At 38.7% G+C, this 121896-nt stretch overlaps 10 protein-coding genes and 2 long non-coding RNA genes across 16 annotated transcripts; 6 read left to right on the forward strand and 6 right to left on the reverse strand.

The window, feature by feature from the left end:
* The first annotated feature begins 915 nt into the window (after positions 1-915).
* Positions 916-5880, forward strand: LOC121654116 (septin-5-like). Its single transcript, XM_042008043.1, has 12 exons — positions 916-999; positions 2180-2554; positions 3188-3284; positions 3551-3637; positions 3742-3865; positions 4036-4170; positions 4287-4404; positions 4560-4661; positions 4740-4836; positions 5002-5152; positions 5303-5405; positions 5491-5880. Exons 2-12 carry the CDS (start codon positions 2231-2233, stop codon positions 5560-5562), a joined length of 1410 nt encoding a protein of 469 aa, XP_041863977.1. The 5' UTR covers positions 916-999; positions 2180-2230; the 3' UTR covers positions 5563-5880.
* Positions 5881-6163: 283 nt separating this feature from the next.
* On the reverse strand, positions 6164-18280 carry mntb (MAX network transcriptional repressor b). Its single transcript, XM_042008042.1, has 6 exons — positions 17947-18280; positions 14475-15060; positions 14338-14379; positions 13938-14049; positions 9764-9956; positions 6164-9639 (listed from the first exon to the last, which is right to left on the reverse strand). The coding sequence occupies exons 1-6, from the start codon at positions 18020-18022 to the stop codon at positions 8822-8824; spliced, it is 1827 nt and encodes a 608-aa protein (XP_041863976.1). The 5' UTR covers positions 18023-18280; the 3' UTR covers positions 6164-8821.
* Positions 18281-23196: 4916 nt separating this feature from the next.
* On the reverse strand, positions 23197-41727 carry LOC121654303 (lissencephaly-1 homolog B). The gene is made up of 11 exons (XM_042008380.1): positions 41540-41727; positions 33726-34007; positions 30114-30198; positions 29913-29987; positions 29607-29813; positions 27959-28127; positions 27101-27203; positions 26675-26903; positions 24880-24981; positions 24636-24792; positions 23197-24458 (listed from the first exon to the last, which is right to left on the reverse strand). Exons 2-11 carry the CDS (start codon positions 33755-33757, stop codon positions 24385-24387), a joined length of 1233 nt encoding a protein of 410 aa, XP_041864314.1. The 5' UTR covers positions 33758-34007; positions 41540-41727; the 3' UTR covers positions 23197-24384.
* Positions 28841-29255, forward strand: LOC121654305. The gene is made up of 2 exons (XR_006012930.1): positions 28841-28972; positions 29111-29255. It is a non-coding gene; the product is annotated as an uncharacterized LOC121654305 (long non-coding RNA).
* Positions 41728-43433: 1706 nt separating the features above from the next.
* Positions 43434-76935, reverse strand: LOC121654794 (clustered mitochondria protein homolog). 2 transcript variants are annotated; one of them, XM_042009095.1, is made up of 31 exons: positions 63560-63604; positions 61170-61341; positions 60896-60953; positions 58668-59981; positions 56491-56663; positions 56230-56401; positions 55749-55889; positions 55530-55660; positions 55287-55432; positions 54973-55098; positions 54704-54851; positions 54463-54555; positions 54075-54293; positions 53771-53943; positions 53215-53526; positions 51953-52095; positions 51071-51172; positions 50889-50989; positions 50655-50807; positions 49401-49463; positions 49062-49309; positions 48890-48974; positions 47391-47544; positions 46025-46164; positions 45766-45846; positions 45531-45656; positions 44869-44990; positions 44691-44784; positions 44462-44596; positions 44299-44372; positions 43434-44186 (listed from the first exon to the last, which is right to left on the reverse strand). In XM_042009095.1, the coding sequence occupies exons 4-31, from the start codon at positions 59950-59952 to the stop codon at positions 44060-44062; spliced, it is 5067 nt and encodes a 1688-aa protein (XP_041865029.1). In that variant the 5' UTR covers positions 59953-59981; positions 60896-60953; positions 61170-61341; positions 63560-63604; the 3' UTR covers positions 43434-44059. The 2 variants fall into 2 exon arrangements, with proteins under 2 accessions (XP_041865029.1, XP_041865030.1); XM_042009096.1 differs by lacking the exons at positions 60896-60953; positions 61170-61341; positions 63560-63604 and adding an exon at positions 76930-76935 and having other exon boundaries at positions 55287-55441; positions 58668-58872.
* LOC121654796 (coiled-coil domain-containing protein 92-like) lies at positions 65249-68795 on the reverse strand. 2 transcript variants are annotated; one of them, XM_042009099.1, is made up of 4 exons: positions 68485-68795; positions 68073-68221; positions 67936-67983; positions 65249-66560 (listed from the first exon to the last, which is right to left on the reverse strand). In XM_042009099.1, the coding sequence occupies exons 2-4, from the start codon at positions 68200-68202 to the stop codon at positions 65830-65832; spliced, it is 909 nt and encodes a 302-aa protein (XP_041865033.1). In that variant the 5' UTR covers positions 68203-68221; positions 68485-68795; the 3' UTR covers positions 65249-65829. The 2 variants fall into 2 exon arrangements, with proteins under 2 accessions (XP_041865033.1, XP_041865032.1); XM_042009098.1 differs by having other exon boundaries at positions 68073-68249.
* On the reverse strand, positions 69951-76021 carry LOC121654795 (F-box only protein 40-like). The gene is made up of 8 exons (XM_042009097.1): positions 76003-76021; positions 74493-75057; positions 73766-74277; positions 73077-73256; positions 72685-72926; positions 71676-71807; positions 70556-70880; positions 69951-70466 (listed from the first exon to the last, which is right to left on the reverse strand). The coding sequence occupies exons 1-8, from the start codon at positions 76003-76005 to the stop codon at positions 70233-70235; spliced, it is 2193 nt and encodes a 730-aa protein (XP_041865031.1). The 5' UTR covers positions 76006-76021; the 3' UTR covers positions 69951-70232.
* Positions 76936-77991: 1056 nt separating the features above from the next.
* On the forward strand, positions 77992-83146 carry LOC121654923 (F-box only protein 40-like). Of its 2 annotated transcripts, XM_042009295.1 has the most exons (8): positions 77992-78070; positions 78179-78232; positions 78634-79818; positions 80184-80470; positions 80659-80790; positions 81541-81688; positions 81788-81865; positions 82040-83146. In XM_042009295.1, exons 2-8 carry the CDS (start codon positions 78230-78232, stop codon positions 82256-82258), a joined length of 2052 nt encoding a protein of 683 aa, XP_041865229.1. In that variant the 5' UTR covers positions 77992-78070; positions 78179-78229; the 3' UTR covers positions 82259-83146. The 2 variants fall into 2 exon arrangements, with proteins under 2 accessions (XP_041865229.1, XP_041865228.1); XM_042009294.1 differs by having other exon boundaries at positions 81541-81865.
* Positions 83147-84764: 1618 nt separating this feature from the next.
* On the forward strand, positions 84765-100830 carry LOC121654924 (apoptosis-inducing factor 3). Of its 2 annotated transcripts, none has more exons than XM_042009296.1 (19): positions 84765-84934; positions 85094-85181; positions 86356-86465; positions 86750-86859; positions 86939-86983; positions 88529-88610; positions 89252-89364; positions 89452-89538; positions 89676-89767; positions 91634-91764; positions 93852-93967; positions 94052-94123; positions 94252-94315; positions 95709-95785; positions 96074-96191; positions 99109-99207; positions 99535-99610; positions 99720-99824; positions 100415-100830. In XM_042009296.1, exons 1-19 carry the CDS (start codon positions 84907-84909, stop codon positions 100446-100448), a joined length of 1647 nt encoding a protein of 548 aa, XP_041865230.1. In that variant the 5' UTR covers positions 84765-84906; the 3' UTR covers positions 100449-100830. The 2 variants fall into 2 exon arrangements, with proteins under 2 accessions (XP_041865230.1, XP_041865231.1); XM_042009297.1 differs by having other exon boundaries at positions 99109-99186.
* A 2056-nt stretch (positions 100831-102886) lies between these two features.
* On the reverse strand, positions 102887-104745 carry c15h17orf97 (chromosome 15 C17orf97 homolog). Its single transcript, XM_042009298.1, has 2 exons — positions 104077-104745; positions 102887-103370 (listed from the first exon to the last, which is right to left on the reverse strand). Exons 1-2 carry the CDS (start codon positions 104180-104182, stop codon positions 102949-102951), a joined length of 528 nt encoding a protein of 175 aa, XP_041865232.1. The 5' UTR covers positions 104183-104745; the 3' UTR covers positions 102887-102948.
* A 4720-nt stretch (positions 104746-109465) lies between these two features.
* Positions 109466-116622, forward strand: LOC121653808. The gene is made up of 2 exons (XR_006012867.1): positions 109466-109740; positions 116153-116622. It is a non-coding gene; the product is annotated as an uncharacterized LOC121653808 (long non-coding RNA).
* A 3593-nt stretch (positions 116623-120215) lies between these two features.
* On the forward strand, positions 120216-121532 carry LOC121654601 (trafficking regulator of GLUT4 1-like). The gene is made up of 3 exons (XM_042008816.1): positions 120216-120923; positions 121077-121203; positions 121284-121532. The coding sequence occupies exons 1-3, from the start codon at positions 120522-120524 to the stop codon at positions 121295-121297; spliced, it is 543 nt and encodes a 180-aa protein (XP_041864750.1). The 5' UTR covers positions 120216-120521; the 3' UTR covers positions 121298-121532.
* Positions 121533-121896: the final 364 nt, after the last annotated feature.

Genomic DNA, 121896 nt, shown 5'->3' on the forward strand with positions numbered 1-121896 from the left:
TTTACAATTAAGACACAATATGTAAGTTAGATCACACTTAACATGCATCAGTTACCCAATTAAAATAAACCATAATAATGCACAAAATATTATCATTTGTTAACATCCTATTAACTAAACATAACACACTACAAATTATTTAAAAAAAAATTAAATCACATAAAGCTTACAAAATGTCATGTATATATTGACATGAATGTTATATAAGTTATTTAAGTTAGCATAGACCCATATATAGCATTAAACATTCCACAGTCAGGACGTACTATTGTTTACCAACTTCACAGACTAAAAGGCCCATGTGAACTTGCAAGCAAGTTGAAACGAAAGTAGGGGCGCCCCAGCGCCCATTTACTTGCCGTGGAAATGAGCGGTATTAGTCTAGAAAACTGGCGTTTTTGTTTGTTTTTGCTCGTGCACCTTGCCCATAGCAAAAACCGTCCCTGATGCTGCCAGCTGAATAAATGTGGAGTTTTTACAATTTTAATCTGATTCCTTTGGGTGGTGAGGCCTGACAGCCATAAAACTCACCGCACGCCAAAATGGCATTACTACATCTGTCAGGCTGTTTCTGATGATGACCGAGATTAGACATAAAGAAAAAGTGACTTGTGCCCATTTTTGTTCCTCGGTAGAAATGATAGTTTACACCATATTCACATTAAGCTGGAGTAATTTAAAATCTGTAGAGTACAAGGGTGAATGCTGACCAAACACTTTCCCATTGTTCTAAAGAGTCAGCTATTAGCAGGTATTTTTTACCAAGAAAATCTAAATTAAAAATGTAAATTTTATTATTATTATTATTATTATTATTATTATTATTATTATTAAACACATCAGAGCCTTAACTATTTGAACACAGACTAGGGCGCACACATGCGCGCGCGCACGGTGAGTGCGTCATATGTCGCAACTCTGATCCGGGGACAGTTTGGAAAGCAGGTGGCAATATGGAGCACATGTCCTCTCCGGTCAGATTCCGCACCAACAAAAAAGGTACGTCTGTAAACACTGAACCTTTAGATTTGTGTTTAAATCTCTCCTCATGAACAGTTTTTGCAACAACCTGTAACATTCCTGCAGACTGGTTCCTGTATCTTGCGTGTATCCAGGTTATCTTTGTACCCATTGTTGCCGTATTTTTCTTCTTTCATTTCCCCAAGTTTTAAATAAAGAAATCTCCGTATTTTCGTGATTTTTTTAAGTCTAACATATTAAATTTGCACTTGCAATTGTGTCTTTCTTTTGTTTATTACTTGTTTTGTTTAAGAGCAAACTTTACATGGTTTTTCTCACATTATTGTGTACTGTCTTCTCTACACAAACAAGCTGCAACTTTATCAGAAAAGCAGGTAGGACATGTTTGTATAATCTTCTGTAATTGTAGTGTTTGCAACAGTATTTGTGTGTGTTTAAGAGTTAAATCTTCAACCCCCCACCCTGTTAGAGCATTAGAAGCTGGATTAAGCCTCCTGCAGAGCTTTCTGGGTAATAAGAGCTGACAGGTAGAGGGATGCCAGATGAACCCTGATCAGGCAAGCAGCAGGGAACGCTGCACTAGACTGTAATGTTATGTATATTTCCTGGAAAGTATGTCTGTTTGCTTCTCCTTGCTGATCAGCAAATAGTGTTGCTATCAGGAGGATGCTATGATATGAGATTGAAATAAAAGAGACCACACAAAAACCTGTAGTTCCAAGGGATTCTAATCAGATAATCCTTTAAGGCATTGTTAGTTTGTATGTAAACTTGACTCTAAGGGTATTCTACAAATTTTGTTTGGAGCCTTAATGACCTGAATGATGCTGGATCATCACTGCAAAAAAAAGTATAAAATGCTGCTTGTTGCTGGGTTTGACATTTTTGTTACTCACCAGACTCTATCTTTGTTTTTTAACTGATTGCAAACTTAAAAATAGTAAACAGAGTTGCTAAATATACCACATCAGTTTTGGTGTATTTGTTTGCAGAACTTCATATGATAACAATAGAAATTAATAAAAAAAAGCAAGCAGGCTTACATCTCCTATTACAGTCTGCTATTTAATTCCTGCACCTTGATTTTCTAGACTAATCTATACTTTAAAAACGCTGTCTCTATAGTTGTGAATAGAAATGAGTTATATTTAAAGACTTTTGATCATCCATTAAAAAACCATGTGTCAATGTGTCCTAGCTCTCAAGTCTGTCCATAGAAGATCAGGAGAACATACAGTTTCCTTACGCCATGAGGGATTTGCCTCCAGTCTCTAATTCTGCTGAGAATCTCCAAACACCAGATCAGCTTGAGGCAGAGGGAACTCAGACAGCAACCAATGGGAGGCTGCCTAGTTTTCCTGGGTCTCCCTCTCTGCCCCATCCCATTCCCTGCCTCCCAGCCGGCTCCCCGAAAATCCCTCCCAGAGCAAATCGTGCAGGACTGGACTTGCAGTTTCAACCTCTGCCACTGAGGAGTCAGCTTGTCTCCCAAGTGTCTCTGGACTCTCCCCTCAGCCCAGCCTCACGACCACGAAGCCCCTGGGGACGCTTTGACCCTTATGACTCTCCAGAGGTGTGTTTTTGTTAACGTGTATAATGTCTCCTTATGACATTTGTACACCATGAGTCTAAACTTATTACCATGAGTCACGACTAGTGTGGTCAAACACTGCATAAATGTTTTGAGTGGTTAGATTATATTAAGTAAGGTGCATTGTTTAAACAGAGGTTTTAACCACGTTGCTTAGGCCAATAAAGTGCAGCTTTGCCAAGACAGTGGACTTATTCCTTCCTCCTTATTCACCCAGTCTGCCACCTGACCTCTTTGGCTCAGAAGCAGCAGGTCAGAGCCAAGGATGCTGTGCAGGGTAACTAATACATGTTAGTTTGATGGTAATACGGAATCCTGGGTTATCTAAAATTACCAACGGTATTCCTTTTAATACCTCCATTAAAAATTTGGCTGTGTAGCCTTTGACCAAATGAAGGAAGTTGTGCAAGCTAAGCAGAGAATATATAATGTAGATCAAGATGATAAAGGTCTAATTTTGATGAGTCCAGATTGGGCCAAAGTGATCATTGTTGTTATTGACCACCATTCTGTTTACTAAAGAGTGTAAATAAGGTAGTTCCCACATTTTGGGCTCAGATGTCTGACAGCTACAGCACTGTGCTTGCTGTATATTTATGTTGTGTTTGTGTGCAGGATCAGGATAAGGAGTATGTGGGATTTGCCACATTACCAAACCAAGTTCACAGAAAGACGGTAAAGAAAGGTTTCACGTTTACGCTCATGGTGGCAGGTGAGTCCCCTTTATGTCTGCTCACTGGGATAGTTTTAAGGTGTAATACTACCAAGGCTGTTGCAGGAACTCCTTGTAGCTTCTTTCCTTTTAGAAGAGTTATATGCCAAAGATGACATACATTACTGTGTTGTCAACCACAATAAAAACCATGCGTGACAGATTGTTTTTCATTTTTGGTAAAAGTTTTGCAACTTTTATTTGTTTAAAAGAATTGTTTCAGGGAATACATGGCTAACAGATCGATTAAATATCTTACTTTTTAGGAGAGTCTGGCCTCGGTAAGTCCACCCTAATCAACAGTTTGTTCCTCACCGACCTCTCCAAAGACAGAAAAGTTCCAAATGCAGAAGGTGAGTGTACTTGTACAGACATCATCTGTTATTGTTCTTGTTCACATTTACACACTATTACTTTGCTGCCTGTGTAGTGACTTTATACATGCATGTGTCCGCAGAACGGATCGGTCAAACTGTCGACATTGTCAAACACATTGTCAGCATTGAGGAAAAAGGAATCAAACTTAGGCTCTCCATCGTAGACACACCGGGGTTTGGAGATGCTGTCAACAACACAGAGAGGTGCGGTCATCAGCATCCTGCTAATTCAATCCAGTCTAACTCATTCCAGACACTGTTCCTTGGCTTCAAGATCATAAAAACAGACATGACTCGTGGCATCCAAGTAGCTCCCATTATAAACTTTTCTACCAAGATTGTTGTTTTAATCAGACATTTTGTGTTTGCATCAGCTGGAGGCACATAGAAGACTACATCGACCAGCAATTTGAGCAGTATTTCAGGGATGAGAGTGGGTTAAACAGAAAGAACATTCAGGACAACAGAGTCCACTGCCTCCTCTACTTTATTTCTCCGTTTGGCCATGGGTACGTAAAAAACAAGTTCACCTCTGCACATGATATAACACTTGCAGCAGGCTCAGCTGAAATTTATGCAATAAATTTTGGGCTTATATCGGTAAGTATGTGCTTTCTCCTGCTAGTCTTCGACCTCTGGATGTGAAATGTATGAAGGCCTTGCATGAAAAAGTCAACATAATTCCTTTACTGGCCAAAGCTGACAGCCTGACCCAAGCTGAGGTCTGCAGAAAGAAGATGAAGGTACAAGAGTGCAAACAGAAACCATCACTCAAGCTGTTACAGTTCATCATGAGGGGGTTGATTGATCAAAACAACAATTATGAATCCCACATTTCTCGCCTCTCTGCTAGGTTTCTCCATCTCTCCTCAACAAACATAATTTTAATGTGTTCCAGATCAGAGAGGAGATCAAGCTGTTCGGCATAAACATCTACCAGTTTCCAGAGTGTGATTCAGATGAGGACGAAGAGTTCAAGACACAGGAGCAGATTCTCAAGGTATGACCTTTGTTAACTGGTCATGGTTTAAATGTGCTGTCAACACTGGGAGTTTAACATTTCAACTTCTCTCTGCAGGACACCATCCCATTTGCTGTAATTGGGAGTAACATACAGGTGGAGAGTAAAGGTCGCAAATTCAGGGGTCGTTCCTATCCCTGGGGTGTTGTAGAAGGTACCGCACACAAGCACATTACTGTGTTTTCTGTTTCTGTTTTTACTCAAGATTTGGCAAGTGTCACCAAATGAATAGTTTTGGTTCATTTAAACTTTGTTTTAGCAACTTGATTTTGTAAAAACGTCCTGCATTGCTCTTTATTGTGCTCACTTGAATGGACAGTGGAGAATCCGATCCATTCAGACTTCCTGCTGCTGAGGAACATGCTGGTGAGGACACATATGCAGGATCTAAAGGACGTGACACGAGAGACGCATTATGAAAACTACAGGGCCGAGTGCATCCAGAGCATGGTGCAGGAGAAGAACCGCAGGTGGGTGGAGCCAGTATGTACAAACAAAAACTGAATGAAAAAGAAATCCGTACAGGACACCGATGAATACCTTCTCCTGTGTGGAGATGGACATTCAAACAGCTTGTGTTCTGACCTGCATGTATATTATTTGTGAAATTTTTATCTCAGTTTGCATGAAAGGTATCGAGAGGGGAGCGTGGGAGATTTTCCTCTACCGCTTGCAACCGCTGATAGTGAGAAGGAGAGACAGATTTTTGAGAAAGAAGAAGAGGTGTGCATCTTCCTGTCCCACTTGGTCTTCCCTCATTCACTTTACAGAGGTAATTAATGCTCCATTGTTTATCCCCTGCCTCTAGCTGAGGAAGATGCAGGAGGTGCTGGAGAGGATTCAAGAGCAGATGCAACACAGCCAGAGAGGCGGCTGCTGATTCTCCCAAAATTTCCAATGGCAGAGCAGATGAACAAGGAACAAAGGAAGCCCTGACATAACTGAAAGCAAACCAGCCATGTTGAGATTGGCCTGTTTTGGAGAAAATAGAACTTGTAGAAGATGTACAAGGGCATTTTAATGCAGAGAAGGGTGCCAACTTCAAGTAATTGGCAAACTCCCATCCCTGTTTTCCAGTGTGCAAGCAGGATAAGCATGTTCAAGCTGTAAACGGTTGTCTTGATCTAGTGTTAAAAAGCATTGAAAATGATGTTGGCACACAGATGAACTGATTCAGATGTTCAGGAATTCCTACATCCAAAGAATCACTTCCTTTAACAAGATTTACCTGAATATTGTGTCTCTGTGCTGATTTATTAGTAACTTTCATGATTTAACACTGCCATGTGTAGAGGTCAATGTAGTGAAGTTGGGTTTTAAACATGTAAGTGAACGTTATTTTTACAGCTTTGTTACTCGTGTGTTAAGTTGCAGTTTGTTTTGTAAGGACAATAAATTTTAAAGACGTTAAAAACCAAATTTCTGCAACATGACTGTTTTTTTTAGTTGTATTGGAAACACCATAACACAGGAGCAGGATGTGTTGTAAATGTAATAAGATTTATTAAGAATCTTTATTATTCCATCAGCATAATTCATCATTAATATGTTTTATCTATTATTGTCATTGTTATCTTAAACAGTGGACAGTTAGATCTAAAAGGCAGCCCAAAGTGTACAGGCGATATATAACTTAAAACTTTCTCCATAGGGAAAACATGTTTTTATATTCATATATAATATCAATGTAGCATGAGGTCCAAGATTCTGCCCACGTTTTACAGTATTGTACATGGTCCCAAAAATAAAATTAAAACAATTTTCTTTTCTTAAAGGAATAAAACTGAAACCTACATGCAAAACAAAACAAAAGCATTAAAGATGCATACACTCATATGCTGAAACATGCATACAGTCACAGATTTACAAACTTTCATACATACAAATATTACAAAACTCAAATTTAATATTAGACATTATGTTATCAAGAAAAGAGCAACTGCCTTTTTTTTTTTTTTTTTTTACTTTTCCCACTCGTCTCGGTCCAACTAACAAAATGAAAAACTTGAAAACATAAAAAACAACAAGGACAGTGAGTCTGTTTCTTCCATTCACTCAGTGTGTACATGTTTTACCAGAGTTGTCACAGTGTTCGGGGAAACTGAGTATAGGCACACACAATAGCATCCAAACAGGCTCATACCGTAAATCACCTCTGTGTAAAAAAATAACCTGCTAATAGCCATAGCCACGCGCACACACTCCATCATGCACAGGGCAAACTATAACCAAAAAACAGCCATGCTACAAGTACAATAGGATTAACTATAGTACAGAATATATAAAACATGTACAGACATGACATAGAAACAGCAAGGGAGGTAAAGAGCTGACACATCGACTACATACACCGATTAGAGATGTGACACGTATAGGCTGGCAAGAAGGTTGAATGTATGTGCAAATGACATGCACACAAAACAGGTGCGAGCATCACAACACATTCCCCATTTTGATTTAGAAAAAAAAAGAGATTTGTTTTTTGTTTTTGTTTTTTTTTTGGAAATCACATCCAAGTTACTTTTAACTATCTTTTACTAATACTAATGATCTAAACTTTGCTTTGTTTTGCTTTATGCAAACATTTCAAAACCTTAAAGTGAAAGACAGGATCTTATATAGACAGACAAGAATATTAATCATAACTCAAAGCTTTCACCGTCTTCCATAACATGATCACTGCATGTAACGTAAGCAAACTTCAAATCAAAGGGGGGTATGTGATGTACCCCAGGTGTTGTGTGTATCAGTGTGAGATGTGGGGGTGAAGCAGCAGGGGGAGCTGTTGTATTAGATGGAAAAAATAAACCTATCATGTCCTTCTGTGGGCTGAGGGAGCGTTGTCATGAGCACAAAAGGAAACTCGTCACTGTGTGTTGGAAAGATTTATGCAGATTCTAGTTTAGCCTGATGCATCAGAGTTCGATATGCATGAAAACACTGCTGAGTTTTGGAATGATTAAGCAAGAGGGCTTGTTACAAACTCTGCCTCCAGAGCCAGTCATTGCAAACAAGTTATAACTTATATGCTCAAATGACCCACAGGCGTAACACAACTTTACATCTTCTTATGGTAACAAATGTACCAAAAAGCCTTTAAAATGTCCTGTATTCTTTAAAGAAATACACAGAGGAGCGTTTCACTTTGGGACTAGTGACCACATCAAAGCTGGAGTGCAGTCTTTCTACATTTAATTGCACCAATTACTTTAAAAGTTATGGAAAAATCATAATTTTGCTATTCTTTCTTTATCAATTTAAGTGCAGTTTATTTCATGATTTTCTCCTTGTTTTGTTTTTTTTTTTTTCTTAGTGGTTTCAAAACTTAATCTTACAGATGCTACTGTAGATCAAGCAAACCATACACATGTCCTAATAACCATCAGATGCAAACGGCAGAACAGATACCACATATTCTACTTTTTTGGTTTGTTTGCTCTTCTGAACTTCAGGCTGGAACTGTTATATTAAAATCCAACACACTTACTTAATTTGTAATATTTTAAAATATAATAATATACTAAATGTATTAATTTTCTTACAGTCACAGCAAAGGGGGGAAAATCTGCAAAATAAAATCAGGATCTTTCCATTTGCTCTAAAGTAGTGGATTGTGATCAACTTCACTCATGATCATAGTGCGTGATGTGCTTGGAGCACACCACTAAGCTCTCTCTCCTCCTGCTGCTCTTGAAAACATCAGTGACGTTTTCCCACCACAACGTCCCATTTGACCCCGTGAATGCACTGGTGTAATTCTATCACTGCAGCAACAGCCAAACAGCTCTCTCATCTGTCTCCCTATACGAGTGAATACATGGTTAAGGTAACTCTTTGATGCCTGAGTGTGAACTGAGCTTATTGTGTTAGTTCTGGTTGCAGAGGAAGGAAAGAAGGAAGGAAGAAAGGTCAAACAGAGTTCCTGTCTTTGCGGTGGAGGCGAATGTCACAGTTTCATTGTGACAACAGCCTGGCCCAGTGAGTCTGCTTTAATGTTCTTGTTCACAATCTAAGAGCTGTGAATAAAATATCCCACAAGATATTCATCGCAATACATCCAAAAACTGCTGTTGTTTTCGTCCGTCACTGATTCTCTGCTTTTGATTACTGACAGAAGTCTTAAAAATCTTTTTTTTTTTTTAAGCCAGTTTGAGTGTGCTGACAGGGAAAGTTGGAACCGTAACCATAGTGACGGGGTTGAGGACAGCAGCCTGTCCAACCAGCTGGGGGTGTGGGGCCAGCACTGTTGTGGGTTTTCCTAGCGACTGGCTTCCCTGGCTCATTACAGACGCATTGTTCACCTGGGCTCCGTTAGTGTTAGCTTGAGGATTAGCCTGTACATGTGGGAGGGTGTGGTGGGTGAAGGTGTGAGTGATGTGGCCCACCATGGTGGGCTGGGGCACAGACACACCCTGGGAGTAAAGAGTTGGGAGATGGGATGTCAGGGGACCTCCGAGGTGAGCCACCGGGTGGACGGTGATGTGTCCGATGGGCTGGGTGGCTATTTGCTGGTGAGTGGCAGTGACAGGGGTAGCCGAAGCTGCTGTGATCGGTTGAGGTGTAGAGGAGGTGGGGCCAGGTGAGGGGGCGATATGCGTTAGGTGTTTGTGATTGGCTGGAAGGGTGTGATTGACAGCTTGGATAACTGAAGGGTGGGAAACGGCAGCGTGAGCGATGACAGTGGGCTGCACCTGTACTGCTGGGGGTTGAATAGGATGTGGCGGAGGGGGCTGACCAGGGGCTGGAGCAGGGGCAATGGCTTGAGGTGGAGGAGGACCAGAAGGAGCGGGAGTGGTGAGGACTCCAGAAAGAGGCAGAGTGGCATGCTGGATTGACAAGTGAGAGGTGAGGAGGGGCTGAGCTTGTAAGATGGGAGGTGCTGGTTTGGGGAGGGACGGGAGAGCAGGAGGAGCAGGAGCGTCTTCATCAATGTCCTGCTCATAATTTTCTTCTCCTTCTGTAGAATAGGAAGGAAAGTGTTAGTCCTCACAACACAAAAGGGCCGCGTCGCTGTGCTTATCAATGTTTCTGTAAATATTTTCCATTTAAAAAAAAAAAAACCTCTGAAAATCCTCCTTTACCTGAAGCGGTGGATGTGGAAGCCTGGTCATCCTCTGGCTGGATGGTCTGCCGGAGGACTCTGTCGATCTCCATGATGTCCATGCACTGGCAAAGCTCGTTCTTTAGCTCTGCCAACCGCTGCTGCGTCGCAATCTTCTCTCTGGCTAAACGCTCCATCTCATGCTCAAACTCCTTTTCCTTACGCTTCAGAGTCTTCCAGGGGACACATGGACAGAAAAGTACATGTAAACACAGTGAAACTAACATCTCAAAGACCATCATCAGGTCTAATTGGTGCTAATTCATTCTGAGATGTAAAACTTCCTGCATCAGTTTTCATTGAAGTGTGTTCAGATGACACAAAGGAAGAGTTGAAGGTTTTTTGTAACTGCTAACAGCAGAGTAGCAAAGCAAAGAGAAGGTCAGACGGGAACTTCCCTGTTTTTTCCTCATGTAAATAATCCAAATAATAAACCAAACAAACACCTCACCCATGCTATACTGGTTTCATGCACCAGCAGCCGCATGGTTTTTGCGCAAATTTAGGAATATTCACTCTAATTTCAAGGGTGATGTCAGCCTAAGGACCTCCTTTTTCTTGGAAATGTAATTTGCCTCTTAGGGAAAAAAGTTCCTGTTGTGCATTATTACCACCAAACAAATTTAATACTAATAAAAGAATAAAGTATGACGTCCCGATTATTTACTGTTGTGTGGTTAGTCAGTTACATAATTTTTTTACCATTAAATGAGGGGAAAAAAGACAAAAAAAACCCACAAAGAAAACTTTAAAAGACAGAAAAAAAGATTTAGAAGGAGAACTTTTCCAGCCTCAACACACCACTCTGTGACCCAGTTTTTGTTTGTGTCAGCTGACGCATGAACACCAAACTGCACAAGAAGCTAAGGACATTAACTCAGATTACTAAAGAGGGAAAGAAGGAAAGAAGGAAAAACTGTGGGTAAAGGAGGGTAGAATATAGAAAGCTAAAAAAAAGGGGGTAAGAAATTGCACTGGTAAACAGAAACCTTCCATGTCTTGTTTTGTATTTTTTTTTTCCTGTGTAGCTAGCTAATTTTATTAAAGTACAGGAAACTGAATACCCAGTGAAGTAGCAGTTTAAAAAAAACAGCTGGTGCAATCAAAAAGGGGAAAATAAGGCAGGAAATACAAGAGAGGAGATGGAAAATCAGCATATGGGGACACACAATCCTACTACAGGTTACTCACTTCAGTGAGCAAAGCTGTTTACTCAGCCGGCACGTGACGGGACTCACACGCGAGCCCACTTTCCTCCCTGCTCTGTCCAAATCCACCAGACTCTTTTGCAAACTGCAACCAATCCAGACCTGGTGAACGCCATCGCTCAACTGCTCAGCAGCTCTCATCCATCACCCTCTCCTTCATACCTCAACTCAAGCAGCCTCCTCCCATAACTGCACTGACAATTTTAGGGGTTACGAGTGAGAACGACTTTACTTCCATTACAACTAATCACTTCCAGCCACCCGAAAACATAAGATCCTCTAACATTTACAAAAGCAATGACTACATGAGTCAGAAAAACTTAAAAGTAAAATAATAGTTTTGTATAAATGACCACTTATTGTCACTAGAAAAATCCATCTTCCTTCATGCTTTCATATCCATGTAAATACATGACAACATGACAAAGTATAACATTTTTGGTCTACCTACAGTAACATAATAGTCTTTGAAGCACAATGATTTTCTAGCTCGAGTTTCCCACAAAAGAACTACAGCTGCTTCTAGAGTGCACATGTGCATCCATGAGCATCAGTCCGGGATCTTCCTATGCAAACCCAGGCACCATTAGTCCTGCAGTAAATTACCAAGGAAACAGCTGCCACCCATAGCGGTTTCCTTGGCAACCTCATATGTGAGGATCTGGCTGCTTGAGTAGTAATTTGTAAAATAAATAAATAAATAAAGCATAAGGAGCCATCGAACTGTTTAAAGCAGAGGGACACAAACAAGAAATTATGTGACTGGACATATGCCAGTTGTTGGCTTTGGATCACTCCAAGTGTCCTCTTCCTTCTCTACTATTCCATCCCACACTCCCTCCCTTCCTACTCCTTCATTCATCGCCCCCCTGAACACCCACCCCACTTTCATCCTCCTCCTCCCTGCCATCTATGGTTCTTTTATCCTTCCTCTTCAAGCATGTCCTCAATAATAAATTAAAGGTGAAAATCTAGTGTAATTTACTCTGACAGGTATCCTTGCCTTAATCACATCTGATATGAAGTATGAGGACAAAGCTGTCAAAAATTGTGTAACGCTGGTAATTCCAATAGGAAGGCGGGATGAAAATAGCTAAATTACTCACAGCTTCCAGTAGCGCTCCCATCATCTACAAAAGCACACAAAAGCAAAAGAATAACCAGAATTTGGTTGGTTTAGCCTTTCATCACATAAATACAAGGGACTGACTAACTACAGTGCCCTGGCAACCTGCTGCCTGTTACCATGGTTACCAAGTGTTCCAAAGAGGACAGACATGGGGGTGACATGAGACTAACAGATTTGGAAAAATAATTGATATAACTGTTGCAGATCTGTACCCATTCTACTGTTATAATCGTGAAAACACTGCTGCATCACCGCCCCCCCCTTCCTCCCTCCCTCTCTCTCACTAAAACCGAAAAGTGTGCAGCAGATCAGAGTGGGTGAGCTACACTGACGTCATCAGGCTTGCTGTAGCCATGTGCTCAGATCTCACATGGCTCAGAGCAACTGGGGTTTGCAGGCTTACATAAAGTGAGGCGCCAAGAGAGACGGAAGAGGAAAAAAAAAAAAAAAAACAAGGCAGGTGTGTTTATGTCCATGCTGGTTATGATTGAAGTTGTCAAGCATCTGTTGCCAATCTAATCAACAAGCTGTTCCTTTTAAAGAAAAACCTGGGTAAGCTACCTGAGAAAGTCAGATAGCAGGATACTGTGGCATCAGAGAGATAAAAAATAGCTTTGGTTATGACCACATGTACAATGTTCTATATATCAATGTGTTTCATGCTTCCTGTAAAGTCTGCATCCTAAATAAGATTAAAACCAGGATGCTTTTGTGCATGTTAACACTAATGACTGAGCCTTTTGATTGATTCAGAGACATTTTAAAACAATGAAACAATACCTTTGGTTTGACGTAATTCAGCAGTTGACTATCTTTGTTATGATGCTGGAAAATTTTAACCTTATCACCCAACTTGTCTGCAAAATTGTGTGGGCTGCACAAATACAGCAAGCAACAATATGCTGGTCTACAAGAGCTGCAACTACAGATTGCTCTACTGCCCACTGGTGTCCTGCTGTGGCAAAAATTGTATTAACATATATCATACAAGATAATGAAAAGCAACAAGTCCTTACATTTTTTCTTTTTTAGCAAAAACTATTTCAGCACTATTAGCTGCTGGCTCATGAGCTGCTGTAATTTATAGTCGAGGGTAGTGAATGACCCTTCTTCTGTTTTTTTTATTGTTAACCTTTAATGAATTGTTATATCCTGTCAAATATAGACTCAAATCTTTCCGTAATCTGCTCTGAAATGCTTGCTACTCCCCACGATGTCAATGTCAGTCCTGTTTTGAACAAATTCTTCCAACTCATGGCCTAATTTAGATCTTTCTACTGACTTTCCATTGCGTATTACATTGAACTCAAAATATCACAGTTCCAAAAAAAAAAAACCAAAAAAAAAAAACCTACTACATCAACTCTAGCTCCAGGCTGGAATCCAAAGTAAATGTACACTGAAAACTCACCTCTTCAGACTTTAAAGACCCCTCCTGCAGAGTACACTACATAAAACTAATGCGGTCCTTATTTATACTCAATAGCTGAACCAACAAGCTAGTTTTCTGTTTTACTTCAGGCACTAGAGGAATACTACGGAAGACAACTAAAAAAACTGTCCTGAGTGTATTATAAAAAATAGTGCAGGTTCAGAAAAACATTAGGATGAATTCATCACTATTTGTGGGAATGCAAAATCATCATCGCGACATACTAACCAACACTTACGTTCGGTGACAAACGTAACAGGTTTTGTGTGTCAATTATACTCAACAATGGTCCATTCGACGCCCAGAACACGACCAATTAATTTGGGCCATGAAAAAGGGAACAACAAGAGCATGGTAAAAAAAAAAAAAAAAAAAACCTGTTTACCTGTATGTAACGCAGTGCGCTGCGCAGTACGCTGAGGTTGGAGGTTTTCTTCTCATCAACATTCGGAACGTTCTTCTTCAAAGTCTCAAAACACTCTTTGAGATGTGCTCGTCTGAAGAGTTACAGATTTAAAAAGTCACTCTTTTGATATCTTTGCCCTTGGCAGACTTTAAATAATAAGATAACCATCATGGTGTTATTCACAGAAAATAAATCTCATTACACCACGTTTATCTGAAGTGGCTTTCACTGGATCTTTAATAGTTGAGGAAATGCCGTGAACTTTGGGCTTATAAGACGTTCATAACAAGCTCCTTAAATACAAAGATATGCTATTCATATGGTGGTCAAGCTTATTTACTGGCGCAACAATACGAACCATTATATTAGTCTGACTCACCTGTTCTTTTCCAGTTTATTATGCACCTCTCTGGTCCCCGCACTGGAAAAACAAGATAAATGATAAAATGCAACTATTAACAAATCCAAACCTATATGATTTGTAAAACACGCACACACACAGACATAAAAACTGACCCTCCTGGCCTCCTCTTCCCTTCCATCCCCCTCATGTCCTCTATCGTCACTCCATTAGGTCGTGGCTGAGATGTGGGTGGAGCTTGAAGGGGAACCAGTGCATGATGAGAGCCGGAGCCGTTAGTGTTGATGGAGGCTGGGTACTGAATCGGAACCTGAGCCTGTGATAGGCTGGGTTTTACATCGATCAGGTGCTGAGCAGGTTCTACTTTTATCTGGGAGGGGCACAACAGGTGATGAGATGCCGGCTGCTGCGGCTTTGGAGGGGAGGAAGCGTTCTCTTTTTTGACTGGTGGGGAACTGTTGAGCGGCGTTGCCGCCGCAGCAATCGGCGTTGTAAGAGGAAGGGGTGGGACAGAGGGTGTTGCAGTGACAACTGGGACCATTGGGATGACAGCAATGGGGACTTGAGGAGGTGGGAGAGAGGGTGGCGGAGGGGCAGGAGGGTGATGGGGATGCTGAGTGAGAGAGTCATCACCCCAAACAATATGGTTGGCTCTAACAGGCTGAGGTGAGGTCACAATTTCTACACGTCTTGACTCAGTCTCCCTATTGATGAGCTCCTTCTCTTTACACTGCTCCTCATCTGCAGAAGGGAAAAAAGGAAAAAAGGATCAGTGACAGTATTACTGGACAACCTGGGCTCTATTCAGATTTTGGATAATTACAGACTGACTACTTAAGTAACTGACTATGAATTATTATTATTATTATTATTATTATTATTATTATTATTATTATTATTATGTCATAACACTGATGAATGCAAAAAATGCTCTGTACCCTATTTGGGTTACTGATTTCTAATTCATTAACAACACCAAACAACTGACCTAAACTTCTAGGTATTCTTTGCAGATTCACTACAGTGTCACTTTGTTCCTGCAACAAACATCTTAAGGTTTGTGTACAAAAAATTACAAAGAATGATGTCACCAAAAAAAAAACCAAAAACAAAAAAGCAGAAAAACAGAAAAACTGGAGAGAAAAATAACCACACATCATGTCTGCATCTATTTCCTGACAATAGAGAACACCCCTCATTCTGTCCTGTGATTGGACCATTCCAATACTGAGCATGCTTCTAGCCCTGGGCAACATTAGGAAGTCTGAGCTTCTTCAGAGGATGGTTGTGAAGCTGGGTCAACTACAGTTGGCACCATAACAACATATAAATGAAGCACCATTGTGCTGCAGTCAAAGGCAAAAAGAAAAATCCAAAGAGTACATTTAAAAAGAACTCTATGCAGAAGCACAAGTGCAAACTCACACACACACATTATATAAGTGGGTATTTACAGCACACCCTAGTATACAGACTAAAAGTAATGTGGAAAGCCCTCAGTTTCCATGGAAACAGCAACACTGGAAACAGAAGATCCCAGGGATTCCTCAAACCTGTGTAATGCCAACATGCAATCCAGTCATTTCCAAAAAAAAAAAAACAGAAACATAATATACAAAGATGCCTGGCCGGGCACTGAGCAACACTTTTGTTTCTTGTCTACTTGAAGCTGCAAAACCCTGATGGAGCAATCTAACTCACACTCTGGGTTATAAGTTCACCCCTGAGAATATCTGTACAGTTAAAAACTATTGTTTTGATTACATTCACAACAAAACTAACCCATTACAGTGTTGGTACTTTTTTCCATTTATGGGAATCGTTAACAATCCAAATTAAGACTAATAGCTGCTTCACTGATTCAGATTTTCTTCTGAATCTTCTGACCTCAGATGAGCATCATACTTGTACATAGTTCTGTAAAACTGAAATAATAGATAGAAACAGAGAAAATACTGGTACCAATTATTACAATTGCCTGACTGTCCCATTTTTCAAGATGAAAATTGTCTTTTTGTGGCTCCAGATTGGTGCGAGAACTTATAGGCTATAAATGACTACTAAATGTTTGAACTGAAGACAGCTGAAGAGTAACATTGAGCTGTGTGTGAGCTAACTGCTGACAAAAAAAATGGTCAGTTCATCAAGAAAACGGCCATCTTTTGCAGCCTTCATATCAGTGTTACTGATATGTACACACTTTACCTAGTAAAATAGCTGTAAAAAGGTGTGCTTTAACTATTTTTTACATGATTCAGATTTTTAAATTTAATCTATAAGCAAAACTGGATCATCTACTGATTGCTGTTTTGTAATTAAATGATCCATAGAAAAATTTAACTATTCTAAAAAAAAAATAATGTCAGCTTAAACTTGTATTTCAAATCGTTTATCTAGTAGTAAAATCCACACGCAGGCACACACACATTAAGCTCACGTAAATTACATAACTTCTGCATTGAGGGGGGGTAAGTGGGGAGCTGCCCTACTTACCCCCCTTCCTGTCTCTCTGACCCGCCACTGTCAGTCCAGTCGACTGAATGGGAAGGGCGGGGAAGACGGAGTATGCGCGTGTTTGTGAGCATTAACGTAGTTGTGTATCTACGGGTAGGGAAGCTGGGGTTAGTGTGCACGTGGTCACTGTGGGCGGATCCTAGCACGCGGTAGGGTAAGTATGCAGGAGTGTGTGTGGGGTGGGGGCGCTGACACGTCATCAGAGGGGAGAAACACAAAAAGCTACCCCCTCCCCACCGCCCTCGCCCTCTCTCATCCCGTCTGTGATCATTTGGTCGATCGACAACATATCGGTTTCAAATGCAAAGCTGAAGCGCGCGGACAGATATTTAAAAGTTGACACACACAAATTAGACTGACTGAGCGCGTGAGGCCCCGCCCCAGTGCGTGTGTGTCATAAGATAGCTGAGCAATGTCAGGGTATTATGTAAAGAGCAGCCTCTGCTCGCCACCGCCCTGCCGGCGCTCGACGGACAAAACAAACTGGGGCAAATCAATTTAAAGAAGCCCATACATTAGAAATATATGCAAACTCGGAAGTACAACAACACTGTTTCATCAGCTCTTCTATCGCACGTTTGAAAGTATTTGGTCACATAATTTTATGTGCCGCATGCATTAAATGCACATATACGTTTAGGTTGTACATAAGAATGATATGATAAGTGCACCACCATTACAAGCAGGAACTCCTCTGCTATGTCTCCATTACACACATGCGCGCGCGTACGGTGAGTCACCAGTGTTGAAACTGTGACACACACACACACACACACACAGACTGAGAAACACACATACACGGCACGCAAACCACGAGCGCGCAAAGTAGTTCAGGAAAACAACTCTGTTCGTTTAGGGTAGTGTTTATGAGTGTTAGCGAAGCACTCGGGGATCAGTGATGGTCTGCAGTGAATCTTCTTTTGCTTGGAATCCAGCGCAATAAATAAAAAGCACAAACACAATCGTTCACCATAGGCGGGCCGGTTAAAAAGGCAAGCCCCGCAGTTGGTAGTAACGGGAGTCAGTTCCTCAAAAGGCAGGCACAGACACAGCACACTGTTATTTGAAGTCGTCTATGTTCAGCACGTTGCAGCAATCTGCTGTTCAACTTACCGCGTTTGATCTGCTGTTGCTGCTGGGCTTGCCATTCCAGGTATCTGGCTGCCTCCAAAAGTGTATCGATACTCATTGCGCGTAAACCCTCACGACAGGGGACCCGGTGGCCCGGGACGGAAAGAGGAAAAAGGCAGGAGGGGTAGGCAGTGTCTCTGTACTAAGCGCTGCGTGCACGGTTCACAGCTGAGCGTCCGGGCCTTTCACCCCTTTGCCTTTCCCGAAAGCAGACGAATAATTTTTAATCCGGCTGAACAGAAAGTAGATCCTCGCATACGTAAAAAATTGGATCGCAACAAGATGGCGATGCGAGCACGGGAATACACACAACAAGGCGAGTCGTGTTCTCGTTAAGACCCGCCCATCCCGGATTCCTGCCCCGCCCTATTACTACGGCAACAAGCAAAACCCGGAGACCGCATTCCTCACTATTCCTTCGCTCTGCTAGTCACTCGGCCAGTTTGCCCACCTGACGTCTTAGTTTTAGCATTACAGGAAAACTACAACTGTCTAACTGCTTTAGGAACACAAGTCTGTCCGCATAATAGCGTTTATCAGTGGGATTCCGCCAGTAAGAGGTTCCGCTGACGTCAGCGATCCTTCGTGTTTTCGTTCCTGCCGCTGACCTGCAGCGCATGAAGACCGATCAGGCGCCATACAGCCAATCAGCGCTCAGGACAACAAGGCATGGTGCTGGTCCACATGGGCACCCGCCCGGCCCGAGCGCGACTCATTTGCATGGCGAGAGCGTGACTGGCCACCCTGCTGTCTCGGGATCAGACCTGTCAGTCAAACACAGAGGGCGTGGCTAACTAGTGTAAGAGGGTGCAGACTGAGAATAAGCAGCTGACCACAATGTACTGTGATATTACTTTCAGGCGGATGTGCACGGTTTCATTTAGCCCAATGTAAACGTCAAAAACACTTAAACAAAAAAAGCTTAAATCAGTCAAAATTCACTAAGCTGAATAAGTCTAGTCAGTGATGTCCTGTCCTCCCAACCTTAACATTATATGTATATATATATATATAGATGTATGTGTGTGTGTGTATATATATATATATACACACACACACATACAGACAGACAGATATGCCTCTTTCCAATTTTTTTCCACTCCTTTAAGGTGTTACCTGTGTCAGATAGTATACTGTATGTCTGCTAAATTACATGTGAATGTGTGGTATGTGAGGGGACAGCAATAATTCTTGCAACCTGTCACAGGAAAAAAAATTGTAATACATTGTGTATGTTATAGTAATATGTTTGTCTATATATTGTACATTGGCTATATGGAGTATACATGGCTGCATGGTAACAGTCTTTGATTGGAGACCACTCAGTCGTATGTATCAACAACATCACAGGGTCTGACAGTATGAGCCAATCGCAGCATTTCAGAAGCACATTAGAGCTGCCTTTACTGTGCCATGTGCCTTTCTTTCACATATAAACCCAGTAACACCATTATTATACTAATAAAACACAAATAGGATTGTTGGATTTGTATAGGGGGAAAAAAGTAAAAGATGACTAGAAACCAATAAACCGTGAGGGGCCAACAATCATTTTGCAGCAGGCTGAGATGACACCTTGATCCTATAGGCAGAAATACAGGAGGAAGCGAACAGAGATGCAACACATGGTAAGCACATGAGCTGCATGGGAAAAAAAAGCTAGGCAGTATGTCTATACAGAAAAGAAGGAGGAAAAAAGAGGAGAAGAGATGGCTTGGAGAGACAGTGAAGGTGGGAGGGATGTGAGAAAGGGAAGGGCTGACCCAGTTAGAAGTGCTGCATCACTTGTGGATCTCTAGACCAGAGGGGGCAATGCAACACAGATTTTATTGAGATAAATAAAACAGCACATGGAAGTCACAGGAGGGGGGAAATAGAAGAGATAGCATTTTATATGCTGATTTTGCAGAAACAAACAGTTCAGTTACACAAAACAATCATTAAGAATCAAAACAGTTCTGCCTAAAAAATATTTGGGCATTGACCCTCCCCACCCAGGAGTTATCCAGTCATACTGTGAAGCAGCATAAAATCAGCTTTTGTGCATTTGGTTAAATTAGGGCAGGTAATAAACGCAAATAACACCAAAGAATTCATCCTACTGCTTTTTGCTTCTGTTACAACATCAAAAAACACTACTGATCCAATTCATTGTAAGGTTATACATGTCCATAGCATTACAAAATTGACAGATGATGTACGCTTTGGAACAAGAGCCTTTCTACACATTCACTATACACTTTTCCTGATTGATCTTTCTTCTGTTCGTAGATAGCTGTTCCAGAGCTGATCTAAGTTTCTTTGACCAACTCTAATCTGATCTCTTTTCTTAAGGATAATGGTTTCCACCATGTGGCGAACACAATGAAATTGATCTTATGAAGTCTTCTCTTTATGGTATATTTGGAAAAAGACACATCCACCTCACAGATGGTGTTTTTTACTTAACTGGTTGATGCGAAGGGCTTTATACAATGGAAAATATTTTGCAATCATACCTTGTATGAACATCAGACCCTTATAGGTTGCATAGCTTACCAAAGTGCTAATTTGGCCACTCATTTTTCACGCAATATGTTTTGTTTATGCAGACTCACAGCAACCTGTGCCACTTGCTATTGGAGCTCATTTAATCACCTGTGTGTTCATGGTTCAAAGTAACAGCATCCAATTGTAAACATCATACTTGGAAGCATCTCAAGGCCTCTTACCTGCTTTACTGAAGAAGGAAGAGGTCTGGTAAGCATCTTTTGAGTCAGCCTTCTTTTGGCAAGTGAAAGAGGGTTTTACATATCAAAGCTGTAATTTATAAACCCTTACAATAGTATGAAATTATAACGGAAGCCTATACTTCAGCAACAGATAGATTATACAATTGCATATTTTGGCAAAACAACTAACTGACAAAAACTGTGCCAGTGCTAGTACATATCAAGGCCTAAATGTATTTTCTAACCCCAAACCTAATTTTAGAATAACTTATATCTACAAACCAAATCCTAAACAATCCTTACTATGACTTTGTCATAATAATTGACTAAGTCAATTAAGTGTCAGTAGTTTTAAAGATATTCTATCAGTTAATAGTGATATAGTGACATCACCTGTATCAGGGCTATTCAACTCAGTCCCACAAGAGCCACAGTCCTGCAGGTTTTCATGTTTCCCTCCTCCACCTGACTCAAAAATTTAATGAGTCAGGTGTGTTGGAGCAGGGAAACACCGCAAACCTACAAGACTCCAGCCCTCATGGAACCAAGTTTTATAGCCCTGACCCTATATGTTGAGAACACTTGTTTTTCTTAATGTTGCAATTTTTTTGTAGAATAAAAACAAATTCACATTTCAACTTTGCTGCTTCTTCTCTTCAGCTTTCTTTATGTCATGCCTTTTCTTTCTTTTTTTTTTTTTTTACAAAGAAGGGAGTTTCAAGTTCCTGAATAGATTCTAATTTATTCTCCATGGCAGCCATGTGACCACTGCCTGCTTGTTTATAGTACAGGGAAGGAGCTGGTTATTGTCCCTGCAGGGATCATGGACCTCTCCATAAATTGTGCCACTAGAGTGTGCCATATCCTGGAATATTACTGCTCCTAACCTCTTGTTCTCCTCAGGATTTGCAGGGATTACAACCCAAGTCACGTCAACTGTAGAGACTTCTGTAGCAGTACTGGATGACGCACATATCCACAAATCAAGGCAACTCCAGTTGTTTGCCACAGTCTGCACATGGGATACTAGCACCTAACTGCACAAGTCAGTACAGAAAAACCAGCATCCCATAAGTCCTCAGCCCTGAAAGAAGGGATCATTTTTACATCAGACAGGTCTGCTGTAAACACAGACCTTGAAACCTCTTACCATATCTCTAATCACGTCAGCTTATTCAGATCAGTGCTGGTTTATAATGCTTTACAGCTTCTTTCACTTTTTATCTTGGCCATCATCACAGTCAAGGCGTGTTGGAGATGGGGAGATAAATGGGTGACCCAGAAACTATCTAAATGGAAAAGTGAATTTTTTCTTCTCTATTCTGTTTATAAGAAAGCATGCATAGGGGCATGAGAGGTGGTGGGGCAATGTAGGCCAATGTTTCTACTCCAGTGCCTCTGTTAAGATGCAGGAGTTTCAGACTGAGGAGGGTTTAGTTTTTCTTTCATTAAGTCCCAAGAAGCTATATCTCACTTCTTTTTGCTCTTTGTATCTTGCTTGCCAAAGTCAGTCCATTGTACTGCATTCCTATGGCCATTACCTTGTTACTACGTGAACTTTGTACCATAACTGCATTCTGCTTTAAAGTCTGCATTAGCCTCAAGCTTTTTTCTACCACTACCAGGCTTACAGGACAGAGCATGGTGTGGTGGTTGCTCATGCCATCTTGGTAACTGTTGCCAGGATACCATAGAGCAAAGAGAGAGGGGAAAAAAGTGCTGTGTGGGTGTGTGAGCAGGTGTGTGTGTGTGAGCACAAAATGGGGCTGGGGTACCGTACATAATTGATAGGAGGGTCTGAACTGTACTCACTGCCTTGTGAAATCTGCCTCTCCAGAAGCCTTGCAGTTCAAATAAGTGAGATGTACCTGAGGAATACATGTCAGGAGAGATTTAACCATACTTCAAACTTTATAATAACCATCTTTTAGTCTTAGTACAAAATCCTCTGGATATCCAATCAGAACTCTACCCAACATTGATTTATTCCATCTGTCTTTATTACAAACAGCAGTAAGGTACATTTGTTTCTACCATTGCAAAGATGGTGAGGTCAGAATACAACCTGAGACGGCAGTGTGACTGAGTCTGGCATTTATACATTAATAATAGCAACTGTCTAGAAGTTTTTGTGACCCATTTTTCTCTTAAAGCTATCCTCTTGTAAAGTAGTTGCCAGACTGATTTTAAAATGAAAACATAGTTTTACATGCCATCACTAGTCTCCAGGTCCCAACATGATTTTTCTTCTCAATGCCAAAATCTTGAGTTCCCAGCTACAGCACCCTCTTCAAGGTAACAAAGGAAATTCTGGTATTCAGAATAAATAACATGCATCACACAAAGTTTGAATGTAGCATCACTGTGTTTTCATCTGTCCCTGCAACATATAGGTAATAATGGACTGATGTGTGCTGCAGCATCCAACTTCACTACTAAACAGGTAGTCAATCCTGTCTCACTGCCTTAAACGTCCCTTCATCTCCTATCTCCTTCCTTCAAAGAAAACACAACAGATGAGTTATATTTACAGATTTTATTTCATTATGTTGCAAACAATGACATCCAGATATATTGATACACAACTTTTACTGTGCGTGTATGTGCATTTGTGAGTGTATGTGTGTGTAAAGAGAGCAGTGAGACCACAGAAAGCTGGATGAAAATCCTGTGAGGAAGCCCTCGATGGGTTAACAAGGCAGAGATAGCGAGCAAGAGGGCACTGGGCGATTCTCTGGGGTGACATACACACACACACAAACCTCATAAAAAGGTGAACTAACTTCTTCCTCTGTTAAACTTACTTTGGGGCTTGTGCCTGTGCTCTCAGCAGCTTATGGATCATTAAGGTCCAGTGAGTCTACTAAAAAGCAAGCAAGAGATGAAGGAACACAGTGGGCAAGAAGCTTTGCCTCCCCTCTTTCATCTGACCATCAGAGCAGAGGCAGTGGAAAGATTCTCCTGTCAAAACATACAAAACACACACACAAACACTCACACTACATATACGCACATGTACATGTGCACTTGCCCACAAAACCTCATGTGATTCAGCTGAGAAGCTGCATCCTGCTTAATTTCTTCATCTTCTTCTGGACAGCCTCTCCCTTGTCTTTCTCATTACTTTCTTCACACCTTCTCCATCACCAACAACACAGTGACAGATCACAATTATGGAGGCATAGAGTAAAACAGAACTAAACATAACCTTCATCCCTTTGACAAGGGGGTGCCATTGGTTTTCGTGCACTGTCAGTTAACTGGAACCCACCTGTGCCAGCGCACAAAGGTATTTACCCTTTGACCCGATGGGGAGTCATGACAACAGTATGCAAATTTGTAAATCTAACAGTATTGAATGTTTTTTTCTTCTTTTTTTCTGTTTGAGTCACCATGCAAGGATACTTCTTATCTTTGAGTGTGTTTGTGTGTCAGAGAATGCGTGACATTTATTAAGCGTACCCTACATCCAGAATAATTTACACAAAAAGGACAATAGTCATCTTAATAGGGCTGGACCAATGAAGAGGAGGAAGGGGGCAAGGAAAGGGTACAAGGAAAGGGTAAAGCGCCTTGGCCATCTATGGTTTTGAGTGCGAGAGGTGAGGGACTGGGCATCTGAACAGAGGGAAGAAGGTGCAGGAGAGGATAGGGTAGGATCGGACTTTTTATTTTAGGGGGTGCAGGGCAGAGGAAATAAGTGGCTGTCTCAGCGGCACTCCCAGACTTTGACTGTCTGATCGACACTGCCTGTGACCACATAGGGAGCAGTCTTGTGGAAATCTGTAGAAGAGGGGAAATTTTGTTCAGAAACATGAAACAAGTTTGCCACAAGGCTGAAGAGTAGAAAGGGCTTTTATTTATTTTTTAATCTTTGGCTAATATTCAGTATTTTTACTCAATCTCATATTCATATTAGACGTCTGACCAGCACCAGATGCTAAATAAATGGCATCTCACCCAAAGAGGTAACAAAGTGTTCATGGGCACACAAGGTCTTCATGCAGCGTTTGTTCTTGTAGTCCCAGATCCTAATGGTTTTGTCATCGGCGCAGCTCACTATGAATCGTCCTCCGGGATGAAACAATACCCCACGCACCCAATTGTCATGTCCGACCTAAAGACATTAAGCCAATTACCCACCACACTCTTCATTCAAAAGCAGCAACACAAAGTCATAAAAGCCTTCGCTTTTACTACTCACCAGAGTCATAAGGCAGATCCCAGTGCTGACATCCCACATCTTAATTGTTTTATCCCTGGAACCAGAGAGAAGGAAGGGACCAGGTTTTCCACTCTTCTTACTCTGCAAAACAAAGATAAAGAGACGTGACACAAAGTGGCAAGTTACTTGGAAAGGTAGTAATGCAGTTCTTAATGAAAACATGTCCTCTTAACAAGCAGCCAGGACAGCAGTATGGCTCTGATTACAATCCTGTTTTAAAAAGGTTTGGAAAACATGAATAAAAGCAAAAAAGTAATGGATCTTCAAATAAGTTAAATAATGTAATAAAGCACAATTTCACTTGAAATACTGAAATGAGTAGATGAAAACTACTGTCAAACAAGAACTACAAAAATCCTCTGAAACCACAGCATCTGGTCTCCTCAGTAACCACTTTAAAAAAGCGATTCAAGGAAGATGATGCAACATTTCTCCATCACAATATATTGCTGGTTGGAGGGGGGGGGGGGGGGGGGGGGGGGGCTTTGAAACTGGAGGTGACGTCGCTCCTTCTCTATTAATTTCCTATGGAACCTGCGTATTGACGCAAAAATTGCTGCCCTCCTCCAGCCAAGCGACAGGCGACATTCGTGCATGTGAAATGTTACGCTCGTTCATATAGGCATGCACACGGGGCTTGCAACGTGACACAAAAAAATAGAAAAATGTTAAATTTTTGTCGCTGTCGCATGGCACTACAGCCAACCAGCGGGGGGCTTCATGGACTGACCAATGAGAGCAGGCTAGACAGCGCCGTCTGCAAACACTTTGAACATGGAAGAATGGATCATTTTAGCTGAACAAAAGGCAGCTGCGTGGCGCCAGAGCGAATTAGTCTGAACGTAGGTTGTGGATTTATCTGGATCTGCCTTGAGGTCAAATGATGATATTCACAATGCTGTTTCCTATTTTGTAAACTTGGATGAACTCTGGGTTGTCTCATTTATACAGTAAACAGCAAGATTTCTGTCAGTTCGTGCAAAATCTTCTGACTCTCCATCTGTCATACTTTGTCACTTCAAGTACTGGTTTGAAAATGTCAAAATCCCCACCAATATCATAACCAATCAAATTTCTTGGAGAAAAGCGATCTTAGAGCACGATGCACGGCGCTGCTGCCGTCGCTGCCGTTTGTCGTGTCCCGTGTGTTCGGTTCCACGAAGGTTGCGGTGAGTTTCGCCTGTCGCTGTCGTTGGTCGCCTCCCGTGTGTTAAGCCCATTAGAGTTTGGAAAATGAGGCTATGGCCTGTGGGTTGGCCTAATTAAATATGAAAGTCTACCTAAATATTTGCAAAAATAATCAGCTTTCTGTTAACCTCAATTGTATTTTTTATTATTGCTATTTAGCAAATTAATACAATGTTTTACGCACGTTAGTTTTGAAGATGGGAAACATGAACTCCACTGAATATCAGCAGACTACTGTGGTGATGTTGTTTTGATCAATTACATCTTCACAGGGCTGCTAACACATCTGCAAACTCAATAATCACAGCCATGCTGAATAGCTCTGAAAATAAATGTTAATCTCATGTTTTTCTGTAAAGATACAAAACTGTGGAAGGAAAATTGCAAAAGCTTGCTTTAAACCTTTAGGAACTTAAGGACCAAAACACTTATTTTAAATAAGTGAGTTTCTTATGAAGGAAACAATTTAGAGGACATGGTCCATCTCATAACTATCTGGAATCCAACAGATGATCCTGCGCTTACACTCAAAATGCATGAATCTCCTCAGGAGGTAAAAGTCAGATCCAGAAGCAGTATTATTTACCTCTGAGCCTGTAGCTTCCAGGATGGTGGGGTGAGCACTGTCAGGGGCCCAGGCAATACATTCTACAACATGTTCGTGTTCCCGCAACTCAGCTTTGCACTCCTTTGAGGCGACCACCCAGACACGCACTGTCTGGTCATTGGAACAGCTGGCGATCAATGAGCCGTCTTGATTTGGACGAACCATCCTCACCCACTCCCTGTGTCCTGCAAATGTCTTCACACAGTACCTACAGATGGAAAAAAGAATACAAGTATGCTTATAAAAGAGCACTTTCAACACAAAATAATTGCAACTAATGCATTACTCGAGGGTTCAAATCAAGATAATTCTGAAAACGGAGATTGAAATTGGGGTGGAGGGTAGTATTTACCGCATCTAAAATATCAGTCTGTATGAGAAAGTGAGGTAAAGCCTCTCACTTACCCAGTAGCCACCTCCCACATTTTGATGGTCTTGTCTCTGGAGGCAGACACTATGTGGTCGCCATTTGGCATGATGCATACAGAGGACACATTGTGATCATGGCCTGGAAGAGACAATCAATTCTTAAAACATGTAATTGGTCAGAGCTCATTTTCATACCCAAACTGCCCTGTGAGGTGTGTCTAAAAACATTTGGTACCCACAACAAGACCAAGCCCAAGAATAAGAATATTAAGCAATCATAGTGAAACAAAGCTAGGAACGATCTTGATGGGATTATTTGTAAGTGAGCTGTTTTGAAACAGATCTTCTCACATGCATGTGAGATCCTTGATTAGACCACATTTTCTGGAATCGTTTGTCCTGCCATCATTGCGCACCATTAAAAAAAAAGTAATTTTTGATGATATGAAATTAAAATACTAGGCAAGACTATTTACAATGTTTGCTCTGTTTATTTGTAAATAAATTTACACACAAAGGAGAAAAAAAAAAAAGATTCCAATAGTAAAAATTGTAATATTTTTAACCAATTTTGACCTTGGTTAAAAAACCCTTCAAAAACTTGTGCTGACTAAAACAACTTATAACTTCGCCTCTGAAGACACTAGAAAAATTAAATAGAAACTATGAAATGTTAAAACATTCTGCTTTTATAGTTAATGACTGACTTTTCTCTGATGATACATTTTAAGAATTTATACCAGCTTGAGTTTCTTCAAAAACTTTAATGCAAGGTTTGAAAGGTAAAAGCACACATATGTTGCATCAGGTCATAATGGGCTGATTCATAAATGGGAAAAATTTCTTGGTGCTTCTTTAAAGTAATCATCATCATCATTTCCAGAGATTTCTCACCATGCATTGTTCGGATGCACTCAAAGCCCTGAAAGTCCCAAAGTTTGATGCTCATGTCAGCTGAACAGGAAGCCAGCAGTTTTCCCGTATGATCAAAGGAGATATCCTGCACAGAGTCTGTGTGGCCTTTGAGGGTTCGCTCAAAGTCCCCTGCCTCATAGTCCCACACCTAAAATAAAAGACATACAGCCATCACTGAGCCACTTCAGTCACCAATGATCAAACAGAACCAAATACTCCATGAAACTAGATAAAAACAGCCAAAGTCAAATCAAGCTATCCACATTGAAAATTTACTGACTCAGAGAAAACTCTTTATTAAAATAATATATTTATTGTTATAATGATAAAGAAATAAAAATATAATAAAAATCTAAGTGAGGAGGGATAAAGCACAGGGGAGGGAAGGGGAGAGGGAGGTTGCAGTTATATTGGAGCAGAGAAGCTGAGGATAAATAAGGAGAGCAGCCTCAGATGTGCAGTACAGCTTTGATCTGAAGGGTCAGTTCTGCAGTGAATGTGCTGCAATGCTTAGTGCTTTTGCTTATAAAAACTGCTTTACATAGTCAGCCATGAAAAACATTTTTGGGCAGTGAAACATCTGGGCAGGATGTTACTGTTTACCTTTAAAAATTTTTAAGAAATTAAGAAACTATATTTAAAGAAAAATGTTTACCAGTGTACCATGACACAGAGATGATAGTGGGCTATATGTGTTAATCTAAAACAGTGGCTCCCAATGTATTTTCCTTGAGGACCCCTTTCATACAAATACTAAAAAGCCATGGACCCCGTGCCCCACCCCGTGCTGAAACCATGCTCAGTTTTATGCTTTTATTAGCGAAATTCTCACCATAAATACTGTATTCTGGCTGAGTCCTTTACTTTGATGAAGTCAACGTTAAATTAACAACATACAGTCATACTTCTTTTCTTCTTTTAAATAGGGACAAATCATTTGCTATGTGGTGTCATTTTTTTAAAATAATGTTGCAGGAAAAAATAAAAATCAGTGTTATCAGGACAGACATGAAGTGCTTCATTATTGTAGCTTCACCTGCTCACTGACCTCTCTAAACCCCAGTACATGGATGAAAATTGATTGGATGCACAATTTGTAGCCTTATAAGTGACTCTTTATTGTTTATTTAGACAAAGGATACATGTGTTAAAAAGTTATATAGCAGATTTTGATGACCCCTATTTATTCACTTGGGGATATGGTTACAGAAGTTAGGGTTAGGGTTTTCAGGCTCCCAAAACGGCAGCTCTGTGTGAACAAAATGTCCAGGTCATTATAATAATAATAAAAAAAAAAACTCAAGCGGACAAAGTGCAAATTTGGGGGACTCCCTTGGGGGGTCCAAGACTCCAGGTTGGGAACCACTGATCTAGATGACCAGCAAAATTTAGTTTAAAGTGTGTCAGGAAGATAACTTATTGCTATAGGGTTTCTAGAGACCTAAGTAGTGTGAATTGGAAAAGATTAAATGATTATTATAATATTTGTCTCTTTGACATAAAGGTGTGACATTAGCTCAAAATTAGGTGTATGCAGTTACAACTGAAGAACAGGGCTGTCATACCGGCTCATAGCAAATAAAACGCCAGGGCAGTATGTAAACACTGTTTGGAAACACAGACACACCTTGATGGTAGCATCCTCAGAGGCTGTGACCATGACAGAAAAGACAGGGTGGAATATAACACGTGTGACCGGAGCACGGTGCCCACTCAGAGCATATCTCTCTGGAGGACGGGGGATCCACTCCTTCGGATCTCTCTTCTGACCCACAGATCCTCCATGTGTCATCTCCTCCTTGGCTTCATTAAGCTTTGACTCTAATTCCATAACCTGAAACAGTCAAAGAAGATGACATTTCCAAACTTGTCAGCAGGTTCTGATGATTTGTATGTGCGTGTGTGTACTTCGGTGTATGCAGAAATTCCTTACTTTCTTCTGTAATCTGATAACTGAGGTCCATTTCTTTTCCAAAAGTCCAGCGTACTTCTTATCTACTTCTTCATTCTACAAGGAAAGAAAGAGACTGAGAAAGGGATCCACTTCCTTCTTAATGAAAGTATGGGAAAGTTTTTTTGTGGGAGGATTTTTTTTTTTGTCATTTATCATCTTTAAGTGTATTTCTGTCCTTACCATATCTAATTCTGCTTCTTTCTTGAAGGTGGAATAGGCTTCTTCATATCCATTGGAACGAAGATAGTCTGCTATAGCCCGATTTCTAGGAGAAAAAACAAACAAAAAACAATCAGAGGGATTTTGTACGAAGCCAAGCTGGCATTTCATCGCCATTTACAGATAAGGTCCTCACAGATTATAGCATCGACTCAGTGTCCAGCTGTGACGTAATTTTAATTGAGTATTTAATAAATTAGTCAAATGTCCATACATGATCATTAGGGGTGTGCCATCTGAGGTACCTCACGATTCAATTAGATTACAATGCATAATGCTTCATTTTGATTATTAAACAACTGTCAGGATTTTCAATGCATTCTGAGGCTAAGCTAACTAACATGGAGGGGAGAAGCAAATGCTGCAACGTTTGGCTAACTGGGCTTGCCGAAGGAATTTCAGGACCACAATCTACACAGTTCCTTTTGAAACTTCTGCAAGAGGCTGTGAGGAAATCTTTTCTTCTGCACACGAAATGGTCCAGGTTCACCGCAGCACGATCCGCAAACCAAAGCCACAACTGGTCCAGGAGGCTCGGAGGAGAGGTACACCATTTAATCAGGGCCATTTATTCTGGGTTTATGAAGACTTCTCCTTGGAGGTGCTCAACCAGAGGAAGGAATTTAAGAAAGCGATGTCCTCCTTTTATAAGAAGGGATTGAAGCCATCTCTCCTGTATCCCGCCAGACATCACATCACCCAGCAGGATGGCTCCTGATGTCAGTGACTAAGGCAAGAGCAGCTCTTCCAAGTATTTGGTAAACCCTTCTGACTGTTTATTTGAATAGTTCTGGGGTTAAAAATATAATTGGACCTGATAATGATCAGTGTTTCCCAGCCGCAATTATAGTTACTTTAAATTTAAGTGGTATCATTGCAATCATTTTTTTATTTAAACTTTTATTTTTTTCTCCTCTGCCCAACATTTTTGCCTATTTAATTCTATTTAACAAAGTTATTACTCTTGCTATTTTAAAAATTGTAATTTGGCATTATCGCTGGGAAAGAACCTTATTTTGGGCATGTAGAATCCACCAAAAACCACTTTGTCCTTCTTATTTATGAAGACAGTTTTCCAGCCTTATATTTAGAGGATGGCTGCAGGATGACTCGTATCATATAATCACATAATTAACCACTCAGTCGTCATCAGTAAACTGTAACAGGATTTATTAGTACTCATATCGGTACTCAAATGTAAGTACTCGTACTATGTAAAAAGTGGTATCAGTGCATCTCTAGTTTGGATAAAAGTAATCTAAACCGAAGACAAGGCTATGCTGATAACATATGTCAAACCGCCAACACCAGCAGTTTCTTCTCCTCCAGTAACCTGGGCCAGGCACACATGAGGTGCAGCTAAATGTTTGTAATATAATATTTTATTTTGGCTTTAAACAACTTAGATATGGAGTAAGTCTTGTCCAGGCCTTGTCCGTTCTTATGTCCATAAAAAACAAAACCACTAGCCTTCAAACCCGATGAGTAAAACTCACACTCAGTAACAGTGGCTTAAAGGCTATGTGCTTCCTTCCTGTATCTCTGTTGTTTACCATTTGCTGCCTGGATACTTTAGGAGGATGGACCGGTCCGTTCCCTTAATATGTCCGGGTGGAACGCACAACTTTTATGTTCCGGCCAGACTTTGCAGCTGTATTCCTGTCATTTCATTACTATGAAAAACAATCAATTTTAAACATTTACAAATTGCAATTGAATCAAAACGTGTCACATTGATTATAATCAACAAGTGAATGGGCCCACCCCTAATCCTACAGTCAAAGTGAGGTAATTTGCTAAATACTGCCTCCATCTTAATAGAAAATATAGTTTCTTCACAAGGCCCATTTATGCTTGATGCAGAAGAATGATACTAGGGCTGGGCGATATGAACCAAATCTTATATCTCGATATTTTTTACCTGAATCACGATATATGTCTCGATATATATATATATATATATATATATATATGGTCAAGTAACCAAAGAGACAGTTCTAACTTACAGCCTTCAGTGCTAAATACACTTTTATTAAGGATTGACAGCACATGTGCATTAAAACAGTTGACTGAAATTAAAGTAGCTTTAAATTAAATTAAATGCTCCTAAAACAAAATGAATGAAAAATACTTTTCAATAACCATAACAAAAATACAGCTGTGCAAAATACAAAAGAAAATATTATTTTAACTCAAAATAAGCTATCTCGATATAAACGATATTCCCTCCTTCTATTTTGCGTCTGATAAAGTATCGATATATTTGAAAATCTCAATATATTGCCCAGCCCTATATGATACATAGACGGACGGACAGTTTTTCCCCATCAACTGCATCGAGAATGCAAGTAATTTTGTCCGTTTTCAGGAAGCTTAGCCATCAGTTGCATGACGCAGAAGATAGAGCAATTGAAATCTCCAGAAATCTCAGGTTACTGAGCACAATAGCTGACACATATGTAAGGGAGCATAGATGGAACTTTAAAAAAGGGGAGACCACACCTTATGGAACAGATGGAAGCAACTACACTCAAGTTTTACAATTCCAACTTTGAATGTCAGTAAATTCCAGTGCCAAAGCAAATTAAAACCCTTCTTAGGGGAACATTAAATGTATGGACCGAATGATTTGGAAACAGTGTTCTGTGCTGCTATGGAAATCCAACACTCACCACAAAATCACTGAACACAAAGCTGGATGCACTGGAAACAACCTCAAATATGCACAGACATAAATATGCACAGTTATATAAAGGATAAAACTAGTTTTGCGTTTGTTTTTTTTTTGTTTTTTTAATGAGATTGGGAATGAATATTTCATGAGTAATGACGCTAAACTTAGGTTGCAGCTTCAAGCCTCATTGAATGGCTGATAAATTAATACTGTTTAAAAACAGTCTGCAGAAAACTTTAAGCATGAGATCATAACTGCTGGTATTATTAAAATTTCCAAAGATTTATCACAATAAAGATTTTTTTAACTAATAAAGAGTACATGTTTTCTTGAACAAGAAAAAAATACAATACCATATTATAAAATATTTTTAGCTATCTATAGATATTATTTTTCTGTGCTTCCTGAACAGGAGGTAAATACCATGCAATCAGCCAAGTAGTAACCAGTGCACAAAAATGCTCATGTTAACCAGCCACTACTTAGTTAAATTCCTTCTCCTCCTTACCCATCCCCCTTGCATTTTTGCTCCTGTCATGTGGGCTATGAAATATTCACTAAGCAGCTATCAAGAGAAGCACCTTGAAGCCCACGTCTCCTCACATTTCCCCACCAATTTAACATTCTGTTGAATTTCCTCACAACCTCTGCATGAATATGTTCTGGATGACTTATTCCACACAGATGAACATTTTCCTACTATTCCCACCTCAAAGGGAAACATGAAATGTCAAGTTATACTTGTGGCCAAACTTTGAGGAAGCCTTATTGATAAATTAAATATGCATGCACATTTTAGTACAATCACTCCTCACAAGAACCACATGTGTGTTAGTATACATGTCTGTTTTTGTCTGGGTGTGCAATGAGCCTGTATTCCTACATTTAAGGGCACTCACAGTTCATCTCTTTGTCTCTGTGACAACACCATGACTGCTGCTGTTCGCTCCCTCTCAGGGAGGTGAGGATGAGGTGATGTGGGGAGTCTGGCTGGGAAATATGTTGTGGGGTGGAGTCTGATTCCGCAGGGATGTACGTTTTTTTTTTCCTCTTTCAGAAGCTCTGAGGTGGCAAAGACACTCGTGGAGGGAGATGACCTGGAGATATAGCTGTTAACCAGTACGACGCTCCACAACCATTTATGGTCCAAATGTCACTCACTGATCAGATGTGCCCATCACCTGAAGGAGAGAAAAGAGAAGTGGGTTTAAATCAATGGGAAGATTTTTTTTTTTTTTTTTAAATAGGAAAAACCACATAGAAAACAAATTATGAGAAAAGAAAAAAGATAAATGTATCTCTTTATCTAGTTTACAAATTAATTCTTTAAATTAAATTAGATGCAAACAAAAGCAGGTACTACAGGTAAAATTTTAATAAGATGTAAGTGAAAAAAGCCCATGGGCAATAACATATAACATTTAATCAATGCCTGGGAGTAAAACAGAAAACATCTTCACATCTCTCTTTGTTGTTCTTATGTTTGCGTATTTAAGCATCAATGTCTAGAGGGGATGATTTTTGCAGCCTGACATGCAGTATGATATTAAAATGTATTCATAAATTGGAGCATTTTAGTTATGTCTTTACATTAACTTGACGTCCAGTCAAATTAACGGAGGCAGTAATAGTTGACTTACCTAGCTCCAACTTTATGCTAATGTTAGTATCATTGTGAAATATAAGAGATCCAAAAACAGCAAACTGCCTGCAACTCTTGCTACAACGGCAGTTGCCGTTTCTGTAGCAGTAGTTGCTTTTCTGTAGCGGTAGTTGCTGTTTCCTCAACGGTCTCAGTGGTTTGCCGCTGTGGGCTAGGTTGGAAATTGCAAGTGTGGAAATAGAGGATGAATGGATGAAACCATGTAGGCTATACGAAATCATTTTGATTTTTCGCATTGGTTTGTGACATGCTTTGGAAATATGTGATAGTAATATAGAGTAATGATAAAATTGATTTACGATTATTATTTATGAGAGGAAGTTAGTCATTCTATTTCAATGGATGGATAGACAGATGTTACAGTGTCCAGACATAGGCTTGTCGTTCTTTCTTATACCGCTGTACACACTGGGGAAGAATGGCAAGTGCTATTCTCTTTCAGCTGTTTCTAACCGACTGGCCATTCTTTTCTGGATATAACTTTCCAGATGTGCTTCACTTTGTTATTAAATAATTGCTGCAATAACCATGGTGTAAGCTTAAGATCAAGCCCCTTCATTGTCATACTCTTTTATGCTACCTTCATATACGAGGAGAGGGCGCAACCTTGTAGGGCAGGCTAAAAATCAGAAAGTTTGGTCAAATAAGGATTAAAGATTAATTTCTTTGTGTATTTGGGACATTGTTTAGCTGTTTTGTGTCATTAAAACATGGGGATGTAAATTTTGACTATGGCGCTAGCCTGAATTAACTGGACTTGCCAGTATTTATCTGCATTTCCAAAGCACATCACAACCAATGCAAAAGATCCCAATGATTTCGTAAAGCCTACATGGTTTCATATACGTCCTCTATTTTCACACTTGAAGGTGCAGATTAATCTGTGCAAACCTACGCATTTTTTGTTGTAAATATGGGTGGTTGGTACGAAATTTGCACAGGTATTAGGATTTAGCATTAATTTGAAAAGTCTGCAACCAGCCCACAGTAGCAAACCTCTGAGACTGTTGAGGAAACGGTAACTACAGTTACAGAAATGGCCACTGTCGTTGTAGTGAGAGTGGCAGGCCGTTTGCCATTTTTGGATCTCTGCGCTGCTGGGAAATATGAACGTAGGGGTGGGGGGCGTGGGGCAGTGAGTAATAATGACTCAACCCAGAGGAAATATGTCAGCAATTATAACTAACCTAAACTTTACAAACTCAAGACGCACAGCCTACCCAACTAATTGGTCAAGAATAAATTAGGCACTATCAACTTATAAAAAGGGAAAGAGAATCACTAAATCTGTGACATCTTTCACAGGCAAGGGCCTACAGGCTTATCCAACATACATTAACCTTCCATCGCAAATTCACTGCACAAACAGCTATACCTGCACTTCACAGTCACACTAAAGCCCAGAAAAGGAAAGTTAGGTCAAAGCTAGCTGAGTTGTCATTACATTTCATTTGTGAAAACTAGCAGAAACTGACTTGTAAAGTATACAGTACTGATACAGTACAGCATTATAGAGAAATTCAGACTGATCTGTTCCGTCTTCAGCAATGACAGAGGAGTTCTCTGAGAATAAATGTTACTGAGATGCACCAAAGCATTAAACAGGTGAATTGTAATTGAATTTAGGGGCCAGTAAAGATTAATGTCTACTCCAGACCCTTCATTGCTGCTTAAGACCAGTGATTATAAACACAACTAACAACTCCTTACAGTCTGTGCACTTAACCTGAACCTCAAGAGAGGTGATACTTAACCACTTATAAAATTTCCTATTCCTAATTTTAGTTTTAATCTGACAAAAGAAAAGGTTCAATAGCACATTTTCAAAATCCAAATGCACTATTAAATGATTGGAAAGTAATGAGTATTCACTTCCTGAGCTTCAACTCTGCTGGAGTCTGGGGCCACAAAAGCCTTAAGCTGCTTAGTAGTTTGACCAGACAACACAAAGTCTGTCTGTGTATATGTGCATGCGTATGTGTGTGTGTGTGTGTACATGTTTCTAAGTGATAGAGACCACAAGTCCTCCATACAGCTGACAGTGCAATCTAAAAAAGGGACTGGATGGTAGTTAACAGGATTAACACCAGACATAAAGGAGGGTACCTGAACTGGACACTGCCCTGACTGTACCATTGTCTGGACCACTGTTGTTCTCCTTTCATAATCCAGATTTCTTCAAGAAAACAAATAGCTGAATGATATGCTTGATAGGAAACTAATGATACTAGTTTATTTTTTCTGCACATACTTATAATATATATATGAACATTTAATTTCAGAGGAATCACAGCTGCCTGAACACAAACATAATTTAGCCAGGGACATGTCCGGAATATCATAAAAAGAAGACCCATCTCAGACCTGCAGGCAAGTTAATGACCTGACAGAAAAGAGCAGTGATTTTTCAGGAGTGAGCAGAACTGAGTGGTTCAAAAATAGCCATTTGACCAAACAGGCCACCCTCCAAACTATTACGTAACCAAGACAACCTCTACGTCTCTATGCCTTCTGCACCTGCTTGACACCTGAAACTCATGTACTGCATCACAAAAACTGTAAAAAATAATTTAAAGAAATGCTTGCGAAAAATTAGTCATACTAGACTGCAGAAGACTGCAACAGAGTGCACCATCACACAGAGATAAATATGTAGTTATCTAGGCTTAGTGTACAGCAGGAACATGATCAGTCATAAATCAGAAAAAGTTCAAGGTCCTATCAAAGGATCAACTTATCAAAAAAAATTATGTAAGAAGGGTGATATACAACATGTGACTGACCACATAGTCCATTTCTCCTAAATTACATGAATGCTTTGAATGTATTTGTGAACAGGGATAATATATTTTAAAAAGGAGGGATTGACAATAGTTGAGCCATACTTATTAGTAGGGCCATACTACAGTTTTTAATTTTACAATTTGATTACAGTTTTTAATCAGGTTAATCAAAACTCATGAATAATCGCTATTTGCAACTACTGTACTGTCTCAACAGAAACAGCAAGCCACTTGGCTCTAATTTCATTTCAGTTCGATGAGTTCTGGACTTTAAAACTCTAAACCAAAAACAACAAATTTGAGAAACTCACATTGGAATTTCATAACTTGGAGAATCGTGACTAAGCTGAGCTTGTGAATTTAAGAGATTTTCTTTTTATATTTCTTATATAAATACAGTCAAAATGTCAAAATATTGCACAAACTATCTTAGAATGTATCATGAGCATGAACATGTGCAGTATAACGAGGATTAATTTTACTACAACATAGGTGTGAATACAGTGAATGTATCTTTACCTAGATCGACACTCACACACGTATTCACTATTTAGTCAATGTGGTCCATAAAGTTGAAATCTGATGCCAGATTTTTCTAAACAAACTGACAGTCAATGCTACTTTAAACACAAAGAGAGGTTTGGATTATGTTACCCAGGTCTTTCTACAATTTTGTGATTGTTTTATGAACTGTACCTATAAAAAAAAATCTTTTATGACTGACTGTCCATGAGAAGATTATCAGGCCCACACATGATCAGATTAAATTCAGATACTGGCAAAGAAGAATAAAACAGCAAACACTTTATTTCCCTGAAGCCCCATTATCACAACACAAAGCTAACAAACTATATGTCTTTCATATTCTATCAAGTACATAACAGTAAAAAGGCTTTTTTAAGTTTTGACTGAAATAAAAAAAAATAAATAAAAAGAGAAGATGACTAAGCCTCTATTAGGCAGCAATCTCACATTGTGACGTCAGCTGTTACTCATTTCTCCTGACTCAAACAGTGTCATGCTCAGCTAGCCAAGTAAAAATGTGCAGGTAGGAAAAATACTGTTAGATTTTTAGATTTCAACTTCTGTGTTAATCTGTTATCAAACCTCCAAACATGTTAATAACACCAAAGAAAACTAAAGAAGCAAATTTGCACTAAAACTAGAACTAGAAAATTTGACTAAACTAGAACCAGAGGAAGATTGTCATTGCTACTTACTAAATGACTGTCATTGCATTTTAACAATTAAAATGTACTAAACAGTAGTTATATTACTTGGGTGGGGCAACCATTTGGAACGTTAACAGGTAAAACCAGACAGTAAACATGACATGCCTTACTTATAAAAATCCTATTTTTATTATTTGGAAAAGCCAGCTTTGAGGTACATTTATTAAAACAAGAAAATTAAATAACCACAAGGCATTAATCTTCAATATATATAACATTCTGTCATTATGAACTGTGACAACTTGCAGAGCAGTTTTCCTGATGGCTGATCTGAGGCCAGAATGGTACTTTCTTACATGAACTAAACCACAACGCAATATTTTCCTACAATATCTTGCATCTGGTTTAATCAGATGCTTTCATATAAAAAGACAGCTCTCCATATTTTGTAAGGTTTGTTCAATGGTGTCTTGCAGTTCAAAGTTTCTCAACCTGTTGATGAACAATGATAACAGTTGATGCTAACAGTCAAGACTAAAAAGTGACAATATCAAAATGAGTTTAGACTAAAAACTGTACCAACAAGTTTAATTTAACACTTAACTGATGAGTAACAAACATCAAGGGCCTATCTATCCTTGCACAGAGATATCCATCCACACCCCTCTCAGCCACCAGAGATGAGTACTGACACGAGCACTGTTTTTCCAATACACCTGGACCAATGTGGAGTCTTCCCAAAAAAAAAAAAAAAAAAACAAAGCATTAGCTATGCACTGATCAAATGCTGACTGATTGGGTTTAACTGACGCAGGAGAGCCAACGCCAACCAATTTAATAAAAAAAAACAAAGGACAAAGCAGCAGAAACAACAAATAGCACAAATGCACATATGAAGAAAATCCCCTGTACAGAACAACAACCATTTTTCAACATTTACTTTCATTGTCTCAAAGCACATTTGTCAACTATAAATTCTCCATTTTTCCACATCAGAAAAAAGTTATCCAGGCATGGATGGAATCAATACAACCAAGACCGTCACAGCTCAGACTCGTACATATTTCTGACACTATCCTGAAGTAAAACACGAAATGTGCACACTTGTTTGCAAAACTGCAGCTAAGAGCCCTTATAAGCATATTCATAGCACAATAATTGCAGTTCTTCTCAAACAGGGGAGAAAAAAAATACTCTAAAGCCTTGATTACATTTTCAATTACACTCCAACGAGCCTGAATATACAGTATATGCAAGATAAAGCTTGAGATTCTTAAATGCTTTAAAAACTAAGTCTCTATAAATGTACCACAAATCACAATCTGACAAATCTGTGCTCTAAATGTTCTCAATTGTTTAATCGTTAGTCTGAATAAAGGCTGATCGGGAGAAATTGATCAGATTATTCTTTTTAAAAAGTCAGAAGAAGCAGTGGGGAGCAAAGGAAGGAAGAAGAGAGGGTTCTGTCATATCTTAAACATGGTTATATTATTTAGCACTTCTTATCCAGGGCAATTCAATATTTAAAAACATCAACAAGTGTGCGCACTAGAAAGAGGGTCAACAATCAAGCAAGTAATGCTGTTCACAGCCTCAGGATGATGAGTCATGAGTCTTTTCACAATATGCAAGTGTACGGGAGAAAAAATTACTATATACATTTAGTCTGAGTTGGCCATTTCTTATTGTACTGTAAGTGCAATAACAACTTCTCAACAGGTGTTGAGAAATTGAAAAACAAAGATGAACTCATGTTTAAATTAAGTCTGACTTTTATCTGTAGGAATAAAACATGGGAAGAAAAAATGCTGTTAGAGATTAAATTGTATCTTGTAAAAGTATCTGGAAAAGATTGTACTTCACTACCAATTCCCTGATTAATTCCACAATTAATGATAATTTTTCATTAAATTAAACACCTGGCCTAAAATACTGTTGTGGATGGTTAATTAATATTGTTGACAGAAATATAAGACCAGGGGACTTCGACCCTGATTAGAGCATCTCCCTCAACAGACAATTTGCTTACTATTCTACAGGCATGGGCTACTGCATGCTATGCTATGCAATGCAATGCAATGTCCTCTGGAATATTAGATATTGATTTTGTAAATATCAAAACCTGGTCAGTTTTCTTCAACATCAGTCTATAAAACAGATTTTTTTATTTTATTTAAATCTCCACCCTAAAAGCAATTCCTTGAACTGATTTGCAATATACTTGAAAATTGCATTAATCATATATTTAATTCATTCTGAAACATAAGTGAAATAAACATCTGGCTTGGCTGGCGTCTTTCTAAGCTTCTAGGGACACAAGGGCAAAGTTGCAGCAATGGCTCAGCAACGCCCTTTCCAGCTAAGTTAGCTTAGCACGGTAAAACGGAGCTGTCACTTTCAGCACACTGGATTTATAGTATCAACATCGTCATTTCAAAACGCATATAGGCGTTTTGTTTATGGAAAGAAGGTGCTAATAAACATAGCATACTTTAAGGAAAAGATTTCCAGTCATTCCTAAACTGACATTAAGGAATTAGACTTGTTACCCAAGTCTGACGAACGTTAGGTAATAATCCCAGTATAGAAGAACCATGGCTTAACTGTTTCAAGTATAACACTATAAAATCTATAAGTTTTCTGATATAAAGAACGTCTGTCTTCACATTCCAACATTAACATTAGGCTATGACAGCACCTGAACTAGCATAGCCAGCTAGCGTACCACGTTAGCTCATCTACACAGAACTTCCATAAATAGGCGTTGCTAGCGCTAGCCGAATGTCCAGCAAAGCTTCAAAACAAGTGGTGCAATGCAAGCTAAGCGTTCGCCGTGGAGTGCAGAGCTGGTTTTTAAATCACCATTACATTTAGTATACCTGAAAAATATTACGGTGATATCATATTAACGCTCGGTTTCCACGTCAGTGGTGTTCACAATGACAACTTTGCTTCTTAGCTTAGCCATCGGCCTCTCCGCCATTTTGAGTTCTGAACGGGTAAGCGCAGACACTGCAGGTAATTCGTCGTCAAAATAACAAGTCTTACTAAGTGCCGAAACAAAAAGAACGTTCGTGTTTAATGTTCTGACTTACCTTTTGACACATGGCGAATCTCACATTCCATTGACAAGTATAGCCATGTAGTGGGAAACTCTGGTACGGATGCGGTAGTGTGACTTTTCACATCACCCGGCACGGACGGTCAGATTTTCTCCTCTCTTGGTACCACCGCATTCGCCCGGCCCCAGCTAACGGTCGCGATTGAATGTCGGCAGCGCGCACGTTGAGGTGGGCGGTGGCGCGCACCATGCACACATCAGACACTTGTATTTAAAGCAAAACACACACACAAAATATGAATTACGTTATGTTGTTATTCTGTTCACGCGTTAAGTAGTTTGATTGTGAATAATATTTTAAATATTGCTTGGTTTTAAACAAAATAGTCAAACCCCTGTTAAATTCTTCTAATTTCTGGAAGCAGGCAATGTTAATTATAAGCAGTTACAAGTAAGCAGTTGGAGATAAGACTTGTGCTGATCTTACCTAAGGACTAATCATGCACCTGCTCCACAGATGGTGAACAGAGTAAGACAGTGACGGTTTACATGGAATCAGGATTGCGTAATCAGATTACAAACAACAACAATAAAAACATTGCAAACAAGAGAAAATGTGTTTTATCTTAAAATTAAAACAACAAAAATTAAAAATGAACATGGTTTACAGTACACCTGTATGCCAGCAGTTTCTGAGGCCTATTTAGAGGGGAAGTGATTTGAAGAGTTCTTAAATACAGATTACATTTTGCTTTACACCAGAGTTTTGCCTTTCAATCTTACCACTTTCATTAGGGATGAGTTTATCAACATTTTTATGTGTTTTATTTATTGATTTATTGCATTGAATTGCATAAAATACACACATCGCTTCTGTTGTTTGTAATGTTGGTATAATTTGCCCAACTCTAAATGCAGACCGAGCAATGCTTTTTCCCCATTCATTCTAAATACTTTTAAGTTTTTAATGAAAAACACAATTATTTCTGGAAACTCAAAATTATGTGATTGTTTTCATGCATTTAGTATAAGTACCGTATTTTACAGTATGTTTAGATAAACACATTTGAGACCACTGTGTCCAAATCTCTTAAAGTTTTACCCTTGCTACTGTGGTGCATTTCCAGATACAAACCTTTCAGCCATACTTTGTTTTTCTAGTAGAATTAACAGTTTCATTCAACAAACTTTAGTGGAGCAACTAAATAAAGCATAGTATTAGTTAAAAAAAAAATCAGTAGCTAGACTCTTTTCCTCTGTTGTCCCCCGGTGGTGGAACAATCTACCAAACTCCGTCCAATCTGCAGAGTCCTTATCCACTTTTAAAAGCAAGCTAAAGACTCAGTTGTTTAAGGAGCATTTCCACACTTAGCTGAACTCTTCTACCCAACAGAATGAGTTAGAAAGATTTGTCCAGCTCTTTGGCTCAACCAAGTCCTGAAGAAGCTGTGTGCACTTATGCCCAAGTTGATATTGTTTGATGAAATCGTGATGTTTGTATTTAAACAAAATGACTTACAAAAACTACAAAAAAAGAAAAAAAAAAAAAAAAAAAAAACTGGACTCAAAGCAGTCTGATTATCACTTAATTATGATGTCCCATCTTGTTTGAATTCATGCTTGTGTTGTTCTTACTCTCAAATGTAAGTCGCTTTGGATAAAAGCGTCTGCTAAATGACTGTAGAATAGAATAGAATAGAATAAAATCTTATTTTCAGCTGCAGGAACTATTTAGCTCAGGGGTTTCCAAAGTAGGTCCTAGAGGGCCGCTGTCCAGCAGGTTTTCAATGTTTCCTGCTTCAACACACCTGACTCAAATTAAATAGATCCAACAACCTATTAAGGTTTGCACAATGACTTATTAATTTGAGTCAGGTGGTTTTGGAGCAGGGACACAAAAAACCAGAAGGATTGTGGCCCTCCAGGACTGGAGCTGGACACCGCTGATTTAGTTCCTATTGGTATGACTTGCTCCTGCAGGATGAAGACAATTTCCTTCACTATTAATGAGTCTAATGTGAATTGTAATAAGCTACTTTCACATTCAAAACAGATTATTTTCATAATCAGGTACAGAAACATCATAATCAATTTATATTATCAACAGAAAGGCTCATGGCACAAGTATGAAACCCAGTGGACACATGGGGGATTGCAAAGTGACAGTACATAATCTTAAAATTCATGAGACTGGCACTTTTGCTTTTTTTTATCTCAGAATAAGACGTTTGAAACATTCTGCGTTTGTTCATTCATCTAGCAGTATCATTGTAAAGTGTATCCAGTGTAACTTTTTTCAGTTAAAAAGTTTGTATTTGCCATCAACGTTACAGACAGTTCATTCATGGATGTCATACTTCAGCTAAATCAGTATCATAGTTTAGATAAGGCTCTTTATAATATTCAGTCTCAAGCAGCCAAATAAACTCACCTTGTAACAGGAGATAGCTTAATCTATTTAAACAAATTATCAACACCAACTTTTTCCTACTTGTCCATGGCCATTTTCATAGAATACACAGTTTAGTCCAGTTTAATCCCTTTAATCCACAGTTCAGTATTGCCATCCTTTGCCAGTGGTTTTCAAGCCTTTTTGATTCAATAGTAGATTTTCCAGCTCTTCAATTTGAACTTTTTCTTTTCCTTTCAGTTCAGTCCTTAGGTCAGCCAGTTCTTTTGCACTGGAAAGAAGGACACAGCACAGTCAGCATGAATGAAGAAATTATGAAGTACATTCAACTTTTATTGTATGACTTCATGTAAACTAAAATGTTGGAAACTTTCAGAGTTCACCTGAGGCGGATGAGAATGATTCCACATGTCAGGTTGAGCTGTTGAAGTACAGAAGGAAGGCTTGGTGTGGAAAACTGCAGAGAGAAAGAAATGAGTTTTTAAGTGTCATACATTTAAATATTTGTTTGAACCCTTTTGTTCACATTCTTACGAAACTGCAAACCTTTGGAGCTGGGATACAGGCACTTGGTGTGTCACTGTAGATATGATTGATGGCTTTCTGAAGACCCACAGCCTGCTGAGTAAGGCTCTTCAGGTACTCTGAGCTTCCCTTCATATTGTTGTTGTCCTCACCAGCCTTCATATGGACAGCAATAAAGTGTGTCATTTAAAATATCATAAGTACAACGCATGAAATAAACATCAACAGCAGATGGCATTTTAAAGCACACCTGGCTTTTATATATGGAATAAGCTTCTTTTTCATGTTGCAGAGCTAAACGAAACTCCCCTTTACTCTCATACACGGTGGCAAGCAGATGGTGGCTGGATAGAAAAGAGACATGGTGACGTGAAATAAAGAAGAAAAGGAACCTGAAGAGGAACATGATGAAAAAGAGTCTTACCTACCTGTGTGCACACTTCAGGGATTTAGCATCGTGATATTTTGAGGTTAAAATTAAGGCATTCTGTAGGAACTTGAGAGAAAGCTCAAACTCCATCAGTGCATAAAGTATTAAACCCAGCATACTCTGTCAAGGTGGAACACAAATGGGATATTAGTTTGATTTTTTAAGCACAAATAAAAGGTGAGAGCTGCTACCAATTCATTAAAACTTTTACCACATTTATAAAAATCTTTTCACAAGTTATATCCCTCATAAAGTCTGAAACAGCAGATGAATGTAGATTTTTTTCCTCTTGTTGCTGACTATAATGGCTGAATTTCTTGGCCATGATGCACTCATAAAAGATATTTTGACTATAACAACACACATTAATTGAACATTAAGTAAATAAAGTATATAAAAGGTCTTTTAGGATTTGTTCTCCTCAATTTTGTCCATGACTACTTTATTTAGTCGAAAGAGACAGATCTAATCTTTTATCCCTTTTCAATGTGACTGATGATAATGCACAAGAAGAGTGACAAGGCATGCTTTAAAAAAAAAAACTATCCCCTGAATTACTACTAAGTACAGCCAAACAAATCTGCTTAAATCACTTTGGAGCTGTTTGTCATACACAATACACCTATGATGAGAACTACAGAAACACGTTAAAATGCTTACATCCAACAGTGCGACTTGTGGATGATTGTCTCCACTAACAAGCAGGGTGAGGTATCGAGCACGATACAGCAGCTGCAGGGAAGTTGAGTGGCATCCTCCACCAAAGCAATACAGGGCCAGGTGAGTCTGGATCACAGATAAGAGAGTTAAATATTATATTTAATATATATATATATATATATATATATACATATTCAATCATTTCTTTTTGGATAGAAAAAGTTAAATAACTCACATAGTCTTGTATGGTCTGGGGATGGTCTATACCTTTTATTCTCTCAGAATTCATAACAGCCTTTTCCTGGTAGCTGAGGGCCTATGAGACATGCACATAAAGCAATAAAGCATTACTTTACTTCTGTTGTTTTACATTATAGTGCAATTTAGAGGCTACATTTAACAATCAGAGTTTGTGAGTGATGACACAAAAGTGTTGAACCAGGTTAAAGGTAAGGAAAACATCATAGCACAAATTAGTTGTAATGAATATTTACATCTGCATTTTCCCCCAAGACGTAGCTGAGTCGTCCTAAGAGACGCAGACACATGCACACATCCTCATGCAGGACCCCGCATACGCTGCTGAAAAGAGTCAGGGCCTGGCTGATCAAGTCAAGGCCATCTCTGAGAAGCCCTGAAAAGAAAACACAAAACATATGCACTGAGTATGCACAAATATAAAACTTCAGTCCTACATATGACTAACACTGATTCCAGATCAGAACTATTATCCACTGAATTATATAAAGTCAGAAAAGAAATTCAAATATCTGGATATACCAAGTGAAGGCTTACTTGTGTATATACACTGTGTAACACTGTGGGTAGTGTATATAATCTCATGGGACCTTGAGTAGAGGTGTTCCCCTTCAGTCACTTTTTATATAAAATCAAATCAAACTTTTCAAATCAAACCCATTTTGCACAAACATGACTCCCTAATTTCTGTCTCTAAACTGTAGGTATAAAATACTAAAAGCGAAACAAGATCATGAGAATCCATCCACACCAGGAGCCAGTCCACCCATGTCCACAGAGGCCGCTACCACGGCAACCACCCCAATCAGGGCAGACCTGGGGCCTACACCTCAGCCATAAGGTTGCAGTGCAGAGCCCCAGCCATCCAGACAAGGGCTATCACCATGACAACAACCCCGAGACCAAGTAAACAAAACCCCCAGTGTGAAGGATCCCCATGAGGAAAACACTGGAGTTAAAACAAAGATTAAATACCCTTAAGAAACAATAAGAACAACTAAGAATGAATGAATGAATGAATGAATGAAAAGGCCGGTACCAGAGGACCTCAGACTTCAGCAGCTAAAAGTTACAGTCTGTTCAATACAAAGTCCTTCCTTTGTGTTTCAAGGACAGCTGCACTGAAAGATACCTGCATTATTTTCTGACTGCTGAAACCATGTTTAACAGAATGCAAACTGTGGTTGCTGCTTCTATTCAGCCACTTTAAAATGGGAATTCTTTGTGGCACAGATATACAGCTGTAACAGTTGTTGTAAACTAAATGTGCATATAATTATTGTTTGTTTAAACTTCCTCACACACATCATAGGAAGTATGCTTTGAAAAATACATTGTTACACTTCCTAAATTCAGCATTGAAATCCACAAAACATTAGATAAGCTGGTTGCCTAGTAACAGTGCCATACAGAATTAGCTTGCTTGTATATTGTGGAAGCTTAACAACTTTCTGCATTAAAAAAAGATCAGTTACTATCAGACATGTCACAGCTTATTACATTTTACAAAACATGTATGTGATTTATAGTTAATAACAAGATCCTACTGTATATAATTAACATAATTCATGCTGTTGTGTTTGTAGTGTTTTAGTCTCTCACCTTGCTGTACTGCCAGCTGTGCCTCCTGCACAAGCAGCGTTGCATCACTTGATGTAGGTTTGAGATGTTTGACCACAGGAAACATGTTGACAACATCTTCCTCGCCAAACACTGGCTTGTGTCGAGACTCAAGGGCATAGTCTCTAAGCTGCACCTAAACAGAGAGAGGCAGAAGAAGGGAAACCGGTCCATTTTAAAGCCCCTTTAAATGGACTTGACAAATCTGCAGGCTCTCTGAACACTTTTAAAAACACTGGTGGCTTTTGCACTAATTTTTTATCACAATCCTTGTACCTGGCCATTTTCAAAGTAGAGTGTTTTCCTGTTCCTTAAGCTGCTTAACATTGATTTCCGAATCATTCAAACATGAAAAGACTCCTAACTGAGGAGACGAACCAGTGTTTAGCGTTTAACCAAGAACCAATTTTCATATTGTAACTTTAGACACAGTCTGTCATGAAAGTGTTTTCATTTGTTCCTTTTTCTTTAGTTGCAGATAAAAAACATAAAAACAAACTAATATAACACAGTTTGACTAAATTAAAATAGAAGTTTTGCATCAACAAGGTGATTTTCAAAGAGCTATTAGTTCAGATCTCAGGCGTATCCCATCTTGGTGTGTTATGTGACCTTAAAGAATTTGAGGAAGCTGGACAAGTAGAAAAACACACAGGCCTCAAAATCTATCAGATATTGTTCATTTGCTGTAGTCATGAAAACATTCTTAAGAAAAGCAAGCAGGGAGAAAAAGTTTAGCTATGCCAAGTGACACAATAACTGAACAGAAAATCAGTGCCAGCGGGTCTTATAAGAGATTAGTCCTCCCTATAGCTTGGACCTCAACATAAATGTTGTCATGCCAAATACTAACTTTCAGATTTGTCAGAATTAAAAAAAAAAACCCCAAAAAAGACAACTAAGATTTTGCCTCATATTCTGCATCTTCATTCAGGGTAGCATCTTTCTACAATTCACTTCACTTATTTCCAGTGTTCCTGGCAATATATAAAATAATGAGGGGTGGGTCAAGACATTTGCACAGTCCTGTAAATACTTATTTCTACTAAATGTATTTTAAATGAAAAAAACTCTTTATTTAAAGAGAGCTGGGTTTATTGAGGTCCGATCCTAGGTGATTAAAAGCTATGAAAAATAAACCTAAACCTAAATCTCCTCACAGTATTTCAGCTTCTGTAAGGAATAAACATTGGAACACTTTTGCAGCATACAACCAGGTGAAAATCAGAAAATGTTTTATTTTTCTCCCTCTTTTTTTTTTTCCTTTGTTGAGCCAAGGAAATGTCATGCTTGTGGTAACTTGCTAAGATACAGTAGGATTTTAGGTATGCATGAGAAGTTTGGTTTATTCTCAGTCCAAATTGATGACAGAAAAGTTGTTTTTTCACCCAAAAAAGTCCAGCCTCCAATTTTTAAGCCAGAAAGTGAATTTAATTTCACATGCAAATGTATTATAGAAATAAAAACGATGGCTGTCTCACCTGGATGCCCGTCTTAATGGCAATCTCTCTCAAAAGGGAAATTTTCTGAAGGTTGTGCTTCTCTATTACTTCATCAATACATTCACTAAACACAGAGAGGATAAAGAGTTTAAAATCCTTCTGCACTTACACACAATCCCACACTTGTACAAACACACACACACACACACACCTGATGATTGTGTAGTGGTAATAATCTTGTGCCTCAGCCCTGATCCTCCTCCACAGCTCAGCAGAAGTCAGTTTTGCCCACACACCGCCTACCATCAAGCCAACTCGACTCCCGTGACTCCGACGGCGGCGGCTCCTGCGGTGAGGAAGGAGCTCATCCGAGCAGGAGTCAGAGAAACTGTAGGAGGAGCTCAGGAGGCAGTTCAGGAAGTGACTGACAGCTGCGGAGAAAGCTGCGGGTTCAACATCCTGGCAGAGAATATTAAAGATATGTGTTAATATAAGAAAATAAATATAGAACGGAAGATTTATGTTGAAACATTTCACTATAAACAAGTACCTGTAGGAAGGACCTGAAGATGTGTTTTGCACTTCTGATGATGACTTCACAAATAGAAATTCTCTGCAAGGGAATCAATTATTTAATCAGGAAAACTTTAATATCCTAAAATCTTTTGACATTAGAGGATAAAATCTGATCCACAAATCTTGTTACAAAGTACATTAGTCAATATATTTGTTTTTTATACTTTATTATGGGTATTTGAGCGTACTTTTACTCATGATTTTGTACCACAGAGTGCTTTATACTGTATGCAAATTTTAGAACTTTTGTTTTTAGTTTCTTTTTCTTAATCTTTTCATAATTTTGCTGGGACTGTACATAACAGGAACTGTTATAGGAGATGTCTTTAACCATGACCAGTCCTTAAAAAATCCTTTTCTCAGTAAAATCTAAGATTATGATGAAAAGATGGCGTATGAGCTAAGTTACTTTTGTTGTTGTTTTGTTTTTTGGTGCACAGCTATCTCATCCTGTCAACACTGCCAGTAAATAAATAAGATGAATAAATAAAACAAGAGTATTGTTTTTTTAAAAAAAACAAAACAAAAAACTAATATTAAATAAAGACATGAGAAAGTATTTTTCATATAATTCATTCATAAATGAACAAATGTTCATATTTTGTGTTTTATATTATTTATTCTAAATCAAACACCCTTAATTACATCGGTGAAATGTGAAATGTTTCTTGAATGTTCTCTGAGGAGCTTCAGTTAATCAAACTGGATTTTTCCCTCAGGTAGCTTCACTGTAGTAGTTGTAGTAGTCAACTTACAGTGTGAAATAATTGGTGCACTTTTAAAGTAGCCAAAAATGTCGTTCTGTTTCTATTAAGTCTAAGATGTTTTGTAGCATAATGCAGTTTTACAAAGCAAGAAGTGACATACTCTCCCAAAAAAACCTGACAGTTAAAACTCAATGAAAAGTAATCGTCTCTTAATAAATACATTTTTATGCAATAGAACCAAAGTTAAAAAAATGTAAGCAGCTTGCAGTTTACTACGTCATCATAGGATGGAGAGATTTGCTGTTTATTGTATGTAATAAGAAAACTGTCACCTTTTTCTTACTAAAAACACTTTTTTTTTTTACCCACAATTGTCCGCCTCGGGACATAAGAGCTCTTATGTTTAGTGAACTCTGAACTTGGACCTTCTCTGCCTGATATAAAGGGAACAAACTATAAACGTTTGCTGAATTTAGATGTTTTATGAGATTATGCTTAACTTTATGGTTAGTATTAAGAACCTTTATGTGGCTGAGTCTCCCTTTCTCCTCCATCCTGTCCAGCTCCTTCAGTACGGCGCCAAGATATCGTACATTTACACCCCGCTGATGCAGCACTGAAGTCAGGGTCGCTCCATCCATTGGCATCACTGTTTGGTCCAGACAGTCCTTCAGCTACCATGAAAACACACGCACACGCCTTAAACTTTATGAATATTAGAGATGTGAACCTTAATACTTCAGCACAGGACTAACCACTGCTGGAATCTGATTCGAGAGCAGAAAAGCAGCCGCATCCCATAGCAGCTGTCTGTGACTCTGAAGCTCCTCGATACATTCAGAGGGGAAACGCACGCCTGCAAAAACAAAACAAAAATACCACACGTCAGTAAAATGAATCAGTGTGTTTGTGTATAAATGTCATGTATGTTCAGTACCTGGAGAGTAAACATCAGGATTGAAGCGGATGTCAAAGCAAGAGTCACTTAGTGATCCAACAGCCTTACAAGCTTTCAAGATTGCATTTCTTCTCTGAGATTCTATAAACAAAGACAACATGTGATTAATTGATCATTAATTGGCTGCCACCAGCCTGAACCATCATTATGCAATGAATATATTGGGGTCCATCACTGCGTTGTCAGTAAATGACACCTCTTGCAATAAAACAATCCTTTCAGTCAGCAGATTTTGAGGAAAAAGTCTGTTCAATGGACTTTCTTAAACTGGTCTGTGAAGTCAAGATGTTTCCAGCTAAATTAGAATAAGAGGAAATGGCAATGCTGCAATATTAAAATAAATAACTCTTCAAATTAAATTCTGTTTGCTCTCTTGTTCGAAACTGTTGACACACACATCTACGAAGCACCTTGTTGCAGCAAAAACATGGAGTATGGACAATCAATTTAACCCTGGTTTAAGATCTAAATTTTATTTGTAAAAATCTCCATTTACAATATAAATAATGCATACATTTGCTGTTACTGTTGATGCACTCAAATGAAATACAAGCATCTCAGAACTGGACAGTAGGTCACATTGTTTTGCTGGTGACCCCAGCCTCTACTTTTATGTCAGTATGGGTGAAAAGTCTTTAAAAAAATACAAAAAAAACAAAAAAACAAAACATTTTTAAACATTTATCATATTACCCAAACTGGGCAAACTCATCTGCTGATGTTATTCTTTTTGTTACAAGCAAAGTGAAAAACTTGTGGTTAGATCTAGTCAATTTAGACTAATTTTACTCCACAGTAGAGCATCCACATTTATGTCATATGTGAGTTTATCAGTACACTCATTTATCTTGTCTTACCCACCTATGTCATCAGTGCATGCAGCTTCATCTCCTTCATCTTCATCTTTCAGCTCGCAGGTGGGGTCCTCACTCCTCCTTGTGACTTTAGCCTGTTTTTTAGGCTGGCTAAGCTCCTGGGATACTATCTTCACAAAAAGCTTGTACCTGCAACAAAAGCACAAATATGAAAAGTTCACCAGCCACTTTTATAGGTACGCCTGTTCAGTCGTTTGTTAATGCAAATAGCTAATTAGCTAATTGGAGAGAAAATATTCTGTGAGCATCAGTTGTCTGGATGAAAATGTCTTGTTGATGTCAGAGGTCAGAGGAAAATGGACTGATGATAAGTGATGGCCAGAGATGATAGATTGATAGAGATAATGCACCATGTCACAAAACTCAAATCTTCTCAAACTGGTCTCTTGAAAATGACAATGAGCTCAATGTAGACACCAGATCTCAATAGTAAGTCAAATAATTTATTCTTATAACAAAGGTATGCAGAATACCATTTTTGAATAGACCTTGAAGCAGATGGGCTACTTCAGCAGAGGACCACAACAGGTGCCGCTTGTGTCAGCTAAAAACAGGAAACTGAGGCTACAATTCACAGAGATGCACCAAAACTGGACAATAAAAGATTGGGGGAAAAAAAGCCTGATCTGACGAATTTCAATCAGCTGCCACACTCAGATGGTAGGATCAGAATTTAGTATAAACAACAAGAAAGCATGGGTCCATCCTGCCTCGTATCAACCATTCAGGCTGCTGCTGGCAGTGTAATGGTGTAGGGGATATTTTCATGGCACACCTTGGGCCCCTTAGTATCAAGTGAACATTGTTTAAATGCCACAACCTACCCAATTATTGTTGCTGACCATGCCCATCCCTTTATGACAACAGTGTAGCATCTTCTGATGCTACTTCCAGCAGGATAATGCACCATGTCACAAAACTCAAATCTTCTCAAACTGGTCTCTTGAGAAAGACAATGAGCTCAGTGTAGACACCAGATCTCAATCCAATAGAGCAGCTTTAGGATGTGGTGGAATGGGAGATTCTCATCATAGATGTGCAGCCGTCAAATCTGCAGCAACCGTGTGATGCTGTGATGTCAATATAAAGCAAAATTTCTGCGGAATATTTTATTATATATTGTTGAATCTATACCACTAAGAATTAAAGCAGTTCTGAAAGTAAAAGGAAATCCAACTTGGAACTAGCAAGATGTACCTAATAAAGTGGCCTATGAATGTATATGGTAGCTCAAGATCTCTTTGTCACCTGTGTTGGAGAAAGGCTTCTGTCAGTTCTGGTCTCAGTCTGGCCAGGCCGTGACAATGAAGCCGCGGGTAACCCAAACTCTGACATTCCTTCGGCACCTCCCCACTTATCTCTTCTCTCTCCGAAAACTGGAAGTTCAGATCTGGGGGGAAAGTCCGCAGTAGGTCCAAGATGTAAGGGCGTCCATCATTACCAAAGATGCCAACAGTGGAGATGCCTGAGCAAAGCTCCACAGGTCTGTCATTGTGGTCCAACACCTGATGATGCTGGATTCTCAGTGGTTTACTGGTTTTATCCAGAAGCTCCAGAAATCTGCCCCATAAAAACAAACATGATTCTGGTTTAACTTAATTTGATATAAAAATACCTGCAATATAAGTCAGCATAATATGCTGACGTTAGCTTCATAGCATAATTGCCTAAGTCATATTTGAAGGTTTTCCAAGCAATGATTCACAGTCTATCAGCAATATTAGCAGCGCACAGTTAGACAGATATAACAATTTAGCTGAAATGTGACTTAGGCAATTATGCTATGAGGCTAATGATATGTCACCTTGGGTGTGTAAAAACAGTTTTCCCATTGTCATTAGAGCCATAAACGATCTGCTCATGATTCTTCTCCAGTATCCCAGGAACAATTGTTTGAGCAATAACGCGAATACCACGATAATCCACCACAGCCGTCCCGAGTGTGTGAAGCCCCTCTGTGTCAACAGACGTATATGCCTGCAGCAGAATAACAAAGGTATCCTTGTTTTGATCACAATAATATGAAGGGATTTCTGGGAATAACTAATTTAAGGCATCTGCTAAACTCCAGGAAAGCTTCAGAGCTGGATGTAACAAAGGGTCTGTACCTCTGCTCCTCTCAAGTCACACACAGCAGCAGCATGAGCAGCAGTATTGCCTCCTTGTGGTCTGTAGTGCTCGGACACATCAAACCCCTGGCTGAAGAAGAGGTTGTTCCACATAAACATATGCAGATGAGGTAGTTCCCCTGGGTTTAACGGCATGACGTTACCATCGATAACAGCCACAGCACCTTGTGCAGCAGCAGCAACAAAGCAACTGTTCATCTGCAAAGGGAATAAAACACAATCTAGTCTTGGAGCAGGAAGAGGGTGATTTTAAAGTTAAGTTAATTGGTTAGAAGCATAGAAAGTATGAGCAAAACATTAGATCAGTGTGTTTCTTTTAATAAGGGAAAGAGCTGGAAAAGTTATGTTTGGAATTCTGTGGTGTGACCTTGAAAATGCTCCTCTCTCTGTGCAGTCGCTCCTGTAGGGAGTTCCTGGGGAGTTCCCTGCATCCTTGTAGCTCCTCATTCCAGTCACGACTCTGAATTCATAACAAACTTTCTCAACATCAGCACCATTATCCTCATCAGTCACAATGAAGCCTGTGTTTTTCTGTGCCTATGGACTCATTTTACAGCAACGTCATGTTTAAAATGTTTTGAAAGTTTTCTGTATGTTGAGCATATAACCTGCCCAGCTGTGTGCTCATCCTGCCCCATACGACTGGTGTGAGTCTCCTCCGCTCTGACACAGTCAAGGGTGTGGTCTCCGTGAGGAGCAATCCAGGTGAGCACCTGGAAAGGTGCTGCAATACGCTCATAAGGATGCTGCTGAACTCTGGTTCACAGCAAGTGACAGAAATCATTACTGTGTTGCTTCTTGCCGTCAAGTTTAATGGTAAACTGTTACTCCATGATGAGTTATGAATGTTTTATTTGATTACAGACAGTTTTCTCACCTCCTCCTCTGCAGGACATTGAAGTTTTTCTTGAATGCAGGACTGACTTGACTCAGCAGCTCAACCAGAGAGTGACAAAAGATTTTGGGAATTGCAGGTTTGGGGTTGAAGTTGAAGGCAGTTGATCTGGAAGAGTTGAAGAATAGTTTTTAAAAAAAGTAAGTTTTCTCAGGGTTCATCAAACTTCTCTTTTTAATTTCATCAATCTACACACACTTCTCCAAAATGAGAAAGCACAAACACGATTTAGAAGTTTTTTCTGCATTAAAAAAAAACTTAACATCCTGCAAATAGCTGAAAAGTTTAGCACTCACTGGTTGAGGTAGAAACCTCGCGTAGAAGATGTTATGTTGAGCTCTTTGTCTTCCATAGTGAGGACATTGATGTACATTAAGTCCCCATGCATCTTCCTGTTTCCTGGAGGAGGGTTCCAACTGCTCGTTGTCAGGACCCGCAGGCACTGCAAAGGCTTTAATTCCACCTTTGGTTCACTTTAACCCTCTACATGTTTAAGTGATTATTACATAATAATGTTTGGATACAAGTGGACCTCTCACCTTCCAGTCATCTTTGATTGGCTGCAGTGGATGAAGAGGTAGCTCCTTATATCCAGGGAGGATGTATTCTGGTGGGCTGCAGTCAACAGACACCTTCTCAAATGCTCGCCTCTTCGCCACAATTTCACCATCTGAAGGAATCAATTTGAAGAGGTCGAAGGATTTCTTGGAGGAAAACTCAGACAAGGTTTATATGAAGCAGCATTTGACCAATATTACCATTGTCTCCCCCAGTATATAAGGACAGGTAAGATAGTGAGCAGCCATTCACACCATTGTATGCATCTGCAGGGTCGAGGCTCCTCAGGAGATCACGTACATGTCTGAGATGAAGACGAACATCCCGCACAGAGTATGAATCTGAAGCAAGAAGCAATGCTCATAAGCTTTTAGTTAACATGAGAAAACCTTCTGCAGGGTATTATCATAATATCATAACATAATGAAACGTGAGTTAGAAAAAATTAGACTAAAGGTTTTTTCTTTACTTGACGCTGTTGCATTTTTTAAGAAAAAATCATCTGTAGGTGTGTAGTTTGCAGACTTTTTCAGAGTATGTATTTAACACTTTAAGCAATTATACTATTTTCATTTGTAAATAAATAAATAAATAAGTCTGATTTTGTGTCTACTATACACTTGATTGCCACAAAAAAATATACATTTATAAAGATAAAAACAGAAAGGACAAGGCAGTTACCCTCCACCACCTTGATCAACGCTCTGTCCTGGATGCCCTGGATGGAGCGCAGCTCTGCAAGGCTGTCTAGGGTGGTGCCCCCCAGCTGGAGGGAGAAACATGTGCGATGGCAGGTGATCTCATGATCCATAAGCACCTGATGCAGCTCGGCCACCAACATCTGTCCAGACACCTGAGAGGGGAGAACACACAGAGAGGTTGACTAGTGTGACATGAAGAAACTGTAAAGTGTTTTCCGGCAAAAACTGACTGATACAAAACCTGAAGCTCAAAACTTTCTGCTCCAGGAGGCTGAATTCTGACAGTAAAGCTAGTCTGATTGAGCTCCACTATGTCTTGAAGGCTTGACTGTTTCCTGTCTTTATCATTAGACAGCTGTGGAAGATCGTCATCAGGGTTTTCTACCGGCAGACGCCAGGAGCTGACGCCAGGTGCTGATGACAGATGAGACAAGAAAAAGGTGTGAGGATAAAGCTGGGCAAATTATATGGAGGACGAGTTTTTCTTTTTTTCTTTTTGTTTTTAGGGAAACTCAAAACTCAAACATTACCATTACAGTTGCATGTAACAACACTCCACTCAAAATATCTTTTAAACTAGCTAAGAAAGTAAAGGATGAGTAATTAACTCAAATAATGAAGTAAGGGATGATGCATTTCATGCATATTACAAGCAAGAGTGTGTTTAGATAGTTGCAACAATACTATTGACCTTTTAAATTCTTAATGTCACTTCACTGAAACAAACCTTGGTGCGATTTTTTGACTTCGCCTTTAAATATGTTGAACAGATAAATAAGATCTAGTTATAGTAAGGTAAAGGCTGAACTCCTTCCAGCTGACTAAGGGAACAACTTCCGGATTAGATTATAGCAATTGTTTGTATGATGGTCAAGATTAGTAATCCCTTTTTCGCCTGCTCATAATAGAAGATGCAGCAGCTCGGCTTTGATCAGGAAAGAAATGTCATGATCACATTACATCTGCATGTACCGGCTTCTCTGCACCAGTTTCTAGTCCACTTCAGGGTCCGGTTTATAAAATGAAAGGTATCTTGGCAGTCCAGCCAGAGCACTGAGGTCCATGAATAAATTATTTTTAAACATCTCAAGATTAAGCCTCACAAAATGGACATGATGGAGCCTCGCTGATCATTTTAAAACACTGCTGTTTATTTATGCTAACTTGTAGTCCTTTTGGCTATAATTATCCTAAAAGAATATAATGGTAGGACATGTAATGCGCTTTGGGCAACTGAAGTTGTTTTTAATGCATTATTGAAATAAATTTGATTTGAACTAAATTTTTATTTACAGCTTTCTCTGTCTTTTTATTATAATAATCTAAAGAGAAAATAACCTGAAGCAAAACTTGAGAAACCATCTCCGGGAACTTTCAGGGGGTCCTTTCACAGGCTCTAGGAAACAAAGGAAAACCAGGCACTAGGAAGATATTTTGTTTGAATGTTTTAGATCTTTCCTTACTTTAGCACACCCGGCTGAAATGAATGGCTTTTTTACAAGCTTTCAAATAACTTGATGGAGAGGTTAATTAATGTGGCTCACGTGTGTCGGAGTGAAAAGATCTAAAACATGCAGGGCTGTGGAAACTGTGGACTGGGACAGATAAAACACTGTTTTGGAGGACTGTGAGAGGCCAAATATTCAGCATGTGCCCCTTTAGGTATTTCACTGCTGAATTCCAAATGTTCAGGATCATAATCCTGTTTCACAACTTTTTCTGCAGGCATTTAATTACATTCAATATTCTATCACGTTTTCTTTCTTCCAGTAACACAAAACCAAAGCATAACCTCTCATTCCCGCACACCCCTATGCTTAACAGCTGCAGAGGGGGCTCTGAGATGCAAAATGGCCTCTCATACCAACCAGCTGCTTATAGGAGTCTGTAGCTGCTGATTGTTAGGACATGGTTGAGGGGTCAGACTGTTTATAAAAGGTTTAAATTTTGCCCCTACACTGAATATATGAATAAGCCACTGAATATGGTCTAAAAAGATCCTTTTGGGCACCTAAACATTTAGAGGGGGCATCTTTTCCTTTTCCACTCTAAGGTAAAAAACAAACAAAATGAACTAATAATGAAGATGCTAAAGATGTCAGTAAAGAAAAGTTAATCTTTAACTTTATCTCTTTGCAGATCAGTTTATCTTTAAAGTAATTTGAGTAAGATAAATTTTGACAATATAGACCACTGCAATTCTAAATTATCAAAAAAAAACTAAAATTGTACCCCCCTTGTTTAATATTTATGATACAGTTTTCCACTTTGTCTTTTCAACTCACCAAATCACAAATAAATTTTAGTTGTAAAGTAATTTTTTCTTGAGTTCCCATTTCCACATGTAAGCTGAATATACTGATTATAATGGCACTATATCGATACATCATACATAGTGATGCAATAAAATCTAAACACCTTTTATATGTGGTGCTGCCATAAAGAGTCTATCAACTAAAAACGGGGTCATCTGCTTTGTCCCTTCATCATCCTCCATCGGCATCACAGCTTCCACCATCTCCGAAACATCTTGCAGAGCAGTCATGTTGTCGTCCTCTCTGTTTTCTGGGTCCTGATCTACATTTAAAATGGTCAGATCTGTTGTCTCATCTGTGTGAATATCCTTTACATTATGTCCTAACAACATAGACATTTCTGCCATTTGTTCATCGCCCTGATTATCCTGCAGATTCAGGTCCTCACAAAATACAGCAGACTTGAAGTTCTTCACATTTTCAGTGTTAGTTTTACTGTGTTTTGTCCTCCTGTGTGATTCCACAGCATCCATGTTATCATCCATGTTGCTTGCCTTGTGCTCAGTCAGCATCATTGTAGCAGACTCTGATTCAGGGTTTTGTTGTTTGTTTGTTTCGTGTAGATGTGCCAGCGCAGGGTGCGAATCTATCCATCTGGCCGAGCTTTCCTCAGCAGTGACAACACTGTTTTGCAGCTTACAGACATTATCTTCATCACTGATTAATTCCTTTTGCAGCTTGGTGTTTTGCTCTGTTTGTATTATTTGATTTATCGAAGTGGAGGTCGCTTCATACAAACAACTGTCTATGTCAGCCCAGGTTCCAGAGATAATCCTTTTTCTTTCTTTCTTCTGCTTAATATTGATTTCTACATCCAAATGCTTCAGCCTTCGTTCCAAGTCATCCATCTGTTTTGTAACACCTACTTTTGGGAGTGTGTTTACCTCTTTTTCCACTGTCTCAGTGTTGCACTTGAGTATCTCTGTTTGTGTCTGAACCTCTGCTTGCGACTCCGTCTGAGTCTGCACCCCTGTACAAATCTGTGTCTCTACTTCAGTCTGCGTCTCAACCTCAGAATAGCGCCGATCTCTCCTCTCCCCATTGCTCCTGTCTTGTCCTTCATCTCCTAGCTCTTCCACCCTCAGACACTCCTCTCCTTCCTCAGACACCAGCAGACACACCATCGGCTCCACCAGTGTCACTTCCTCCCCAGGGTTGCTGCTCAGGATGATGTCAGGAAACAAGAAGTTCTCTGGTTCAAGGGATGGGTTTGTTATGCCATTGGACACCGTCAGGTCATCCTCCGAGCTGTGTGGCAGACTTGGTGAATCACAATCGCTCTCTTCGCTGGATAGAAGAGGAGACTGTTCGGAGCCACCAGGAACAAGCGTATCCTGACACTTAAAGTAGTTTGACAGTGTGTGACAGCACTGGAAGATGTTTCCCATGGTGGCTCTGAGCACAGAAATTTACTTGTCTGGATAAAGGAGAAAACATAGCAGTGTCAATTTTCAAGATAAAATTAAAATGTTTTGTGTATGTTTGTATATTTTATGACATGTTTATGTTTAACAAGAACAGCCTAACCTGCAAAGAAAAGATCTACCATGAAGACAGTCATGACCAATGAACATACAGGACATGTTTTAAGTCTTAAGTGTGTAAGTATAGCAACAAGTTCAAAAGGATGCTGTGTGAAATGTAAACTATAAACAGAATGAAATTATTTGAAAACTTCATTAAACAATATTTTATTCACAATAAAACACAGAAATTATATCTAATGTTGCAAGTGACATTGTCTGTTCACGTTTTATAAATAGTAGGATTTGCAAAACATTTAATTCAGTTTTTATTTACATTTGAAACTAGGGTAAAAAAATCTGGAATATGGCAGGAAGGAAATGCCATAATTTAAAGAATTATAGAACTTATAATGCAGTTCTTTAGTCCTTTCCATCAGGCCAATGTTGGAGTAGATATGAGCTAAAAACATCCTCAGCTATCAACCACAACTAACTTTTTTTCTTTTATCTTTAACTGCATTATGTAGTAAAGTGCTATTTAAATTTAATTCTTCATCATTCATTGAATTAAAAGGGCTTGAACCTCTCAGGTGCTGCTGTGATATACAGGTGTACTTTGTGAGCAATGAACCCATTGCTGGGAGGAGAAAACTTCAATTCAACTTTTAGGCCTGTTTTACCAGATATTACTTATAATTCAGTGCAGTATTTGTTTTAATTAAGCAGCTAAGAATAAACTGTGAGGCTTCGACACAGTCATGTAAGAGTGTGTGTTTGTGTACCACATTTGAATGCAAGCAGCTTAGAGCTTTAAACAACAGCTGATGACAGTGAAGTGTTCCTGTACTGGTGTCACCTTACATACATTGGAAAACCTTGAAGACTAAATCCCATCAGATGGAGTGATGCTGCACATAGGAATCCTAGAAGGCAGGTAAATAAAACATGTTGAAGGCAGTTTGGGTATTAAAAAAATACACTGAGACTACATAAAAACTGATATTTTCAATGCATGTTTTTTTTAAGCAATCCACATTAGTAAAACTCATGAAAACAGCTGCAGCAGCAATGTGCACAAACACAAGAATAAAATCCTATTAGTTTCACACACGAATGTGTGATATATCTATGAGCCCTACCATGCAGGGAAAAACAGGGAGTCTCTGTCAGTCTGTGTCATCTTCTCCAAGATCATCTGCTTTTCATCCTGTTGAAATCAGAGAGCAGAGTTTCCTCTGGTGTGTGAGGCTTCCCTGTCCTTGCTGCGCAACCACGTTACACAAACTGTCTGTCAGAGCGTGTGTGTCTGCCCTTCATGGGTGGAAAGAGAAGCAGAGAGTCAGCACTCACCACATACAGTAGTACCTGTAAAAGACCAACAGGGGGCGACCTCTCTGCTACATGATGCAACTTCCTGTATTCAGATCAGTCAGTGCATTCCTGTGCAGACGGCTTTTAAATGACAGCAGCATTTTACTACCATCTACTGGGGAAAATTAATATTGCTAACTGCTCCTGGTCTACAAACTGAAAGAGGAACGATTATGCGAAAAGCATGGTCTTGCCTTTTTTTTTTTTTTTATAGAGCCTGTAAATGTAAAATCTTATTGTAAATGAGATAATGAACCTACATTTTTATTTCTTTTCAACTGCATTCTGCTAAGTCATGTTTATTATTGTTAGTAATTAAAATATAAATGTTTTAAATAAAGAAAGAAATATTACTGTGGTTTTATGTAGAAGTAGTAGAGAGAAATTCCACAGGGTGCTTTTATTTCCAAACAGACAAACATGATCTTTATAGGGGTTATGCTATTAAAAAGCATGGGAGAGGTGGTGAACAGAAGTCAGATTGTTGAGATAAAAATGAGAGTCTCTCACACTTAATTTTGTTTCTTGTCACATGTGAAAGAGCCACTTTATACAGTATGTCTAATAGGCATTCAGAGCAGCAGTGTTAGTTATCATGTTGTAGTGTGTGTCAAAGGTTAAAGACAGAGAGAAACTTAAATCATATCAGTCAATCGAAGTTCACTCACCAGCTCTGCATGATCAAACCATTTCACATTTCTGCGCTGCAGAGGATAGCCAGCACCTACGATCAGATGTGGCTCAGATGTACAACCCTAATCCCCCCCCCCCTTTTAATGATTCATTAAGTCACAATTGTTCCCAATATCTCTATCTCAAAAAGGTTAGAACAGGGGAAAGGCTGGAAAAGTCATTGGCAAAATATAATTGTGGAACAATTATAGAAAAACTTTATCCACCATCTACAGTGTCTAATAGCAAAAGATTAATAGAATCTGGAGGAATCTCTGTGTGCATTGAACATGACTGGAGATGAAGCTGGAGAGTCTTTTTTTTTTCTATTTTATCAGGAGACGATACTGTGCTGCAGCGAACAACTTCATATCTTTATTTTCTCTTGTTGAGTAGGGTGTGCCCCAGGGTTCAGTTTTAGGATAATTTTTATTTTATCTGTACATTTCCCCAAGGGCACATAGTGCAAAGACATGTTTCATTTTTATGCTGACAATATACAGCTGTACTTGTTGTTATGACCACCGACCCTGGGAAGTTAAATGCTTTACATGACTGACTGGATGTGAGAACTTTTTCTTCAGTTGAACTGAAATCCTTTTAACTGGATCATTTAGGTGAGCAAAACTATCTGCTGGGCTTTTAGTGGATCATAAATTCTGTTGAAAGGAACCTTGGCCTCTGGTTTGATAACAAGATGAGCTTTAAGCATCATACTTTAAAACTTGCAAAGTCTCTGAACTGATTCCACTTGAAGCCTTCCGATCTATCCTGAGGGATAGACAGTGTGAGACCACTAAACATTGCCTGTTTAGTGGTCTTGAATTGTTTGTTGTTTTGTCACAGCATTTGCATTTGAAAACACTACTGCACCTCCAAATTTGTATGTTTTATGTAATACCATCAGTTCTATGTAACTGCTTTTACGACATGTGCTGCTGACCTCTTGGCCAGGTCACCCTTGTGAAAGAGATCTTGATCTTAATGTGTTTTTATCTGGTTAAATAAAGGTTTTTTTTTTTTAAAAAAAAAAAACGATTTTATCATTTAAAAATTATTTCAAAGATCATTTTCATTTCAAAAGATACTAAGACAAATCTTCACAGTTTCTATTAAACACAGCTGGATTACTGTAACAGCTTTTCTGCTGTCTTAATAAAAAAATCCATGAACAGAGCATAGAACTCTGTCCCCATGCTTTTTGTCAGATGCAAACAGCATGATCACATTACAATTTTAGCATCAACACAACGGCTGTCAGTATGTTTTAAGATTGATTCTAAGATTATTGTTATCTATCTTTTATTTTATATTTTATTTTATTTATTTTATTTCCCTGAGGGCTCTCTGAAGGGATTAATAAAGTATTTCTATTCTATTCTATCTATCTATCTATCTATCTATCTATTTCTAGCATCCATACTGCAATAACTCAAAGAAGTTAACAAGAGTAAATTCCCTGTTAGTTTTATTAGCGTGGGCTCACCTGACTGCAATGAGCTCTGAGAAAACTACACAGAAGGCGACAACCATCCTCCTCCTGTGTCACAAAGTGTACAAATTAAACATCTTTGCATTCACTTCCTGTTCTCTTCACGCACTTTTTGTAATGATCTGAAAAGCAGGTCTGTGGTTGCCATGGCAGCACTGCATTGACATTCTGAGCATGGTCACCAAGACAACTGTGGGAACTTGCAAAACATTCAGGAGAGAAGTTGCAAGACTAAACTCCCTGTTAGATATTTATTAAGTGGATTGTGTTATTGAAAAATATATAAATTGATGGGATCATTTTTTGTCAATAAATTAATCATAAAAGGAAAGTATAAATTGTTACTGAAATTTCTATTTTCTGTTCCTTAGTTCATTTGTTTGTATTTACTCACTCTCATTGCCAACTGATCACTCCACTGACAGTATAACTTATTTTTTCCAAATCAAATGTCATTTTATCGCATCATGTTTCTTTACCAGAAAATGAATGACCCATGCTTTAAAGAGAAAGGAGCAGCACACTTGAATTTGTGTGTACACACATGCTTAAAAATCTGATACAGAGGGCTGCTACATTCTGCTGAAAACAAATCCATACAAAGATGAATATTTCTTCACTTCGCACAGCAGATCTATTAGTAATCACCTTTTCAGGCTTCTCTGAACCCATCCAAATATTGATTAGCATTAAAACAGCCAAACAGCCAAATTGAAAAGTCAAGAAAATCCTGATACAGGTGTTTTTGTGTGATATAACAACACATGCATAATAGTGCTGCTATCTATAGTTTGTTGAAGTGTAATAATATTGAGTGAATAAGAAATAAGAAATGAATAAGATTCAGATCCTCTCCATTAATTCCAGTCGAGAATTAGGACTGCACTGACCCCCAGTGTAGGGATCTGATGTTGACGATCACAGTTCATCCTGTCTGTTTATTTTGGACTGTATTTATCTGATTTTCTAAGTTCGGGTCCTCTATCTTGTCAGAACTAAAACACTGAGTGATACATTTATTGTAAATAAAAACAAACAAAAAAATCTTTGAGAATTTTACTAGTTTTAGAAAAACTTTAGACAAAATAGACAAAAATATTGAAGTGGTAGTACATAATTGTATGCATTTGTTTTTTGAATGCTTTTGCTCTTCTTAAAGTTAATCTATATGTTTTTGTTTGAATAATTAGTGTTTCTGGTTTTATTTAGGCTCTTTTGTTCATCGATTTGTTTCGGTTAGTCCTTCTTTCTGCTCTCGCTTGGACTCAGTTCGCTGAGTATCATACCTGCCTTGTGTTTTTTCATTACCACCAGAGTTTAACACTTGTCAGATCTTTGTGTTTCTTTTGTTGTGTATTCACTGCATGTCGAGTTTTACCATCAATTTGCATTCATATTAGGTTTTGCCTTTTTCCACAATCTGGATTTGTATTCTCCGGAATCCTCCCTATCTCTGCACCACCTGGAATTTACCTTTATAAAGTCTTTTTTTGTTCCATACTAGTCTGCCTCTGGTCTTGGTTCCTCTCCACCACAACACATTTAAAGTGTGGATAAGACTCTTTTTTTCCACATGACCTTTTTATATGTCACAGCAGGGGAAGCACAGATGTAAACATCAAATTGTGTAATTTAGAAATTCCATTAAGATACTTAAGTATCATACATTATGGCTCTGTGTCATCTTGTTATGACTTACTGGGATCCTGAGAAAAACCTTTCTCCTTTTTTTGATGGGTGAAAATATTCATTTTATAAACTTTTTGACCACTGAAAACAGACATGACAACATAAATGCTGTTTTGCCAACAGGCACATTGCATGAATTTAATAAAGTGCAAATCATACAAAATGCACCTAAGCCTTCTGACCCTCTCAACCTGGAATAGTGCAGTGAAAAAGCAGCCACTTTAATCAATATGGTGAAAGTGTTCATTGATCCAGAGGCAAGGCTACTAGTTATAGGCATAAGCTGTGACCACCAGTGTTTAAATAAAAAGGCATCCATATGAACCACCAACCAGTCTTTTCTGGACCCCATTCCTTCACACTTTCAAAGTGCATGTGGCACAATCAATTCATCTCTTACATTTATGTATTGGTCAGACCACACACACGCTTGTGACACTAACTAAATATGACACTTACTGGAATCTACAGACATCCCCAAGCTTACATCTGTCTGATCTGACCCTTCATCTGGAATAAATGGATCAGATGTCGGCTAAGACCTGCTGGAAGACAACTTCACCCCCCCATCTTTGTCACAGAGCTGTTTCTCCTTCTCCTGCTCCCATGTCCACCCTCCTGTGCACCCTGCTGTCCTCTATATCCTCCCACTCATCTTCTGGACCCTCTCCATCCTGTGATCTCATTGGTTGCCTCAAGCGAAGGAGGCGGTATCTGAGTGGTACCAAGAAAAGGGCGGGGTCAGGCATGGGGTGTGGCCTCTGAGGTGCCGTCACTCTCTCCTGTGGGACACAAGCTCTGACCCTCTCTTCCCTCACGGTGGTGCGCCTCTTGTGTCTGGCATCTGGTTGGGCGGGGGAGGCAGGAGGAGTTGGAGACAAGAGCCAGTCTGAGCTCTCCCCCTGGCCATCATCATCATCATCATCATCATCATCATCATCATCATCATCATCATTCTCCTCCTCTTCTTCCTTCTGTCCTTTGGCTTCTTGCTCTCTTTCAGCAGCAGACCCTGCACTCTGGCGCTGCTGGAAAAGTTTTAATCGTGCAGCATGAAGCTCGTGGCAGAGGGTCGTTGTGGTGATGTTTTGGTGTTGAAGTTCTCGATTTAGCAGCGTGATCTTGTGACTGCGTCGCTTCAGCTCCTCCAGGAACCGTCGCTCTTCCTCCCTGAGACTCCTTCCGAGCGCCGATGCTCGTGCTCGGCCGGCCCGCAGTTCCCCGCGAGCGGCAACCATCATATGTTGCTGGCGCTCCAGGAGACGTTCTGCAGCCTCACACCGTGCTGCCAGCTCAGCTTCCTCCTCTAAAAGACACAAATTAACACATATGTGATCTACACTGGATTATACACACTTGTTTACAACACTTGCAGGTCATACGGATACAACTGCTATAATATTAGAATTATTAAGAAGACAGAAAATGCATCTGTCCAACATTTAAAACTGTTTTCCAGAGGCTAAAGCGGAATGAGGCTTAAAAAAATATCACACTGATCACTTTCTGTACAAGCAGGCTACTTAAGCAACTGTGAACATGATGACATTAGCGATTACTACACAAACGTTGTTGTCTGGACACTGAAAGGAACAATACTGGCTGTTATCACTCCCTATCCTCAAAAAACCCCACTTTGATCCTGATATCATTTCAATCTTTCGGTCTGTCTCCAACCTTCACTTTCTCTCACAGATCCTTGAAAGTGCCCTTGCCAACCAACTTAAGACCCACCTCATTAACAACAATCTGATCTGTCTGAAGTCTTCTAATCTGTTCTTTTGTTCACATTACACCACTGAAACAGCCTTCCTTAAAACCACTGATGACCTACTTCTCTCCTCCTAGTCTGGATGCATCTGCATCCTCATCCTCATCCTCATCTTCCCTGATCTCACTGCAGCCTTCAACCCTTCTCATCTGCTCAGAATCCTCCTTTAACATTACTGCCTTTGCTTTTTCCTTGTTCATTTCCTATCTTTCCAACAGACAACACTTCATCCAAAACAACAACTACAATTCTTCTCTGGCCCATCTCTCCCAAGGTGTTCCCCAAGGTTTGGTCCTCACTTCTTTATTCTCTATATTCTCCCTATTGGCCACATCATTCACCACCATTACCTCTACTTCCATTGCTATACTGAGTACATCCAGATCTACATCTTTACTGTACCTATATAACCCCAACAACCCTTGCCACTCTCACCAACTTGACCAAGTTAGACCAAACTCATAATCTTTAGAGCACATCTGGCCTTCATAGCACTTGACAGTGATGTAAAGTGTCAAAATTAGTCCAGATTAGGTTTGTTGTCTGGGAATAAAAGCTAGCTGTATATAATGTAGAAAGACTGTGCCATGGCTGACACCCAGGCTAGCCTAATTTACAAATTATTCATTCGTTTGCCAATTTATTTCCTGCTTTATCCTATTTCGGGATGACAAGGTGGCTTGTGTCCATCCCAACTTGTTATTTGACCAGAGGGTACATCCTGGACAGATTACATGCCTGCTACAGGACGGAGCCACACATCCACACTTTATATTTCAAAGGTATCAAAAGTTTTAGATAATAATATCCTCCATCATTGAATCCTTGTGAAACAATCCTCCTCTGTGCTGGATCAGTTCCTTCAACATATCCTTTTTACCCTTGTCAGCACAAAGTTGTAATTTCTTACCAGCAGTGTTTCTGTCAGGAAACCTAGAGTCCAGCTCACAGCTTAGCTCTGCACACAGGTAGAAGCACAGAAGGTGAGACAGGGGGCCAGAGAGACATATAAGAAATATAAAACAGCAGGGTTACCAGTGGACTGACCCTGACAGCGTCTTTTCAGGTGTGTGATTTCCAGCTGCAGACCAGTCAGCATGGCCAGGTGCTCTTGCTTTAGGAAGGTGATGCCCCTCTCCACACTGGCCACCTGCTGCTCCAGCCTCCCAGTGTCCATGACTGCAAACCCACACAACCTGAGCACATATGTCGGTAGCTGGATGTCTGCAGAGAATACAAACATTTGCGTCCCATTTAGGGCATTGATACCGAAGTGGTGCATGGATAATAAGATTCAGTTTTACACAATTAGCTAATATTAGTCTGAAAGGCACAATTAATCATTTGATTTTATCTGTTACTGCGGTATCACAGTCTCTCGTTTAGTCTCTTTTATAGCCCGATTCATGCACGGTTGTCACTGTACAGCTGCAACACTGCTTTAATCTAGATCACTAACCGTGGCCTACAGTGATAGAGAAGCTGTATCCTCTCCAAACCGCTTCTCGTGGACCTTCGTATGGCCCTGGACCTGCTTCTCTGCCCTTGATGCAGCACAAACGAAGAAAACAAAGGACCCGATCAGTCTGCACAACGTCACTCGTTTCCTGTTTTGCTCCAGAGCAAACTATTTCGCTGTCTGGTGTTTTTTTCTTTCTTTCTTTCTTTTAAAGGCTGAATGAATCCCGCTGCAGCCCAAGAAATAACCTCCTCTTCACCTTCTGGTTTTACGTGCAGTGCAGCGCTGCGTTGACAAAGCAGCCGGTATGAGGGGTTATTAGTGCCACCAAGCAGGAGGAGGAGGCGGGGCTTCTTGGTGGTACCAGTCCTTGCCCAGACAAGAAATCCCATTTTAATTTGTTTCTATGAAAACACGATGGGGAGCTTACAGTTAGATCCAGGAATATTTACACATAGACACAGTTTTCGATATTGTTGAAGTCCCCTAAACATATTCAGCAAACATTTATATTAAGATGATGTGCTTAAATCCAAAGATTAATTTAATTTAGACTTGAATATGATAATAAAAAATTATTTATTTATTTATTTTTAAGACACATAATAATTTGGATTGCCGATGTTTACTGATGATGCGGCAGGGGCAGCCAGATAAAATGTTGAGAATATATGATTATACAGCCTCCAGGTAAATAAAGATATTTAACAAACTCTAACACCCTAACATCATAAACCAAACTAAATAAACATAATGTTAGAATATTTATTTGAAACAGGGACTGCAGCTCAAGCATTACATGTAAAATGTCACTTGAAATGTTGATTGATCCCTGCTTCCTCTGATTGAGACAGTTTTCTGTCTGAAAGAGAGAGCAACATTTATTATGTACATTCCTGGAGTCATCGCTACCCACTTCTAAACGTATTATATTTTCACCCTGGACATCATGAGTTTTGCTTTCTGTGCTGCATCAAATGCCAGCAAATGAATATCATCACAGTGACTGTTTTGAAAGTGCACCATGGCTCTTTCATCAAAGACATGCAAGAGGACATTGTCAAAGGAAGATTGGAAAAGAGAAAGGGACAAAGCAAGAGAGAAGAGTCAACATTAGACTGACTTTTACTTCTAGGAGAGAGCTCAGGGTACAGGTAGGATGCAAGATGGATGCAGAATTAATCATCATTAGGGGGTGCATCAATGACAAAATCTTTTGTGAGGAACCTCCATGCTTCATGAAAGGAAGCATCTGATATTAAATTTTACATTACATTAAAAACATTAAAAAGATTATTAGTGTCATACACCAAAGACAAAGAAGTGGTCACAGCAAGATGTTTTTTTTACATCAAATGAAGAGACTGGACTGAATTCATTTTAATTGGAAACGCATTTTATTATTATTATTAATATAAATAATAAATAACATTTTGTTATTTATTATTTAAGGCAAACAAGGAGACTTTATTAATTTCAGCTCTATGAAACTTAACTCATGTTGTTGCATCCCAACACTTTTATCAGATCCCTGAATACTTTCTCATTAACAATGTATGTTACTATCATTATTAATGAAGAAAAAGATGAAAAAATACCAGACATGTTGCAGTAAAAGACTGACGACTGTACTCATTCAGCCACAAAGTTTGGGTAGACTGCATTAATTATGTCTAATGATTTGTGACATAAAGATTTGAGTAAATGATCTTTATACAGTATTTGCAGTATTTTCTTTTTTTATTTATTCATTTATTTTTATTTTGCCATGCATTTCCAGTGAAATGATTAACAAGGCTTGGATTCTTCTGGCTGCTGCTCTGATTCTGTTTCTTTTTCTCACTCATGTTGAGCAGGGGAACTGGCTCACTGTGCACAGAGGTCTGGTAATATGGACAGACTTTTAAATGAGCAGAAATAGGAGGGATATCTGCCATATGCCACGAATCCACTGAGGAGAACAGATGACTGAACTCCCAAACCTGGAGAAAAACAGGAGCAGTCATGAGGAGAGAGGATAAAAACATGGATTGTGATGGACCTGACTGTTAATACACATGATAAATCTTACAGGCTTAGCTGTCCACTTGGCTCGTCCATGTGTGGAAGTCTGCTTTTCCCAGCGCAGGGTGATCATCCCTCTCTCCTGCAGCAAAGAGGAGCACACCTGCCTCATGAGCCTGGACACCAGAGCCAGCTGGGACAGGGACAGACTGTCCAGGAAGCTGGCCATGTGGCACAGCACCTCATAGGGCAGCACACTTAAAGAGTCCTCAGCCCCATTAAAGCCACTACTACTACTCTGAGCAGTGGAGGAGTCCACAGTGCTGCTGGAGGATTTGTTATCTTGTGAAGGTAGAACGGTCGGGCGCAAATTGAAACTTCTCAGCTGCTGACTGTCAGGAAGAAATAAGAAAAATGTGGTTTAGGATAATTATTTTTATGGATGATTTAATGTGAGATATATCTTGAAGTCCTGTTTTTCCCTATGATCAACTCTTAGTAGATATATGTGATTACTCCACCTGTTAATAAACAATGAGTGTTCAGTCACTGTAACTTAATACATGAATTGATGTGCCACCAAATTTAGCTGGTTTTCACAATTATGAATTTACTTTTAATGACTTTAGCTCAAAGCAGGACCTGGACTACAGCTCTAGCTACCTATTGGATTTAGTGTTTATTTATCCTGTCTGTGGCTGTTATGTGACTCTGTCAATATCCTGGGTAAAATTGTCAAAAAATTAATAAGCAATAATCGAAATTCAGCCAAAATTATGACACATAATAAGTCAGTGGTTGATTCAGTTTGCTATTGCTTGCATTGGTGCTATTGTTTCTCTGTTCGCCTGCTGCTCTGTGGTGGTGTTAAACTTAAGCTCAATCTCAATTCCTCCCCTTGACCTTACTATTTGACTCTTAATTACTAAAGAGGAGGAAATAGGATTGAGTGTAAAGGCCAGAACACGCCGTTGCCAGTAAATGGACAATGCAGGTAGATTATTAATTTATGACAGCAGGTCGCACAGTTGTACAATTTAGTGGGATTCACCATGAACATCAACCATGCACATAAGATTGTACTATGCAAATCCTGCCATATACGTTCACCAGTACTTGTACAGAGTTGTGTTTGTGTACACAAAATTTTATTAGAATGTGGAATAACAAATGTAGTTTGTGCTCACTTGTAGGTAACGGTGGCTTTGTGTGTGGATGGCTGAAACCTCCTCTGGCTGTAGGTGCATCCCAGATATGCCAAGGGGCATCTCTCTTCAAACCATCCACTAAGACAGGTCTGAATGTCGCTGTGCACGTTTCTGTAATAGAGATGATTAATCACACACTTAACGTACACAAAAAACATGTTCATCCACAATTATACCTTATCAGTCACATTTGTTATTTGTTGTTTACTATTGCTAATCAGTAGTTATTGAATTCACAGGCAAGAAAACATTTATCTGTCATTATTTATAAAAACTTATGTTTTTTGTTTTCTTGTTGCTCTCTTTGTGCCATTTTTTTTTTTCATTTTCATGTTTTTTAATCAAGTTATAGTTTCCTAAAGTAAATTCAAGTAAGTCTCATTTTGAGAGGTTTTTCTTTTTTGCAGGACCTTTGCTAATTTAATATTGTTTGGGTACATTTACACCAATCCTACTACCCTACTGATTCAAATCTTTGTTTGTTTTGGGGAGGTGTAAATGTGTAACAGAATTCTGATGTGGATCAAAGTAATGAACCCTGGTCCATCTAACAACGCAGGTCCTGGTCCGCTTTAAGTAAACCAAATGCAAAATGCAAACTACTACGAATGACACTGTGGGTACAGAGCAGGGTAAACATGACCACAGCATCTGCAGGTGTGGAGAGACATGGCACATGGTCTGCTAAATAGTATTTATTATTATTATTATTATTATTATTATTATTATTATTATTATTATTATTGTTGTTGTTGTTATTTTCATTATTATTTTATTTTTATTTTATTTTTATCTTTATTTTTATTATTAGATGGGGGAGAACGTGGTAAAAGTTCTCATGGAAATATGATCAACCAAAGACTAAAAGTTTTGCTTTTATAGGGTGGAAAAAGTTGTTGCAGCATTAACCAAAATATGAGCAATTTTTAATTTTTTTTGTCTTCTTCTTTAGTATTTTTTTATGCAGTGCCATCCTGACTAAACACACCTGAAGTGTGTGGCAAACTCCCTGCGGTGGAAGGTGTGACCACAGAGGAAGGTGAACGCACAGCTGGCTCTGTGGTGTCTGCTGCTCACGCTCTCTGCCTGCAGCTGCAGATGAAGTTTCCTTGGTCTGTCTGTCATCACTTCTGCCAAAGTGGTCTTTCGTTTAAATGGAGCTGAGCGGAAAGAGTATGTCTGCGTTCCTATGTCAACATAGAGCCCATCAGCCCCTTTTGACTCACTGATCTACACAAAAGAAAAAACAAAAAAACCAACAACATCTTTTCAGTGATTAATAAATGCTTTTCGTGTTTAAGACCTTGAAAGTCAATAATCAGTTCTTGAAAGCTTTCAGAAGTAGAAAGGTTAGGTCATACTTTTTTGTACTTTTTATACCTTGTGACCCATGACTGCCTGTTCAGCATAGCCCAGCAGGGTGGCTGCTGCTTCATCGGTGAACCAGTTATCTTCACTGACTCCGAGGTCTGATGTGTCGACACCTCTGCGTTCACTCTGTACTCGTGCAGCCTGGTCGTACTGATGAACCCGCCGTCTGTAGTGATAGCTGTCAGGGACCTTACAGGAAGGAACATGTAAAATAATGCGGGGATATTGCATAGGTTTATTATATCATGAGATAATTTAATGAGACTTAGCAGGGAAACTAATGTCTTTTCAGTAAAATCTCCATGGCAGTTTAATGCTTGAAGCCTAACCTGATGTGGAGCAGCTTCTATGCTTTGTATAACAGGCCCCTGGTTTCAGTTATTGATCACCATTCAGCTTTTTTGCCTCAGGCCTGTTTTAGGGCCCAAATATAGCTAAGCGAGCTATCTATGTGGGGGCTTTAAAAACACACATTTACATTTTTTCATATTTTACTGCTACTTGAAGGCAGTCTCAGTAATATGTGGAACAATTTGAGCTGTGGGCTTGGCTTGTTTGTGTTCCTGCTTTGCTCTGCAGAGGAGAAAAAAATCTGCTTTGCAAGCAAATGAAACTAAGTGTTATATAATGAAAAAAACTTAGAATATGAGTTTTAATATAGAGTTATGCAAGACAAAAATGTGGTGTAAAATGATCACCTTGAAAGAGCGTAGTGTCTGGACAGGAATAGGCTCCAAGTTGCCGTAGACAAAGTCTTTCTCCCTTGGTGTACAAGCTTCGATTTGCCCAAAGGCGAGCAGCATGCGCCCATGATGCACTACGTACATGTTGTACTCCTGTGGGGTGAGCTCCTGACACAAACGCTCCAGAACCCCTTCCTGCCAGGGAGCCAGCCCGGTCTTACTTGTGTCAGCTGGAGGGCAGTTTTTGTCCACAGCAGAACTCTCTTTCTCTGGTTTTTTGTGGACTGCAGATGTGTTCGCTTCGCTCTCATCCTCTTTTGCATCCCTCACACCCTGGGTCTTGGACTCTTGCTTTTTTGTTGGATTTTCTAGTCTTTCCTGAGCAACCTCACAGCCACCTCTGTCCATGTTGAACATCATCTCAAACAGGTTATATTTTTCTTTGTTGATGACTAATCTTTGTCCCACACTGCTTTGTGGAGCTTCTTCCACAACATTGTTTGTGCATGTGCTGTTGTCAGAAAGACCTTCAGAAAAAGACACAAGATGAGGAACTAAAATTAAAGTTAGTGTATTATCTTCAAGGGATTAAAATATTTACAATGAAAACATTTACAATAAGAAGTGTTTTAAAAAAATATTTTCAGTTTTTTAGGCAATTCATTCCATTTCCTTAAGGGGACACTTTAAAAAAAAAGGAGTAGTTTTTTTCTTATTGAACCAAACCTGCTGTAAGACTCACTTTCACTGACATCTTTTTGTGGAAGATTTTCAACAAAGCCTCCAACTGCTGCCTCCTCTTTCACCTCTTCCTTTATTTCCGGTTCTTCTTCTGGATCCATCAGCTCTGGATAGAGGGGTTTCATTTTGAGGCGATTGAACAGGTCTGACTGATCAACCATAGCCATGGCAACATCTAGAGCATCCACCTGTGCTTCACTGTCCTTCAACACATTGTCCTGCAGGGCATTAAAGCTGTGTGGGTTTGTGTCATCAGTCGGCCAGCGAAGCCACTCCATGGTGCAACACACCACGCTAGCTGGGCACACCTGGAGGTGAGCTGCTTGTAAAGAGCGGGGCATCTGGAGAGTGCAGCCAAAGGCAGCATTGAGGCAGGGCACCCTTACATTAGGGCAGAGCAGCAGGTGATCCTCCTCTTTGCAGAGGTGGAATACAGCTCCACAGAGCAGTCGGCAGGAGGTGAGCACACAGCATACAGAGACCTCCACCCGGGTCCTGCAACGTCGGCTGTAGCAGGTATTACAGTGCACATGCTGTTGCACTCTGGAGGCTCGAGATCGATGACTCTGAGTGGAAGATGAAAGAAAATACTAAGTGTAAAAGTGCTGCTATGTTTGGGGTCTCTGAGTTTCAATCAAGCTTTAGATTATTTAAAGATGGCCTCACATCTGACTGTAGAACACTTTGGTATACAGAGGAGTTCATAGTAGACTCAAACACTACATGTCCAGGTCCTGTGACTGCAAAACAAGCCTGAATAATGAGCCTTCAACTACCATGCTTAGTATGCTGTAATTAAAATGTACTTATACAACACATGTATGATCTCTGTTTGTATGTGGTCATTGGTGTACTTGTAATTGTGCTGCCTTTCTTGGTCAGGTCACTCTTTAAAAAGTTATTTCTAATCTCAGTGACTTTTTATCTATTAAATTAAAGACAAATACAAATAAATAAATAAAAAAACAAACTTCAGTTGACCAAAGTTCTTCACAATAACAGTAACAGCTTCTTTTTTCATCTTCTTTTTAGAGAGAAGAGATTAACCCAGAGAGGAGAAAACCCAGTGAGCCATACTTCTTTAGTCTTTTTAAATGATACTATTATGAATGTTAACATTTAACATATTAACTGAGGCCTGTAGAGTCTGAGCTGCATGGACTCTGATCTTGGGGTGAAGTTGCTTGGATGTTTAATCCCTAAAGGACTAGCAGATGACTTAAGTGTTTTCTAACTTTAAATGATCTTTCCTCACTGCAGAATGATGAACTCCACACTGTTTTAAAATGTCCATATGATAATTTCCAAACAAAAGTAGCTTCCCTAAAACCACTTCTGGTGTTTTTCCTTCTTGGGGTTATTTTTTAAAATTATTGTTTGCATTTGCATTTTCTGTGTGATTGCATAGCAAAGACATAGAAGAAACTCCACAGTCTGTTAGAATGAAACAATAAGTAAGGTTAAAAGGTGAAGATTTCAGGTTCGTATATGATCTAAAGTTTAAAACTCACCATAACTGGATGTCTTGGTGATCCTGAGGAAGAAAAAAAAAAGGATAGTGTGATATTTTAAGCTGTTGTTTCAGCTTTAAGTATTGAATCATCAAACCTGCTTTGACTTGTGACCCCTGAATTTATTGCTTGCGATTCTTCATTATTGGTCATATATGTCAGGTCAAACACCAATATCACCGATAGGGCATTACACTAGAAAAATACAGTCATACAGACACTCTGCAAAGAACTAAATGCTTACATCTTTTTGTTGATGGGAATGTTGATGAAAAGTAGTTATGATATCATCTTAATTCAGTAGGTTAGCTTGCTAACATTTACTGGTGTAGATTCTCAGTCATCCAGGTCATGGTAATTGTAACAACTGGAATAAAGTCAATATTTCTTGTTCTTGAGGACATTTAACTTCTCACCTGAAAGGCTTTTCAGATCTAACCAGTGGGTGGAGAATTATATCTTAAAAACTGAAATTTCCCACCAAGAACAGAGGTGTCCAAAGTCTGTCCTCAGGGGTCGCTGTCCTGCAGATTTTGGGTGTCTCCTGCTGCAGTACACCTGAATCGAATTAATGATCATGCTTGGACAGAACTTGACAACAAGCTGCTAAGGAGAGTCATTTAATCTGAATCAGGTGTGTTGGATCAGGTAAATAACTAAAAGCTGCAGGATTGTGGTCCTCAAGTACTGGAGCTGGACAACCTTGGGTTAGAAAATGCCAACATGTCTTAATTGGGGCTAAAACTGAAGTCAAGATAAAGATAGTCTACTGTAATTTAAGCATAAAGCAAAAGTATGGAAAAATAGGAAAAATAAATACACCACTTAAGTCATTATAATTAATATTCTGGGGAGCACAAATGTCCGTATAAAGATTTATAACTGTCCAGCAAATGTTGACACATTGGGGAACTATAAAGAATCTACATTGAATCCTTTTGAGAATGCAATACCTTGATCTAAATGACATGGTTACTGCTCCAGTTCAGTTTCTTAAATCTTTTTCAAGGTTCACGTTCTATTATTTCATGACCAGTTAGATTTAATCTGAATCAGTGTGTCAATTAACACAGAGCAATCAGCAACAATGACAAATAAACAGCAGAAAAAATAATAAAAACAAACAACAAATTAAATGAGACACGTTTGCATTGATATAATTATTCTTTTTCTGCATGCACTCCAGGATCTGAATTTAGCATGCTTAAATAAAAACATGTGCAAAATGTTATAAGTTCATCTATTCTGCTCCTCTGAATTACAAAGCTGATGTTCAAACTTAGATGTAAACTGTGTGTGTAAATAACTGAGTCAAGTGGTTCTGTAAGTAGTAAATATAAGTTAAAAGAACACTAAAGCCATTAAAACCTGTAACTGCATTATTTAACCATAATCATTTTAATTTAAATTAACTAAATCAGAAAGTATTTCAGTACAGTCACATTTGGATCAAACTTGTCTCACCTTGCCGTCGGCATAGATGTGTTGTTTTGTCTTAGTGGTCTCATAACGTTTAGTCCTTGCGTGTGCTCTTTAAGCTGGCAGGTTAATTTTAGCCAAGTAGCATGCTCAGAAGGAGAAATAACTCCCCCCTCTGTTTCTGATTTCTGCAGAGAATTCAAGCCATCAAACTTTTTGTAAATCTTTTCTCATCTTCATTATACAGCAAAGTATATAAACATCTATTCTAAGTACAAAAAAAAGAGTTTATCCTCTGCTGGAATAAATTCATATTAGATGCACATTCGTTGCTTTTAGTACTCTTAAATTTCCACTAGAGGACACTGTTTGAATTTAAACATGCTTATGCAAGATTTTGCATGGTTTGCAGGTTGAAATTAATGTCAAGAAGGGCACAATGTTCATCAGAGACAAATTTCCTGGTGTTAGTGGGTGAAAGGACTGGTAACTGACACCCTGTTTCAGACCACCTGCGTAACATTTCTCAGTCAGTGCTCAGCTCTATTTATAACACATACATAACACATACACACACAAATGCTTACTCTTTAAAAGCACAAGGCAGAATACACGGAACATGTTTCTCTTCTTTTAAACTCACACTGTGGTAGGTCAAAATCTCTGATTCACTCTTTCCTTTGACTCTAACAATTTTTGGTAAAAGCTGATTGTAATGAGAGGCTTGGAGAGTTAGGGTTTTTTTCTTTGTTTACAGGCCAGACCTGCAGCTTCAGGTGAAAACACCCGACGGAAGAAGAGCTGGAGGATGGTATGGCTTAATTCTCCAAATATAAAATCAAATGTTGATGCAAATCATTAGGTTTAACATCTTCTTTAGTTGGTTAAATGTTGTAAAGATCAGTGCTTTTCTAGCTGCAGGTGTCTTTCAATTCATTATGTCAACAAGTTGTCTAAATTCAGTCACACATACAATATTTTGGATATTTTGCAACACATTTAGTTTAAGGATCTCCTCTGTCATTTTGGATAAAGTTGTTTAGGTTTTGATTAAGTTTGTCTACACATATTTATTATTAGTGATACACCATGGTGCGTTATTAATAATACACCATGCATCATTAATGGAGCATATAGATAGGTTTAATGGATGATCAAACCAGATGTGCAACATAAACACAAAAGGATCAACTTGTTCTCGTTTTCTTTCAGAGTCATCGATCTCGAGCCTCCAGGGTGCGACAGCATGTCCACTGTGATTCCTGCTACAGCCGGCGCTGCAGGGCTCGGGTGGAGATTTCTGTGTGTTGTGTGCTCACCTCCTGCCGTCTGCTCTGTGGAGCTATATTCCACCTCTGCAAAGAGGAGGATCACCTGCTGCTCTGCCCTAATGTAAGGGTGCCCTGCCTCAATGCTGAGTATGGCTGCCCGATCCAGCTGCCCCGCTCCTCGCAAGCAGCTCATCTCCAGGTGTGTCCAGCCAGCGTGGTGTGTTGCTCCATGGAGTGGAACCGCTGGCCAGCCAATGATGCCCATTCTCATCCAAACACGGAGCTTCATGAAAACCTGATCAGAGAACGAGAGCAGGGAGGATGTCTGGACCTGGCCATAGCCCTGAAAGACCAGGACCATTTGTTTCACTCCATGAAGATGAACAAGTTGTTTCCAGAGTTGATCCAAAGTGTGGAGGAAGAGGAAAGAGAGGAAAAAAGGAAGGCGGAGGAGAGGAGAAAGGAAAAGGAGAAAAGGAAAAGGGAGAAGGAGAAAGAGGCAGCAGAGAAAGCAGCTGCAAAAGCTGCCAGAGACAACACCTGGGAGTCTTTTAACATGTTTAATGTCAGTTTTCCTGTTGAAAAAGAGCCTGAAGATGAAGATGAAGCTGATATTGAATATCAGCCAGTGTTAACCCAGGAGGAGAGAGAGGCTCTTGCCAGGGCAACAGATGTGGATGCTAATCTGCTGGTAAACTACAATGCCTGGGAGCGTATGTTCAGTATGGAGATGGGTGGATGTAGGGAAGCTGAAGGGTCAACTGCAGCAGGCAAAGAACGAGCTCAAAGGAGAGGGAAAGGCCTGGATACTCTGCCAGAGGAAGATACAGATCCCTGTGCAGGTGCAGCAGCAAGTGGCAGCTGCACACTGGCAAGTGATGCTTGCACAGCTGCCCTTACATCTCCCTCCTCCTGCCCCGTTAAGAAACCTAAAAAGACCTTTGTGTATGGACACGTGGAACCTATGAAGATCATCACTGTACGCACCTTTAAAATCCCAACCAGCTTTGCTGCTAGGCAGGGCCGCATCCGCAATCCTGGTTTCTACAGGAGAGAGAGTGAAGCAGTGGATACCAGTGACCTCGGGGTGGCGCTAGAGGACATGCCAGTGTGGGAAGAAGTTCAGGTGAGGCAACTTATTAACTGAATGTTAACCTGAAAATACTCATTTGTGGATAACTGGTATATGTTGAATATTGTCACGTACATCCTCCACTGGATTTCCTATTTCCTTCCTTGGATGAAACATTTTGGTTTCATTCAGGAAAAGGCTTGCGCTCAGCATCTTGTTACAAAAGTATTGGCAGTGGTGGAATATAACTAAAATCTTTTGACTTCAGATTTATGTTACATCCCCAAAGTGCTAAACCACAAAACCAAAAATACATTACAGACAACCAAAACACCACAAATCAGGCTAAAGCCAGCTCAGATTATCCAACATGCTTATTTTGTTTGGTCACTGCATGGTGCACTTGATTTTCTTCTTAGGCTTCCCTGCTGTGCTCCCTGGAGAGGGAGCAGAGGGGTCATCTCATTGCTGAGAGCATATCTGCCGACAGTCTGCTGACAGATGAAGGCACACAGACCTACAGCTTCCTGTCCGCTCCTTTCCAAAGAAACATGTCGCTGGCTGATCTGACAGCTGGAAAACCACTGGAGCTGCACCTTCAGCTGCAGGCTGAGAGTGTAACCAGCCGACACCACAAGGCCAACTCTGCCTTCACTTTCCTCTGCGGACACACCTTCCAGCGAAGAGAATATGGCAAACATTATAAGTTAGGGTTTCTTGTTTTCTTGTTTTTTTTACAGTACCAAAATATACAGTTTCTTCATTCTTTATTGTCATTAATCCATTAACTGATTCCTTTACCTTCATTATTTCTCTGCTCTAATCAGATTTGTTCATGTGCTCTAAAAAGAAAAGATAATGTGCTTCTAATAAGTTAAATGCTGCTAAATGCAGGAACATCCACAGTGACATCCAGATGAGTGTGAACGGCTGGTTTGAGCAGAGATGTCCGCTGTCGTATTTGGGCTGCACCTACAGCCAGAAGAGGTTTCAGCCTGCCACACATGAAGCCACCATCAACTACAAGTGAGACAAAAATAACTGTTAATATTCACTATAATCAATCCATGATTGAAAAACGGATTAATTAAACTGAAATTGCAGTTTTTAAATCAATATTTGAAAACTGAAATTAAACTATATGCAATATTTGCAAAGTCTTTAAAAGATATTGAGAGAATGACAAAGAGAAAATATCCAAAGTCAGAAGTGTTAGATTTTTTTTTGTTTTTATTTATTTATTTTTTATTGTTTGTTTGTTTGTTCGTGTTTTTCATGTCAGCAACACATTTCAAGGCAAAGTCTGTGTTGCTAAAAATAAATCTCACAGCTACTCAGGTTAACTGTCAGCTAGACAGAAACATGGCTAGGAACACATTGCATAAAGGTTCATTCTCATAAAAGTAAAGACAAGATAAGAGGGAGATAAGAGGAAAATGAGCAAACCCTGGACAGTGGGGACAAATCTGTTAGTGAACGGAAACAATCATCAGGCCTTTAGGACCACCACAGACAAGATTGTGAGGGAGGACTTGTTGCTTGTGCTCAATAATAATGCTTCTAAAACCAACAGCAAACACAGTCTGTTCAACAAATGCAAGATCAACTCTAACATATACAATTGTTAAGCTAATTCTAACACAGACTGTCCCGTTTATATTACTTACTTTTAAAGAGCATCAGCAGCCCATCTGCCCCCTGCTGCTAAACTATAACCATGATGTGCAGAAAAATCTGATGTTCATTCAAGGATCGTAGTTTCATCTTTGCTTTCAGTGAGGAGCTGGGCTGCTTTAGCCTACATCCCACAATGCCTTCCAGTCTGGATAACACCTGTCACAGCTTGGCAGTTTCCTCCAATGCTCAGAGAAGAGGTGGTCAGAACGGAGGAAGGGAGGACTCCCTGAGCTCGTTGCCCTATGAGGTGCTGTGCCATATGGCCAGCTTCCTGGACAGTCTGTCCTTGTCCCAACTGGCTCTGGTGTCCCAGCTCATGAGGCAGGTGTGCTCCTCTTTGCTGCAGGAGAAAGGGATGGTCACTCTCCGCTGGGAGAAAGAAACCTCTTCACAAGGAGGTGCCAAGTGGAGGGTAAAGGAGAAGGTAAGCTAAGAGCAAGGAGAATTTGTGATGAAGAATTCCAGGCTGCTTTCAAGAAGATTTGAGCTTTTATAGATGTGGAGGTAAAATAATGGCAAAAACATTAAAAAGAAACTCTGTGCTGTGTATATGCTCAGAAAGACTTCAACTCTGTTGCTTGTCTTTTTGTGGCTGCAGGTCTGGCAGTTCAGCACTTTGTTCTCTCCAGTGGACACTTGGTGTTTCAGAGATATTCCATCGATGTCGGAGCATCTGAAGGTGTGTCCCTACAACAAGATAGAGTCTAAGACAGAGAAGATTCGCCTGCCACGCATCAAAGAGGAAATCCATGCCAACACAAGCTGTAAAGGTCCCACACTAGCCACTTTGTTCCAGCAGAAGAGAATCATGATGTAGCTCTGTTATTATAAATCACTTCGCTGTGGACCTTTTCTACATGTTGTCTTCTTTTTTCACATCTTTCCATATTCCCTAAGAAAAAATTAAGCTAAATTCTACAGAACTGGGTTTTGACATTAATGCTGTGATGATGGTGGTATACTATGATTGCACCTGACTGTGTAGTGTTTAAATCTATGTTTATTGGTAAAGAATGACACAGGAGCACCGAAATGTAAATGTGTGCTTGTTAACTGAATTTACTATCATGGTTCACTTTCATGTATATGTGAAGATGAACAAATAAACTGGGATCAAACTATAAATCTAAAAAAAATATTTGAGGAGAAGCTGTTCATGTTAATTATTATAAATCAGAAATCAGTTTCCTGCATGAAGAATAATATTAATTAATCAAATTATCTTTAAAAGCTTTATCTTTCCATCTCATTCTTCAGCATATAAAAGCAATGAAATTATGTTTCCTTGCTGGTTTAGAGTGAAATGACACAAGCAAGAAAACTGAATAAAAACTTTATTTATTGTGCTGTTAAAAATGTTAACAATGGGAAAATAAAAAAACATTCTATGTCACCCTTGATGATCTCTACCTCCGAAGCTCCTGGCGTGAGGAAACCAGGTTACTCATTCATTACTCATATAAATGAAGTCAACTTCAGAAATAAGCTATTAGAGAACAATCAGCTCAGAAATATGAAGTTATGCTTCCTTCAGAATTTTTTTCAACTAAACATGTTCACACGAGTTACAATTCAGGAAAAAGTTTCCATTGTCATTCTTAGTTATATAGAGAGATGGAATTAAATGAAATGGTTTGCGTAATTTATTGATGAATGTTTGAGGACTTTAAATAAATAAAAAGAATATATCATTTTCAACTTGAACAAGAAGTCTTTCATTTTCATAGAATCATTTGATATGTTAACTTTAACTTTGTTGTATATGTACTAAGATTCTTTTGTAGTTCATTAAGCCAGGATGGTTCTAAATAATAGTCTAAATAAATATAAAAAATAAAGCCTAATCCAAATAAAGGAAATTGTACAATGTATTTGGGTCATTGGGTCTTTAAGTGGAAGTTCTAGATTTACCAACACAATGTGGTTTTAGCCACGTCCATCCGTCCGTCCGTCCGTCCGTCTATCTATCTATCTATCTATCTATCTATCTATCTATCTATCTATCTATCTATCTATCTATCTATCTATCTATCTATCTATCTATCTATCTATCTATCTATCTATCTATCTCTCTCTCTCTCTCTCTCTCGCTCTCTCTCACTCTGTCTCTGTCTCTCTCTCTCTCTCTCTCTCTTTCTCGCTCTCTCTCTCTCTCTCTCTCTCTCTCTATATATATATATATATATATATACAGTATCTCACATAAGGGAGTGCACTCCTCACAATTTTGCAAATATTTTAGTATATCTTTTCATGAGATAACACTATATAACTTAAACTTTGTTATACAGACTATCAAAATATGGAAACTAAACTTTGATATTCTGTATGTCAAAGTTTCACTTCTTTAGTGTATTTTCATGAAAAGATATAATTATACTTATCCATTTATGCAGAGGTGTACCCTGGAGATTTGTTTTCTGGAGAAATTCTTTCCATTGGAAGTAACTTGGCTTTTCAGCAGACCAATGTCAGACCTTGTCCTAAAAAACAGTATGACTCATAGACACAGTGTGTGCGCGCCTGGTCTGCCACCAGGTCAAACTGTCTCTTTGAAATATATGGCATATCATGAGGAGAGAACTAGACAACAACATCCGTGGACTGTTGAGCAGAGGAAATCTAATATTTAGAAACAATGAACATAGATTATGCTTGTAAAACAGTAATAATTAGTATATTCAGTGTTCAAACAATTAAAAAGTGCCATTAAAATGAGGGATAATGTCAAACAATGGCAACCATACCTCTATTTCAGCTATTACAGCCTCTATTCTATTAACAATTAAACTGATCAATGAAGGCACAGCACTAAAATCATTTATTTTGGATTTTACCCTTTAAATAAAGTTAAAGAAAATTAATAAACCCCAGATTAAAAATTTTAATTCAATTTTCCAGAAATATGTTTTTTTTTCTTGACCAAACAGACAAAGTAAGGATTAAAGAGACTTGTGTAACTCAGATTTGAATTAAATAGCATTGCTAAATTGACTGCACTGTATTCTTCTTATATTTAGCCCATATTTTTTTACCACTGCCTCATATACAACACATAAGTAGCCACCTCTGGTTTTGTACGTGCTTTGTTGCCTGTCCATTCAGCTTTTAGCTTCATCAGCTTTTCTCTGTGCTGGCTATGCCAAACAAAAGACAATGATTCTCTTTCTGTGGAACAATAACAGAGCATAATGAGCAGCCACATTACCAAAACTGTTCATTCACTAGAGTCACAAAAGTAACTTTTTGGGAATTTCGCTTTTCTTATTAGACCCAAATCAAGTACATTTGACAGCCTCTGGGATGGGTGCTGGGGATGGACCAGTTGCTGTGGAAACAGTCACCCATCATTCACCTGCTCAGAGGGAAACAAAGTGACCTCGGCTGCACCTTTAATTGCTTCCATCTGACAGACTTTAAATGTTTTTACGGGGTGTTTGTGTATTTTTGTGGTGTAACAGTTGAATGACAGACATGTCTGGGACCAAACCACGTAAGTCATATGTTTCCATTTTGATTGTTTCTATAGCTAACACAGCAGTTGACAATTCATTGAATATTTTCAAATTGTCCAACACCACAGTTATTTGTGCTGAAGAGTTAGACTGAGTTTCTGTAGTTTGATTAACTGCTTTTGAAATGGTTTGTTTAGCACGTGGAGATTTTAGTGACTCTGATCCAGAGGACAAAGAAGAACTGACAGAGATGGTGTGTCTGGAGTCAGACCTTCAGGATGGAAAGTAAGGAAAAGGAAAAACATGTTCACAACTTGGCAACCCAAAACCTGTTTTTTGTTTCTATTCACTCTTTATGAGTCCTTTATCAACATATAAAATGTCTACATTAAACGAAAAAAGTAGTCTTAACTTGTCACAACCTAACAAAACAATGCTGTATAATGTTTTACAACAGTTCTTCTAATATATAGCTATTTGAAACATTTAGTTTAAATTTTACTAAACCATAAATTAACTTAACAAAGTAAGTAACAAAAGTAACAGCAGTTCAGTAAATTAAAATAGTTAGCATGCTGACATTAGCCTGTTAGCATAGGCTACATAGTAGGATGTTACTGATATTAGAATGTTAGCTTAGTAATGCCAACATGCTAATATACTCTGTTAGCATGATAATATTTAGCATACTCTGTTAGCGTGCTAATATTTAGCATGCTGGCATGCTGGCATTATTCAGGGTAGGTTAGCTTGTCATCCTGTCAACATTTATTAACAGTGCAGTATAATGCGATAAAAACAATAAAAGTGTAAAATACATACTGAAATCATGTAAAAAAGAAAAGTCTGCCACTTCACCAGCCATGTGATGCATCATTGTTGTTTGTTTTAGTTTTTGGTTTGGTTTGTTTGCTTTTATGTGTGTCAGTGTTTTGTTGTACGATAATAATAAAGGAGAACCCAAATGCAGTAGGTTAGACTTCATAACTATTTCACAAGCTGCCATGAGACTGTGCTAACCATGACTCTGGCTTTTAAATACTGCAGGTAGTTTTGTCGTACACATTGAATGAAGGAAAAGTATGATCAGGTTAGAAAGTTTAAAGGGTTAAGGGGTAATTCACTGCTAAGGTTTTGATATGTTTTACTTAAGCCAATCATACATTTGAACTGTGTTGCAGCCTCTGAAGCAGACAGCAGACAGGGAATTTGTGACTGCATATGTGCTTTAATTTTTTACACATACACAAGTTTATGTTAAAGCTGATTATAAATTTAAAAAATGATCTCATCTTAGCCAAGTATTTTGCCTTTGTTTAATTATTTTTATGAAATTGGTGTAAATTGTGAAGGCTAAGGAAAATCTTTATTTTGAGATTCCCACTTTTGAACAGTATATAACTGCATATAGACACAGAATTATATTTTTTGTCCTGTGTGTGTTTGTGTGTGACCTGAGGATGATGGAAGTTGAAGTTGGACATCATGCTGTGCTGTTGACCCGCTGTGAAGGCAAATTCAGTGCCCTTGCCAACCAGTGTTCACATTATGGTGCTCCACTCAGCAAAGGTATAAAAGCAGCATGTGTGACCATGAAAGAACAAACACACTCTTATTCCATTTTGTAACTTTTAGATGTTTTACTGTTTTTCTCTGTGCACAATTCTGTATAGATGCATTTCACTCTTGTTGAGTCACATCTTTAATTAAAGGTGAAGTAATAGGACATTAAACATTACATTAAAGTCTCAGATTTGTCGCTTCTGCAGTCTGCAAGTGCTTCTGCAGTAAGATCTCTGCCTTTATATACATTATTCTTGTGTTTGTGCATGTGTGTATGTGTGTGTATTCAGGGGTTTTGACAGGCAACAAAGTGCGCTGTCCATGGCACGGGTCCTGCTTTAATGTCCTTACAGGAGATCTAGAGGAGTTCCCTGGCATGGATGGTTTACCTTGCCACAAGGTACAAACCAGAGACAGATAGATACGCACCTCATGAAGAAATTTGTGGCTTTACTAATTTGTCATTTTCTTTTTTAAAGGTCAAAATTCAAAACAGTAAAGTTTATGTGTCTGTAAATAAAAAGGTAAGACGAGTATCTTCTATTTTACATAATGTCATGTCTTTTCAAAGTCATGGTGCTTTCTCTGTCAGCCCAGTAGAACTGCATGCAATGAATAAACTTATGAGAGTGAATATTCTTATTTCAATTGCTGTTTGCACAGAGTAACTTAAAAGGTATTTTTGTGCTTAAAGTGACGGACATCCTTCAACAGACAATGCTCTATAGATTTCTGAAATTGGCTTACAGAACAATAATTGCAACAGTTATTTGAGTCCATTTAACTTAGATGTGCTGAAGCTTTACTTAGAATACATAAGGACAGTAAACTTCGATTACCCCTTATTGCTTTCTGTGTGACAGGTACTCAGTAGTGGAACAGAAAGAGGGAAACTGATATTTGGATACCCTCAAACCATAAACCGATGAGTGTGGAACTCATGCACAGTTCCAGTTTGTTTTTACAGAATGCATGTTATTTTTTAATTTTTTTTCATAAGGTCATTTTCAAGGGCAGGCAAGTTTTCACATGCTAACAATAGTTGCCATTAGGTAACAGAGACCAAGAGACCAATAGAAAATATGCATGGGATTCCATTTAGTCAAAGTAAGAAAACAACAGATGTTACTAAGAATGTTGATGATGGTTCTGTTCAGTCAGAGTAAGTCAGGACACTGTTACGGTGATGGAGGCTCGAACGATGTTTCCACAGAGGCACAAGCCTTACAAGTTATACCTTGTAGTAAAAGTGAGTCACCGGGCTTTCTAACAATGTATAAAACAACGCCAGTTAAATGGTCTGTATTTAAATAGCGCTTTTACCCAAAGCGTTTTACATATACGTCACATTCACCCATTCACACACACATTCACACACTGATGGCGGAAGCTGCCATGCAAGGCGCTCAACCATGACACATCAGGAGCAATTATGGGTTCGGTATCTTGCTCAGGGACACCTCGACATGAGCTCTCCTGGCCGGAATCAAACTGGCAACCCTTAGGTTACTGGACGACCACTCTACCCACTGAGTCATGCCCCCCCCATGCCATACTACCAATAGTTAGTACTATTAATAGGAAAAATATCAGACAATAACAAATTTCCTTACTTTCACTTAAGTTTCGAATAGCAGTCAAACTGGCTTTGGTTTATAAGTTTAAAGATGTGTTCTATCTCATCATACAGAAAAAGTATTAGTAGTAACATAAAAAAAATGTACACAAAGAAAAAACACAAAAAATACACACACACATAATAGCTGTTTAAAAAGCCACCAGTGAAGGGAAAAAAATGTACACAAAGAAAAAACACAAAAAATACACACATACATAATAGCTGTTTAAAAAGCCACCAGTGAAGGGAATCAAATTTCCGCTTTTGTGTTAAAATCATATTGCCTTTAATCAATAAGAGTGAGTGAACATGATAAAGTATAATTCAGGTAACCAAAATGTACTCTTGATTATTTAGGACCATTCTTGTTTACAGACATATGAAATTCTTCTCTTTTTTTTTAAATATATATATAAATTTATAAAATGTTCTTTTTTTCTATGTGATTCAGGATCTCAGGCATCAAAAAAGGATGATGTATATGGGAGGTGCAGTACCAGGAGTCACTCACACTATTCTGCTGCTGGGAGGAGGTGAGTGGACCACTTTGTGTGTCATTGTATGTGTTTGTGTGTGCTGTTGTCATTGAAAGCTAAAACAAATCTAAGCATAATAGCTGTCTAGACATAACAGCAAAATTGAGCAGCTGACTGAGTCAGAAAACTTGTTTGAAATCCATGAACACACACAGTTTAAAACCATTTAGCACTGACTCCCCCACACAACATCAAATTTTTGATCAATTTGAAAATACACAGATTTATGGTTTATTCCTTCAAACATTAACATTAATGAATAGTTATATTTCTATTAATTATTTGAAATAAAAAAAAATTATAATTTTGCGTTCTAACTAAATTTAAAAATTTCTGGGTTTTAATAATTAGAGGGAAAAATCTCTGTCAAGCAACATGATGCATTTAAATAATTCCCATACTTTCAACATAGTACATTATACTTAAAACTAGAAACTATATGGTCATACTGGATATACAATAATGTTGTCAGTGATTATTTTGTACATGGGAAGTACAGATTTAGTGAAGGTAATATTAACATGTTAGATGTGTTAGAACATTATGTCAAACATAAGAGTTGGTCTTAGATGCTGTGTGTGTGTGTGCGTGTGTGTGTGTGTGTGTGTGTGTGTGTGCTTGTAACTGTTTACTATCAGGAGCTGCATCACTGATCTGTGCTGAGACTCTGCGGCAGAAAAACTTTGGTGGCAGAATCATCATGGTCTCAAGAGACAACTTGTTACCTTATGACAAAACTCGGCTGAGCAAGGTGCAGCAGATGACATGAACATCGTACTAGTGTTTTCTAATTTACTACCAGCATTCAAAAACAAGAGGCCTTCCACCTTTTTCACAGGTAATGAATGTGGAGAATGACACTATCGTGCTGAGGGGGATGGAGTTTTTCCATCGTTATGACATTGAGGTGTGGCTTGAGAAAAACGTGAGTATTTCTATTATTAAATTTACATGTTTGCCTCGTTCTTGTACATTGCCATTATTTAAATAGCAAAAGATTAGATAAATTTTTATATTTAAAGGTCACATGGTTACTCTTGTGGTATATTACTGTGTTTACAGGCACAGTCTTTGGACACAGAGAAGAAGACGCTCACATTTGAGGACGGTTCAGTCCAGAACTATGATCAGATCCTTATTTCAACAGGCTGCAGGTACAGACCTACACAAACACTGTATTTGTGTAAATACATTTTAGGTGAAGTTAGGATTAACCAAAGCTTTCTTTGGAGCCTCGACCAGTTGCTGCTGATCCTCCAAGTGTGCTAATGATCAAAAGAAAGATTTAAGACAATTAAAATAACCATCATGCCAAAGTTTTAACTGTTTAAATTAAAGCATACTTGCTTACTCAAATTAAAATTAAACGTCTTAAATTGTGCCACTCAAGCAACACAACTGAAAAAATGTACAATACGTGGAAAAACAGAAAAGAAAAGAAGAAAACGAAAGCAAGAACACAACTTAACACAAATTCTTACACTTCAAATAATAATATGAACAAATAAATAAAGTGGACCAAACTCAAGATCAACAGAAAATAAATTAGGCTATTACTTGTGAGAGAATATAATTAATATAGAGAACTGATGGTCAGTCAGCTGACTCTATGGGTTTAAGAAAACTGGGCAGCTGAGCATGTAAATCTGCAGAAGAAGCGTTCACTGCTTGCTGGCCAGGAGCTGAAAGGTATGTATCTGCTATTTCCTGGTCAGGAGCGGAGGTCATTAAGAACATGCAGGTCCTCTGACTGATGACCCCACTGGTTTAATGCCTGGAGGTCTAGAATATTTCTAAATTGCTACAGCAAAGACAAAGCTCCTCAGGTTACCAAGCAAAACAGTTCATATTCTTACTTTGTGGTTGTAATGATGCTGCACTAATACAGACATTCGTAATCTGCTTTCATATCAAACATTGTAACGTACAGTGTCCCTTTAAAAGGAACCCTGACTTTGAGGAACAATAGATTTTGTTTAATAAACATTATTTTGATCTTAAAAATACTGTAATCTGTTTATTTTTCATACACTTTGAAAAATTCTTTTCACTTGTACGCCGCCAGCAATGCATTCCAGGTAATGATGTGTGAGGGTCTCTGCAGTCCTGGCCCCATATCTCGGTCTTGGCTTAAAGTTTTCTGTTCAGTCTTTTCAATGTGAAACTGAGCGTACTGACAGAGATATCCATGATGAAGAAATCACTGAAAAGACTCTTAAAGATGAGGATGATGAAGAGGACCAAAATGTCAGCTGTTTTGATGCAGCTGCTAGCCAATAACAAATCGGAGAGAGCGTTTGCAACGAAATTTGCTTTCAGTCAGCAGCTGTTCAGAGTAAGCTTCAAGATCAGAAGTTTTCAAACACGTTAGTATGGTGTGTTACACATTATATAATAAGTGATGAACATGGTAAAATCACATAAACAAGTCGATTATGCTTGACCTTGTCAACAGATACACTTATCTCAAAGGTTTTCTGAGCATAACAGCATAACAAAATCTTGTTTTTCCAGCCGTTTATGTGCATAAATATGATCTATAGTTACTGGGTAGCAGACATCTGACCCCCTGTTGTGAAAAACACAGTTTTCAGGCTTTTTCCATTCAGTTCTCCTCTTCTTTTCACGCAGAAAGCAGTAAAGATTCACATAGCTGTTTTTGCTTCCTTTTGACTGGAGACTGCAACTGAAAGCAGTGCAGAGCAGCATTGGTTTTTAGATTCACAGCTCAGGAGGAAAATAAAATCTAGACACAAACAAGTCACACTTGCCTTCACGTCTTTGTCTTGTCTTGAGAGCGACCACTACAGAATGAATTTTGCAAGTAAAATAATGGGAACCTTTGTAGGTCAAAAAGACACAAATGTTTTTAAAATAATTGGGATTTTTCACGTGTCAGTAGATGAATTGTATAAAAGAAATTTAAAAACGTTGGCTTTTAGTGAAGAAACTAGTCATTGTTGTAACACCACTACACTGAACTGTATTACTTACAAACAGAGTCATGGTGTGTCCTTTAGAGCTAAGTGTCTGGATTTGCCTGGCATGAAGTTGGACAATGTCAAGATGTTGGAGACACCAGAGGATGCTCGACAAATCCATGCTGCTGGTGTGGGCTCCAAAGTCGTCCTCGTGGGAACTTCTTTTGTTGGTAATGAAGCTGCACTGTACAAAATATGCACATATTTCTAATAATGGATGAGATTTATATAGAGCTTTTTAAGGCACCCAAAGCGCTTTACATTGTGTATCCATTATTCATTCACTCCTTACATGTTCATATTCACATTCATACACCGGAGATGCCAATACTGGAGACAAGGAGGGTGAAGTGTCTTACCCAAGGACACAGCAACAGATGACTGGTGGAGTGGGAATCAAACCACCAACCTGCCTGTCATTGGACGACCTGCTCTACCATTTGAGCCACTGCCGACCCAATGTACATGTTTTTTAGTCTAAACTGAGCAGTAAAAAAAACACTCAGCAGCAGTAACTGATATATTCTTTAAACATTTTTAAGCCCCTTTTCTTTATTCACAGTTTTTTTTATTTGTGTTAAGCTTGGCGTTAAGCTTGGACCTTTGCAAGGCTCCATACTAAAAAGTCATATTAGAGAATGAGATGCTCTCAAATGAGCCAACTACACAAAATCAAAAAATAAGGTTGACTACATTGTTTTGCTTTGTTTCACAAGCTTAAATATAAATGGTTTTAATATTTGATCGGTTTTCTACTCTCTTAAGGTGATATCTCCTAAACCCGTATCCAGGCTATAAAAATGAAAAAGGCAAGAAGGTCGCTGGTTCAAATCGCGGTGGGGGGAGGTTTGAACATTGAGGGCGGTGGCCTTTCTGTGTGGAGTTTGCATGTTCTCCTCGTGTATGCGTGGGTTCTCTCCGGGTACTCCGGCTTCCTCCCACCATCCAGAGACATGAATGTTAGGTTAATTGATGACTCTAAATTCTCCCTAGGAGTGTGTGCATGTGTGAATGGTTGTTTGTCCCCTGCGATGGACTGGTGACCTGTCCAGGGTGTACCCTGCCTCTCACCTGTTAATGCTGGAATAGGCTCAAGCTTACCCGCAACCCTTAATGGACTGAGCGGTACAGAGAATAAAAATTAATTCACAGCAAGGTTAGAGATATTCAATTTTCAGGTGAAATTTACAGAATATGTAAAATCTTTATGCTTCACTGATATTATATGATGAATATAGGAAATTTAACCCTTTGATGCATAGTGTCCACTACAGAGGACACATATTTAAAGGCTGTTTTTAAATGTATGCATGGATATGGATCGTGCATTAGCAACTTCATTGGACATTAGTGAGTCACCAATACTCTGCCATGTATAAAGAATAAATACATTTGATATAGTATATATACATACATTGTAATTACCACATTTGCCTCAGTGATAAACAGGACAACAAAATGATCCAGGTGTTTTTATAGAAAAATTATATTATATTAATATGACAAGATATTATTTTGTAAATATTTTCATAGATCAAATAGAAAAATCAATACACTGAGTAAAAGTGAAAATAAGATTAAAATACAGATAAACATCAATGTGCATATCTGTAGAAGTAAAATATTTTTTTTGAAAAAATGTGGTACTGTTTTGTAATAATTCATGCACCAGAGGGTTTAGTAGAATTATGAAATGGTAAATCCTTAATTTCAAACTATTTTATTGAAACGGAAGCTAATAAAAGTGGTGTTATTCTACAATATAAAGATTTTAACGTCTCAATAACTTTTCATGTGTTAGTTGACATCTTAGTCTGATGATCTCAAAATGTGAACAGTATGATGAAGAAGAACTTTTAGAAGTTCTCGTTCAGTAGCTTCATTCATGGTTCAGACACTTCTTTTGGGATTTTTTTTTTTTTTTTGGTTATTTGCCTTGTTATACTTAAACACTGAACATTTGCTTTCAAAGTTTTAGATGGAGTCAAATTAAGTCCACCTGTAAAGGTATTAGTGCATCTTAGATTCACTCTGACTTCATACAAAAAATAAATATCCCTAACTTTTTGTGAGTATATATGTACATATATAGATATATTATTTACCTTTCATAACTAACAATAAAACACATGTTTATCTGCGCTGTATTACTTAAATACCTTTGCAGTTTTGGGTTTCAAACAAAATAATTTTATTTATTCTAGTGAGTTTCGGCATTCCTAACCCCCTTAAACTACTTTACTGATATTTCTTTTAGGAATGGAAGTTGCATCTTATATGCTAGACAAAGCCTCGAGTATAACAGTGATTGGGAGCAGTGAACTGCCATACCAAAACACACTGGGTCGGGAGGTTGGAAAAATCACCATGATGGTAAGAGAGAGTGCTGCGTATCATCCAATCAAAACTTTCCTTTTCAGTTGAATTACTTGTATTTGAACTCTGCTGTTTCTGCAGATGCTGTCACAGAAAAATGTCAAATTCTACATGAATGATAGCGTGATAGACATCAAAGGTGTGGATGGCAAGGTAAAATGCTACACATCCTGCCACTTAGTTTTATCACTAAATAAAGTTTGAGTGAAATTATGTTTACAGAAGGAAAATAGGAATACTTCGGTCTTCATCTTTGTCTTATCATCCTTTTTTTCATTAAGGTGAAAGAGGTTGTTCTTAAAAGTGGAAAAGTTATCCCAGCTGATGTTTTGATTGTGGGTATTGGTGAGTAAAATAAATATATATTTAGTTATTTCTCTCTTAAGCATTATCTTTATGAATTTACCCTTCGCTTTCCATAGCAACAAGTTTCACAAGATGAGTCACTTGTGAAACATTTCAAAAGCTTCTGGAGAATATTGAATAGTCAGTTTTAACTTTCAGAATTAGAAATGCCCATTTTCGTCATAGCAACTAAAAGTCCAGTCAAGTATAAGCAGCCAATATTAAAACATCAGACTGACAGCACAATTTTTCCATGTTGGCATTAATTCTTTGCAGAATTTTATATTAGTTTACTTTGTTTTATGGTTTTTATCTTAAAATATTTAACTTTTTTTTTCTCTTTCTGCTGCTGCTGCTGTCTTATGGGGCATTCTTGGAAATTTTTTGTTAATTTCCTAATTTTTTTAGAGAAATAAATAATAAAATAAATAAATAAATCTTGACTATAGAAGTAATCTGAGACATATCCTTCAGATTTGTTCGTGTGGTATGTTAAATATGTAGCTTGTCAGCTGTCAGTTAGCTGTTGTTGTGTTTGTCTTACACACATTCATTGCTAATTTGTTATGGAATAAAGAGGATTGGATTTAGCAGCAGACTGGACTCAGAAATCAGACAAAAATTGCCATGTGAATTTCCAGATCTTTACAAAATCTTCACTGTTAGTTTTCTTGAATTTTTAATGTTATGCAAAGTGCATCAGTTCTGAAGTTTTGAATTTGTAGGAGTCTGAGTGGCATTTAGTGTTATGAATCTTTGTTGTTTATGTTGCTTAATTTGTCCAAATATTATTTCTTGACGATGCACTTTCATTTCTCTCCATAACATACTTTCTCGTTCTCCTTTCTTTCTACTTTTCCATTAGTTCTGCATTTTAATGCACTTTTTTGTCTAGCAAATCAAGAACTATTCAAATTAAGAGACACTGGTATTGGAAGGTATACCCCAAAAGACGGTGTTTTTCTCCAAAAATGCAACACAGTGTGACCTTTACATTCTGGAATAACCCTGGCTTTTGGTCTGATTCAGTATCTTTTGCTTGAAATACCACTGAGCGACTGCTGACCATGGCCCTGTCATAAAAAGGGTTCAAGCATTTGGCTGGTATCAGCCGTGGGGAAAAGCATCTACTTTGATCCTAAATAGCTTATAAATAGTTTGATCTAACAGAGAACTCCACACAGCTGAGGCAGCACATTTGGTTTGATTTAGAGAGAGGTACCATTCTTTTACCTTTTTGCCTATCTGATAATCTTATATGTAAATTTAATGGAAAAACCTACAAAGAGGCTGTCTTTATCTTACCTGTGTGGTGAACTGAGGAAAAACTTTACAATGCACAAGGTATTTCTACAAAAACCAAGTTTTATATTTCTATTCTTACCTCCAACAGGCAGCATCCCCAACTCAGAGTTCCTTACAGGCACTACAGTTCAGATGAACTCAAAAAACTTTGTCATTGTTGACAAGGTGAGCCTTTAGTTTGTTATTTACCTAAACATGTACATTCTATGCTGCACATTAATTCTCAGCTCCTTCTTAAAGTGTTGCCATATGCCCCAATGCTAACATTTGTTGCATGCTAGGATCAGGGTTTAAGAGTTAGCGGATCAGACTATCTGTTGGAAGGCTTCTTGTTTTTGTCATTGGATATTATTTTATAGCGTTAATAAATATTTGTTTATTTATATAAATTAGTATATGATGCTCTATGTAAATGATTATAAACACTATTTTGCCTATTTTTCCTTACCACAGTACATGCGCACAAATGTCCCTGATGTGTTCTGTGCGGGTGACCTGGCCTCCTTCCCACTGAATATAGCCAAAAACCAGCTAGTCAACATCGGACACTGGCAGTTGGCACAAGCACAAGGTAACAGAAAAAATGCACATGTGATCACATAACCCACAGAGATAGGCAAAGATAGACTTTTACCAGGTTTACTGGTAATTTTCCATCCATAAGTAATTTACAGCTTGACTCTCATATGTAAGATTAATATTCCAGGAGTTCTGCATGAATTTATACTTTGTTGAAGCCATAAAACTCAAGGCACCTTTGTCAGACTACGTTCTCTGTCTAGAAGAAAATGCCCTTTAGAAAAATTCAGTTACATGGTATTTTACAGGGAAAAGTTAGTGAAAAGTCTAGTGTGTTAAAGAACATCACTGGCTTAAAACTTCAGTCCAGTTCTGATATGTAACAGAGCTGAGGCACTGCAGTGGGAGGACTCCTGAAAAAGTTAAAACAACAATGATATTATCCTTGTAGGCCTCATGCAAGTTACTGCACTTGTTCTTTTGACTGCTCATGGAAACACTGGTCACTGTGGAAATGTGGCATCAACCCGTTCATGCACAATGTCCATACCAGTGGACAATTATTTAATCTTATACTACAAGTACCTTTTTTTTCAATTATTACTCTAATTTTTCTTTCATTACTGAAATTATTAGTATTTGTACAAGTATTGCCTCGTAAATTCACAGTGGCAAATAAATTTGCAAACGTCAAATCTTTCAAGTTAAAAAAACACAATCATATAAATGTTTTTTCTAGTTCCTACAATATAGTGTAAATTACATTAATAATTAATTAATTAATTTTTATGCATCTGGACACATCATCTGTGATTATTTGTCAGGTCTTTCAGGTTTTTCAGTATAAGTAACCCTCAACAGCTGGCATAGTCATGGTTGTCAAAACTCTCTTTCCAAACTTCTAATAAAAGTCCAAACTTTATGTTAAAGGTGCAAATTTTTATTTCACCTTTAGCCTTTTATTTTACATTTTCAGATTCCAGGTTTTCAGTTTTAAACTTTTGGCCCTGATCTCGCCTAGTGAGTGTGGCTACAGAAGATAGGGGTGTGGTGACAACAGAACACAGGAGGCTGAAGGCATTCCCTCTATCACGTAGCATTCAGGGAATGTAAAACTTGACAGAATCTACAAAACACCTCCAACACACTATAATCATACAATTGGCAGAGAACATGACATTTACCACAAACAAGTCTCGGTTACAAGAGCTGTTTCATTCAGCACTGTGGACAAGAAGTAGGGTTGGAGTGAGGAATTAATGAGCAGTTTCCCCAACCACTCATCAGAAGGGGACATTTCCCACGCTCTCAAAGTACCCCGCGTTGAATTCGCTGAAAGGTGGCATCCTTCTCAGGTAATGCTGCCTGTGCAAACAATCCAGTAAATTGATTTATTTTAGAGGAACGTCTTCATTCATCATCTTAATTGTTCTAATTTATGTGACATAGAGACATAAACAAAGGGAGAAGACCAAAATATGGATGTTGTGGAGAGTTGTTTCTTATTGCATTGTTTTCCGGCACAGCCAATCTAACATTTGTCAGTCTAGCTGGTATTATCATCTGCTGACAGCGGCATTACTTAGCAGATTAGTTGATATTGAACAATGATGTTTATATGATCCCAGTTTGGTAACTCTATGTTTGTTAATATCCCTGAAAGAAACTGAGAGAGAAGGGATCTAATTTTATTATTACAAAAGTGAAGCTTATGATTAACATAACTAAGGATGTTTAAGGACCTGCTAACAGCTCATTAACAGTTATCACCATCACTGTTGAGAGCAGCTGAAAGTGGCACAGCTCCTTCAATGATCTTTTAACAATGCATTTTGTGTTTAACTTCTCTGCATGAACTTTTCCAGATCACATTTGGTCAACAATGCTGACTGAAACAGCTCTTGTAACCAAGATTTTATTAGTGGTAAATGCCATATTCTTCGCAAATTATATTATAATACTGTGTTGGAGGTGTTCTGTAGATTTTGTCAATTTCCACATTTCCACATAGAGGGAATGCCTTCAGCTTCCTATGTTCTGTTGTCACTCATGATTCAATGTCGACTACACCAGGTCAGGGCCATTTTTAAATATTTCTTTCAAAGGAACAAATATTATGGCCCTGATTTTGCTCCATTCTACTCCACCCACAGGTGTCCTCTCTATTCCACATTCACCTTGAAGCAGCTTGTCTGTGTTCAACCTGATGACCTACTTACATTGTTGCTGGTGATATTAATATGGGTCCTGCAGATGGACTTAACCTCGACCTCCCAGTACTAAATTATACCAAATCTTTGGTAACTGATAAAAAAAGAAGAAAAAAATACTCCAGTAAAAGTACAATTTAATTAACTAACGATAATTTAAAAAATAGGCTTTTGGAATTTTAATAATTAGCTTTAGCTTAATGATTGGGCCAAAAATGAGGACAGTTCATATTCTGCGGGGATTAGTTTTCTAAACAAAATTGGATTGTTGATTAATTAATCTATGTGCCAGCAAATTCTACACTTCTTTTCACCAGCCTGCAAATGCAGTTTAAAAGTATTTTCAAGAGAAAAATGAAAAAGAGTTTTCTTTGAAAGGATTCTTCTACCAGGTATGTTGTGAGCTCACTCACAATATTAACTGTGGTTGAAGTTGCACATTAATGCACATTAAAATACAGACTGAACCAGCACATCTTTGAACAGATAGATTTACTGGACCTATGAAGTGGTGTCCTTTATCAAAGTTACAGGACAACTTGTATCCAATCAGAATCAAGTATTCATTCAGGCACAGTAGCAAGAGTTTCTCCTGCCAACATCAGATGCTATGGAATAAACTTTTATCTGTTGTTTTAAATACATTTTGTGTTAAATATGTTTCTGCCGTTCTCCCTGTAGTTTTGCTTGAGGTTGAATGTATGTATATATATATATATAAATTTTTTATTGTTGTTGTTGTTGTTTTTTCATTTTTAGGGAGGATAGCAGCTCTGAACATGCTGGGCAAAAATATAGAACTCACCTCAGTTCCTTTCTACTGGACCGTCCTACTGGGTAAAACCATCAGATATGCAGGTGGGCACACGCACCAACACACACAAAGGTATCTGTGTGTTTTCTTGTAGTTGTGTAATTAGCCACAAATCAAATTAATTTTGAGTGAAACCACTTTTAGAGGTTTTCAGAGGCTATTGCTATCTATTTGGCCCATATGATCAGATGTAAATAATTTATTTTATCATGCTATCTAAAAAACAATATGTTCTTGCTCTGATATTTACATTACTAGCTCCATCCAAACTTCTAATTCTGCTACTTATATAGGCTACTTGACAATATTATTGCATGATAGATATCAATGTTTAACCTGTGTAACTCATGTTTTTATTGTGGTTGTGGCAGGCTATGGGGAGGGATACACTGATCTGGTTATGAAAGGAAGTTTAGAAGAGAACAAGTTCTTGGCCTTGTACATCAAGTAAGTTGAGAGGTACATATACTGTTGTAAACATTTTAAAAATGTCTCTCCTTTAAACAGATGTCCAGTTTTGTTTTGCTCATTTCTTCGTGTGTGTGTTTACTTGTAGGAATGATGAGGTCATAGCAGCGGCAGGCCTTGATTATGATCCAGCTGTGTCTGCAGTCGCTGAGAGGCTGTTTTCAGGAAAAGTCATCACAAAGAAAGAGGCTCAGTATGATAGATTACTTCCACCTTCTTGCTTTGTCTTTCTTTCTTTAGAAATGATCAATTTGAAAAACAGATTATTTTCAAAAGAAAGGTTTTAATTATTGTAAATAAACTAAGGAAATTTTTCATTTTTCCTGATGTTGATTAGCTTAAAATCAATTTCTGCTTTCCTGATTAGCTTGTTCACACACCGTTGGGATGTTAATTTTGTCAACTGCTCCAGTCCACAAAGAAAGCGATCACATAGGCTGAGCACATGACTGCATGGGCCTGAATCAAACTGTTCTGACAAATCAGTCTTATTCAAACATCTCCATACTCTTAGAAGCTATATTTTCCTACCTACATGAAGCTTCAATAACTGTACATGACCTGTCAGCATTTACAACAGAGACCAAGTCAGCACATAGATTGTAGGTAAAATTGTCAATAAACCAGGTCAAATTCAAATTAGATTCACTTCACAGACAGAAACATGGCTAGAAAGGAATTCTGGCCTAAAATAGCTCAAATGTAATGGAATAAATGAGCAGCAAATCTGCACCAGAATACACTAAAGAGTATAAATCTATTTTCTTTTCCTTTCTCTGACAGATCTGATGATCTCAGCTGGCTGCATTTGTCTTGATCTTTATGTCATCCATTAATTCGTTCACATGCAGCCACAAAGTCCTCCATCCATCTTTTAGTCACAACAGTTGTCAGCAGTGACAAGGAGTCAGGGGACAGTGACTAAAATTCAGAGGAAACAGACTCCACTGAAAGAGTCAAAGCACCAACCACAGTGAGGACTACAGTTTCATGTTCTGATGCAGGCTGTGCTGGAAAACTGTGCGCCATGCAGTCAGGGTCCATGTGAAAGGGACTCCACAGTGTATACAACAGATACCTCAAATGGATGCAGCTTTTTGGATTTGTTTTAACAGTATTTGTCATTATTTTAGTAATTTTTTAAGTTAACTGGTTTATGCTCCAGGAGTCTTTCAGTAAAAGTCCAGAGAAATCACATGTAAGATGCCTCAGTGTGTTCTCTACTTGATATTTAAAAACAAGCGTACACTGGATTTTACTTGGATGGGGCTGCTGGATAAACACAAGTGACCTTAATGCCCACAGCAGCCATGTACATGGTCCGGTCAGTGAGTCAGAGGGGAGGAGGGGGGATTAGGAGAACAGAGAGGGGGTGGTCAGCTCTTTGGAACAGAGATGCTGAAACAGGCATCAGTAACAAAACACATCAACAGGGAACAATAGGCCCTCAGCCAACAGCAAAAAAAAAGGTGCTGTGACAAAACCTTCACAAAAGAAACAGTGGGTTTCTCTCTCCTCCCCCAGTCACTCTGCCAGTTTTATCGCTGTCTCTACCTAATGAATCATTTTATTTCTTTGCACAAGGTAATTGACCATGATTGAAATTATTGTACTATTTCAAATTTGAATAGTTTTTAATCAACCTAAATTTATAAACTCTTGAAATGGTGCTATCTTCTGTTTGTATATCAGATTATGCATGAAAATCTTTTTTTTTTTTCAGGGTAAGTTCATTTAATGAAATTCTTCATAATTAAATTCTTTTTAACTCGTTAACACAAAAAGTTAAAAGTTAACGATGAGTGAACTTCATCACCTCCCAAATTCTGCAATACACTCTAAAATCAACTTAAAAATAAGATCAATTTCCAGAAGTAAGCATCCACTGCCCTGGTGTTCTTATATATACAGTATTTTATTATAAAGGGTGAAAATATATCTATCATGAAGAGAAGCCTTAATCTTAACAGAATCACCTTGTTGCAATAAATAATTTGGTTAAAAAAAATTTTTTTTTCAATAGTGAAAAATGTACTTTGCCTCATTTAAGATGAAGCTGCTGATTATCAGTCATGGAGCAGGACTTTGTCAGCAGTGGAAAGTGATCTCCGAGGCAAAGGGAGTGATGTACTTGTCATTTAACCTTTTTGTGTTTAATTTTGTTCACACATTAAATCTCAGGCAAAGCCTTTCATCTGTGTTGTTTTGTCTTACACACGTATGTTGGACAGTGTGGTTCACCCAGAAAGTACATGTTCATTCTGCCATCTGTTGTCCACCAGTGGTAGTGTTTCGTGTTTCTGTTACACACTGGAGGAGGGTAGTCCAAATCCAGTTTTCAAGGAGCTCCACCGTGTAGGTTTTAGGTGTTTCCCTGTGCTCACATACCTTCAAATTAAATTGATCTCTTCAACAGTTTTTCCTCAAGCTTTCCATAAGCCTGTTTATCACCCCAATAATTTGACTCAAGTGAGTGCAGGCAAGGAAACATTTAAAGCCTGCGGGGTAGTTCCTGTGAGGACCAGATTTAGACAAGCCTGCACAAGAGCATGTTGTGGAACAACAGCAGTTAAATTAGTCACCATGCAAAAAGTCGTGTAATATGTGCCGTTTAGTTTTTTGCCACAAACCTCTGAAAAAAATGTCTGGGCTAAGTGTAATGAAAATAAAACAAAATGTTTAGAGTTTTATACAGGTTGTTACAATTTCGTATTAGTTTTACACTAAATTTAGTTTTTTCTTCAACATTTGATGACAACAATTCAAAATGAGCATATATTTAAACATCTATCTAAACTGTATACATTGGGTGTGTTGTCTTTGTACAGTTTCCCTGTTAAATATGTAGGTTAAATGATTCTCAGATCATTGCATATAATTTGACTTTCAAAAGCAGCTTTGGTAAAATAAACAATGGAAATGAGAAGTTCATGTTATTTAAACAGCAAATAGGCTTTTAGTATTTTTGGAGATGAGGACTCTCATTGCCTTACAACTGCTTTCAGGGTCAGCAGTAAAGAAAAAACAGCAAGACATCCAGAAAGAGAGAAATGGTGAGATCAGGACTGTGCATATTATGTCACTTGTCTAAACAACACTATTAGTTTGGGCATGTGACTGTGTGAAACTGCCAGCCTGTATCTCTATTCTTTGAAAAGGACACACTCCATCCATTTAACCCTCCTCTACCCCCGTTCAATTTGTTTTAATTTGTGAGCAAGTTAATCTTAAGATGACTGACAGTAAGCACAAAGCTCTAATTTGCTTCTTTAATTCAGCCTATGCTCAGATGCAGTAATAATACAGGCACTTGTTTGTCAGAGTCTGCTCTCTTTAAGAACAGTCTGTTTCAATGTGTGCTGGGTTTCTTTTAACAGTCTCTCTCTGCGTGTGATGTAACGTTGTCGCCTGTTAGTCCTGTACTGTTCCAGCCTCTTCGCCTCCTCCTGGGGGTCCTGCAGTACTCCTTCCCACCTCAGGCTCTTCCTGGTTTGGATGCTGAGCTCTGCCAGATCTGCCAGAGCTCCAATGTCAATGGATTTATGTGTGGCTGTGAGAGGGGTCTGCAAATCCTTGCACTGTTTTTGGCTCTTCTGGCTTCTACCTTTGTGTTGTTCTCGTTTCTTTTTACTGGCAGCTCCAGGTTTAGGAAGCTGGCCTTGGGTCTGACCTTTGTCTTGAGGGGGCATCAGGGATACAGGCAAGGTCTCAGGAGGCAAAGATACATCCAGAGGTTTCTCTGTAAGGAAGAAACATAAACATATATGGGCCACTGCATATCACCAAACAAAGGGATAAGATCACCAGTAATTCCCGAAGGGTGAGGAGGCTTAACTTTACAGTAAAGACGTACAGTAAAGGTAAGGGAAGTGATACAGGGGGATTATTCTCTAATGAGGTATTCAGCCCTGCAGAGAATCTTTAACCAGCACCACATGCTCCTTTTACAACCTTTGTTTGAACTGTCAAAGTGATACATTGGGGTCAGTTTTAACAATTGTTTTTCCAAGACTTGGTTCAGTTGGTGCTCTTTAATTCTGCTGCAAGAGAGGTGTTAAATTGTGCGCTAGGAAAGTTTTGGGGCTTTTAGGCTTTTTATGGGTTATTGTTTGTACCTCTGCTTTTACCTGGCAATTTGTACTATTGCATGCTCTGGTTGTTAGGAATTTTATTAAATTGATGTAATTTACTGTAATCAAGAACAATGTGGCTCATCTCATTCTCAATCCTTCATTTTTCTACATGAAGAATTAAAAAAGAGAAATTTAAAATGTCATATTTTATATCTCGAAAAAAAAAAACTGCACAATTTTACACAGCTTGAATGTGACTTAAATGTGTGGACCAACGTTTAACTGAAAACCATACTGACAGAAAAGTGTCCTGTTTTTTTTATCTAGATTTAAAAAGTAAATATTTTCTCCAATACGAAAAAGTATAGTTACCTTTCTTTTCTGGTGCAGGAGAGATTTTCTTTCTCTTCTTTTTCTTCCTTCTGTGGTCAGAAATCCCGGGTGACTGAAAGGGTTTACAGTTTTTATTTTCTGGCATGATGAGGTCTGAAAAATATGACCTCGCAGACAAAGTCAAAAAAACATGTTAATCGTCAGAGGTGTAGGGTAAAACGCCTCCTACTTCCTGCATGAACATTTAGTTCGCCAGCAGGAGACGTAGAAATCTTCGTTTAACTCTCTGCCAGTGTGGCTGTCCGAAAAATTTAATTGGTCTGGAGAGAAAACAGGCTTGTATATAAAGTTTAATGCTACAATGCTAATTTTCTTCTTTGTTCTGAAACAAACATATCCATAATCATGCTACCGTGCGGTGTTGCATAGTGACGCGTCACCATGGTAACAGACACGCCTTGAAACCTTTCTAGCGTGAGCTATGGCTCGTGAATATAGTAACAAATCATTGAAAGGAAAAACAACGACATGTCAACAACAATTCTCTTGAGCTGTCTTTTAATGAATATGCTTTGATGATGACAAAATGTTAAAATGGATTATTACATTTCCTAAGTTACATGCAGATCTTCAGCAGGATGTTTTGTGAGTTAATATCTCTAATGATTACTTTTGATGTCGAAAAGCCTACATTAGTGGTATAGACTATGTATAATGATAATAGAACAATAACGCCACTTTTTTTTTTTTTTTGCCGTGTACCAGAAGTCACTGTATTAAGGACACAGACTTGATTTGAACACACAACCCTTTGATCGGTAGTCAGACGAGCCACCGTTGCGCCACGAAATACTAAATTTAAAACAAATGGCTGGATGCCATACATGGGGATCTTGATGGCAGTGTTGTTATGGTGTGACAGATACGTCAGCTACACTATTCATATTTTACAACCGCACACGTGATCGTCACATGAAAGCAGAGACCTGTTGGACGGAGCTTTTTTCAGGCACCTGGATCATTTTGAACAATAGGCTTTATGTCATCTGTGATGAAGTCAGAACTACGGAAAAACCAGGTTAGGATAACAGCGTTAACGAGATAACAGATTATAGTAAATATACAGTGATGTTTGAGCACCATTCTTTTACATTTCAGTCAGTGTGAGTAGTTAGAGGAGTAGAAAAGTAAAAATTCATGATTACACCTGCAATTTCAGTAAGAGTGGAAAAAAGGAAAAAGAACTGAACACATCACTCAGTGGTAGAGGTATACTGTATTGATAACAGTTTGAGCTAGTTGCTGCCAGCAGCATAGGAACATCTCACTTGTAGAGGGAAGAATTCATTTAATTAAAAACCAGCAAATACTGGAAACTAACATCACATAATCAGAATGACTTTTTTAAATATTCTAAAATAATAAAAAATTGGTGAATGGAAACAAAACAGTGAAGCGATTGCAGTCTGTTGCTATTACTTCTATACAATTGAAATGCTAATTAATAATAAGGAAAAGTGCCTTAAGAATTCCCACTTGATAAATTTAAGTGTTATAAGAATATTTACATAACACAACAATATGCAAATAGCACTCATTAACTATAGGTTTAAATATAGAATAAAGTATACCTACAAAGAGGGTTGTTCTAAAACAATGTACAAAATGGTACAGTGTTATGGCATTTTCATTAATAGTCTAAAAATACATTAAGCTATGATATAAACATGTCCATGTAGTTTCATCCTTGCAATCTGTTTTTCACAGTGTCATATAAATGTCACACAATCTGTTGTTTTAATTATAATTGCAATTTAAATTATTTCAAAATTTTAAAATCTAAACAACCACAACGCTGTTTTAAAAAGTACTGACAAAGTATGCATTCCAATGTTATTAGTATTCATTTCTAAGAAAAACACAATCATACTATATAAAGTAAAAGGCAAAGTTGATAAAAAAGTTGAGAGCTCACGCAGACTGAATGCTATGTGAAACTAAGTTTGTTTGAGCTGCTGCATATGTCACCTCAAACAACTTCCACATCATGCAGTGTGGAATTTTGCAGGGAGTTTCCATCCTGTTCCTGTTTCACAAAGTCCTCAGTTCTGTACACACATCACACGTATGCACACATGGAAATAATAACAGCTGCCTTTATTATTATATAAATACACTTACAGCAATGCTTTGTAATGTATTAAACTCACTCTTACCATTTTAACTGTATAGGTCATTAAATTTGGCCATCTGATTCTATGTTCTAGCTGCTATTAAACCACACGCGCTAGTGCTAAGAATAGCTCAGTGTCAGAGCTCAAACAAGTTTGCCCTGCTTCTGCATTTCCCACATATCTGAACTATACTGGTAAGAACTACAGGAAGAAAGAGGATAAATTATCATGCTGAGTCAGAGAGGACACGTAGCATTTATCCACGCAGGAGTGACAAAGTTCACAGCAAGATGCCGACGCGATACAAGTGTTTTAAGAGTTTTCCATTTAACACTGACTGAGCTGGCAGCCAGAAATAACTACAAAATTATATTTTACATTTTTTTTTTTACACAAGCAAGAAACTTGGATAATCTATAGCTGACACAGAGGAAGTTATTGGTGTTTTTGCACAAATTTTGACCCATAATTTACAATCTCCTTTGTTAGATAATGTGATTTCTTTGCATTATAAACCATGTCTTTGTCACATCTTGCTCTGGAGAGCTTGCAGATCACGGAGGGTGGTGGGGGAAGATGTAACTCGAATGCTTTTCCATCCAGAGCGGACATCAATATACAAACAGATCTTAAGCTGCAGTAAGTGCACTGGGATTTGCTTGCAGGACCATTGTCAACAGCAGCTCGACAGCTTTTGCAAACATGTCAACTTGGATTTCATTTAGAAGGACTTGCACCTTAAATAAATGTCAGTTCAGCCGGGTGAAGGTTTTAAAGGTGGGGGGTATAACGTAACTGGTATCTCTCCAGTCACTCCAGCTATATTCAGAGAGCAATTAGATCATCTTACAAGCTGATGTAGGCCATTCTGTGTTAAAAGTATTGAGTAACAAATGTAGAGTACAGCTTATTCTCTGGGCTGATTTGTACCTGAAATGAGTAAATGTTGTGTAATTATTTTCTCCACAAGCTATTTAACTGGTGAGCTCATAACAAAAGATTCCCACAATGTGCTGTGTGAAAAAGAAAAGTTCACATGACTGTAATCGTAAAGTTGTTGTAAGACCCAACAAACAACTTATACCAGACAACTCTGTGACTGATACAGTGGATTACTGGTCCTTTGGTTTACATTATGATCTTAAATAGTATTCTAAAGAAAATGATTGATTTATTCATAAGGGTTTCCTCCCCCACAAAAGCCTATAAAGGAGATTGTATCTGACCCAGACGGCTGTGAAGGTTACATGCTGAGAGACAAACAATGTGAAAGAATGATTAACATTCTTGTTTCAACAGAAACAGCAGATTATTTAAGTTTTATGGGAAGTGAAATAAACTTGGACGAAACAGAGAATAAGTGAATTAACCAATGCTGAAGTCAAGTATAAAGCCATCATAAAACAGACTACTAAAGGAGAAGGCAAAGATCAGTGGCTTTGGGTTTGCATGGATTTGCTGTGTATGCGCAGTGTGTCAGGTGACAGTGAGGAAGCAGCTTTTCTATCTGCAGCAACCTTAAAGCTGCAGAGTGACAAGCCCAGGTTCACAGAGGAGAGACAGAAAAAGGAGACTGGCCTTCCAATCCTTGTGTGTCTGTGTGCGTCAGCACTAAGAGGGTAATAAGTTCATTTCAGCCCGCTGATGTCTCCAGTGGCCATTTGCTTACAGTGTCTTAAAAGCACAGCTCCTCTACTTTTTGTGCAATTAGTGCTGCAATGAAACATTAAGCTGTCTCAGCAAACTCATAGCGAACTCTTTCGATTGTTGACAGGTTGTTTAATTCTAATGGTTTCAATTCATACAGTTCAAATTTAAAGTTACATTTACGCTCTTAAGGTCACTACTAACATTAGATGTAAGAGATGTGTCTACATCTTACCAGCTGCAGCCCTAACCAACCAAAGACAGAGTGAGAATGTCACACATACAAAAAGCGGTCCCACACAGGACTCACATGAGACCCATGATGACCAAGGTGCAACTCAGAGTCAAACCCACTTCTCCAGGACAAAGGCCCAAATTATGTAAAGTTGTTTGGTGGTGATTCATGTTGAGAAATCTGAGAACAAGGAGGTCAGAGTTTTCATTAATCTTATCAAATTTAATAATCAGATAATATCATATGTTATTGTGCCTAATTTTCTACATCTTCTTTTACTAAAATTACAAATATAATATAGACTGTGAAGCAATATAATAAGAAAACATCAATCAAAATACCTAATACATTTTGAGTACTGGATTATCATCATGGCATGGCTGTCTTCAACTAAGTATATAACTTCACCCACCATCTTTCCTCAACCTAATGTTTTTTTTTTTTATTGATCTCAGTAAACAGTGTTAAGGAAAAGACATACATATTTTGAAATATTGGGGCATACCCTCTGCTTGAATTCTGCCATTTTGATCAATCAGCTGATCAATCGGTGAAGACTTGTCCCAGAAAGGAGACATTTTAAAGAGACAGCATCCATGACAAAGTGTTTTTTGCTGAAGACATGCAGCACTCAACATGTAAATGCAGCAGTGCAACTTGGGTTTCAGTACCTTACCAAAGGACACTTTCACATGAGAACTGTGGAGGTTGGGGATCGATGGAAATATACTGCAAACAAATAAATATCCTCTCCACCATCTAGGCTATGGCGAGTGTTTTTGAAGATTAAAACACATCAGCATCTCTTGGTAAAACCCATCCACTGAATAAATATTAACCTACAAATCATCCCAACACGGGCCTTTAACAAGTAATTGATTTGGATCTTTTATGACTGTCATTTTAAAGCAAAAATACTACTATTTTATAGTTATTTCTTTTCTTAATTTTCAAACCCTGTAATTTAGAATTAAGTATAATCATGTAAATAATTGCAGTCATTTACAAAACGCTGATCTTTGATCAGCCGCAGCATTAACAGTATCTACTTCATCTTCTTAATGCACGTTTTACTGTTTATATCATACATTATTAATGCAGAACTTGTCATTTGGTACTGTGTAATTAATGTAACCTGTAATCTCTATACAGCTGTACTATGAATCCATATGGTGTGGGCTTCTGAATAAACCCCTCCTTATGTTTACACGTACAATCTCATAAACATCTTAATCTGCTGCCTCATGGCGCACAGCTGTCTTGCGTGTTCTGACGTCCGTTTCTCGTGATGCCTACGTCATTACGCTGCCAGCTGATCGGAGTGGGAAGCCGGGTGTACGTCTGGATTGGGCGTGTGAGTGTGTGAGAGATATAGAAAGGGAGGGAGGACTGGGGCAGGAGTTGTGTAAAAGGGGCTGAAGTCCTGCGCTGCCTTCTCCGCTGTTTGCGGCGATAAAAAAGCCTCCAGATACACAAATTCTTTCAGACCTCGCATCGTGGACGTTGTGAATAAATCCTCAGACAACGACACGCCCTGTGAAGCGCCAGAACTCCGCCGAGCGGCCACGGGCGAGGCAGCTTGCTGAACTCCTGTTGGACCGTTCAGATGTGCTGGAGCAGGCAGGAGCGACCCGGCCGGTGGTCAAGGTGGGGCGTATTAACTTACTGGCCGTGAGGCTGTATGTGTGCTTCTGTTGGCTGAATGCTTGTTCCTGACAGCCAGATTTAGCCTGTGGTGGCTTCATGACCCAGTTTGCGTAGAAATGGCAACAGGGAAATGGTCATTTGTCTGACTTTGTTCAAGTAAAATTCGCCTCCGCATGTCACATTTGAGTGTTATAACAACAGGTTATGAGATTCTCGAAGATTCAGATTTTAGGCAATAGGAGTTCTGGCTGAGGCCCTGCCTGTGTGTCCAGGCCCACTGACTCAGGGGAGCTCATAGGATTTATGAGCACACTAGAAAATTAACATTTTGCCATCCTACCACAACCAGCAAGCATTGAATTTACATTTTGATGATTGTCAAAGACAAAAATGTATTTAATAAGGACTTACAGGAGCTAGAGAGCTGTTTAATATGTGCTACTAAAATACCAGAATTATATCTAAATAAATACAGAGGAACAGAATAGGCCAGCAAAAGCACACAGACATTTCCTCCGTGATAAAGATAAAAGTATATGTTTAGCATATGTTTAATATATATAATGAATAACTTAAACTAGAGATCCTGTTCTCAAACCTCTACATAATAATTTCATCCATCATTTTAACTGCTGGATTCATATTGTTGCAGTTAGAAAATGAAGTTGGTATTTTTTATAACTTGTCACTGTCTTCATCCAAAGCCTCTTTAAAATTTGCTGAGTTCATAATAGGCCAAGGAAAAGCCTGTACTGAAGTAGGTGATAGGTGAAAATTCAGGATAACTGAGCAGAGTCATTTCTCAGAAATGCAATGACACCAGCAGTCATTTGGCAGACGTGAAAGAGTCAGAAAGCGAGAGATAAGTTTGTGTGGATGCTTCTAAGAACCAGTAAAATGTTATTAAAGCAGGTGATGTAACAAAGTATTTAGGCCTCTCTGCCCAGTTTTGAGGTCTCAAGTCTCATCTTATTTATAAGCAAGTTTTAACACTGACACACCGTTTAAATCTGTTCTAAGAGCAAAATACATTTATGCATAAGCGATGTTTCCAAGGAAAAGGTGGCTAGAGATTAAAGCCAACTGTTATGTATGTTACATCGATGAAGCCTGTCTTACATAATTGTGCAGCCAGAGTTCAGCGTGCCGGTAGGAATGCGCAATAGACTGTCACGAGCTGCATTTGTGCCATTGCAAATCAGAGTGTGACATAATCCACCCTGTCAATGAGGATCACATAGCAGTGACAGGATGTCACTAAAACAGCAGCTCATCTTGCCTACATATGTTGTTTTCTTCACGTCCATGCAAAATATGCAGCAGGCTCCTCAGTGCTGCATTACTGCTTTCATTTGCAGAAGTGAAGCCATCTTGCTCAACCTGGGTTCCACCCTTCATTCCTATTGCGTGCCTTGTCACGGGAGGATGGGGCAAGAAGGGATGTGTTATGTAGGTTCATTTTAAAATGGAGAGAAAGAGTGAAAGAAAGAAAAAGGATTTCTTTGAAACAAAATGGCACTGACTGCCTGAGGACAGGCTTATGGGCCTCATACAGCACATTACCATTTCCCAGCAGCGTCATTAATTCAGGATGGCATTCAGCTGCTCCTCAACACAACATACACTTCTTATTTTCATGATCTCAGGGTTAAAGTCAGATAGCCTTTTAAGTCAAGCAAACTGCTGGCAGTAGATTGTAAGAAGAGGCTCTCTGCACTGTGAGCCGCCGCCCTTTCCCTGTCTTTGTCCCCATTCCCAATCTAAAATGATCAGTCTGTGTCAAAAACTACAATCTGGCGCAGTAAATACTCTCCAACTGGGCCACACCCGTAGCAGAAGAATGTACCTGGATTGAATTAACATGCAATTAATTTCACAGAGGTTCAGGTGTTACTTATTTCCTTGTACCGTTTCATCGCTGTCACGGGTGCGAAACCAAACTAAAGATTGTGGTATCTTATCTCTCCATTCCGTGCATTAGTCTTGCACAACAACCTGAGACTAAATGCAAAAAGGTTTATGGTATGAGAGGTCTGACTTTTCCATCTTCTCTTCCTGTTGGTCAGCTTCATGAGATGTATCCTGCTTCTACTTCTTGTTTGCACTTTTATAGAAATTGTTTTCTTGATAAACAAATTCAAGCCCTGCTCTTGCACTTGGGGCTGCAGCTTGATAAGAAAATCTCCTTTTAGGGCTACTATGTCAGTGGTCTTTCCTTTTTTGTGTGTCATTATTCTGTTTTCTCTTGGACCCACACATCCTGTCTGTCCAACCCAACTGTCTTTCTTCTTATCCGCCTTTCTGTAGCTGAGAATGCACGTCTACAGCCCTAGATAACCTCAGTCTTTTGTGCATCAGACTGTGTTATCTTTTTTTACACTTCTCCATGTATAAAAGCCTGTCTCAAGGCCTTCCACACTGCTTGTCATGTGGCTCTGTCCACCTCCCTCTCTCAGATGAGGCAGACAGAAAGCAAAGTAAAAGGGGGTGGAGGGGGAAGGCGAGGGTCAGCCTGACAATGAAGTCTCATCCAGAGCAGACCAGATGTAGACGAGTCAACAGAGAGGGGATGGGTGAGGAATGGAAGGATGGAAAAGGAGTGAAGGAGACTGAGCGAGACCACAGCAGCCGGATGGAATTTCTAACATACGCAGCCGGAATGTCAGGAATGCAGAACAGTCTGATCTGACTTGAGAGGGAGAGGGTGGAGAGGACAGGCAAGTCAGGAAAGACAAAAAATAAGAAGTGATATGGGAAAGCGTGGCACGGCAGAAGAGCAGGGTGTTATAACACTGGTTGTCTTTGTGAACGTAAAACTACAGAGTCACTGTTTGTGGAGGGAGTGTCACATAATGGAACAAATAACTAATTCAGTTTCAGTTTGAGAACCATCAGTGGTCATATGGGTGGCCTTGAGGGCTCGTACTGTATGTCCTCCTCCCTGACCTTATTCAGACTAGCACAAGCGTGTCAGCACACTCTCATTCCCAGCACTTCACATACTGGTACATTGGTCAGGACACCTTTTTCCAAGCACCAAGTACTCCCTTCATTCAACATGCTATCTACAGCTCACCAGGTGTCCTTCTGCATCCATTACAGAAGCTCTGCCTGTGCCAGTAATAAACTCAACAGGGAACACTGGAAACGTGTTTCTACAGTTCACAAGTGACACATATGGTCATTTTAATGGGGGTGGAGAATAGTAAGGATGTGTCACAGAGGTACCCTGAATGGTAAAAAAAAAAAAAACAACGTTAAGGGCTCCCATTCAAGTGTCAACATGTGATGAACTGGGAGAAAGAAGAAGTCAAGCAGAGGTGACAAATGACTGCTTTCTTTTGCTCACTTAATTTGAATAAGCTTCACAGTAAATCACATCAGATTAGTCTTGCTATCTTTATTCTAGATGGCACGTGTACAGGAAAGCGCATGTCAGTACGCCAATATGATTGCCACAGAGTGGAGTCAGATGGTAAGTTAAATTCTTCTTGCAGCTTGATAGAAAATGGGTTCTCAGTCAGTATATTTGCTTTAGTAGTTAAGTCAAGATGGGGTTTAGCTCGACTACGCCATTTAATTGGACCTCTGTCCTTGTCCAAGATTGCAAGCCTAGGAAGGGAATTGATTTTATTGACCACAATATGTCCAATAGGTGGCGATCTGTCCTCTTTCAGCCTGTTTTTGTCAGTCAACGTATTGCACCACATACTAAAACAATTCACAAACCCATTTCTTTCAGCTGATGCAGCATGAACTCCGTCTTTTCGACAGTCCAAAAATGACCAGGCCTGGATTTCATCATGTTTTTGTTTTTGTTTTTTTTCATTTTCATTTTTATGGACTTCATCCAAGTACTGACTTCCTCTATTATTTCCTGTTCAAAGCCCAGGATGGACTCTATGGAGCATTCGCAGAGCATATACGTCGAGCAGAAATTTGTTATACAATTACATGATCTGGACATGTGAGTCTGATTTTTGAGAAATTCAGTTTAGCGCCAACATGCTCACATGTTAAAACCTGCTGCCACTTAAAACCTGGGGCACAGAAATGACTATACCCGAGGTGTAGATGAACAGCTTATAGACTGACAAGGTGAATTATCTTTTTACCTTTGTGTATATTATGGATGTTACATTCACTATAAGGTCCATGGGATGGGAAACCAACTCTCTTGCAGCTGGCCACATGAAGTGAAAGCCAACATCTCAAAATGGCTATAAATGTGAACCCAGCCACATTGAAATTGAATTCATTGTAAACAAACGTGACTGTTTACAAAGATGAGCCTGGGGTGTGAAAGCTGTCTGGATTAGCATTGTAAAGCAGCAAAAATGTCAAACCCAGGATCTGGGATCAGTAGATTCCCACTGAACCCCAGCTTGCACTGCAGACATCTATTTTTTTTTTTTTTTTTTTTTTTTTTTTTTTTTGGAAAATGGAAAGTTAAAAAAAATCCTGCAGGCACCTCAGAAGAGACGAAGCTTAAATTGGAATACATTTTTTAACACTTGATTTGATTGAAGAGTGAGCATAAATCTGGCACAGCACTGGTAGCTTTCATTTAGATTTGATTATGAAACTTTTCTCAGTATGCGTCAGTCACAAGTCAGCACAGGCACTCTGGGTTTTGCTGACTCACCATCTCGGAAAGAGAGAGAGAAAAAAAAGGGCATTTGTCATGCTGATAAACTTTAAGGAGGTGAGTTTCTATGCACACCGAGCATTTCTGTTGACAAGAAATGCTTTCTTGTCAACAGAAATGATCTTTCATATTTAAGTTAGCATTACATAAAACATTTTCTCCCCACTGTGTTTTCTGCAACGTTCTCATAAGTCCTGGTGATTGTGACACACCCTGCTCCCCCTGCTGTGTACTGTGTACAGCGCTCTCAAATACCTGAGATTATTCTGGCTTTCCAAACGCTAAGAATGTACAACATGTGTTAGTCATCGTCCTCAAAATCTCAAGATTAACACGAGATTAGGTTCTCCAAAGAACAGAAAAGTACAGACCTGTTTTAGCTTTAGGTGAGTTTGACTTCAAGCAGTCTTTTGTCAAATCTTAGGAGCATTAACCTGTAAGTGTTATATCTATTTTCTTTATCTTCTTTAAACTGCCTTCAAACAATATTTACACCTTAAGGTCCGTGAAAGTCAGACCAACCTCAACCTCAAAATCTGTAATGGGGTTCATTTACAGTTGATTAGAGCTATTCTTGCGTGTGTGTGTGTCACAAAACGTCTGTTACACACCTAATATTGCTATAGCAACCTGATTCCATCCCAGTTTTGACATTCGACTTCCAAGGTAAATGGAATAGGGTATTAGGCACTCGGAGCAGTGTCCGATGTTTCAGGGCTTCCATTTTGGCCAGCAGACATCATGATAATAGATGTCTGGGGCAAGAGATCCTGCTTCATGCACCTGTCATTGAATGCTGGAGATACATTTTAAAATGGACCACAGTTGTTGGTTTTGAGAGATTCTTTTTGCCAATACGATCTGTGTTCTCCCCGCAGATTGTTCACATGCTTGTGACAAAAGCCCGTTCAAACATGATTGGTCTGTACTACTCGGACTCCAAACAGAATGGTTCCACTACTCAGATCTTGTCTCTTCATGAATAAATTCTGCATCTCATGGGATTGCTTTTCCAATATGTAAATTTAAATCGCCTGACTAAAAGTTTTTTTTTTTTTGCAAACTAGATTATAATTATACGTTGAGATTTGACTCAGAGAAATTTCAAATGTCAAGATGGACACCACTGAAAGACCAATTTCTTCTATATCAGTAGGGCATAAAATTTTAAATTTGGACCGATTCTGCTACTCCTAAAGCCTGCTGATAAATAAAATGCTTTAGACATAAACTTTAGCTGTATTTATCAGTGTGAATGTTAAGTGTATAGCTTCATAGTATAATTTTATAGATATATCAAGTTTAACTTTTATGGATGCTCCTGAACATCCTTTTTTTTAAGTGTTAAGACTTCTGAAAGAACTTTAGGACCTCCTGCCTTCATGCACAGACTGTCTACTCCTCTTCATCAGCTCTCACTCATCCATTGTAACCACGGTAACTGACAGAAATAATTTTCCAAGAGGCTGGCCTGTCAACTAAGAGAACATCTAATAATTTCTTTCTAGCCCAGTGCAACATGCACAGGCAGATCCAAGCAGCTGATACTGGTAATCTGACCTCTGATCTTGTGCGCATCTGCCCCTGCTTTCTTACATATCATCTCATTTCAGCCTTTTACTCGCAGATGATCACACACACTGCGGTTCGTCTGCACCATCTTACCACAGCGTGTGCGACTGGCCGAAGGCCACCTCGTGCCTACGCTTCTTTAGCAGGGACCTTAAAGAGGAAGTAAAACAATCTCTTCTTCTCTTTCTGCAGAAATGCACGCACCCAAATCAGAAGAAGGAGGAGGAGGAGGAGGAAGGAGTCATCATTTGTGCTTTTTTAAGGGACTTGGAGCTGTCTTGTTTTGAACTCTCACGCTCGCTGGCTGACTCCCAGCGCTCCCTCACTCGTGGCCCCAAATGGCTGACACACAGCAGTTCTTCACTGGCAAGCTTTATGTTCCTGTACACATGCTAAAGCTGCCAGCTGAAGAACTGCTCTGGTCAGCCCTCCCCCGGATGACTCAAGAGGAGGAAGAGGATGTGGGGTGCTGGGAATAAGATTCAGTTCAGACTCAGTATGAAACCAAATTTGAACCACTATTGTGAATAGTTTTGTATTGACTGTATAAAGCATTTATTTTAGAATATTTATTAGATAGTTACAGATGTCTGTTTCTCACAAAAAAAAAAACTGCTTAAATGTTTTCTTTTCCTTATATAATAAACAACAAAATGGTCTCAGAAGTTTTTTTTTGTTTGTTTGTTTTTTGTTTGTTTTTTTGTCAAATGCACATTTTAAGTAATAAAACACATACCAGTAATTAGGATCTCTTTTCCAAAAATAACACAATAGTCCCAAATGTGTAATTCTTAATTGTTTTAACCTAAAATATTTTGGTAATACCATCCAAAAAAGTAAATTATACTGATCAAATTATTTAAAAATAAAATAAACTTGTCAGAATTGATTAGCCCTGTTATCTTTGTTCCCCTGAAATCTCACCTTACTTAAGTCAACAAGTTGATATTTAGTCAGAACCCAGTTTACATGCTGTTCCACATAAACAAGACAGAGTCAGGGAACAGGGGGAAAAAACTTACCTAACGTCTGTTCTTCGGGGCCTGAAGGCATCACTGGCTGTTTCCTTCACAGCATGTTCGCTTGTGAAGTCACAAGACTGTCAAACAAGGGGAGGGTGTTCAGAAAGCGGACTTTGTGAAAGTGAAAATGTTTATAGATGGAAAAGTTTTGCACTAATTCTTTATAAATACAACGTGATGTGAACGCCATGTGAATGATTATTATATAAACGTGACCTGCAGACACAATTATTTTGTCAGTCTGGACTGTGGTGGTTTGTTATGACAAGAAATTGCACAATTATTTGTTCTTCCACTGACCAATAGGAGTTTTTAAGGGATTATTTACTAAAAGTTGAATGCTGTTGAAGTGTTCAAGGTTTAGGGTGCACTTTCTCCAAATCACCACCAGATGGCGCAATACTCCACGAAACGAAGGTAGGAACAGGACCGAATGAATAAGTCTGATAGGACTGAGGTGGCATCTCACATAGTAATGTGGTGAAAATTCATTTGATCACAATCTTGAACATCACGACTGAGATTATTTCCTATGTCAGCATATAATTCACTATGATTTAAGTTTCATAATTTACTCAACAAGTCTTAATTTTATCCTTATTTAATTTATTTTAATTAATTTTATGCAAATTTTATTATTATAAATCTCAAGTTCACCACAACAACTCAAGTTGAACCTATTATTCCCTTTTTTTTAAATCATCCACTGAAAAGCATCCCGAGATTCAGTCAGTAACAACTCTACAGTTGCGAGACCAAGCCGAACAACCTGGACAGAATGAGATTTGAGAATCCCCGTCACAAATTAACATTTGTACATGAGCACATGGAAAACTGTAAATGAAAACGTAAACTAATAATAATGAGGCACTAATATAATTTTTAAAATGAAATGAAGAATGATGAAAGTTACATCCATTTTAGTCATAGTAATAAAATGCTCCTCTTCACTGGACGTCCAACTGTTGAAACCTTTCAGAAAATGGCTAAAGTTGCATTTTTACTGCTAATTTATTAAGACTCGATACAAGGGGCTCCAAGTAAAACAAACTTAAGCTTTTCATCCTACAGCAAGCAGAAATAAACACTGCATAGTTTAAATCACAAACTGTTCTCTCAACCAATTATATTTAAATCAAGTCTATAAAAAGCACATGACATCCACATAAAAATGACTCTCACATTGGAAAGTCTCAGATTACCTGAACAAAGCAGAATAAAAGATTTAAGAATTCATTACAGAATATTTCAGTGGTAGTTCTGTATATTTGTATCATTGTGTGGTTATATGTTAAGTTATTGTTGGTAAAAGTTGCTAATTGTGCTTACTTTGATAGTTATTCTACAGCAATGAGATCAGCTTTACTAGTGATAGATTAAATATTACTTCACTGTAAAGTGCATTTAGGGTACTTTATACTTCCACGCATTTAATAGAGAATATATTTTTCTTTTTGTCTACAATATTTATGAGTGTTTGTTACAAGTTGCGTTACAGATTAATTTCTTACTGAGCTTATAATAACATGATAAAGTTGTGTACCGTAATGTACAGTACAATTAACGTTACCCCCACTTTGACCAGTTTATGGGACTGTACTCATTAATATTTATGAGAGCAGGAAAACTTATCAGACTTAACACCACATCCAGACTTGAGGTAGAGGAGCTACAACAATAAGGGAACCATGCAGATTCCACTTATGCCAGCCAATAACAACTCTGTAGCATCCCTTTGTAATTGCTTAAGATGCAGAAAGGATAATCTTACAATCTAAAGTGAATTTTACTCAAGTGAATAATACTTTTTTAGCCCAAGAAATTTCATCCTAATAAAAGGACTAATACAAAATGGTATATTATGCATTTCATCTTAACTTGAGGGGCCTTTTTGTCATGGACATTGTAATACCCATCTGCTGAGTCAGGTCTTAATGGATTAACCTAAAAGATACCCCTCTCCTGGCACAAATTTAGATTAAACTCTATTGTTAATCATCAATACAAGATACCTCAACTCAAGATGGAAAAGAAAAGTGTGACTCTGCATAAGCTGGTCACAAAATGATGCTATGACTAATGTATGAAGAACATAATCAAAATAAAAATGTTTTCTTTTTTTCTTTGTTTTCTTTTCTTTTCAGACAGGCAGTAAATATAAAGTACCAGATAAAATATTGTTACAATGACATATGGATTTACTTTTTTTTTATTTACAGTAGCACAATGTTGTAAAACTCAGAAAGTTTGGGATAAGAAAACTTTCAACCATCAAAGGTTACATAAACACAGGGCAGTCTTGTTTGTGACCAAAAGATTAGCTACATATACTACAACTATTTATAACACATAAAAACCACAGAGAGACACCATTTTCCTTTTCGTTAGCAGTTAGCATTTACACTGCTAACTAAGGTCTGTAGAGTGTGAGATGCAGCCCTTTTTTTCCTGAGCGTTGCTTGGTCTGATTTTAGGATTAAAGTTGCTTGGACTCCATAAGGGATTGACAATTGTCTTCAGTATTTTCCAGTTCTAAATATTCTTTCTCATGGAAAAAAAGAGGAAATCTAAATAGTTTGGAAATGGTCTTATGACCCTTCCCCAGATGTATGGGCAGTAACATTTGCTTATCTAAGATAATTACTGGTGTCTTTCCTCATTTGTGTTAAGCACACTTGAATGCTGCAGACTGGCAAACTTCCAACACTTATATAGGTGTTCATCAATTATGATGATCATGTGCATTTGAAAAAGAGCACCTGACTGCTACTTAACCTCTTAATCCACTTGGTAGGCAAATGAGCATACTTAGTTTATCCACAGTTACTGAATTTGGCTTACATTTTGTTAAATCAGCAAGGAAACAGTGCACTTTGCCATGTCAAACTAATAACTGGAGCATCTGCTTTGTCACATATACATACAGACAGTTAGGCTCCTGTTTAATGCCTCAATGTGGCAGAACTTGACAGGAGTTTCTGAGTCAGCAGGCAGTGAAATTGTTGAGAGGCTGGTGTTACTGTTATTCCCTTTTCTCTCTTTCTCCACTCTTTGCTGTGTTCTACATGCTGATCCAGCTATACCCCCGCGTGTAAATGGAAAGCTTTTACGCACCGCGCGTATTCCTTTCAAAAGAGGTTTAATTGTTGCTTTTTGACTGCCCACGCCTAGCCTGGTGCTTAAGTAGGCCTCTGGCACTAAAGATGTGCTGTGGAGATGGGATGCGGTAATACCTCCCTACATATTACAGAGGGGTGGGGGGTAAAAAGCAAGGCGTGCGTCCGGACGCTCAGCGCCAACTAAACGCGAGAGATTCAGACATCAATAACATCTCGCTCATGAATAGGGATTTTAGATGGAGTTCGTCTGCTTAATTAAATAGCTTGCCTTTACTGTATCGCACTCTGAATTTATAATATTTAATCTAATGATCCCCAATGGAGAACATTTGAGGGAAGTCTCATCAGCATCTCCATCACTGGGACAGCAGCGCGTCCGGAGAAATAATACGGCTTGGAGATAATTCTTCTCGCTCAACGATGGCTATCAACACTGATGCTACCTTTGGGAAAAGCGCCCTCGGCGAAAGGGAAGTTTCCAACCCAACCAACTTCCAGGATACGGAGAAGCTGTTGAGCGCCGCAACCACCGAGCCAACGGGGCAGAGCAACCTCAAACCATCCGACTCCTTTTCCCTGAACATCAGAGGGAGCATCCGATCCCTGGATGCGGAACAGAACGGACACAAGTCGCCGTTGAAGTCAGGCTCAGTTGGGCAGCTGTCGACCCCACCCATATCCTCCTCCCGTGTCAGCCTGGGCCAACTGTCCTCCCCGGTGCCCCGGGTGTCCGCACCCCCGTATTACCTCTGGCTCGCCGTGCTGTCCTGTTTCTGCCCCTCTGTGCCGTTCAACATATGTGCTTTGTGGTATGCAAGTGTGGTGAGTACAGCATTAATTTAGCCTTTTAACTTTCTCTATGTTGATGATCATAATATATTCTTAATACCCATGTTAACTTGATATTTTAGGCACTACAGGTGGTTTGTTCCTTTGCTGCAGTTAAATAATAAGTGATCTTCCTCTTTTTAAAAGTCGAGGAGTGTTCTCAACACTGGAGATATTGAAGGAGCAAAAAAGTATGCACGTCTATCTATGCTGCTCAGCATTTTGGCAATGCTTATGGGTGTGGCTGTAATCATCTTCATCGTGTTTACAATAGGTATGGAAGACATGCATGACACAAACACACAATATTCTGTATGAAGCTGTATAGCTAATGTTCTCTGCTCTGTCTCTCAGAGATCCAGAAGTGAACTGTGAGATGGAACGAGTCTCCTTTAACTTCTTCAGATGTCGGTTTTGCAAAGAAGAAAGAAGATGATGTTGTTTTGAAGTTGAAAAAGCACAAAATTTGAGTTGATAACAGGCTAAGGAGCCTCCAAAGAATGGCTTACAGATTTTTTTTCTGCTATGGACACTAAAAAAAAAAAAGAAAAGAAAAAAAGAAAAAAGCCATTTATCTGTTTTCTTACAAATACTCATTCCCAATAACCCTGAAAACTCAGGAACCACAAACAAAAAATGGAGGTTATACATAGTTATTGTGTTGGACTGTCAGTCTGCACAATCTGTAGAGCAAGTGCAAACTACACATAGACCAAACTATCAGTACATAGAGTTACACCTGTCTCATACACATAGCCTCCCATACCCACCAAAAAAACAATTTTAAAGACTAGATTAGATGCAAAATACTACCACCAAATAGCCAAAAAAAAAAAAGCACTGTATGTGCTTTAAAGAGACAAACACAAAAAGCAGCAGTGCAGTAAGTAATGCCACTACTGCCCATCCTGTTTCTCCTAAAATATCCTACTAAGATTGACAATTCTTTGTTTGACACTGGACTTTT

Source organism: Melanotaenia boesemani, chromosome 15, assembly GCF_017639745.1.
Source record: "Melanotaenia boesemani isolate fMelBoe1 chromosome 15, fMelBoe1.pri, whole genome shotgun sequence".
Taxonomy (NCBI): Eukaryota; Metazoa; Chordata; class Actinopteri; order Atheriniformes; family Melanotaeniidae; genus Melanotaenia; species Melanotaenia boesemani.

Coding starts and splice junctions, on each gene's coding strand:
- LOC121654116 (XM_042008043.1), top strand. CDS start 2,231: ATGAGGGATTTGCCTCCAGTCTCTAATTCTGCTGAGAATCTCCAAACA. Junction 4,837..5,001: donor TCCCTGGGGTGTTGTAGAAG/GTACCGCACACA, acceptor TTGAATGGACAG/TGGAGAATCCGATCCATTCA. Junction 5,406..5,490: donor TTTTTGAGAAAGAAGAAGAG/GTGTGCATCTTC, acceptor CCCTGCCTCTAG/CTGAGGAAGATGCAGGAGGT.
- mntb (XM_042008042.1), bottom strand. CDS start 18,022: ATGAGTATCGATACACTTTTGGAGGCAGCCAGATACCTGGAATGGCAA. Junction 9,957..13,937: donor GCGCACTGCGTTACATACAG/GTAAACAGGTTT, acceptor GTCCCCTGGAAG/ACTCTGAAGCGTAAGGAAAA. Junction 9,640..9,763: donor TTCCACATCCACCGCTTCAG/GTAAAGGAGGAT, acceptor CCTATTCTACAG/AAGGAGAAGAAAATTATGAG.
- LOC121654303 (XM_042008380.1), bottom strand. CDS start 33,757: ATGGTGTTGTCACAGAGACAAAGAGATGAACT. Junction 28,128..29,606: donor CTGAGGATGCTACCATCAAG/GTGTGTCTGTGT, acceptor CTTTTATTTTAG/GTGTGGGACTATGAGGCAGG. Junction 24,982..26,674: donor TGGAAGCTACAGGCTCAGAG/GTAAATAATACT, acceptor TTTGTTTTGCAG/AGTAAGAAGAGTGGAAAACC.
- LOC121654794 (XM_042009095.1), bottom strand. CDS start 59,952: ATGGGAAACATCTTCCAGTGCTGTCACACACTGTCAAACTACTTTAAG. Junction 54,852..54,972: donor AATGTCCTGCAGAGGAGGAG/GTGAGAAAACTG, acceptor GCTGTGAACCAG/AGTTCAGCAGCATCCTTATG. Junction 44,785..44,868: donor TCCCTGAAGTGTGCACACAG/GTAGGTAAGACT, acceptor TTTTCTATCCAG/CCACCATCTGCTTGCCACCG.
- LOC121654796 (XM_042009099.1), bottom strand. CDS start 68,202: ATGGACACTGGGAGGCTGGAGCAGCAGGTGGCCAGTGTGGAGAGGGGC. Junction 67,984..68,072: donor CCTGAAAAGACGCTGTCAGG/GTCAGTCCACTG, acceptor ACCTGTGTGCAG/AGCTAAGCTGTGAGCTGGAC. Junction 66,561..67,935: donor TCCTGACAGAAACACTGCTG/GTAAGAAATTAC, acceptor TGTGTCTTTTAG/AGGAGGAAGCTGAGCTGGCA.
- LOC121654795 (XM_042009097.1), bottom strand. Junction 72,927..73,076: donor AGGCAGTCATGGGTCACAAG/GTATAAAAAGTA, acceptor TCTTTTGTGTAG/ATCAGTGAGTCAAAAGGGGC. Junction 70,467..70,555: donor CCAAGTGGACAGCTAAGCCT/GTAAGATTTATC, acceptor GTTTTTCTCCAG/GTTTGGGAGTTCAGTCATCT.
- LOC121654923 (XM_042009294.1), top strand. Junction 80,791..81,540: donor GAAGCCACCATCAACTACAA/GTGAGACAAAAA, acceptor CTTTGCTTTCAG/TGAGGAGCTGGGCTGCTTTA. Junction 81,866..82,039: donor AGTGGAGGGTAAAGGAGAAG/GTAAGCTAAGAG, acceptor TTGTGGCTGCAG/GTCTGGCAGTTCAGCACTTT.
- LOC121654924 (XM_042009296.1), top strand. CDS start 84,907: ATGACAGACATGTCTGGGACCAAACCAC. Junction 84,935..85,093: donor CATGTCTGGGACCAAACCAC/GTAAGTCATATG, acceptor TGGTTTGTTTAG/CACGTGGAGATTTTAGTGAC. Junction 99,825..100,414: donor ATCACAAAGAAAGAGGCTCA/GTATGATAGATT, acceptor TTTCTCTGACAG/ATCTGATGATCTCAGCTGGC.
- c15h17orf97 (XM_042009298.1), bottom strand. CDS start 104,182: ATGCCAGAAAATAAAAACTGTAAACCCTTTCAGTCACCCGGGATTTCT. Junction 103,371..104,076: donor TCCTGCACCAGAAAAGAAAG/GTAACTATACTT, acceptor TCTTCCTTACAG/AGAAACCTCTGGATGTATCT.
- LOC121654601 (XM_042008816.1), top strand. CDS start 120,522: ATGGCTATCAACACTGATGCTACCTTTGGGAAAAGCGCCCTCGGCGAA. Junction 120,924..121,076: donor CTTTGTGGTATGCAAGTGTG/GTGAGTACAGCA, acceptor TCTTTTTAAAAG/TCGAGGAGTGTTCTCAACAC.